General features: G+C 43.6%; 4 protein-coding genes, 1 long non-coding RNA gene, 1 other non-coding gene and 2 pseudogenes across 6 annotated transcripts; 1 reads left to right on the top strand and 7 right to left on the bottom strand.

The window, feature by feature from the left end:
- Positions 1-4581: 4581 nt before the first annotated feature.
- Positions 4582-5351, bottom strand: LOC127226828 (kininogen-1-like; annotated as a pseudogene).
- Positions 5352-7119: 1768 nt separating this feature from the next.
- On the bottom strand, positions 7120-12915 carry LOC127226861 (uncharacterized). The gene is made up of 3 exons (XR_007834939.1): positions 12745-12915; positions 7261-7368; positions 7120-7162 (listed from the first exon to the last, which is right to left on the bottom strand). It is a non-coding gene; the product is annotated as an uncharacterized LOC127226861 (long non-coding RNA).
- A 193-nt stretch (positions 12916-13108) lies between these two features.
- Positions 13109-29183, bottom strand: LOC127226817 (kininogen-1-like). The gene is given in 8 exon segments (XM_051190944.1): positions 13109-13198; positions 13787-13870; positions 19570-19677; positions 20789-20961; positions 24367-24403; positions 24406-24450; positions 26924-27034; positions 28797-29183. Coding segments are annotated over 8 exon segments (843 nt in total). The 5' UTR covers positions 28992-29183.
- A 5426-nt stretch (positions 29184-34609) lies between these two features.
- On the bottom strand, positions 34610-46342 carry LOC127226875 (histidine-rich glycoprotein-like). The gene is given in 8 exon segments (XM_051190993.1): positions 34610-34875; positions 34877-35512; positions 37016-37117; positions 38937-39017; positions 40405-40571; positions 43460-43550; positions 44296-44412; positions 46127-46342. Coding segments are annotated over 8 exon segments (1557 nt in total). The 3' UTR covers positions 34610-34728.
- A 15736-nt stretch (positions 46343-62078) lies between these two features.
- LOC127226850 (fetuin-B-like) lies at positions 62079-78575 on the bottom strand. The gene is given in 10 exon segments (XM_051190967.1): positions 62079-62583; positions 63772-63864; positions 66421-66516; positions 67152-67272; positions 67274-67316; positions 69337-69424; positions 70914-71024; positions 71314-71548; positions 74611-74659; positions 78503-78575. Coding segments are annotated over 9 exon segments (1209 nt in total). The 5' UTR covers positions 74655-74659; positions 78503-78575; the 3' UTR covers positions 62079-62205.
- LOC127226882 (U6 spliceosomal RNA) lies at positions 72220-72326 on the top strand. Its single transcript, XR_007834940.1, has one exon. It is a non-coding gene; the product is annotated as a U6 spliceosomal RNA (small nuclear RNA).
- A 17652-nt stretch (positions 78576-96227) lies between the features above and the next one.
- LOC127226840 (alpha-2-HS-glycoprotein-like) lies at positions 96228-102616 on the bottom strand. Its single transcript, XM_051190960.1, is given in 9 exon segments — positions 96228-96262; positions 96265-96547; positions 97157-97240; positions 98627-98680; positions 98682-98729; positions 99797-99960; positions 100276-100360; positions 100701-100811; positions 102374-102616. Coding segments are annotated over 9 exon segments (1062 nt in total). The 5' UTR covers positions 102587-102616; the 3' UTR covers positions 96228-96242.
- A 19168-nt stretch (positions 102617-121784) lies between these two features.
- LOC127226868 (dnaJ homolog subfamily B member 11-like) lies at positions 121785-124565 on the bottom strand (annotated as a pseudogene).
- Between the last annotated feature and the right edge of the window lie 415 nt (positions 124566-124980).

Genomic DNA, 124980 nt, shown 5'->3' with positions numbered 1-124980 from the left:
AGTTCAATAACCACATGGTGGTTCTCAACCATCTGTAATGACATCTGGTACCCTCTTCCAGTGTGCAGACATACATGTAAACTTAGGAGCCACTGTGTGTACATAATAAATAATAAATAAATCTAAGAAAATAGTTGTGGAGTTTATTTTTGTGTTTTATGGGTATTTTGCCTGCCTGCCTGCCACTGCCTGTATGTACCTGTTATTTGTGGATGTCAGATTCCCTGAAGCTGGAGTTACAGATGGTTGTGGGCTTATACCATGTTGGAGACACTGGGATCTGAATCTAGATCCTCCTCAACTCCAAGAGGAGTGCTCTTAACCACTGAACTACCTCCAGCCCTGATGTCTTGAGCTACTTTAAACAATATTTATTAGCTACAGTAATTTTCTTTGAGAACCATTTAATTCCATTTTCTTGCCATTTTTTGAGTTCTTTGTATAGTCCAGGTATTAACCTTCTGTTAGATGTATAACTGCTCATATATAGTTTTTTTTTAACTTATTTTTCTAGAGACAGAATCTGCTCTCTCCTTAAAACTACTTCTCGACTTGATTGACAGTTTCCTTTGCTGTACCAGAAGCTGAAGTCCACTCTGTCAGTTGTTGGCCTTATTTCCTGAGCCAACAAAAGGGTCCTCTCAGAAAATCCTTCTACACCCTGTAACTTGTCACACACACTCTACTTTTTCTTCTTGATTTCAAGGTTTATATTGAGACCCTTAGATACATCTGGAGCTGATTTTTGTGTAGAGTGAGAGATAAGAGAATCTGGTTTTAGTCTTTTTTGTGTGAATATCCAGTTCCTCGGGACAAGTGTTGAACATGATATTTTTCCTCCAGTGTGTATCATTGGCATCTTCCTAAAAAAAATCCAAATGGCTGTAGTAATGTGGACCTGCTTTGTGCAGCTTTCTTTCTGCCCCATGATCAGCTTCTCTGCATTTTTTCCAGAATCTATGGTAGCTTTGTTCCTATGGCTTGAAGTGCACTTTGAAATCAGGTATGGGGATACACTCCAGCTGTACTCCTTTATCTGGGGTCTTTGTGCTGTTATAGGAACCTTGAGGTCTTTTTTGTTTTTTCATGAGGAACAGCAAAGAGATTTGATTGGGATTCCAGTGAACCCTACAATCTGCAGAGATAGATAACTTTGGCAAGGTGGTCTTTTTCACAGTTCAGGTCTAATCCCTGAGCACAGGTGATGTTTTTTGTCCTGTTGTGTCTTCCTTGATTTCTTTTCTTAGAGATGTAAAGTTTTCATTGTAGAGGTCTTTCAATCCCTTAGTAGACATTCCAGGATATTTTCTTTGAGGCTGTTGTGAATGGAATTGTTTCCTAGGAGTCTTTCTCAGTATACTTGCCATCAGTATATCTTATATATTAATTTTATATTATGCCCACCTTGCTGAAAGTAGGTTTTTTTTTTTTTTTTTTTTTTGGTTTTTTTTTTAGTTCTAAGAGTTTTTGGTGACATCTTTAAGTCTCTCTTAATTTTTAGAAATTACTTTTATTTATTTATGTGTATGCTCATTTGCTGTGGACTAGTGGGATGCTTATGGTTGGATTGTCAACTTTTAGGGGTTGGTTCTCTCCTCCCCACTGTATGGGTCCCAGGATTGATCTCAGGTCATGAGGACTGCCTATAGGGGGCCTTTGCCCACTGACCCACCAAACTGGCCCTACAGTCTTTTATGGCTAAAATCATACCATGTGCAGCCGGAATACTTTGACTCTTTTCCCCTATTCATATCCTTTTCTTTTTCTTATTGGTCTACCCAAGACTCCCCAAGAACTACATTAAATAGTAATGGAGAGAATTGTCAGCTTTGTCTTGCTCAAGATTAATAATTTTGCTTCAAGTTTGTCTCCATTTGCAATGATACTGGCCCTGGGCTTGTGCTGAAATATATTCCTTCATTTGGAGATATGGCTCAGCAGTTAGAGAATACTGGCTGCTCTTCCAGAGAACCTGGGTTCAATTCCCAGCAACATGGTGGCTCACCACCATCTATAATAGGATATAATGCTGTCTTCTGGCATAAAGTTCAACATGCAGATAGAGCACTCAAATACATAAAATAAATACATAAATAAATCTTAGAGCTGTTTTATTTTATTTTATTTTTTGTTTTAAAGACAGGGTCTCACTATGCAGCCCTGGATCGCTGGAACTTGCTTTGTAAACTACTAGGATGGCTTCAAACTCATAGTAAGACCCCCTGAGTGCTAGATTAAAAACATGCACTACCATGCCTGGCTCACTCCAGAGCTTTTAAATTAAGAGATATTGTATATTGCTGTGTTAGGTCAGGGTTAAAGCACCAGAGGGAGTTGAGGTGAGGGTTTTGTCTCTGGAGGGAGCTAGTGTTTCAGGTAGGTCCTGGAATGGTGGGGTTCAAATACGGGAAGGAAAGTGGGGTACTCTATTCATAGAGAGAGTGTTTGCTTCTAGTAGGTCCTCAGGATGATAGGCAGATTTCTCTGTGTAGCCCTGGCTGTACTAGAACTCCCTTGAAGTTCAGGCTAGGCTTGAACTCAAAGATCTTGCCTCTTTCTCCCAGTTGATGTAGGGCAAGCCACCATGCCTGGCTTGTTTTGTGTGTGTGTGTGTGTGGGGGGTGTTTCTCTATGCATCCTATCTTGGCCTTGAACAAACTCACTATGTAACCCAGGCTGACCTCAAATTCTCAGTAATCCTCCATTTCCCAGTCTCCCCACTATTGGTATTACAAGTATATGCCGCTGTGGTCACTGGATATTTTCTGATAATGAGAAGTTAGTAGACATCATATTGATATAGATTAATTCCTATTTTGGTAATTACCCAGATTTAGAAATATTAATAAGCAAGTCTAATCATTCCTACCATTGGCTTGGTGAGCATGAGCAGGGTGAAAAAGAAAGAGCTAATCTTTAAACACTGGCAGAAGTCCTCTCACTAACCCTTCACTTAGCACTTAGCACCTGTGGTGTCTCGGTGAGGAGTCCATCTAAGGATGCCTGTCTTATTTAGAGAATGTTCCTCAGTGGAGTTGTGGAGCTTGTGTGGCCCAACTTTGGTGACAGCTTCGATTTGCTACAAGATAGGGGGTGGCTGAAAGAGAGACCACTGTGAACTCATCAAGTCTGAATTTTATTTCACCCAGGGAGCAGAGTGACTAAGGGACATTCTTCCATGTTACATGCATCCCATGCTTCTTCTGGTCCCCTTCCACTGGGGTCGTTGCTGGGGCTATTGTGCCAAGTGTGAAGATTCGCCTTACTCCCCAGGCGCTGACTCCCCTGCCCCCGAGGGTCTGCCCTTTGTATTCGCAGGAGTTTAGGAGCCCTCTGTAAGTAAAAAAAATTCAGCAAAATCCTTGGTTAATTTGATGTTCCTGCTCAACATTTGCAAAGTGATGAAGCCAGTTGACAAGGTGAGAATGTTTCCTGGATGCGCTGGATTTTATTTTAAAAGATAGACAATATTTGAGAGAAAAAAAAAAAGAAACACTAGAGCTCAAATGCTTACAGTAACTTCAAACAGCAGCAATACATGCATTCACAGACGGGGATAGCTGTTAAAAAACCACATCCTAGTTTTAGTTTCTGCCCTTCACTTTATTGCATTTTGTAGATTTTATTTTTTTCTAAATTCAAGGTTTGTGGCAATTCTACAATGAGAGGGCTCCTTTGATACCATTTATTCAGTGGTGTGGGATCAACTCTTGTCTCTTTCTCATTTGGATAATTTTTGAAAATTAATTATACATACACACATATACATATATATGTATACATACATACATATATATATGTATATATGTGTGTGTGTGTGTGTGTGTATACTCTATCTGCATGAATACAACTTTATGCCAGAAGAAGACATTGGGTCCACATTAGAGATGGTTGTGAGCCACCATGTGGTTGCTGGGATTTTTTGGAACTCAGGACCTCTGGAAAGGTAGTCAGTGTCTCTTAACCCACTAGCCATCTCCCAGCTTCAGTTGTTTTGGTTGTTTATAATCAATAATATCGAACAAGGCTGAATTTTCTCTTTGACAATTTCACATATATGTATCATATATATTCATTTACATATACATACATGTTTATATATGTACACATATATATTCTTTGAAATTTTCATATCTGTGTGTGTGTATATATATATTTCTGTTATTCTTATCCTTCACTCTGTTTTTTTCCTCCCATACTTGTCAGTGCCCCCTCCTCAGGTCTATTTCTCATGTTCAGGTTGTTTGTTTGTTTTGTTTAGTGACCACTAGAGTATCTCAGTGGCCATGGGTATGGAACTGTCCAATGGAGCCTGGTGGACTCACCAGTGGGTACAAAAAGTCATATTTTTGCAGGATATTTGATCTCACTGTGAACCATGAGGTTGCATTATTTACTGGAAAAACCTGTTTCTAGTTGTGGTGTGGCTCAGCCATAGGGCACACCTTTTAATCCAAGATCTTTCTGTTTGAATATTGCAAGCAGGATTAAATAAAATCAATCAAAGGTCAAAAGGTGGAGCAAGCAACTAGTTGACAGGAAGTGAAGATAAGGTTATTTTGAAAAAAATCATAGAGAAAGTACGAGGGAGTCAGAAGGACAGATAGTTGCAGAAGAAGTAGAGGGGAGGGACACGGAGTTGGAGGAGACTTATTTGAGACAAGGAGAGGCTTCTGGGATGACGGTGGAGGAGGAAGGTGAGCTGGGTGCTTTCTCTGACTCTCTGAGCTAGTGGGCTGTGTAAGCTAAGAAAGAGCATCAGCAAGATCAAACTCAGAGTACTTTTCCCCTTCTGGGTCTGGATCTTTTCTACCGTGAGCTGGCTTCCCATGGGCGTCCAGGACATTTGTGGGATGTTGCTTCTGGAAAGTCAGATATCAGCTTAAATGAAAGGCTATCTGGTTGTACATGGATATCAGGGATGAAATCATCATCGTTCTCAGTGGCATATGGTGGTGGGGTAACCACCATATCATCAATTAAATCTGAGTCCTGAAAGTCAGAAGAGGTAATCATTACACATGGCTGAGCTAGGGGAGGGGGCGTAGGAGGTGGTCCTTCCCCTGTGCCTGTGTGAAGGATATAGTACTACTGTCTTCAGAAGAGCTTGCCAAAGGCTCTGTTCTCTGGTCAGTGTGCTTTCCTTTGTTTTTGTCTTTATTTTTGTGTTTACCATGACCATGACCATGCTTATGACCATGTTCCACTAGATGTCTGTGGTCAAAGCCATCTTCCCTTTGGGGTTTAAGATGAACTAATTTATGCTGATGTCCATGGCCAGGCCATGTCTTTGGGGGCCAGTGGCCTTGGTGATGCCCATGCTTATGACCATGGTCAACCTTATGCCTCATTTGTTTGTCATGCCCATGAGTGGGTCTTCCTTCACTTTCTGGATCCTGCTCTTCTTATGCCATGGAAGTGTAGGGTGGACTTACAGTTGTTCCTTCTTGTTTCTTTGAACTTGGACTGACCGGAAGGTGTAAAACCTGGAGGCCTTCTCAGTCATTGTGTGAATCTAAGACAGGAAATATTAGGATGAATGCGAGTTATGTCAGAACCACACTGTCAGTAAGGAGAAAGGGAGACTAAGACCCTGATGATGCCATTTTTTTGGTTTACAATGGGGTGATTTTTGCTAGGTCTTAAATACTATATTAGATTTTCTAGAAAAATTAATTAACAATATGCCTTCTCTTTGGATTGTTCTTGAGGTTTGTGGACTTTGTGTACTGGAGATTAATCACCAGACCTTATACATGTGGGCAAGTACTCCACCACTGAGTTCTATCCCCCAGCCTTGCCCGACTATTGTTCTTAATAATATTCCCAAGGCTGAGAGTTTTTTCTTCATTTGGAAAAACTGGGTGGTTGAACTACACGTAATAGCTGGGGGTACACTGATAACACTTCCATTACAACAGTTGCCGTTTTTATCCCTAGAAGGCTTCTTTACAGCTCCACTCTGTCAGCTGAGCCACCAAAGAGCTTGCTCACAGCTGGATCAGAGCTTTTTACAGTGTGTAGAGACACTATGCAAATGACAAGGACCTAAACCAGAAAAGAGAGGTGGCAACTTGAAGGAAAGCATGGCTACCTTGACCCTCTCCACCTCCCCTTTTACCACCTGTGAGAGGTGACAGCTGAAGCAAGTGTTCAAAGGTGAAAGAACTTCGGCTTCAGAGACAAGCAAGATCTCCTAGAAATCAGGACCATGATGGGAAGGGTGGGCTCTGATTTGACCTGCACTGGATGCTGTACAAATTAACTCGCTTTTCTGCGAAATAAACATAACAGCAGCTGCCTAAGGACTGGGGAGAAAGTGCAGGCAGTTTGCTGTGCAGAGCCAGGGACAAGGAGCAGAGTGATGTGATTCACTCAGGGAGCTTCGAAGGCATATTCAATTATTTATTTATTCATTCATTCATTCATTTATTTTGGTTTTTGGGTAAAGCAGCTCTGGCTGTCTTGGAACTCGCTTGGGAGCCCAGGCTGGCCTTGAACCTCACAGATATCTGCTTGTCTCTGCCTCTGAGTGTGGGGATTAAAGGTGTGAGCCTCCATTGCCTGGCTCAAATTGCAAATCTGAGTGTCCCATCTTTGATAACTAACAAAGTGCTAGACACAACAGGACATTCTTTAAAGACTTAGAAGGATGATGTAGAGTAACCCTACAGAATTGGATCATGTGTGGGAACCCTTTGAGGAGCTTTAAAATGCAGGTTAAGATTCATTAACTGTGGAAGGGGAGTAGGTCACAGAGTCCTTGAATGTACAATGCACAGTGCTGTATGTGTCTGAGGCATATCTTGGAGGTGTGTGATGCTAATGTCAGTGCCTGGGCTGGCTCCTCACTGCCAGCCACAGAGCATTGACAATGAGTTCAGTGACCAAGAGTTTGCCTGTTCTCCTTTCCAGCCGAAAAAATCAAGATCAGCATAGAAACATACAACTTCTTACTATTTTAAAAAGAAAGACCCCCCACCGCCCCAGTTTATTTCAGTAATAATTTGTTTTCAATACTAGATAGGGCTTTTTGGAATAGGCAGAACTGGCCCCAAGCTGAATTCCTACCATTTCTAATGCTCGGCAGTTGACAGTCTCGGTTCTGACTTTGTTCTCCCCAAGGTCTCATGTACACGTTAGCGTTGCAGTTGAGACTTTGCTAATCAAGAAAGCAGAAGCCAAGAGAAAAATTGTCAGTCATGAGGCATGTGGAGAAAGTGGACTCTTAAAGCATCACATAGGCACCACGCTACTCACGCCAACGGGTTTGACTTCACAGTTTTCTGTCAGTTCTGCATTGCTCTCCCTGGAACATTCAGTTTCTCTGGCTATGAACTCGATAAAATATTTCATTCCAGCCACCACCTGTAAAGTTATTTAGAACAAAACAAGTGTTTAATAAGGATTTGTACAGTTAATTGTACACTTTCACTCCAGTGAGTTTCACTCCCTTGACATTTTCATTATATATTGACCATCTTAAATAGTCATACTCCCCATCTGATGCAGACTTTCAGTTTGTGGACATATCTAAGATTTCTGGATATTAGTTGGGCTAGCTTCCTCTTTTGCTAAGCAGAAGAAAAGCAGGCTATACTGTTTGATATACACGTATCAATTTCAATGTTCAAAAGCTACAAACAGCATTCACTAGTAACTCAGGGCTTAAGTTACAATACATTCTGAGGCATGGTAAGGCAACCTTAAAATATTTTCTTGATGTTGTCAAACACTGAATCAGTAAGTTCTTATGTATATTAAATTACACAATTAGGGAAAATATTTTGATTATCTATTGCTTTTTTATATTTTTAATATTGTGAAACCTCTAAATCTTTAAACTATCTGTCTATCTATCTATCTATCTATCATCTATTTATTTATTTCAGACAGGGTCTTACTCTGTAGCCCTGTATGCGTCTGTGTTTGGAGTATTACATAGCTATAGAAAAGAATGCATCTATATGTATTGACCTGGAAATACAGCTCTTATTGAAAAAAAGAGAAGGGGGGATTAAATACTGGTAGCACAATCCCATTATGTAAAAAAACAATTGAAACCTTTTCTAGCTCTTCATGCTTTTATTGTTTTATCTGTACTAGGGATGGGTGCTAGGACCCAGAGGCCCACCATTGAGCCATATTCTCAACGTTTTTAATTTTTATTTTTTATTCGAGACATAATCTCATTATGGCCTGTAACAAGTGGTATCAAAATCAAAATCACCACCTTCCTAGCCTCAGCCTTCCAAGTGCTAGAATTATAGGTGTTAGCTGCCATCCTGGCTTCCAGATGCTGACAGCTCAACCTAATTCAGAGCTGGGAGGGGCAAATTCAACACACCTAGAAGGGTTTCAAGACTGCATCCACACTGCCACCACCAGAGGCGCACTTATCAAGGTTTCCAATGCATGAAGCATGAAGCCACAGTGCCCAAGTTCATTCCTTTGTTTTTTGTTTTTTTGTTTTTTCCCAGTAGAGAACATTATATGCCAATATAAATCCCAGGTATATTTGAAAGTTAAAAGAATAACTAATGAATAAATATTAATCAGAGCCCAGGATATGGAAGGACATTCCTAAGAGGAACAGTGGGAGCAAGCCTAAAGTAAAAGGAGAAATGTTTACTTAAACATTTTGATAAGCAATAATAGAAATTATTTCTCAAAATTCAGAGTAAGTGGCATAGCACCGTGGTGCATGCTTTAATCCTAGCAAGTGGGAGCAGAGAGGCAAGTGGATCTTTGTGAGTTTTAGGCCAGCCTGGTCTACATAGTGACTTCCATGCCAGCCTGAACTATATAATGAGATCCTGTCTCAAAAGTAAAATAAGAATAAAAGTATCTAGGAATATATCCAACTAAAGAAGTCAAAGACCTCCACAATGAAGTTTTCAACATATCAGCAAAGGAAATTATAGAAGGTACTAGACAATAGAAAAGAGTTCATGTTCCTGGATAGGCAAAATCAATATTGTGAAAATGTCCAAATGACAAAAATTAATATACGGAATTAATGCAATACCTATAAAAATCCCATGTCGTATTTCACAGGCTTAGAAAAAATAATACAAGAATTCATATGGTACTACAGAAGTGTGAGTACCCAAAGCAACCCTAAGGAGCAAGAACAATGCTGGAAGCCACGTAATACTTTACCTCAAAAAAAAAAAAAAAAAAAAAAAAAAAAAAACCACACACACAACCACACACACAGTGACAGAGACAGCCCGACAGCCTTCGATTGGCACAGGAACCAGCCCCAAGTGTCAACAGAAGGGACTACATGAAAATAGTCTCTGCACAACCAAGGAAACAGCAGGATACACAACCCACAGCATGGGGTTATCTCTACTAGCTAGACTAGACGGCAGGCAGACAGAGTTTACAGAGAATTATAGACATTAAATGCCAAGGGAATAAAACTGTCAATCAACAAATAGACAAACACACTCATAGGAAGTTTTCTGTGTGTTTGTTTGTTTGCTTGTTTTGTTGGGTTTTTTGGTTTGTTTTTGTTTTTGTTTTTTTTTTGAGACAGGGTTTCTCTGTGTAGCTTTGTAGACCAGGCTGGCCTTGAACTCATAGTGATCCTCCTGCCTCTGCCTCCCAAGTGTTGGCATTGAAGGTGTGTATCACCACATCCAGCTCTGATAGGCAGGTTTTTTTGTTTTGCTTTGTATTGTTTTGTTTTGTTTTAAAAAAACACAAATAGCCAATAACTATTCAAAAAAGTGTTTAGTGTTCCTACCCTTCAGGAAAATGCAAGTTAAAAACTTCCTCAAGATAACACCTCTTCCCTCAGCATGGCTACAATTAATCAATCCAACAACAAAATCAGAGAGGATATGGAGAGAAATGAACCCCTTATTCACTGTTGGTAGGGATGCAAATTAATACAGCCATTATGGAAACCAGTTTGAACATTCCTTTAAAAAACGTTTTAAAAAAAGTAGAACTACTATATGACCCATCTATATCACTCTCTGCATATGCCCAGAGAACTCCACACCCTTCCATAGATATTTATACCCCATGTTTATTACTGTTTCATTCATTATAGCCAAGAATTGACATCAATCTAATTGTTCATCAATAGATGATGGACAAGAGATAAGGAAAATTTAGTAATATATATGTACACTGGAATATTACTCAACTCTGAAGAAAAAAATGAAATTAAAAATTTGCAGGAAAATACACGGGTTTAGAATGCATAATAAATATTAAATGAGGTTGCATAATCTCAGAAAGAAATATATCACATGTTTTCATATGAGGAACCTGGCCAATAATATACTTAAATCAATGTACATATGAAGATAGTATAAGATGAAGGAAAGAGAACAAGAATGAAAATATAAAGCTAATTGGTTTTTAGTGCTACTTCTGTCATGGACTTTTTGGTTTTGATGACGAATAAGTACATAAAATACATTTGATACTGCAAACATAAAACAATGTGAAGCTTCACAACTTCTGTTTTGATACTAACTATATTTGCATATGTTCATTAAGCTATATAGTTGGTAATATACTGTTTATGATTTATTAAAGCCGCTGATGATCAGAGAAGCAAAGCAGCCAAGCCATTAGCTCTTACCGTTATCTCAGGCTGAAAGGCTGATCTCTCCCCTGAGCTCTCACCAAGCCTCAGACTGCTGCCTCTCCTCAGTGTAGCTGGAGAATCAATGTCTTCCTATCCTCAAAGTGACTGGAGAATCAATGCCAGCTGAGACCCTGTTCCTGTCTTAAGTGCCTCTCATGAGTCCTGGGATTAAAGGTGTAAGCTCTGTTACTCTTTTAGACTGACTCAATCTTGTGTAGCCCTGGGTGGCCTTGAACTCAGCGAGATCCATTTGCCGTCTCCTCAGTCCTGGGATTAAAGGTGTATTCCACCACTGCCCAGCTTCTATGGATAACTACTACAGCTGCTTTGCTATTTTGATATCTAGTGGCTTTAATAAATCATAGACAATAATAAATCATCACAATATAGACTTTGAGTGTGGTTAATTTTGGAGTGTGATGTTTATTTGTTTATTAAAGTTTATTAAAAATGATAGGTAAGATACCACAATAAGCAAAGTAAAAAGGCAAATGGGTAAAGCTGAGATGAAGGATAAAGACTGTAGTGAGCATAAAACCCAATGTTGAAAAGTGGACTGAGGCCTGAATATCTCAGAAAAGACAATATAGTGTGCACCAGTCAGGAAAAGGTTTACTGTTGCTAATAAGCAAAGACACGTGCTGTGAAAAAGCAGAGCAACATCATTTTCAATTGTCCACGCCAACAAGGATTGAGGACATGCAGACACTGTTGGTCAGGTGCACATTTGGTCCCTGCTGGGATGAGCAGAATCAACACTAGATCCTTTTTAGTGATTTCTATCTCAAGGGCTGGTTCTTGCCTCCCCATGTCATGAGGTCCTCTCACGTAGCCCAAAGTTCATTCTTAAATAGTAATTATTTTTATCAGCTCTCTCCCTTCCTTCCTTCCTTCCTTCCTCCTTCCTTCCTTCCTTCCTCCCTCCCTCCTTTCCTTCCTTCTTCTTCTTCCTTTTTTCCTTTCTTCTCTCTTTTTATATATCTATATCTATATATCTATATATTTGTTTGTTTATTTTGTTTCTGAGACAGGGTTTCTCTGTGTATTCCCAGCTATCTTGGAATCAGAACACTGTAGATCAGGCTGACCTCAAATTCACAGATATCCACATGCCTCTGCCTCCTGAGTATTGGCATTAAAGCCTGCACGAGCACCTCTGGTCATCAGTTCCTTTCTTGAACTGCCTTCCATCTCTCCATTTTGTTCCCTTAGCACTAATGTGGCAGTTTGCATCAAAAGTCTCAGGTATATGCAAATTGAATTGGTGGTTTAGTTCATCCACAGCCCCAGAGAACAACATCCATAGTCCCTGGAAACACCATCCACAGCCCCAGAGAACACCATCCACAGCCCAGAGAACACCATCCACAGCCCCAGGGAACACCATTCACAGCCCCAGGGAACAGCATCCACAGCCCCAGGGAACAGCATCCACAGCCCCAGGGAACACCACCCACAGCCCCAGGGAACAGCATCCACAGCCCCAGGGAACAGCATCCACAGCCTCAGGGAACACCATCAACAGCCCCCAGGGAACAGCATCCACAGCCTCAGGGAACACCATCCACAGCCCCAGAGAACACTATCCACAGCCTCAGGACCTGCAGCAGTGGGGCAGAAATCTCACTCATGGAAGGTAGAGATTCAGAGCTTGGTGTTATAACTATCAATCCAGTTTGGAGTGGAAGCACAGTCTAATAGAATTAAACAGATAAAACAAAGGTAATTTTGAGCTTTGCCCCAGACATTTTCAGGTAGAAAACAGACCTTTTGTTTTGATTTGGACTTTTTGTTTTTTGAGACAGGGTTTCTTTGTGTAGCCTAGATGTCCTGGAACTAGCTCTGTAGACCAGACTGACCTTAAACCATAGATTTGCCTACCTCTGCCTCCTAAGAGCTGGGATTAAAAGTGTGTGCCATCACTTCTAGCAAACAGAGAATGTTAACTATACTTGTCCAAAACACTCAAGCACACAGAAGGGTTAGGACTTTGGAATTTAAACCAATAATCCTGTTACCAAGTATGGTTTCCCAACCAGAGCCAAGACAGGGTGAGGGTTGGGGGGGTGTCAAATTAGCAATCGGTCTACACATAGGCTACAACTTCCCATCTTTTGCAACTATTTACAGACCTGTGATGTCGCTTTTTTCACGGTGTCAATCTTGAAATAGAAAGAATGGCTATTCTGTGTGTTGAGTTTTCTGATGGCATGACCAAGTGCCTCTGTCACCTCTGGGCTGTCTACAGGAATTTTCCTGGGGCATCCAGGGCAATCCTCAGGAAGTGGTTGTACCAAATCCTCTCCTGAAAAAAAAAAATAGGTTTAAAGTCACCAGGTACAACCAAAGAGTAGTCTAGCCTGGTTTCTGTCACAGAGAAGCCCAGCATCCTCATTTACATAAGGTAGGAAGTAACCAGAGCAGGGTTAAGGGAAGGTGGTCCACGAGACAGCCATGTTCTTTCTCTCTTCTTTGTCTTCCTTGTAACTTGGGTGTTTAAGATGTGTTGAGCCATATGCTGTACTTGATTTGAATCTGCCCCGGCCCCAAGACAGGGTCTGATGTGTCCCAAGCCAGCCTTGAATTCTACATGTAACAAAAGTTGGTCTGAAACTTCTGATCCCCTGCTTCAGCTTCCTGAGTGATGTGATTACAGGTGTGCCACCATGCCCAGTTTAAAATTTCACATCCTTGATGTAAACTAAAGAGAAACGTGTAACTAGAGGAAGGGTCTGGTGAACTTAAAGGAACGACCCCTCCAATGGGGATCCCTCAAACAGGCAGTGTCATTGTGCCTCTCATCACCACATGTGCACAGTGGTGCCTCTTGTTATGACATGTGCAGAACTATCTGTAACTGAGAGAAGCCAGCCCTTTTCATGAGAAATGTTGATTTAGCCATAAGCTTCCACCCCCACCATAACACTCAGGGAAACCCACCTTTATCTGGAAGGATCCCATTGTGGGTGGTTAAAAACAAATGCAGTTCTCTCCAACTCAAAACAGCACATTTAAGAACAATTTGTGTAAAAGCAAAACTAGCTGGCGTTGCACCTGAAGGACACACACTGTCCCTTCTGGCACTGTGCTGCCATGGCCATTTCCAGATGGGGTGCACCTGGGTGAGAAGGCAGCCCTCCCTACTTCACCATGGCTCCTCATGCGCCTACTCACCTGGGAAAGGTCACAGTTCTGGGAGAAGTCAGCGATTCTTTGCTTGATATCCACATAGGCATTATGTCTACACTCACCGACATCCTAGTGGTTCAAAATCAGAAATTAAAACCAATTTTGAAGGCAAACAGCTAGTAAAAATAAAAGATAATATGCCTGCTTTACAAATCCTTGCATAAGGAAAAGGGAAAAAAGGGAATAAAAGCTGAAAGCAAAAGAAAATGAGAAGTGTATGAGAGTATCAACAGCAACACACACACACACACACACACACACACACACCACAAATAAGAATAGCCACTACATGGTAAATGTATAAGTAAGTGGATTACTCTCTGTCTTTCTGTTTCTCTCTCTCTCTCTCTCTCTCTCTCTCTCTCTCTCTGTGTGTGTGTGTGTGTATGTGTGTGTGTGTGTGTCACAAGGGCAGGATGATGAATCTTTTGAAGCTGAAGTTATAGGAGGTTGTGAGCTTCCAGATGCTGGATGTGGGTGCAGGGAATCAAACTCAGGTCCTCTACAAGAGCAGGGCTTCCTTCAATTGTTCAGCCACCTCTCTGGACTCTCCACCTTAGCTTGTGAGAAGGATCTCCCACTGAACCTGGAGCTCATTTGGCTGCTGTCAAGTGAGCCGGGGCTCCTGTTGCTGTCTTCTTGGTGCTGAGATTATAGGTGTTCTCGCATGTGTGGTAGAGACCCAAAGACAAGCACTTTACTGACTGAGATCTCTCTCCCCCAACTCCAATTTTTGCTTTGTTTTGTTTTAGAGGCAAAGGTGAGATGAGCATATGGTCTTTCTATGCATCTGCACAGGTGAGCACACTCACACATACATATACCATACACAAAGAACACAATGGGCAAAGAATACAATTATTCATCCAGAAATTCAAGCCATAAGTTTCTAGCATCTTTATAAAAAACACTTCAGCAAAATAAACACATCAGCTGAATTATTGATTGAGAAAACTAAAACTAAACTATTTTTAGCAAATAACTAATGAACAAATGAAGAGTTTAATGGTTTCATAATGACTTATATCACATACAAAACTGGGGCCTTATTCTTGAGGAAAAATACCAATGCAGGAACAATTTTATCATAAAAATGTTTGCTGTTACTAATTATATGAAAAATAGAAAAAAATGTAGATGTATCCAAAGGTAGGAGCACTGTTGTAAAACCATCTATGATGTCTTTGCCCGAATACTATACAGGTTATTGAAAAGTTTACCAAGATTTCCTAGTGGCGTGGAGAAATTCATTGGTGGAAGAAAAAACAGAGCATGTAAACAATCACAGGACTGGAGAGATGGCTCAGCAGCTAAAAGCACTGACTGTTCCTACTGAGGACCAGGGTTTAATTCCTAGCATTCCCACGACAGCTCCCAACCAACCACAACTTCAGTCCCTAGGAATCTGATGTCCACTCTGGCCTCTGTGGACACTGCAAGCATATGTGCAGCACACACCTTATACATGCAGGTGAAACACCCATACACTTGAAATAAAATAAATACACATAAAAAATTAAATAAAACAATCACAACTTTTAAAAGAGAAAACGTTACTGAAAAAATTCCTATAAATTCCCCTTTCTCCATCTCCCCCAAAAAGATAAAGTGAAAATGCACTGAGAGGTCTTTGGGCCTCTGGTTCAATATGAACATTCTCTGTGGCTTCTACATCGCATACAGTTTTTTTGTTTGGTTTGTTTGTTTTTTTGGAGACAGGGTTTCTTTGTGTAACCGTGTCCTGGCTGTTTTGGAACTCTGTAGACCAGGCTGGCCTCAATCTCAGAGATCTACCTGCCTCTGCTTCCCAAGTGCTGGGATTAAAGGCATGCACCACCACTGTCTGGCTATTACCTACAGCTTTAAGACAATATTTATCTTTCCAATAAACCATAGGGCATTACAATTGTGCTGTGTTGGTGCTGGATGAGGAGTATGGTATCGTAGCCATTCTCAATTCCAGCAGCAGCTTTGACTCACCTAGAAACTTTAGTGTTTGGGTCACTGACCTGACTGACAACCACACCAGATCATTCTGGGGGCCCTGGGACAAGGGTAGTTTCCAAAAGCCACCAGGTGATGCTGGTACACTTTCCATATTGGCACTGGATTGTGAAACCTCTCCAATTATAAAACAATGTGTGTACAAGGGTCATCAAGAGAGGCTCATGAGGATGGACTTGGACTTGGACGTGTGGGTTCGGACTTCAGACTTTCTAACAAGCTTTCAACCCACCAGCAAAATGTTTTCTATTACATTTTCTTTACTTTTATACAAGCTGGGAACTCGTTGCTAATACCATTTCTTATCTTACAAGGAAGGAAGTGAAGTCTCAGAGAAGCTACACAAAAGCAACTGGCATTTTCTAGTTTTGCCAAGATGCAATTCAATTAACAGCTTATAAAAAGATGCAGAAAAACAAGGCTGTGTGGTATTAAGAGCCACACAGCTTCCAGTGTAGTTGTGGAGTCTAAGAAACACAGAGACCTTCATATGCTAGAACTGTCCCAAACTGACAAAGTTAAATAGTAGTTAGAATATATGAATTTTTAGAGTGTTTCCTTTTGGGATAAAAACAATTGTGTGTATATGAAATAAGATATAAAGATAGGATTCTATATATAAAATGTAAACTTTTCCATTTAAAACATTGAAAGTTGTAGAATTAGCTGGCATTAATTAAAATCCACCATGCTGTACAACATCACTACTAAAATACTTTCACCCCAACAGAAATTCTGAACCCAGTAAGCAAAAGGTTTGCATCCTGCCCTTTCTTGCCCCCCCCCCCCCAACTTTCCTTTGTGTGTGTGTGTTTTGTTTTATTTTGTTTGTTTGTTTTTCGAGACAGGGTTTCTCTGTAACTTTGGAGCCTATCCTGGAGCCTATCCCGGAACCAGGCTGGTCTGGAACTCACAGAAATCCACCTGCCTCTGCCTCTGCCTCCCAAGTGCTGGGATTAAAGGTGTGTGCTGCCACCACCGCCTCCCTTCCCCAAACTTTCATCTACTTCCTATCTTTATGAATGTGCTTCCCTTATATATTACATACTTTATTTACCCCATGCTTCAAGGTTCACTTATGTTGAAGGTGTGTCATCCTTTGGTGTATGTATGTAGGATGCCATTCATCCACTCACCTGCTGTCCTGGTTATTATTTTTTTTCCTAACTTGACACAAACTCAAATTATTTGGGAGGAGGGGAACTCCATTGAGAAAATGCCTCCATCAGATTAACTTGTAGGCAAGTCTGTGGAACATTTTCTTAAAAAAAAAAAAAAAAGGAATATATAGATAGATATAGATAGATAGATAGATAGATAGATAGATAGATAGATAGATAGATAGATAGATAGTGTTTTGCCTATGTGTGTGTCTACCACGTACCTGGTGCCTGTGCAGGTGTGACAGAAACCCTGGAACTGGAGTTCCAGAAGGTGTTGACCCACCATGTGGGTGCTGAGAATGGAAATTGTGTCCTCTGGAAGAACAGTAAGTGCGCTGAGCTATCTTTCCAGCCCTGACATTTTCTTGATTCATGATTGACATGGGAGGGCCCAGCCCACCGTGAATGGTACCAGCCTGGGAAGGCGGTCCTTGGAGGCAGGAAAGAGATAAACAGGAGCCTGAGCAGGGAGATTGTGAGAAGATTCTTCGTGGTTATGTTTAGTTCCTACCTCCAGGCTCTTGTCTGAGTTTCTGCCTTGACGCCCTTCCGTGACTTTTGATGACATAAACTCTTCCCTTCTCAAGTATTTTTGGTCAGTATTTTATCATGCCAACAGAACTAAATAGGACCCCTGTGGATGGGCACGCAGGTTGTTTTTACTTTTTGTTTCTGTGAGCAGTGATGCTGGGGACACTTTGTTTGTTTAGGCTTCTGTTTTGAGTTCCTTTGGGGAACTGCACCTAGAAATGCAGTTACAAGGGCACCTACTCATTTTCTGTTCAGTGTAATTTTATGTATTTATTTGTATATTAGGTGTGCATAACTTCATCTGTGTGTGTGTACACATTCAGAAGCCAGAAGTTGATGTCAGAGGTCTTAGTTTCTCTCCAACTTATTGGTTGAGATGGGGTCCCTCACTGAACCTGGAGTTCTCCTGTTAAGTTAGGGGCCAGTGAATGGCAGGAATCCTCCTGTCTCTTCCTCCCTAGTGCTGGGAATAAAGGACATGCCACCACTCCTTTATGTGAGTGCTGGTGATTGATATTTATTTAGGCTTTTTGAAACAGGGTTTCTCTAAGTTGCCCTGGCCTGCCTTAAACTTTCTGTACACCAGACTGGCCTTGAACTCACAGAGATCGTCCTGCCTCTGCCTCTGCCTCCTAAGTGCTTGGATTAAAGTCATGTACCAACACCATGGCCTGGCTTTTTTTTTTTTTTTTTTTTTTTTTTTTTTGTTTTGTGTGTGTGTGTGTGTGTGTGTGTGTGTGTGTGTGTGTGTGCGCTGGTGATTTGAACTCAGGTTCCCATGTTTTCACAGCAAACACTTAACTGGCTCTGCCACGCCTATAGCCCCTGTTCAGTGTCATTTTATATTTAACCCTTTGAGGAACTGCCAAAATGTTTTCTGAGAGGCTGCAGTCACTTACATCCACATAACAGCTCACAACCATCTGTAACTCCAGTTCCAGTGCTTCTGACATACATGCAGGCAAAACATCAATGCACGTAAAATAAAAATAAACTATATAAAAATTACCTCAAATTAGCATATTGTGGTCTAGATTTCCCACTGTTTCCTTGGTGTAGGATATTATTTTAAGGTATGTTATATTTATTTGTGCTGTGGAACATTTGTTTAATGATGCTTGGGTGTGTTGTATTCTTTATGTTCCATTTGTTTAACTCTGAAGCTGTGTTACTTTGCCTGCCTTAAACACCTGGTGGTCTAATAAAGAGCTGAATGGTTGATAGCCAGGCAGGAGAAAAGATAGATAGGTCTGGCAGGCAGAAAGACAAATAGGAGGAGGCCAGCTAGCTACCCAGTCTCACAGCCAGCCTTGGAGTAAGAGTGAAAGTAAGATTACAGAAGTAAGGAAAGGAAAAAGCCCAGAGGCAAAGATAGATAGGATAATTTAAGTTAAGACAAGCTGGCAAGAAACAAGCCAAGCTAAGGCTGGGAATGTATAAGAAATAATAAATCTCTGTGTGTGATTTATCTGAGAGCTGGGTGGTGGGCCCCCAAAAGAGCAAAGGATTAAAAGCAACTAACTACATTCCCTTGTAAAACAGAACTACTAGATTAAAGAATTATCTACAACATTATCCTGGGAAGGCTAATGTGCCTCAGTCACATGGGCATTCGCCAGACATTGCATAGTCATTGACATCATTTCTGTGTAAATGTGGTTGAGATGACAAGATGTCATCCACAAAGGGATAGAATCCCAGAATGTGTTTATTAAAATGAAGGTAGATGAGGAAACAAGGAGAGAAGAGCTTGAAGTAAGGAACCGGGGTCTAGAGGACCCTGTCAGAACACTGAGCACACATGACATATGACATCGGAGGAGACTAGGTGCATATGACAACCCAGGCCCCATTTCTGATCCCTGATGAATGTGTGACATGTTCAGTCTTTGATCAGCAACTTAGTGTGACATGTGCAGTCTTTGGACCAGCAACTCGAGATTCACAACAGGAATGTGAACTACTAGATGACATCTTAGCTTTAGTGACAGTCATCCTGCAATGCTTGGCAGTCCTGTCCATGCTGTTAACAAAGTGTTAAAGACGATCATTAAACTTTTGCCTACTTACACCGTCTGGAAGGGATTTGCACTCTGGAGTTAAGAGTAGAAAATGCTTCTTTGAACAGTTAGTTTGCACAATTGAGTAGGTGATTTCAAAGTTCAGTCCTGCTACCACCTGCAACGATTTTAGATTGAGTGAGTACTTGCAGTTCAGTTGAACATAATTCACAGCGAGTGAAAGTTATAAACACCTTTAAACACTGAATTAGATATAATAAGAGCTCCAGGAATACAAACCTTCGTTATTACTAGGCAAGTAATCACTGAGTAAATATTGATTATCTTCCCACATACACACTCTCTCATGTAACTGCAAATGAGTGTGTGTGTGTGTGTGTGTGTGTGTGTGTGTGTGTTTTCAAACAAAGACACCCATAATTTTTCCTTCTCCCAGTTGGTAAGAGGGCATGTTTCTTCCAGTTTTGTGAAGCAATATGATTTTCTACACAGGAGGAGTGTGGAATAGGAGTGGCCTTTCTTGGCGAGTCTTCTGGTCTCAGGTCATCAGGCACTGAAATTCTGCTTTGTTCTTGGCAGGTTCCATGCTGACCACCATCCGCATACTGAACCACCCATCACCTCATGATGAACAGGTGGGTAAAGTACAAATCTCACACAGTGGCAAGCTAAACTAACAGTAGAGAATGTCAGAGAGGCAGAGGTAGGCAGAGCTATGATTCTGAGGCCAGCCTGATTTACATAGTTGGGTTCCATGATAGCCAGGGCTGTGTAGTGAGACTCTGCCTCAAACAAACAACCCAAATAAATAAATAAATAAATGATCAGATTACTAGCTTTTTCCAGCCACCACCAAGAGGAAGTGGGCAGTATAATTCAGGGTGTACCCAGAAAGTCACGTCCACTCTTTTAGGAACAATGTAACATTTTGAAATTTGTTAAAGCCCTAAAGGCAGAGTGACCATTTTCATTTTCTGTCTCTGGGACAAACATGCCATGCTGACTGTTTGCTTGCTACAAACAAACCCAAGGAAGAAGATGTGAGACCTGCCCTTTCCTTCTTACATGAGACCCTTACTTGCTTGGACCCCAGAGAAAGCTCCTTTCTTTAAGAGTTATTCTTATGAAAACACAGAAGGACACTCCAGTGCCATGCCAGCATGTCCCACACAGCTTCTTCCTGCCACTGGGTAATTTATTTTGTGTGACAAAATGCTGATCTGACAGATTTTTAACCATATCACATATCATGAAAAACTGAAACAAACCTGTCTCTGGGCTGTTTTTACTTCTTCGAGAGCAAAGAGGTGGGAATGATTGGTTTTGTTGTTGAAATGCTCAATGGCGTGTTTCAGAATAGGCTGCAGTTCAGGGTTATCCGTCGATATGGGATGTACACAACCCAAACAGGTATACTCATCTGTCACTATGGGCCCATTACCTTGACAAAGAGCAGACAAAGAGGTGGCATTAACAACTGAGAACACCTCTCATATACGCGGGTCCTAAACCCGAGCCATTTAGAAGAGCCTGATGAACTGACTTCCCAGTAACTCCTATATGAGTTAAAGATAGTAAGAGTCTCGAACTCCTCTGTAGTGAGAGGAAAAATGGAGAGTATAAAGATAGGTGTTTTTTTATGTTATATTATTTCATTTTTAAGGCAGAGATCTCATATTCCCCAAGGCTGGCCTGGAACTATCTGAGTAGCTAAGGATGGCCACGAAAGTTTGATCTTCCTTCCTCTACTTTTCTCTACAGGCTTCTGTGCCTGCTTTATGTAGTGATGTGAACTGAACCCAGGCCTTCATGTATACTAGCTAATTGGAACACAGTTCAGGAATGGAATTGTGTGAGAATTCTGAGTGCCTATGAGAACACTCCAAGAAAACAAGACAAGAGACCTCAGTTGCTTCAAAACAGAATTGTTCTTGGAGTGTGTTTTTGGGCCCCTCCCAGGTGTAGCAGATAGGAGGGAGTTTACTTCAGATTACTAATTATAGCTTGCTGTTGCTACTCAATTAAATGTTTAAGCTATCCTTTATATGACTCTTTGGAAAGACATGTTTTTGGCCACAGTGTGGCTTGTCCTTGTAATTGTATACAGCTTGAACTCATAAGAACTTTACTCATGTGATCTTTCTTTCTTTAACAAAATTTTAAAAAGATTTACTGTATGTTTGCAGGCCAGAAGAGGGCACCAGATCTCATTACAGATGGTTGTGAGCCACCATGTGGTCCTAAGGGAATTGACCTTAGGACCTCTGAAGAGGTGATCAGTGCTCCTAACTTCTGAGCCATCTCTCCAGCCCCTCACATCTTCCTTAACCCTCACAGTATAAACTGTCTGAGGCTCTGAATAAAGTTGGTTATTGCATAAGACTTAGTCTGCCTCATTTACCAACCCCATACTAAGTCCCACCACCTCCAGAGCAGTGACACTAGCAGAGCTACATCATTAGACCCTTATTTTAATGCATTTTAAATGGTCACAGAATTACATTAACTCACCATTTTATAAGAGGGAGAACATTACAGATATATAGCTATTTTCGATGTTAAAGCTTCTTGATGCCTAACTGCATTTATTTCCTGTTATTTGTCCTGACAAATTCAATCTGATGCTTTGGCTCATGGAGAACTCTCCCAAGCATGTTTGTGTTTCCATTTTTTTATGTCACACAATGTAGTTATACTTTGTTCATCTTTACATGAGTTTCATCATCTAAAACAAGTCATTGGCAGGTAGAAAACATGATTGTGTGCTGGCAGGAAGACACTCCTTTGTTATCATATGATTAGTTGTGGTTTAAATGTAATTAGCCTCCAAAATCTCATAGGGAGTGGCACTGTAAGGAGGTGTGGACTTGTTAGAGGAAGTGTGTTACTGTGGGGATGGATTTGAGATTTCCTAAGCTCAAGATACTGTCCAGTGTCACAGTCCATTTTCTGTTGCCTTCTGATCAAGGCATAGCCAACACCATATCTGTCTGCACACTGCCATGTTCCCCACAATGATAACAGTGGAGCAAACCTCTGAACTATAAACCACACTGAATTAAACAGTTTCTGTTATAAGAGTTCCTATGGTCATGGTGTCTCTTCATAGAAATAGAAGCACTAACTAGCATAGAAGGCAAGAGGCTTTCTTATTAGTTAGCACAAGGGGAGCTTTGGTTGAAGTTTGTCTGCCTCTGCTCTCACATGCCAGGTGCTGAGCTAGGGTATAGGGAGACATTAAGTGTCACTTCCATGAAGGAATGACAATCAGGTAGAACAGAACGAGTGTAAACAGATCATCTCATTGGGGTGGGCAAGAGCTAGGAAAGACAGGAGGCTAAAATGAGATCAGGGAAGATGTCTAAGAAAATGAAGGTGCCTGAGCTGTAAGAAAGAAGGTGGCAAGATGTATAGGGTCAGGATGAGTTGAGGAATAATAGTGTAGGAGGTAGCATCTATTTGTTTTATCAGAGCATCCAACCTGATTAGAGATATGGACAATTGGAGAGAGGCTGTGCTCCAGGCAGGGACTACTAACAGCACATCTAGTCTAGTCACTCTCTAGTCCCAAAACTCATGAGAGCCATAGTCCCTCCCCAGGAAAACGCAAATAGTCACAACATTGATGTATGATTTTAGGGTTCTCATAGACCCTCTGAAATGAACAAAGAATACATGACTGTGGAAAGCTGCAGAGTGGGTAGTATGTGCAGTAGAGACACCACATCAGGATGGAAGGCTTCCTTACCACTTGGGAACACACTTCCTGGGTGTGTTCTGTCATTGGATCTCTATCTCTTTTTCTCTTTCTCCACCCCACCTCACAAGAGGCCAGCTCTAGGAAGGCTTTCATGACTGGCATTTCCCATATACACCTCTCCCTCTATAAGGCCTTGGTACCTTTACAACATTATCTAAAGTGATGGGAATGGCTGCAATTATTCATAGGTTGCTCCTTACTGTTATTCTTAAGGGTTTTATTTACACAGGACCTACTCTACCAACTCTACTGCTGACTGTATAGCTGTAGGTAAGTTACCTAAGTGCTCCTGCCTCAGTTTCCTCATTTGAAGAATCAGGATATCATGCCACCCTGGTGGAGCTGTAATGGTCAGATGAGTTAATACATGTAAAGTTCCTAGTCCATGGCAGCACATATGTGCTTGGTGAGTGTTAGCTATCGTTGTCATCTGGTGTCTGCAACCTTTTGTTGTTGTTTGAGACAGGGTTTCTCTGTGTAGCTTTGGAGCCTGTCCTGGAACTCTCTCTGTAGACCCGCGTGTTTGGAGTAAAGGTGTGTGCTACCACCTGGCTGGTGCCTAAAGTTTTATGATGCCCTGACATTGCATCTTTTATCATCTCTTTTTCTAGCACACCAATCATGTGAAGTATGTAGTTCTATCATCTCCCTTCTGAGACAAGGAAAAAGGGAAGTGAAGTTGATAAAAATCTGGAATGATTTCAGGCCAGGGCAGGCCTCAAAGCCCACAGTCTCCCCGCTGTAGGGTGCTGTGTAGGACTGGAGGCAGTCTGTGTCTCCTCATCCTTTGTCAACCAGCCCTCACACCCCCACCTGTCCCTGCAGACACAACACAGGAGTAGTTGGAATAGGTCTGTGGGGATGATTAACACAAGCCTGGCCCAATCCAAGAACCTGGTGCAGTGCTCCTCTGCCCACCCAGCTACCACAGTCCCAACACTGCAGATGGCATTGCCACTGTCACCTTCTGGGAGGGTGAAGTGGTCTGGTCCATAGGAATAATTAGCACCAACATACTTCCCCCTCCCCTCCCCAGGTTCCTACCCACTGCCACCTCCAGGGCAGGTCCCCAGATGTGTCACCCACCTGGAGTAATCTTGCATGTCTGGGTAGCTACGGAGAATTCTTAGGTCCCCTCTTCCCCACAGTTGCTGTACATTCTCCAGTGGCCTAAAAGAAAAGAAAGAGGCTATTTACCCTAATTTATCTTTCTAATGGAGACATCTAGGTAGTACTGTTGTTAAATGTGACCTAAAGAAAAAATTTTTTTAATGGAGTTTTTTTTTTTAAAGATTCAATTGCTTTTATGTAAATGAGTGTTTTTTATATACATTCGTGTGTGTGTGTGTGTGTGTGTGTGTGTGTTTGCATGCATACAAGCATGCATCTGGTGGACATGGAGTCCAGATTCAGTGGAATTAGAGTTACAGATGGTTATATGTGGTGATATATTGTTTATGATTTAATAAAGCCACTGAAGATCAGAGAAGCAAAGCAGCCAAGTCACCAGAGAGCTCTTACCTCCTCTAGGGCTAGTGAGATCCTATCCTCAACGTGGCTGGAGACTAATTGCTCCAATCCGAGACTCTGCTCCAATCTGCACCTGTAGTGCTGGGATTAAAGGCCTGAGCTCTGTTTCTCTTTTAGACAAATTCACTCTCATGTAGCCCTGGGTGTCCTTGAACTCACAGAGATTCATCTGCCTCTGTCTCCTGAGTTCTGGGATTAAAAGTGTGTACCACCACTGCCAAGCTTCTATGGCTAACTAGTGTGGCTGGTTTTGGATTCTGATCTTCAGTGGCTTTATTAGATCATAAACAATATATCACCACAGTTATGGGCTCCATCTGGGTTCTAGGAACCCAATCCATGTCTTCTACAAGTGTGCTTAACCACTGAGCCATCTCTCTAGCCTTCTAAGATTTGAGACACAAGAATGAATATTTATGTGACCTAGTGATTGCTTCCATGGGTCACTGATCTTCACCGGTTGGGGAGAGGCAGAGTAAGGCTTCTCAACTTGAGCCTGGATGTAGAGTCCAGACAAGTTTTTCTGTCACCAAGACAGCCACTGCGCCTCAGGACCAACAGGCTAAGCTTCCTCCCTGATAACACTTTCAGTGCCAGTGGGTTCACACTCTTTACCCAAACTTCAGTTTCACCTCTTAAGAATACCCACCCTGCTTCTGTTCTGCTGCCTACTGTTCCTCAGTTTGCCTGCCTTGTAGAGATACAACACCTGTACTTAACAGGTTACTGTGAGGAGTAAATGCACTAACACAGAGAAAGCACCTAATGGAAAGCATACAGTTGGTGCTTACATGGTGGCTGTCCACTGTTAGGGGTGAACAATGGTTTTGGTCTTGTACTTCAGTCTTACTGTAACAAGCACCAGGAGCATTTGCATAAGGCTAGAGCTCACCCTGATGCCTCGAGTTAGCTCTGAAAGGCTGGCTGTGCAGGGCATAGTAACTGCCAGACAAACTCACTGAGGGGCAGAGCTAGCATGGCAATCTTGGTCTCTTGGAGTGCAGTGCTCTTTACCACTGTGGATGACCACAGTGTGTGAACAAGCACTCCGGAGGATGCTGGCATCTGATCTCAAAGGGGAATACAAGCCTGTGAGAAGAGAGGCTTGCTTCTCAGGCAAATAATTGCCTGCCATCCCCTCTCACTGGGCCTACATTCAGTGTTTCTTGAAGACATCTAAACTGTCAATAAGATCCTTTGTATGATTTATCTTGCTTCATCCTCCTGCTGCCAGTGAGATCAATGCTGTCTCATTTTAATAGGGTAAAGCACCTGCTGAGGGCGGCCAACGGCTCCGTGACACTTAGAGCAAAGTCAAGATTTGTACCTAGGCTCATTATAGTTGTCACTCCCATATTCCTCCTTCACCAGACCTTGAACTCAGCCCAAATGTCTATCTGTTGTCTCCCCTGGTGTCTGACACATGAGTTTGGTGGGTTATTAGGAGCACCTTCTCATGAGCGGCCAACAAGCCTGGTTAATGATTAGCATATTCCAGATTTTTCAGTCTTCTCAAGAATTCAGAGACGTGGCTAAATTTTCTAGATAGTAGAAGGCTTATGTGTATCATTCATAAACAAGCTCAATAATATAAATCATCCCCCTGTAATTAAGAAAGTCTGTAGCTGATGAGTGGGTAAGGAAGTTGCTGTATGTACATAATGGAAAGAACTGTAAAAAATTAAAACTTGTCACTTGTAACATGGAAGGGACTGGAAATCAGCAGGTTAGGGAAAACATGTAGCTACAGGACATCAAAGGTCAACAAAGGGTGTTGTCACAGAAGGTAGGAGCAGTCACCAGTAACTGGAGGCTGGGGATAGGAGAAGTCTGGCAAGGATTACTGAGTGACAGTTCGATAAGAGTGAGTACAGATAAGAATTTCACATTGTTCATTGAAGAATGGCTGGAAGGATTTTGAATTTTATCACCATAAAGGGCTGATGATTGCCAGAGGAGACAGGGGGCCCAGCTTTAAATAAGTGCATGGGATCAAATGGTCAGGTGTACCCACTACGGGTATAAGTTTAATGTTTGATCTATGCGTTTAAATGTATAGAACCCCAAGGGTTACATGGAGAGGGCTGGGGGCTTTTGCATTGAGTACACTCACAGCTTCTTCAGCATCCTTGAAGCCGCAGTCCTGCCAGGTGAGGCCACTTTGGACAGAACAATTGCCCTCCTTGATTTGATACTTGAAGGAATAAAATGTCTCAGCGCCAACCTGAGGAAAGCAAGGGGACAGTGGAGTCATTCGGTGGACCCAGGAGCAAGTACAGGGACCTGACACATTACAAACAGCTGTCCTGACCGGACTCGAGTAGTGCTAGGTGTTTATTAAAAAGTAAGAGTTTACATTCACATAAATACTCCTTGGAAGAATGTTCATAATATACTTACATCCTTAACGATTCCAAAGAGGTACCCATAGTATTAGCCCTGCCCTCTTTTTGGTAAAACCTAGTTTACATGTACATGTATGGGTTTTCAAAATGTCAAGTCGAAGCTGGGCATAGTGCGAAGCCAGTAATCCCAGTACCACACCTGTGGGACTGAGAGGAGGACCTAGAGTTCAAGGCCAGCAGAGCTACATAATGATGCCCTGCCTCAAAAAACCCAACTCAGTGTTTGCCTGACATGTGCCTTGGCCTTGGATCCCTGGTTACGGGGAGGGGGACACTGGCTACATGGACACTGTATAACAAACGCTCACGTACTCCATCCATTATCCAGTGGAGACACTAGTGGACTGAGGCTCCAGAGTGGCCGGAAGCAGAATGCACACCGTGCTGGAGTAAGAAACAGAAGGCTTCGTTTATCTTCGGGAAACAAACACATAAGTCTACGTCCACTAGGATTTTCTTTTTATATTCATTATTTTCTGCTGAAGTAACTTGATTTATCCAAAGAAAGAGTCTTTTAAAGTAAAATTTATTATTATTTATCTTTTTGAAAGCTTTAACGTTTTCAAAAAGCTTTTATGAGTATGAGTGTTTGCCTGAATGTATGTATATATGCTACATCTTTGCCTGATGCTTATTGTGGTCAAAAGAGCCACCAGATCCCCTGGGACTAGAGTTCTAGATGGTTGTGAGCTACCATGGGTGCTGGGAACTGAACCCAGATCCTCTGCAAGAGTACCCAGTGCCCTGAACCACTGAGCCATCTCTCCAGTCTCTAAACTTTATTTATTTAAAAATCTTTTTGTTTCTTTGTTTGAGACAGGGTTTCCCTGTGTCCCTGGCTGTGCTGGAACTCACTCTGTAGACCAGACTGGCCTCAAACTCAGAGATCCACCTGCCTCTGCCTTCCAAGTGCTGGGATTAAAGGCATGTGCCACCATCACCCAGCTATGTTTTTTTAAAGCTCTTAAAGATTTTGCCTTTCTTTGATGTGTGGATCCTGCCTGCACTTGTCTCCTACCTTAGTGCACTAACGTAGGCATGACAGCATAGTAAAAACTAGCCGAAATGGGCTGGGGATGGAGTTGGTAAAGCCCTTGCCTAGTGTGTTTGATTCTCTGGTACCAAATAAACCTGGCCTCGTGGCACATCCCTGTAATCATAGCACTAGGGAGATGGAGGCTGGAAGATGAAAAGTTTAAGTTTATCCTTATCAGCATAACAATTTTATGGTTAATCCAAGGCTACATGACTCCCTGCCTTAGCCTCCCTGCATCCCCCCAAAACTGAAGAAAACTATTAGAAACATTGCTATTAACCCGGAAGAATCAGCCACACATACTTGGTGGCATTCACTTGGTGCAAGGCAATAATGCCCAGTCTTCTCTTACTCCATTTACTCATCCCCATACAGAACTCTTACTTCAGGCTGGAGGTCACTGAGTTCACAGACCCAGTGCATTCTCCTGTTGCAAGTAGATTAAGTTGCTGGATTCCCTGCTGTGCCTTGTCGCCTTCCTGTCCTCCACCCCCATGCCAGAGAGCACAGAGTTTAAGTGATTTCACAGTTAAGCAGCCACTCACCATTTTAGTGCCCTCAGTCACTCGGTATAACATGAACTGGTTTCCACTTTGGTTCCTGGCATTATACTTCTTCAGAGCCACATCCACAGCCTGAAATACATCCTCATCATTGCAGTCAATTTCCTGGGAGGCTCCTTCCTGTGTTAAACCCGTTACCAGCCTGGAGCAGAGGAACAGGAGAGTAATTAGCTTCATGATTTAAGTTTCCCTCTCGAATGGCAGGGATGGTTTTGCCAAGAACTGGAAGTCAGCTTAGAAGGTGCTTTTAGCAGTTTGTCTGGTCTGTCCTGTCCTGTCTCTCCCTGCCTCACCACTGGAGGCCTATTTGGATTCCTGCTGTCACAAGCTGTTTGTCCTCTTCCCAAAGAGCAAATATGACTATGCACACTGCCCAAGCAGGTTTTAGGTTGGAACATTGTGACACCAGGTTGTTGACCTGCTTGTTTGCCCTTGGAAAGAACGTGGGAGTGCAGAGCCTGTTTCCAAAAGTTGCACAACTTTGTACAGTGAATTAGAGCAGAAACCAATAAAAGAGGAGCTAAAACCAACAAAAATTCCGTTACCCTCTTGTGACTTTACTGGACCAGTTACAAAGGTCTCTGCATGTGTGAACAATGAGGCCAATGTACAAACACCTCCCACACAGAATAGCTTGTGGGGATATTGATGTGTACAGGAGCAGGCTGCTGTCAGCTCTGGTGCATTCCTGAAAAGCTCAGGCACAGATGGACACTAGCACATCTGAGAACCAGCCTCTCTGCTCAACTTGATTAGCTCAAGCAAAAAAGGAAGGGAGGGGCCAGCAGGAGCCCCAGCAGGTAAAAGTGCTTGCCTCATGAGCCTCATGCTGACAACTGAAGTTTGATGCCTGGGAGTCAGACAAAACCTCTGGATGGTGGCACACATTTGTAAACCTGGCATTCCTACTGAGATCCAGGAAGTGGAGACATGAGAGGATGGGGAGCTCACAGGCCGGAAGCCTGGAGTATGAGAGCAGGAGAAACAAGGAGACCCGTCTCACTAAGGTGGATGATGAGGCACCCACTCCTGAGAGGTTCTGACCTCCGCATGTGGGCTGTGGCTTTGTGTGCAGCCTCATACATTCTCATCCTGTCTCCCATAAACACACACAGTAAGAATAATGAAGAAAGGAAGGACAGAGAGGGGAAGGAAGAAGAACAAGAGAAAGAAGAAATAAAAGAGACTCCCAAAGGTTGAGTTCTGTGTGGTTGATGGGACCCTCTCGTTTGCAATGGCGGCTGCCTGAGAGGCCCTGAGGTGGGGGGCTGTCACCATGGGTTGAATGACGACTTTATAGGAGCTTGGCAGGAGCATGCTTGGTTAGAGATCCTATATGGATATCAATCTGGCTCTACTCCTGAACTTCTTTGTGCTGAGTCTGTATAGGCATTTGCATGTGGGCCAGTGTGTGTGTTTCATGCTTGGCTGAGGGCATGTGTCTGGGTGTGAATGAGTGTGGGTTTATGTCTGTCCATGTATGTGTGTGTGAGAGTCAGTCATAACCTTCCCATCTCAGTTTCTTCACCCCAAGAATGTGGAAATCATATATCTTTTTGTTTGTTTGTTTTTGAGACAGGGTTTCTCTGTGTAGCCTTGGCTGTTCTGGAACTTGTTCTGTAGACCAGGCTAGCCTTAAACTCACAGAGATCCCCCCTGCCTCTGCTGGGCTTAAAGGTGCTTGCCACCACCTCCTGGCTGGAAATCATCATATCTTAGTGGGGTTGTTTCTGTTTTGTTTTTCCCCACTGGAAATCCTTTAATTTAAGCAAGTTTTGAAAATGAAGACAGAAACATTTACGCCTTCATGTGAATTAAGCAGCCCAGCACCACAGGTCAGAGAAACAAAGAAAAGAGAAGGTGGGAATGGAAGGGAAGCTAAGGCAGAGAACGCAAGCCTTTGACTTTAGTTTCCCGAAGGTGAGCATGGAAGCAAAAAGTTTCTACAGTTAGATTGCGGATTTCAATTTTTGTAAAAGTCAGAATGAGATGTTCTGCACAGAACAAAAGATATGCCTAAGTGACATACAAGGCCACCAAAAGTCATGAATATTATATTAATAGCAAAAAGAGAAGCTTGTTATGTAGCAGGCTGAGTAAAGGGTCCAATGTGGTATCCTAATAAGCTCAAGATTGTAAACTATCCCACAAAAGTGGCAATGATGGACAGATTGGGTGTGTGCTCCTGGTTGGTACGGTATCTTTCTAATATGGGCAAATGAATACAGACTTTTGTTAAAGGTTGCACAAAACCATTTTTTGCACTTCCAAAAAAGCACAAGAGTGAAAACAAGAGCTGGCACACATGCACACCCATTCATGTCTTCAGCAAAGAGGGCTGGCCCAAGACTGCAGACCTGGGGAAGAACACTTCCTCAACAGCGGCTGGTAAGTGCTGGAGTCACACAAGTCACAATGGAAGGGCCCAATGTCACCCAGGTAAGAAGCCCTTGTTACAGTGGATCAGCAGGGTAGAGGCTATCAAGTCTAAGCAGTCATTCAAATCTTCTGGAGCCCACCTACTTGTGTCTGAATTATGTGACTTGTCTTCCACCCCATGGCCAAAAACTTCTGGCTTATAAAATTCAAAAGGAAATCACGGAATAGTCAGAATAAGGGAGGTCCTATTAAATAAGAGCAGCATCCAAAGCTGTAGTTATGAAGAAGCAAGGAAAGCCTGAGCATTAAAGCTGTAACACTTGCTTGCTATTTGTTGGAGCTAGCCATACACCAGCTATGTAACATGTACAATTACTGTTACATTAATTATTTATATTGCTATTACACATCCCCTGTGTCAGTGTCTGGTAAAACTAGCCAAAACCTCCATATGTGTAGGTTCCCCCTACAACAGTAGCACACACTACCAGGTCAATTGTGATAAAAAAATTTTTTTCTTTGTATTTCTAACAAGTCTGGACAATACACTACTTACCTTCCAGTCGTATTGGAGGCAATGCTCCTTTAACTAAATTCTACTTTGTGTAACTTAGTATTTCCTAAAGAATGTTTGTTAGTGAATCTTTTATAGCATCAATGTTACTACTTCAAGTTTCTCCTACATCAAAATGATCCACATAACGAACACATGCTATCAAGCAATATCCATGTTACATCCAACATTTATGGTTGATACTCATTTTATAAAGCCTTTTCCAACCTATTGCTGTTTTCATCAAATGATTATCATAACACACACACACACACTTGTATAAGGGGCATGGAAGAGTACACAACTTAAGATTAGAGTTATGTATTAGTTTAGGCTGAAAATCTGACTACATGGGAAACCCAAGGCAAGTAAGGTTGGTTGTTGCATTGTTCTCAAGGAGGCGGGTCAAACAAGCATGTTGAGTACACAGTAGGACCGCAGTGACTTCAAGGTGTATTAACTCTGCCTGTGAGGCCCAGCAAACATTCCAGGCTCTTAGAATATAAGCGATGTTTTCATAGTATCTCTTCACCATAGGTAAGTTTCCAGGCTGAGTGAAAGGAGGAAGAGGGAGAAATAGAGAATCTGGAAGACGGGAGGGTTGGGAAGTGAGTAACGTACTATCGTGAAGGACTTGGATCACTGTGAAGGCTTCCAGTGAAGATCCACAACCACAACAGCCAGTGGCCAAAGAATGAGGCTTTGGAGGAGGCTGACTAGAGCTCTAACCTGAGTTCTACAGGTTACAAACAGTGGTGGTTTGAAAGAAAATGGCCCGCATAGGCCCACAGGGAGTGGTACTATTAGGAGGAGTGGCCTTGTTGGAGCAGGTGCCACTTTGTTGAATGTAAAGACAGTCCTTACAGGGCTGATGCTTTTGTTTGTTTCTTGTTTTGTTTTGCTTGAGACAAGTTCTTCTTATCATATAGCTCTGGTTGTCCTGGAACTCACTATGGCTGGTTTCGAACCAGCAGGGATCCTCTTGTCCTTGCCTCCTGAGTTCTGGGTCTTAGAGGTGTGTGCCACCATGCATGGCTTGTTTCCTGCCTTTAATGCTATTGTTTATCTGTAGCAACTGCAATAGGATATCTATTAAAATGAATCAGGGATTTTTATAATTATGCTTTTCAAGATGTATTTTCATAAACTCAAGAAATATTTGTCAAAGTGCCTTATAAATTAGAAAATGAGTTGGGCAGTGGTGGCACACACCTTTTATCCCAGCACTTGGGAGGGAGATGAAGGTGGAGCTCTGTGAATTTGAGGCCAGAGTGAGCTACAGAGCGAGTTCTAGGATAGCCAGGGCTACAAAGGGAAACCCTGTCTCAAAAGACAAACAAGAGAACAAACAAACAAATAACAACAAAATAAGTAACAAAACAAATCTGTGGGAAAACAATATTTTGGGTTATTAATCTGAGTTTATTTGTTCTCGGCTACCTGATAGCCCCCTGTTTTCAACCCTGCACTCAGGCAGCTGACTCCTGGTTCATGCTTCTGTAAAAAAATGTGGTTCCCTAAGGCAACATTTAGCTGGCCACTATGGAATGGTCACACTGGTTATTTCTGGTTGGCAAATATTCTAAATGGTTGACCTGTGCCATGTCAGTTATTCAGTATTTAAATACTAATGACCATGGGGCTGGGAGGCAGAGAAAAGCTGAAGTTGATTAACCTGGTTCCAGGTGTGTGAGTTCAGATTTAGAAAGGAGGAAGAGTATTAAAATGGAAGAAAATGAATTGTTTAAGACCAAAAATAAATAAGGCAAACTCACCTGATACTAGAGAGAAGCTATCTTGTGGAAAAGAGATGGGAAGGATAATGGGAGTAGGACCTAGGGTTCCTGAGATGCAGAGCTCTGCCCCCCTTTCTAGAAACACAGTTTGGGTAAGATCCCTGGAGGGAACAGCCATGTGGTACATCTTGGCATAACCATATGGTACAACTTGGTACAGCCATGTGGTACATCTAGGCACTCCTGTCCCTTGGTGATCTTCTAGGGACTCCTTTATCTTTAGTCAGATATAAAAGTGGCATTTAAACTAGCCTCAAAAAGAGACGTGCACACACCAATGGTCCTCTGGTACAAATCTGCATGGGGAGTGGCAGGCTGTAGGGACTCCAGTTTCCCCTTAGCCCAGGAGAGTGCCTATGTGAAATGCGAATTGGTTGGAACATGAACAATATTTCTTGAACATCTGAATTTATGCTCATGATTATGCTAAAATTGTCTTTGCAACTTACCGACGATTTTGTTAAGAGCTTTGTGATGGAATTTAAACTGGCAATCATTAAGGAGACGATGTGAGTCACTTTTTAAAAAGTAATATATGTTTTCTTGGTATGTCCATGGTGGTGATTTGATTGAGGACATCCCCACGTGCTCAGATATTTGAACATTGGGTCCCCAGTTTGGGATGATTTCTGGGGATGTTTAAGATGCATGGCCTTGTTGAAGGAAGCATGTCATTGGATGCAGCCTTTGAGATTAAAAGCCCTGTGCTACTTCTGTTCAGCTTTTTCTGCTTTGTGCTTGTGATGTGAGCTCTCAGCCTTTAGCTCCCAATGCCCTGCGTGTCACTTGCTGTCATGCCTCCCCTGGCATGAGGAAGTCTCATCTCTCTGGAACCATAAGGCAAAACAAACTCTTTCTTCCATAAGTTCCCTTGGTTATGGGAGTTTATTTATAGCAACAGACATGTAGCTAATGCCCCCAGCTAGAATTAGGGAGTTAACCCAAGGAAGAGAGAAATTCTTAATTAGAGATTTCTCATCTGATGCAGTATCCAGTGACGGAATTCAACTCTGGTTCATAGTATTGATGTCTTTCCTCTCGTTTCCATTTGTCTGTCTATATTGTCTTTCCCATACTTCCCTAAGTATGAAGGTGAAGTTAAAATAACTACACCTTTCATTTCTTACTGTTCACATTTTATTTATTCAGAACATTGTCCATTTTCTCCCCACCAAGGAATCAGGTTTTATTTTGGAGGCATATTTGCAAAAAACTTATGAATTTGTGGAAACTCACTCTTGAATTTCCCTGGACATGACTCTGAGGCTGCCTGGGGGAAGGACTGAATTTCTGGTTGGAGGGGATTGTTGCAATTTGGTGGTGAGATGCTGGGGGAAATTGGCTTCAGGAATATCTAAAACTTCACTAGAACTTAGTGGAGGGAGTCGGTAGACATTTCCGATTTCTTGGTGGTGGAAAGGAGAGAGTCCTTTACCTGAACCTCTTTTTCGTGAGTGGCCATGTGGTGGGCCATGTCCCTGGCGATACTGCCCTTTGAATTTTTGGCTGTTGGAGGATGGATCACAGGGTCCATAGTCATGGAAATCATGTCCATGAGGAGGGTGTCCATGGGGAGGGTGTCCATGAGGAGGGTGTCCATGGGGAGGGTGTCCATGAGGAGGGTGTCCATGAGGAGGGTGTCCATGGGGAGGGTGTCCATGAGGAGGGTGTCCATGAGGATGGTGTTGCCCATGGGGATGGTGTCCATGGGGATGGTGTCTATGGGAAGGATGCTCATTACAACCATGATTATGAGGGGGTCTATGGGTTCTGTTGGTACCAAAAGGAGAGGAATGGCGAGGGGGCGGTTGTGGGAGGGATCCGTCTTGAAGTGGTGGCCTGTCTGAGTCATCTTCTGGTGGAGGTAGGTAGCCATGTTCATACATCTTGTGGGTATGATGACGACCCCTGGATCCACTGAACTTGCACAGATGTTTGCCATAAGAACACTCATGGCTCATGTTTCTTTCCTGGTAAAGGACACAGAAAAGTGAATATAAGTATGTAAGAAGTTAGATGGTAGGCTTGACTTAGACTAGATGCTCTCAAAGATCTCATGAATCAATTTAAGAAATAGGGTACCAAAAAACTTGTTGAATTAAAAAAAATTATTATTTTATATGTGTGGGATTTTGTCTGCATAAATGTCTGTGCAGTGTGTGTATGTGTGCACAGTGCCTGTAGAGGCCAGATAAGGGCATCAGATTCCTTGGAACTGGAGTTACAGACAGCTGTGAAATGCTATGTGGATGCTGGTACTTGAATCCTGGTCTCTTGTAAGAGCAGCTACTATGCTTAACCATCGAGCCACCTCTCCAGTCCAGTTCTTAAATTTTTTTCTAGCCAAATTACATTTAAAATACAAAACAAAACCAAAAAAAAACTGTCACTGAATAGCATTATAATTTCCCAACAGAAATACTATTTTGACAAATTAGAAATTAATCTCAAAAGTAGGGATGGCTCTTTGTATATGCTGTTTCATTAAAAAAAAAAAAACTGTATTATTCTTGCCAGGTGATGGTGATACATGCCTTTGATCCCAGCAATTGGGATGCAGAGGCAGGGAGATCTTACTGAGTTTGAGGCCAGCCTTGTCTACAGAACAAGTTCCAGGAAAACCAGGGCTAAACACAGAGAAACCCTGTCTTGAAAAACAAAACAAAACATTGTTTTATTCTTATTTTTCTCATTCAATGAAAAGCGATGAAGCTCTATGAAGAAATGGTACATGTCTATTAAACTAGCATCTTATGCTGGATCTGACATTCCCAACACAGTCCCAAGAAATTCTTTCTGAGGATAGCCACTCTTTCAGAGGACAGACAGACTCTCATCCAGAGGACTGATGACACTTGGTCTCTAAACCCCCGACTTTAGCTCTTTTTATTTTTTTGAATAAAGCCAACAAACAAAAAACCCAGAGTCTTTCTCTGTAGCTCAAGCTGGCATGGAACTTGGCTGTTCTTCTATTTCAGCTTCCCACGTGTTGGAATCACAGTTGTATACTAAAAGACTATGGTTGGGCATGGTGGTGTACATATGGCTGGTTGTGACAGTATGTATCTTTAATCCTAGCACTTGGGAGTCAGAGGTAGATAGATCTCTAGGAGTTTGAAGTCAGCTTGATCTCCATAGTGAGTTCCAGATCAGTCAATGCTACATAGTGAGGCCTTGTCACAAACAAAACAAAACAAAACAAACAAACAAACCAAAAACCCAAATAAATGAAATAAAAATAAAATCTATGGGTTCATGTTCTTGGTAACAACAAACCTGCTCTCTGTCTCTGTCTCTGTCCCTGTCTCTGTCTCTCTCTCACACACGCACATGCACACACACATACACACACACACACACACACACACACACACACACACACTATAAAAGCCAAATGAACCAAATGTACTGTGTGTGAGAAATTGTCACTTGGCTTGGTCCTGCTCATGACAAAGGATGCTCAGTCAGCCCACCTCAAAGTTGAAGACTTCACAGTTTATTTCAGTGTCTTTCGGGGCTTCCAAACCAGAGGCTTCTACATCATAGGACAAAACTGCTCTGCAGAACCCAAAGACCTGCAAAGGGAGATGCCTGTTAGAGTATGTTAGTGTGTGTACAGTGAATGTGTGCATGTGTGTGCGCGCAGGGGAGTGAAGATTTCTAACTGGGGTAACCTTTAATTAATAAGTGGAAAGGGCCCAGATCTGTAATTTCCCGGTGGAGTCCTTTCTTGGCATGCAAGACACCTAAACAAACAAGGAAAACAGAGGACAATACTATCATACACCCCATAAGTGATTTATCAGGGTTATCTAATCAACACCCAGTAAAGCACAGGTTCCACAGGTTTTTATTCCGGTTTCTGTGGTTTTCTGCCATGAGCAGACATGAAAACTGTAATCCCCAGGGCTGCAGTTCTTAGGCCAGTAGTTCTACACTGAAGACCTGGGCTACTTGTGCCCGGGAGAAGGAGGAACGCTGTAGAAGATGGATTTGTGTAACTTGAAGGTGCTGGGAAGGGCATAGTCACTGCAAAAACAGGTTTGCTTGAGCCCTGTGAATGTGTCTGCTGGCCCTAATGGCTGTCAATCCTGTGCTCTGAAAGGCATTCGTCCAAGGACAAGGAGACAATTCATTTCTAGAAAAAGCTATGCATTGAGGCTGTCTGAATAGTTTTGGAGTCAAGCAAACCTATATGGATGTGGCTTTATCATTTACCAGAGGTGGGAGACCATTTGTACAAAAGTTCTGAAATTCCGTGGAAACGAGGGCAATGTTATCTACAGATTACAGGCAGCTTGAGTTAAGGGAGATGAAGCTATTGCTTCCCCCTCCAGCCCTCAGGATTGTGCACTAGGATTTTAGCACCTACCACACAGACACAGTAAAGAGTTTGTTAGTGGTGGGTTTAGTGGTGGGTTTAAGAGAAAGAATGTCTTGTCTTTTGTGGCTTCTGAGTAGGAATCTAGAACTGACTCAAGTGGGAAATTTCAGCGGTTGGAACATGAAACAGTGAATGCTTCTTCCCTTGTGGCCAGAGAAAGTGAATGTGCCATTAAACCTCAGAAAAGCCCTGGAGTTGAGAGCAGAACCGAGTTTCCATTTGCTGACATTTCCTGGCTAACAGTGCACAAGCAAATGATTCTGATCTCAGGCCTCTCTGGGTGGGTGGTGGTGCACCCCTTTAATCTCAGCACGTCACTCTTTCTGAGTCTGGAGGCCACACTGGACTAGAGGGCAAATTGTAGGACAGTCAGGGCTATGCATAGAAACCCCGTCTAGAAAAACAAAACAATGACAAAAAAGAGATGTCAGGCATCCTTATCCTGGTGGTACTGCCATGAAGCTTGGCAGACACTATGTGGAGATGCTTGGTAAACACCAAGGTACCATGTATACTAACCACTTTCTCATTACTGTGACCGAATACCTGCTGAGCAATGACTAAAGGGAGGAAACATCCAGTTTCATTAGTAAGATCCTCCAACAGATAATGGGTTGATTTGATTGGGGAAGAAGTCATGCTGGAAAGACTTAATCCAAACTTGGTTGTGAACCTTGGCAGGACCATGATAGTGTCTTCACTTGTCATTTGGGATCCCTGTGGAGGCTGATTCATGGTTGTAGATGGCCATAGTATACGCTAGTTATTACTTACTAAGCCTTTAGTCTTGAATTCAAAACTCAATTTCAGGTGTATGTATATACTATCACATAAATGCTAAAACCATTTTCCTTCCCATCTGCAAACCAGAGAAAAAATGAGCACTTACCTTGTGTGGTGGTAGCCTGAGTGTCAGTAAGTGAACACATGCATAAAACATTTGGAAGAACTTCTTTAAGTAGTGGACATTGTCTAAATGACAGTGTTTTTCAGGGGTGTGTCATACTTACGGGAGGGTATCTGGGGAAATGCTGTGTGGAACAGTTCCTCATAGAAAAGTCCAAGTAGTAATTGCTTCTTTCACCTCCTCTCTAGAACAGAGGAATCAACATAGCTTCAGGAAAAGCAATAGATACCTATTAATTTCTCTTAAAGCACCACGGGAATTAAAATGAATAAATGCTATTTTTCTATGCTTTCTGCCTTCTAAAAATATAATGCATCAGCCATATGAGATCACTATTTCACCAAAACTTTCTAATATACAGGCATAAGCATAGCAGGGGAAAACACCCTCCCTGAGCCCAGACCCTCGTTCTTGAGGGATGACACCATCAGTGGTGAGTTTTTTGTTTTGTTTTCATTTTACTTATGTTTTTATGTGTGTGGTGTTTTTCCTGCATGACTGTCTGTGCTCCGTGTACATATAGTGTCCAAGGAGGTCAAAAGAGGGCATCAAATCTTGTGGAGTAAGAGTTACAGATGGTTATGAGCCACAATGTAGGTGCTAGGAATTGAACCCAGGTCCTCTAGAAGAGCAGTCAGTGCTCTTGACCTGTGAACCATCTCCCTAGCCTCATTGCCACTGGTTTGATGTGTTTCTCCTTCTAGGCTTTGTCCACATGTAGGATATAAAGATTTTTAAATACTTCATTTACATGGCTCATATGCTAACTATTGGTCTGCAACCTGCTTCTTCCCTTTTGACAATACATATGGTGTGTCCAGAACATTCTTTATAGCCAACAACATTATATGCATCCCACTGCATAAAACACCAGATCTAATCAATTTTCCCTTCCCAAAACACTTGGCAGGGCTGGAGAAATACTCCAGTCATTAAGAGTACTTGCTATTCTCTTTCAAAGGACATGAGTTCAGTTCCCAGTACCCATAGCAGGAGATCCAATGCCCTCCTCTGACCTCTGGGAGTAGAGCACACACAATGCACATGTACAAGCAAGCAAACCATAATATGAATAAATGAATAAATCTTAAAAACAGACCTTTGGGGAAAAAAAGTAAATGCCAAACATCCACAGGCTATTCTGCCCAACAGTTCTGTGTGGGAGGCACTAGAATGGCCTGTGAGGCAGGAACTTTCAGTGTCACCTACAATACTGGTTATGGTGAGGTAATTTTTTTTGAGCCTCAGTATTCTAACCATAAGATAAGGAGGCTAAAATTGGATGTTTTTTAATGCTTGAATAACCCCATTGTGCTTTTGTCCTTCCTTTGGATTTTCTTTTCATTTCTCCTCCTCCTTCTTCTCCTTCTTCTTCTTCCCTGTCAGATCTTCACTATATCCTCATTCCACTCTCTCTCTCTCAAGTAAATGAAGTTAGAGAAGGACTGTGCATCAGGATTGCCATTTGCCAAGCATCAAAGGCTGTGATGGTTGTAAAGGCAGCTGGCCAGGTGAGGCAGGTATACTGGGTGTGACCCTCAGCTCACCCCTGCCAGGCAGAAAAAACTCACCGCTCTTATAACCCTCTCTATTCGTTCCACTCTGAAAGGGGCAAAGTCGCCATGCTCCCCTTTGTACTTGTCGAGGGCAGTATTGGCTTGTTCTCTGTAAAGCTCTGAATCCTCAAAGAAATCCAAGAGCACAGGGCTGTCTTTGGTGTTGCTTAGGGCTGAAGAGACTAAGGAAGAAGAAAGATGGCGATGCCACAGGGTCAAAAGGTCAGCCATAATGTCAAGGCCAGGTCTGAATACAGCACTGGCAAGCACGGCGCAGAGGAGGACACTAGGTTCCATGTTACAGACAGAGCATCAATGGTTAAAGTAACTTGTCAAGATCAATCAGTCAAGCAGCAGCAGAGACACCCAGCTGTTCTTCCCTGCTGGTACTTGTCATGACCTCTATCCATGATGCCCTGCCCATTCCAGCCTTCACAGTATGCTGTTTTGTCAAGGAGAGAACTTTAAGCTAAAGTTACAGAAACAGATTCAGCAAATCTCGCTCTCTTTCTCTTTCTTTTCAAACACAGGGAATCACTCTGTAGCTGACCTCAAACTCCTATGTTGGCCCCCGACTGCTGGGGTGCAGGCCTGTCCCACCATGCCTTGCTTCTTTCTTTCTTTAAACAACTTTCTGTAGAAGCTGCTGGGTTGGTGTCTATGTTCAGTCATGCTGAAATCTGCCCTTTTATTTTTATTTATTTATTTATTTTGATAGAATGCTGTTGGCCAGGTACTAGTTTCTAATTGGCTAGCTCTGTCTTAATTATTAACCCATTTCTATGTATTTCCACGTGGTCTCACCAGCGAGAGGTGGCTGGCGGTTCTGCCTTCTCTAGACTCTCCATGTTGACTCCTCCTTACTACTTCCTGTTTCCTCCTTGTCTCCTAGTCCCTCCTATCTTCCTTTCCTATTGGTCAACAGTGCTTTATTCATTAACCAGTATGAGAAACATATACAGAATGACATCTCCCATCATCTCTTCTTTTTCTGTCTAAATAAAAAGAAGGGTTTTAACCTTAACATAGCAAAATATATCACATAACAGTTATCAAATAAGAATCACAGTTAACATTTAGTAAGATTTAAGAAACTATTCTATCATTTATCCTATATTTGTGAGTCTAAAGTCCTATATGTATCTTATCTTTAAGCCTAACTAAGGAAAACTATAACCATAACTATCTGTCTTCAACTCCTTCAAAGACCACAGAAGGATAGTATATAAACTCTAGAAATGACAGAGACAGCTCTCCTGGTCAGTCACCTGAAGTTGTTCTGTAATCTTCCATCTTCAGCCCATAGGCCATATTGTGTCTGGCAGACTCTTCAGCAAAGTAGGAAACTTTAAACTGTCTTCTTGTATTGGCAGTTTGTCAGTCACTTTTTTTGTGTGTCCTGCAGACTGTCTGGCAGACTCTTCCACAAAGCAGGAACTCTGTAGCAATGTCCATCTTGAATCAGCAGTCACTTTTCTATGGGTCCTGAATGTCCAGTTTATACAGCATAAAGTCAAACAGTTTGGACAAGAGCAGTATCTTGTCCACATGGCTGCTAGTCTTGCCATATTGGAAGCAAACTTTATAATGCGTTTCTTCGATGTCCATCTTTCTTTTTGATGCAGGTGGTGTTGCCAGGAGCATTTATGTCTCACTGTCAAGAAAAACCCTAAACCATTTTAAATGTCATATTCTGTAGGTCTTTGAAAGTTTTGAAGAATGCCTATCTATCTCAAATACATCTCTGTTTATCTAGAAAACCTAACTCACCTAGCTATAAGTTTTGACTATTATAGGTAACTATCTATAATCTGAACTAAATTATACATTATACATTACAAATTAAAATGAACTATATAAACACAATACCTAAACAAAAGGAGAATATACACATCACAAAATTGACCTTAAATTGTATCAATAAATGAAAATCCATTCCAAAACAAAGTATTCATATCTATACCATAATTTTCTTTTTACCTTTAAAAAGATATTGGTTGTGATCATTAAACATTTATAACCAAGTCCATTTAAATGGAAATAAGCATTTATAAACAATATTTGGGAATTTGGGCGTCGTTCTTTCCAAACTACTTCCTGCTGAGAGGGGGCACTGTCATGGGGATCCTAAGAACATGTAGAAATCCTGGCTTTAGTCTGTAAGACTGTCTTGTTCAAGCTGTTTTGAATGTTGGATCACCAGGAACGCTGTTTCAGGGGTCTGGCTTGTGCAAACCACATTAGTCTGGAAGGAATCCACAGCTTTTCATTTTCTGGGAGAGGCGGCTGGCGGATCTGCCTTCTCCAGACTCTCCATCTTGACTCGAAATCTGCCCTTTTAAAACTAATTCTTTCAGAAAAAAATAAACAAGAGGCGGCACATGGGCTCTGGAGCCAACCCTGTAGAGATGTAGGTGTAGGTGTAGTCATGTCTGTTGTGTCACCATTTGCTTCTGAGAACACAGGTTTGAATCTTTTTTATCTCTAGAACAGAAAGTTTTACAATGATTACTCCATAGATTAAATGAAATGATTAATGCACGGTATAATACAATATATAACTACTTTGTACACTGTAGAATAGTATAGAACTTTTAACTGTTGGAGCCAATTCTTACCAAGTGAAGAGCACACATTCTATTTGATTCCAACAAGAATCCTAAATGAGGAAAGCCAAAAGAGGTTAAGTAGCCTGTTCCCCAAGTGACAATTATTTTGGAGATAAAATAATTGGGCTGGCAGAAGTTCATAACCTTGGAAACAAAATCTAGACTTGATTCCATTCCAACAGTGTTGACTCTGAGGTAACTGGTAAATAATGAGGTTTGAATTTAACCTCACGCTGGCCTAAACTCACAACTAAGTCTCTGCGATGGAGTGTGTTGTCTCTTTATATGACTTATACCAGAGGTGGAGAACTGTTGTCTATTTTCAGGAGACTGAATATTAATGTTCATGCAAGGGCAGGGGCCCTTCTGAAGTCTATCATGCTGTTACCTAATGAACAGCACTGTATTAGCTGGTTCTATGTTAATTTGGAATTAATTAGTACTTCGGCAGATGACCTTACCAGAACTTGTGGTGCAGTTATAGTTATTCACTCTAAAATCTTGAGACTCATTTGAGTATCTTGTAGCAATTATCTTGCATTGTCCAATCACCTGTAAAAGAGAGGGTTTTAAGCCCTTATGGAACTATGTGCTTCAGATCGCCTATGAGGGAACACCATCTCATTTAAGGTGCATTTGGAGATCCCTTCATCAGTCTTGTCCCAGAGCTGCCTTCTCAGCCTGCCCTGTGTGCTGCACACCATTGGCACCCCAATGTATGAGAGCAATGTGTGAGAGCAACTGTTTAAATGGATTTGACCACATCCTAAACATTTTTCAAAGGAGACAGAACTAGGGCCCCTTGAGGTATAAGACTCTCACTTCTGGACCTGACATCATGTCTGCTTATTTCTTTGTGCTCTCATGTGTGACAGGGAAACTGACCTGTAACCAGGTCCAACATGCATGGCAACAATGGCCATGCAAACAGAACCACTCTTCAAGGCACACCATTCCCAGTTCATACATTCATAGACTGTGTGGTCTGGAAATGACATGGGACTTCCTTTACCTCAATGATGTCACTTTAGAGTTGAGGAGACTGAAGTCTAAGATGGATTGGTGATTTGCCCAAGACTGGCAGCTGGTGATGTTTTCCCCGGTGGCGGGTAGGCACAAGTCCTACTGACTTACCTTCAACAGGGTTCCCAGGAATGGTCTAAGAGAGTACTATTTAAGGTTGACATCATCTTCATGACTAAAGGCATCAGCAGTTTTTTTCTAGCATATATGGCTTTTCTGAGTCAGTGGAGTGGATAGAAGAAACATAAGAGGAACACTGGGCCCAGTTACTTACTATTTCAGATGGCCGACCAGAAATAGCCAGAAGACAGACATCCCGGGATTTTGTGGATAAGACCCAACAGTCAGATTCCTTCACATCTAGGACTAAGTAGTAGACGGTGGCATTTCCCTGAGGATGACAAGTAAGGAACAGACCAGTATGATGTGGGAACCTGGAGATATCTTGTTTTTGGTTTGCTTTTGTTTTTAATGAAAGCAATTTCTTCCTTTTCCTTTTCTTCCTTCCTCTTCTTCCCCCCCTCCATCCTCTTTCCATTTTCCTGTCCCTTGTTCCTTCTTTTTCCTGTTTTAGAACAGGATCCCAGGATGTGAGGACCCAAGCTGGCTTGGAATAAATCTTCTGGCTTCACATTCCCAAGTGCTGAGTTTACTGACACCACTGTGCAGCAATTTTCCTTCTTAAACAAAATTTCTTGGCACACCCAAATCTCTGTGAATATTCCTTGAATGTGTTTTTAATCTACATGTTTGAATAAACAGCTTCAAATAGTGATGTCTAAATCCTCCTTAAGGCAGGATGTCTCTTCTCTGGCCTTTAATGGTCCTGTTGGTTTAGTCCTCAGTGGCTTCATTAATCCTTTACTTGGGTTCTAGCTATACAAATAAAAATTGCATGGGCCCGGGGCTCATGACTATGACTTCAAAGCTCAGGGGGATCAAGAGTTCAAGACCAGCCTGAGCTATTAATAGCAACAGCAGCAGCCAAACAAAATAAGCAAGGAAAAAGATAAATTAATCTTGCTTTGATCAGTTTCTTTGCTTTGGCCAATCACCAACCAGGCTGAACGGCTTTTCATTGAAATGTCTCTTGTGTCCTGTCTATTCCTTTTCCTTTGCCACTCCCTTGGTCTAGTCCTCTTCTCCGAGTTCCTGAATACATGAACAGCTTCTTAGTTCATGTTCCTGTCACCTGCCTCTGTCTCGTCTGTCTCATTGTGTCCCCTCCTCCCACCTGTCTGTACTGCTGTTCAGAAGTAGCGCCATGCTCTTCCATCCTGTGCCTAACACATGTGGCAAGGAGCTTAGAGGGGCAGAGATGGTCATTAAATTGTGACTTAAGTTCCTGTGCTCCCGTTTTCTGCACTAAGCCATGCTTCCCCATCTCCATTGCTGTAAAAAAAAAAAAATAATTGCTTTATGCTCTGTCTGCAGTTATCCATGGTCTGGCTTCCCATCCTTGGGCTGGCTTCCTGCTTTCAGATATTCCACCAGAGAAAAGGTAGGCTATTGTTGCTGTTACTGTTATTGTTGCAGTGGGAGGAATCAACATCTCTCCATAGTCCCTATCAAATCCATTCTAAACAACCGTACAATCTAAATGAAGACAATAAGTTTGTTCTCTCCCATCTTCACACTTAAATCCGGCCTTCCCAGATCCCTGTTGAACTTCTGTAACTCCCTCCATGATTATTCAATTGTTTTGCAATGCACATCTTTGGGATTCCCTGTTCTCCTAGAGGAGATAATGCACTAGAATACACCTATTCAAATCCCATCCATTCTCCAGAACCCACCAGCACCTTTCTGTTTCATATTAAGAGATGTCATTAAATTGCTCCAATGTCTTTGCCAGGCACATGGTCACAAAATGCATCCTATGTTATACAGTTGGCCTGTGTGCATTTAGCAGACTGGTATTTCCTTGATGTGCACAGCTATTCTACTTTTGGTTTGTTTTTCTTTTCTAAGTGCTTAATATTCCATGGGCTCAGTAAAGCCTGATCAAAGCCAATAATTATGCAAAACAGTCTGCTCAGGGGCACCAGTTCCTTTTCCCCTTCACACATGTCTCCCAGCTCAGCTCCTCATTGGCCATTTCTCACCACTCTGTCCAGGTGAGCATCAGAGACTCGAAGCAGCTCGAAAGCATAGCCATTCCTCCGCCCTTTATTGATCAGGTCTAGAACTTTCTCAGCCGAAGGCTCGGAAGCATCACAGTTGGTGGGACTCAGAGCATGGCAATACTGCAGGGTGACTAGAAGCAATGCTGTGGTGAGCACATTCATTGTGCTGAGCCATCCTAGACTGTGGTCCACCATGGCTCTACAGTGACACACACACTCATCTAATAAAGGTCTTTATAGAGTTTGTTGTATAACTGGGGATGTTCACCTTGACCCCAGGTTCAAATGTCTGTCAACAGTCTGTAAATGATTAGTGGAGAAAGTTGAGACTCAACACTGGAGAGTAGGTAAGATCATCACCCACACCACCTTGGCTATATTCTGTGGGCAATTGGTTCAGGGTGTGTTTGACCCTAAGCATTTACTATGTGGATGTGGGGATGGAGTTGGAAGTAAGTTTTCGTCTATCTGTCTCAGTTGGAAATCTCTACAAGCAGCTGCTTCTTTGGATTACAGCACTGAAATTCCTCAGTGGAACATGGCTGTATTATCTGAAGGAAGTAACACATTCAACAGCCTGGCTTTTGAAGGGCATGGAATCGGATAGGCATTTCTAGTCCTGGCTCTGTTACTTTCTTACTGTGTAATGCTGTAGAACTCATCTGTTTACTCGCTGTTCTGTTGCTGTGAAGACACACCATGACCACAGCAACTGTATAAAGAAAAACACTTAATTGTGGCTGGCTTACAGTTCAGAGGTTTAGTCCATTATCATTATGGAGGGGAACATAGAAGCTCAAAGATGCACATGGTGTTGGGGAAGTAGCTGAAAGTTTTACATCTACATAGGTAGAAGGAAGGGAGAACCAGGGGGCCTGGCTTGAGCATTTGAAACTTAAAGCCCACCCCCAGTGACACACTTCCTCCAACAAGGCCACACCTACTCCAACAAAGCCACACTTCCTAATCCTTCTCAAGTAGTGATACTCCCTGATGACTTAGCATTCCAATATCCATGAGTCTTTGGGGGTGTCTTAGTGAAGTTACTATTGCTGTGATGAAATACCATGGCCAATAGCAGCTTGGGAAGGAAAGTTTTTTTAGGCTTACACTTCCACATCAGCATTCATCATCAAAGGAAGTCAGGACAAGAATCCAAACAGGCAGGAAACTAGAGGCAGGAGCTGACACAGAGGCCACGGAGGAGTGCTTCTTATTAGCTTGTGGATTGCTTAGCCTGCTTTCTTATAGAACCTAGGACCACCAGCCCAGTGGTGGCCCCTCAAGCAAATGGCTGGGGCCCTCCTCCATTAGTCACCAATTAAGAAAATGTCTTATAGGCTTCCTACAGCCTGATCTTATAGAGTCATTTTCTTTCTTTTCTTCTCCCCCTCTCTTCCTTCCTTTCTTCCTGTCCTCCTTCCTTCCTTCTTTCCTTCCTTTTTTTTTTTTTTTTTTTTTGAGACAAGATTTCCCCATGTAGCCCTGGCTGTCCTGAAACTCCCCCTATAGATCAGGCTGTCTCTGCCTCTGGAGTTCTGGGATTAAGGGCATGCATCACCACTGCCCAGCTTGGAGGCATTTTCTCAATTGAGGTTTCCTCTTCTCGGATAATTTTAGCTTATATCAAGTTGCTGTAAAATATTCAGCACTGGGGGTGGGGGGGCATTCTTATTCAAACCACCATAACCTCTGGCTCTTAGTTTCTTCATTTATAAACTGCGAACTGATAGTTCTTGGCAATATTGTGCAATGAGTAAGAAGCTATGTGTAAGTCAGTCAGTGCATGGAATAAGTGCTGAGTTACTAGTGTCACTTGCTGTTACTAGTGTTTGTTATAACCAGGGGCCACTTCCATGCCATCCAAGTTATGTGTGACTCTTAATACAAATCACATGAAAGAAGACAGTGGCGAGATGAGCAGGGGCCGAGAAATTGGGTGACTATCTCATTTGGGGAAGGGCTCAATTCTGGGAACAGAGAAGAATACAGAAGCCCTGACCCGACCCCTCCAAAGTGTGGAACTCCATGCTTGCAGAGGCTACAGTTTCAAAAAGAGCCAAACCCAAGAGAATTTGCCTCGGTTTCTTGTCACTACTGCATGTAGTGTCTCTACAGCATGTCACCTCTTCCTGAACGATCTCTACAGTGAAGGTCTGCAACAATGGTGACTAACCTTGCCTTCATGCTAGACACAATCATAGAACTTTAAGAAAGGTCCTGGTTTGGGGCTGGAGATACTACAGACTCTGGTGCAACACGTGCAAAGTCCTGGGTTCATATCCAGCAGAAGGAAAAATATCAGTGAATGTACCCTTTAGTTAGAATCAGTGTTTGAGTACTGGCAGTTTTCAAATTCCCAGATAACTCCAAAGTGTTGTCAAGACTGAGAAGGAAGACACAAGTAATTAAGACAGACACACTGATGGAGTCCATATGTGGTGATGGAATGTCATGAAAATCTCTCTTTATGCTCAGACACTCTTGCTGGGCTTCACAGCCAGAGTTAATAATAAACTTTGACGTCACTTAAGCCCTAAGACTGCTACCCTACTGTGTACTCAGCCTGTTTATTTAATGTGCTTTTAAGAGGACAGTGTGGCCATCAAACTTACTTGCCTTGGCTATCACATGAAATCAACTTTTGTTTGTTTGTTTGTTTGTTGAGATAAGATTTCTCTGTGTAGCCCTGGCTGTCCTGGACCTTACTATGTAGACCAGGATGGCCTCTAATTCAGAGGTCAAGGGTTGGGATTAAAGGCATGTGTCACCACCACTTAAACCTACACTAATGTATAGCTGTGATTTTAACATATATACACTTCCATTCCCCCTACCCACGAATAATGCATGTGTCTTTGTGGTTGGAAACAGCTTTATATAATCCATCTTAAGTACTGGGTGTAATGTATGGATATTGCTTAAGAAATGATGTTTGTAATAGTGTTTGTTGCTGGGTGAGTTGGAATCAGCTGGAGTCAGTGACTTAATTCCTTGTAAAACACTGTAAAGTGTTCCTTATTCTTTCCCTGTGTGTGCTCTTTATAAATATAAAATAGAAACTCTTTGTTAGGGTCACACAGAAAGATAGGGACAACAGGTTGATAAGACAGCCTTCAGGCAGTCGCAGATTCAGATTCATACCACAGATACAGAGAAAGTAGAGTAGACTATTCAAATCTGGGCTCAATCTTGGTTAAATGACACCAAGGGGAACTGTTTTGATTTCTGTCCTCAGTGCAACACTGATGCATTATTGATGACTCTTGGTATTATTAATGTGTTCAAAATGGCATCTACAAGGAACACATTTGGGACAGTATGCAAGACTGAACTTTTTTTCTATTAAAGTAATTAATGTAAATACTTTATTATAAAACTATTTTATAATTTAAACTTTTGAGAAACATATTCACATCCACAATTTCTTAAAAGTCCTTTTCATGAGTGCATCCCGTAAGAAATACACTGAAATCATGTTGGGTGGGGGAGGGGCTAGCATTCCCATCAGTCCAAATTATCTTCTCATTTGCTTAGTTCTTAAGTATCTGTATGTTCACATATGCTTGGCTAGGTGATGGATGCCTCGTCCCCAAAGTGGCAAATCTCAGCATCATTTTATAAGACAGGACAGACTAGGAAATGCAACAGGTTGATTACACATTAATCACATCATCAAAAAACATAATCAAAAAGTAACATAAAGTGGGCAACAGTGGTAAAATGTAAACAAGAAGAAATGAATGTTAATCGCTTCCCTGAAAAGCAGAGATAAGAATCACTTCCTGTTTTATTCAGACAAGACCTAGTCTTCAGAAAGGCAGGATGTTGGCTTCCAAAATGTTTGAAATAGCTGTAGATGAAGACCTCACTGAGCTGAAGTGTGCCTGAGGCTTTGTGTACTTGAGTTGACTAGCCTGACACAAGACTGAACTTTTAATCACTGCCATTGGCTTGTGAAGACCCAACTCTGTGACTCAGAATCCCAGGAAAAGCAGGAAGGTCCAAGAGTAACTTTCAGGGGTTAGCTCGCTCTTCCTACCTTGTGGATCTTGGAGATCAGACTCAAGTCATCCGGCTTGGTAGCAATTACCTTTCTCCCTGAACCATCTCACCAGCCCAACAATAGCCGTAATACCACACAGCTAGAAACACTCAATTCTTGCAGTTCTAATTAGCTGATTAGTATTAGCAATCTGCAAGCCACTGATTATTTGACAGGATTGATATTGGTTGACTTGCTCACATGGAATTTGCAGACAGAAAAAAAGATTGAGAACTAAAAAGTAGATAAGCTGCATCTAAGAGGGGAGGCAGAGAAGAGGAACTTGAGTTTGGGTCTTAGAGAATGTTGTCCATGAGGCAAGAGGCACAGAGATGTGGGATGATGTCTATCTGAAGAAGTTTGAAGAGTAGTAGACAAGATGGACTTGCAGGAACTCAAAGGATATTAAGTAAATGTAAATAAACACTCTGCTTTGACTTTAGCCCAAGGATGTGCTTAGCATCCAATTAGTAGATTGTGGGAAAGAAAGAATGGTAGATAAGGAAAGTGGTGAACATGGGAACAGCCTACTTCTTCAAGAACTTAGTCAGAAAAGGTCATAGTTAGCCATCAGAAAGCCCAAGGTCTGTACCCACCATTCTTTCAGCGTATGTGTGGCTTATAGACTACCCTTAGGAAAATCCTCTGCTGGGGCTGGTGACAGATGGTCTTTCTTTGTTTGCCCCTAGCTCTATCTCTGTTTGATTTTATCTGTCTGGCCCTATGTCCCAGGATTCCCAGGGGTTGGCGATTGCTGGCTTCCCTGCTGGTCGGTTTGCTATTGGATTCAAAGAGTTGAGAAGATAGGAAGGAAGGAGGAAGAAGGCAGTGTGTTTATCCCGTTGATGAGTCTTAGGTTCCCTATCCTATCACCAAGGCTGCTCCTGCAAGGCAAGCCCTGACCCACATCTAGCTCACACTGGGCTTGGGTAGCCTGCCACTTCTCTTCCTGCTTTCTTGGCCTGGGGTGCTATAGGCCTCCCAATGTGGCTATTCTTCATGGACCTCAACATATTTTGTCCTTTCCTTCCCCAGCCTAAAGGGAGTTATTACAGACACTCACTGTTGCTTTTTTAGTTGGATTGAGTGCCATTCTACTTCTTGTCAGACCCTGACTGATCTTGCATGCCTGGGTGCATGTGTGTTTCCAACTGAGAAGAAAACCACTCTGGATGTCATGATTGGCCTTTCAATTCTGTTTGCTCTGAGGGTTTCTATAACCATGCCATGGAGAGTGGTGCATATGGTATTCCCAATGGATGGCACAGGATGGACATATATATATATATATATATATATATATATATATAGAGAGAGAGAGAGAGAGAGAGAGAGAGAGACAGACAGACAGACAGACAGAGACACAGAGACACAGAGATAAGAGAGAGAGAAGAGTTCTCTTCCTTGTGTTCCTGTCTCAGTGAGGGGGAACACTGTCAAGACCCCAGACCTTCAAGGTAGCCAAAAAGAGGCCCAGGGTTGAAAATAGTTCAGGCAACCCAAGCTAGTCCTTTAAGTATAGGAGAAGCAAAGAGGGGATTTATTGGTACCAGATTTCATCTGTAAAGCTGAGTATGTACACTGACTGATGATATGATAAGTGAGGTCCAAACCAGAAGGGTGGGGTAGAGTGAGCCCTGATACAGCATCCACGAGGGTCCCATCTGTGATGAGGTGGGATTTGGTGTTGGTGCAGCTGGTTGGGATTACCCATATTTCTAAACACCAACATTATTCATTCATGAAAATACTTCCACGGAAGAAAAGGAAACTATACTAACCAACACACTCCAATAACAGGCCAAATATCCAACAACTCTAACATAAGGCCCATTTGTGGACCAAATCAGGTGCCGCCAAGAAACTATAGATGTTGTGACAATGATTGTTCACAGTTCTTCCAAATATCCAGGCACTAAAAAATGCCACATTGTTCAAATACAATCATGGAAAGTGTTAAGTTACAAATCTGGAACAAACAGCTGAAGTGGCTGTTTAACATATCAAAGCTGGACTTGGCCACCAGGTTCTTCCAGCATCCCTCAGCCCCTACCTGTTACAGGATATGGTTCACAAACCCCTCCCTCTACCCTGAACTCTCCAGCCCAGGGGCTGGGCTGCCCTTCCCCCAGAGGCTCTTCCCTGTATAATCCAGATTTTTAAATTAACTGCCCCTTTTTGGATCTTTGACCTCCTGGCTGCTGCACATTGTTCCCCCTTTCTCCTCTCTCTCTTCTTCTATTCATCTCCCATGTGGCCCAGCTCAGTCTGGTCATGTCCACTCTGAACTCTCCCAGATGTCCCCACCTCTAGCTATGCTCTCCCACATAGCTATAATAAACTTTATCCTCCACCACACCCAACAGCATCATGCCTTTTCCTTTTTATTTATTTTTCATTCAGAGAGAAAGCACTGGAAATCTACCATTAAAAAAAAAAAAAGTAGACATATGAGCTGCTTGACAAAGAGTTTAAAGGAATTGTTTTAAGAGAAATGCAAAGAAACAACTCAATGAACTAAGAAACAAAACAGTAAACATTTATGTTACTTGTGGGGAAATTGAGCTGATGCTCAACTAGAAACTTCCCTCCTGCTGAGCAGCATTCATGGTGCTGAGAGGTGCTCTGCACACTATAGGAGAAAAAAGTACTCATCAGTCTCTCACAGCTACAAAACCTGTGACCTAAAATAGCAACTTACCTGCAAGATATACCCACTGGTGCAATAATGGCACAGGTGTTGGTGGAAGTAACCACCTACTTCTTGAGTGCATCCAAGTCTTGCTCTATGAGATGGAACAAACCCATACCCAACATGTTAATAAAGCCAAGAATCTGAGACTAGATAGGCCATGGTTTCCAGGGGAAAACTGTTATTATTATTCTGCTAAATGAACATAGCAACAAAATGATTCCACATGATATATTACTATACCCACAGATCAGAATATTGCTCAGCCTTCATCAAAGAAACTTGTTTTAGTAGTAGTAGATGGTAGTTAACCCGGAGAAACACAAATTGGACAATATGCAGAAAGTAAGAAACTTTGTAGCACTGAGCCTGTGTCTGTGGTAGTTTAAAAGAAAATAGCCCCCCAAAATAGTGGCACTATCAGGAGGTGTGGCCTAGTTTGAGAAAGTGTGGAGGTAGATTTGAGAGCTCATATGCTCAAGCCACGCCCAATGTCTTAGTTCACTTTCTGTTACCTTCAGATCAAGATACAGAACTCTTATCTCCTTCTCCAGCAACATGTCTGCCTGCACATTACTACACTCCCTGCCATGGTGATAATGAACTAAATCTCAGAAACTGTAAGCTGCCATCTCAATTTAATGTTTTCCTTTACAAAAGTGGCCACAATAGTGTTTTCTCTTCACAGCAATAGAAACCCTAACTAAAACAAAGCCCTTAATAGGATGAGTTCAGGGATCTATGCGGAAGAGGAGGTGGAAAGATTTTAAGAGCCAGAGATGGTGAATGACTCCAAGGAAACAGCATTTTCCAGATTCAACAGGGCTAATTCATGTATGATCTCACAGAGACTGTGACAGCATACAGAAAGCCTGCATATGCTCAAGTCAGATAAAATAGCATGAAGAAGGGAAGATGGTCACCCTTAACCAAGAAGCAATTTCCAATTGATGATGACAGCTTACAGAGGGAAAATCCATTTTCTTCAATGGAGTGACACTGGGTATATCAACCACATTCTAGGGCAGGCATGCTCAGGAGTTACCCAATACAAAATAGACCCCATGGTTTTGTTGTTTTTGTTTGTTTATTTTGAGTTTTTGGGGGTGAAATCAGCTTTGTGTGTGTCTGTACCTTCCCCCACCCCTTTTTTTTAAAAACAAGAACATGAAGTTGGGAGGAGTTTAGGAATGGAAGCAATATGATTAAAATATACTCTACAAAAATATTTAAAAATAATTTTTAAAGGTCTCCGGTCCCCTTTGAGAGCACCCTTGGAGCTCTGATACACCCCCACCCATCCCAACCTCCAGCCTACCCCCCCCCCACCCTGTGCCCTACCCCACCTACGGTCCTGCCGCTCTGGTTGAGCACTGGGACAGAGGGTGGAGCCAACAGTCCACCCTACTTCGGAGACCTCTCGGAGCAACTCCGAACAAAGGAGACCTGACTATCCACGTGGGACCACCTGTAATTTCCACCAGCTTGGTCCCTGACCCCGCCTCCAGTCCTCTGCTGGAGTCCCAGGCCCCTCCCAGAGATCCGCCTATCTCAGCGGGTCCACTTGGAGTTCCTGCAGGCAAGATCCTTGACCCCCAAATCCGGGCCCCTGCAAAAGAACGAGGTCTCAGCTGGAGAGCGCCAGTTTCCAGTGAGATCCCACTACCCTGCAAAACCTTCTCAAGTTCCAGCCCAGCCCTCGTCCTCTTCTGCCGGCTATTGGCCAGAGGTGAGTCTGGGCCCAATCGGGGCTGCCTGTCCCCTTCAACCTCTTTACCCCCTCCCCCGCCTGAACTCCCTGGATTGGCCCCTGATCCTGCTGCTCCTGTCTCCGGTCCCCTTTGAGAGCACCCTTGGAGCTCTGATACACCCCCACCCATCCCAACCTCCAGCCTACCCCCCCACCCTGTGCCCTACCCCACCTACGGTCCTGCCGCTCTGGTTGAGCACTGGGACAGAGGGTGGAGCCAACAGTCCACCCTACTTCGGAGACCTCTCGGAGCAACTCCGAACAAAGGAGACCTGACTATCCACGTGGGACCACCTGTAATTTCCACCAGCTTGGTCCCTGACCCCGCCTCAGTCCTCTGCTGGAGTCCCAGGCCCCTCCCAGAGATCCGCCTATCTCTGCGGGTCCACTTGGAGTTCCTGCAGGCAAGATCCTTGACCCCCAAATCCGGGCCCTGCCAAAGAACGAGGTCTCAGCTGGAGAGCGCCAGTTTCCAGTGAGATCCCACTACCCTGCAAAACCTTCTCAAGTTCCAGTCCAGCCCTCGTCCTCTTCTCCCGGCTATTGGCCAGAGAGAAGCCTCCTAGAGAGCTTGGACCACACAGAGATACAGACATTGAATCTTTGATCCACATAAGCCCATCTGGGAAGGACCATAGAGAGAGGGAAGAGACACCACCAACACCTACAGGAAGAAACTATGGGAAGAAGGCAATACAAGAGAACACCTAACAACAGAAAGACAAACATGACACCACCAGAATCTAGGGAATCTACACCAACTAGAATGGAACACAACAACAAAGCAGAGGAAGCAGAAGGGTATGACTTAAAAATCACCATCATAAAAATGATAGAGGCCCTCAAAGAAGATATGAGAAAATCCCTTAAAGAAATAGAGGAAAAAACAAACAAAAAAGTGGAAGAAATGAACAAATTCCTTAAGGAAAGTACAGAAAGCCAAGAAAAAACAATTAACCAGGTGAAGGAAACGGTTCAAGATTTGAAAACCGAAATTGAGAAAATAAAGGCAACACAAATGGAAGGAAAGCTGGAAATTGAAAAGCTGGGCAAAAAATCGGAAACCACGGACACAAGCATAACCAATAGAATTCAAGAGATGGAAGAGAGAATCTCAGGCGCAGAAGATAAACTAGAAGAAATAGATTCATCGACCAAAGAAAACCATAAATCCAACAAATCCTTAACACACAATATCCAGGAAATGTGGGACACCATGAAAAGGCCAAACCTAAGAATAATAGGCATAGAGGAAGGTGAGGAAGCCCAGCTCAAAGGTGCTGAAAACATATTCAACAAAATCATCGAGGAAAACTTTCCAAATCTGAAGAAGGACATGCCCATGAAAGTACAAGAAGCATACCGAACCCCAAATAGGCTGGACCAAAGAAAAAAGACCCCTCGACATATAATAATCAAAACACCTAGCATACAGAATAAAGAAAAAATATTAAGAGCAGCGAAGGAAAAAGGACAGGTAACATATAAAGGCAGACCTATCAAAATTACACCTGACTTCTCCATGGAAACCCTCAAGGCCAGAAGGTCCTGGATAGATGTTCTAAAAGTATTAAGAGAACACGGATGCCAGCCTAGGCTACTATATCCAGCAAAACTCTCAGTCAATATAGATGGAGAGAACAAGATATTCAATGACAAAACCAGATTTTCCCAATATGTATCTACAAATCCAGCCCTACAGAAAGTATTGGAAGGAAAATTCCAACCCAAGGAAGGTAACTACGCCCACAAAAATGTAGGCAACAGATAATCCAACTACACCAGAAACCTAGGGTGAAGCAGAACAAATATATTCACAATACCACTGCCAACAACAAACCTAAATCAAACAACCATCAACAATCAATGGTCCTTACTCACCCTCAACATTAATGGTCTTAACTCACCTATAAAAAGACACAGATTAACAGAATGGATACGAAGACAGAATCCATCCTTCTGCTGCATACAAGAAACACATCTTAGCTCCAAAGATAGACATTACCTCAGGGTAAAGGGTTGGGAAAAGATTTTCCAATCAAATGGAAATAAGAAGCAAGCAGGCGTAGCTATCCTAATATCTAACAAGCTAGACTTCAAACCAAAACTAGTCAAAAGAGATGAAGATGGTCATTTCATATTCATCTCAGGAGAAATCCATCAACACAAAGTCTCAATTCTGAACATCTATGCCCCCTAATACAAAGCCACCCACATTCGTAAAAGAAACACTACTAAAACTCAAAGCTCATATAAAACCTCACACACTTATAGTGGGAGACTTCAATACACCACTCTCAACACTAGACAGGACCACAAATCAGAAACTCAACAAAGAAACAAAAGAATTAACAGAAGTTATGTCTCAACTGGGGCTAACAGACATCTATAGAACATTCCATCCAAAGACAAAAGAATATACCTTCTTCTCTGCTCCACATGGAACCTTCTCTAAAATCGACCACATACTAGGAGACATAACAAACCTCAACAGATACAAGAGAATAGAAATAGTCCCCTGTATCTTATCGGACCACCATGCTTTAAAATTGGAATTCAACAACAATACAAATAGCAGAAAACCTGCAAACTCATGGAAACTGAACAATGTGCAATTGCACCACTCCTGGGTCAAAGAAGAAATAAAGAAAGAAATTAAAGACTTTCTAATATTCAACGAGAATGAGGATACAACATACCCGAACTTATGGGACACCTTGAAAGCAGTGCTACGAGGGAAGTTCATTGCACTAAGTGCCCATATGAAGAAAACAGAGGATAGTCACATAAATGAATTAACAGCGCAACTGAAAACCTTAGAACAGAGAGAAGCGAATTCACCCGCAGGAGCAGACGCCAGGAAATAATCAACTTGAGGGCTGAAATCAACAAAATAGAAACCAGGAAAACAATACAAAAATCAATGCAACAAAGAGTTGGTTTTTTGAGAAAATCAACAAGATTGATAAACCTTTATCCAAATTAACGAAAAAGCAGAGACAGAACATGCAAATTAACAAAATCAGAAATGAAATGGGGAACATAACAACAGACACAGAGGAAATCCAGACAATTTTCAGGTCATACTTCGAAAATCTGTATTCCACAAAAATTGAAAATTCAAAGGAAATGGACAAGTTTCTGGATAACTATCACTTACCAAAATTAAATCAAGAACAGACAAACAACTTAAATAGACCTATAACCCGAAATGAAATAGAAGCAGTCATCGAAAGCCTTCCAACCAAAAAAAAGTCCAGGGCCAGATGGATTCAGTGCAGAATTCTACCAGACATTCAAGGAAGAACTAATACCACTACTCCTCAAACTGTTCCACAAGATAGAAACAGAAGGTTTATTGCCAATCTCTTTTTATGAGGCCACAATAACTTTGGTACCCAAACCTCACAAAGACACAACTAAGAAAGAAAACTACAGACCAATATCCCTGATGAACATCGATGCAAAAATACTCAATAAAATAATGGCAAACCGAATTCAAAAATACATCAGAGAAATCATCCACCATGATCAAGTAGGCTTCATACCTGGATTGCAGGGATGGTTTAACATACGAAAATCTATCAACGTGATCCACCATATAAACAAACTGAAAAAGAAAAACCATATGATTATCTCCCTAGATGCAGAAAAAGCCTTCGATAAAATTCAACACCCTTTCATGATAAAGGTATTAGAGAGGTCAGGGATAACAGGAACATACCTAAACATAATAAGAGCAATATACAGCAAACCAACTGCCAACATCAAACTGAATGGAGAGAAACTTAAGCCAATTCCTCTAAAATCAGGAACAAGACAAGGCTGTCCTCTCTCTCCATATCTCTTCAATATCGTACTAGAAGTTCTAGCTAATGCTATAAGACAACAAAAGGAGATCAAGGGCATCCAAATTGGAAAGGAAGAAGTCAAACTGTCTCTATTTGCAGATGATATGATAGTTTACATAAGCGACCCAATAAACTCTACCAGGGAACTCCTACAGCTGATAAACACCTTCAGCAAACTAGCAGGATACAAGATAAACTCAAAAAAATCAGTAGCCCTATTTTTTTCAGACGACAAAGAGGCAGAGAAAGAAATCAGAGAAACATCACCCTTTACAATAGCCACAAGCAACATAAAGTATCTTGGTGTAACGCTTACCAAACAAGTAAAAGATCTATATAATAAGAACTTTGTGACTCTAAAGAAAGAAATTAAAGAAGATACCAGAAAATGGAAAGACCTCCCATGCTCTTGGATAGGTAGGATAAACATAGTAAAAATGGCAATCTTACCAAAAGCAATCTACAGATTCAATGCAATCCCCATTAAAATCCCACCACAATTCTTCACCGACCTTGAAAGGATAATAATTAACTTTATATGGAAAAACAAAACACCCAGGATAGCCAAAACAACCCTATACAATAAAAGAACATCAGGAGGCATCACCATTCCTGACTTTAAGCTCTACTACAGAGCTATAGTTCTGAAAACAGCCTGGTATTGGCATAAAAATAGACAGGTAGACCAATGGAATCGAATTGAAAATCCTGATATTAATCCATGCACCTATGAACACCTGATTTTCGACAAAACAGCTAAAATGATACAATGGGGCAAAGACAGCATCTTCAACAAATGGTGCTGGCACAATTGGATGAGGGTGTGTAGAAGACTGCAGATAGACCCATGTCTGTCGCCATGCACAAAACTCAAGTCCAAATGGATCAAAGACCTCAACATCAATCCAGCCACATTGAACCTCTTAGAAGAGAAAGTAGGAGGTACCCTTGAACAAATTGGTATAGGAGACCGCTTCTTGAACATAACTCCAGGGGCACAGACACTGAAAGAAACAATTAATAAATGGGACCTCTTCAAACTTAGAAGCTTCTGTAAGGCAAAGGACACAGTTGACAAGACCAAACGGCAGCCCACTGACTGGGAAAAGATTTTCACTAATCCTATATCCGACAAAGGGCTGATCTCCAAAATATACAAAGAACTCAAGAAACTAGTCAACAAAACACCAAATAACCCTATTAAAAAATGGGGTACAGAACTGAAGAAAGAATTCTCAATGGAGGAAATCAAAAAGGCTGAAAGACACTTAAGAAAATGCTCCACATCCTTAGCTATCAGGGAAATGCAAATCAAAACAACTTTGAGATACCATCTTACCCCTGCCAGAATGGCTAAAATTAGAAACACCAGTGATGACTTATGTTGGAGAGGATGTGGAGAAAGTGGAACACTCCTCCACTGCTGGTGGGAGTGCAAACTCATACAGCCACTTTGGAGATCAGTATGGCGGTTCCTCAGGAAAATGGGAATTAGTTTACCACAGGACCCGGCAATCCCCCTCTTAGGCATATACCCAAAGGATTCACATCAATGCAACAAAGACATCTGTTCAACTATGTTCATAGCAGCACTATTTGTAATAGCAAGAACCTGGAAGCAACCTAGATGCCCTTCAATTGAAGAATGGTTAATGAAGATGTGGCACATCTACACAATGGAATACTACTCTGCAGAAAAAAATAATGGTATCTTGAAATTCGCAGGCAAGTGGATGGCACTTGAAGAAACCATCCTGAATGAGGTAACCCAGTCACAAAAAGAGGAACACAGTATGTACTCACTCATATATGGATTTTAGACCTAGATCAAATGATCACCAGCCTATAATTCACATCACCAGAGGAACTAGGATACAAGTTGTATTCTAAGAGATTCATATAAAGTCCCTCACAGAACTGGGAAGGACAAGTCCCCCAGACCTCAAGTATAGTGGGGGAGGACAGCTAATGGAGAGAGAAGTAGGAGAAAATGAGAGGAAGGAGAGGAAGGCATGTGCGACCAGGAGGATTGAGCCTGGTTAGGAATGGAAAATAGGAAAGAGAGAGAGAGACAGAGACACAGAGAGAGAACATAAAAGAGGGAGCCAATATTGGTTTGAAGATAAAGTTGAACACAAAGAAAGGTCGAGGGAACTACAAGACTGCTCCCAACTAACAATCTCAGCTTCCGTGGAAAGGCTATCATAAATGCCCTTCCCGGAGAGTGAGATCAACAACTAACTTCTCCATGGAGTCCTCAACTAATGCCTGTTGAAAACAGGAGCAAACACCCATACATAAACACTGAGTCAAACTAGAACCCAGAAGCAGATGGAGAGGACAAGACCATGCGGTAGAAGTACATAGAGACAGCTTACCTGAACAAGGGGGAGCTAAGGGCCACTAGACTGATAGCTGGGAAGCCAACAGAGGTCTGACTCGGACTCCCCTGAATATGGGTCTCAGCCAGAAGGTCTGAGCAGTCTAAGAGACCTCAGACAGTGGAGCCAGGATGTATCCCTGGTGCACAAAAGGACTTTGCAAACATATCCCCCATGGAGGGATAACTGCCTTATTCTAGAGATAGGAGAGAAGCCCTAGTCCCCACTTCACAGGACCTGTCAGATCTACATGACCCCAACTGGATGGCATTCCCCTACATATTGTATTGTGTTGGGGGGTTGGGAGGGGAGGGTGTTTAGAGTGCATGGGAGAGGGTAGAGAGGGCAAAAGGGAGGGAAGGAGGGAGGGAGGGCTTGGGGGGAGGGAGGGAGGGAGGGAGAGGGAACTGGGATCGACATGTAAAATAATAATAATAAAAAAAAAAAAAAAAACTTTTATACAAAAATTTAGTTGTAGAACAAAATATTTGGGAGAAAAATTTGTTTTTTTTTTTTTTCAAAAAAAAAAAAAAAATGGTTATTGCTTACAAATTTGTTTTTGTTTTTACATCCGACCCCCCCAAAACAAACAACAGGCGATTCTAACTTTCAAACCGCTTAGACAAAACGCCCCGACAAAACAACTACAACATATTTAAATTTTTTTTCATCCCCCCCAAAACACCCCCCTACCCGCAGGGAAAAATTTAGAAAAAAAAAAACCCACAAATTCCCAAATTGTAGATTATATTTTTTTTTTTTTTTTTTTTATTTTTTTATATAAAAAAAAAAAAAAAATACTCTATATGCAAAAAAAAAAAATAATTTTTAAAGAGAAAGCTGGAATGTATCTATAGTTCCTCATTAACAACAATGCCCTTTTATCATTAAAAAATAATAATAATAAAAACCAGACAAAAAGTTACCAGAGCCTGAAATCATAGTCACAAGCATTTAGGAGAGCAGGGGTCCCATGTGTTACAATAGACCCGTTAGGTTAAATCATCTAGTGAGTTACTGCTATTCTGGCTTATGTGCATTATGCTGGTTCTGCATGAGTAAAGATGTTTAAAAGATTAAAAGGAAATAGAAAGCAAAAGGTAGTTGGAGTCTGAGCATTTTGTACAGGGTACCAGCCATCATGCAGAACCCGACCAGTGTGGCCCAGAGTGGGGATTTACTCTCACTTCCATTCCTAGTCACACACTGAGATCAAGACGCAATAGGAGGATTCACTTTATTAGCCTTTCTACATTTGATCATCTGCCTCCTTCCCGTTCCCACCACCTCTCATCTGGCGCAGGGGACCACACCCTATGGGGAACCCTGTTTGCCATTCTCAGGGTGGGAGGATAAGAGGGTTGGTCTCCTCTGCAGGTCCGGGGCACTCAGTGGAGTGCCGGTCCTTTCCTGGGAAAGGAAGCACTACCAGCTTCTTTTCCTCGGGCCCCAGGTAGAGGAACGAAACATCCAGAGTATCCCCCTGGGGATTTGTGGTTAGATCCAGCTGCACGGGAAAGGCTTCCACTGGATTGTTTTCCTTGGAGTCTTCAGGTTTCTCAACATCCAGGTCGGGAAGGTGCTGGACGGATCCTCTCGGAGCAGTTTTGGAGGGGGTGCTGGTAGAGGCGGTGTTTTTCTGAGGTTCCTCGTCCACCATGGGGACTTTCTTAGACTCCTGGGTAGCAGCAGGGTTATCACCTCCAGGAACCTGAGCCTGAAATAACAATGTTTTCAAATGCAGAATTCTACAGGGAATGCCAGGCAAAGCAGTTTTGTGGCTGTACATTTGTAATGAGGTTTTGGACAGTGGATAGCCTAGACTTGTGAGTTCTGAGGGATTACAGGTTCTGGATGCTTACAGAAGCCCCTTAATAGAGTTCCTCACGTGTAGTGACCCCCAGCCACAAAATTACTTTCATTGCTACTTCATAACTGTAAATTTGCAAATATCTGTTTGCTGATGGTCTTAGACTACCCCCATGAAAGGGTCATTCGCCACCTGTCCACAACCCCCTACCCCATCAAGGGGTGGTGACCTGATTGAGAAACATGGAGCTACAGGGTTGGGCTTCCTGCTACAAAGATTCATAACCAAACAGGTAAGTGGCTGAGTGGAAGGAACCGAAGTCCACAGAAACTGGTCAGCAGGTTTTTCCTTTCAGAGTGGATTTATTCAGTCCCCAGTGAGTTGTCTTTGCTCTCAGGTGTGGCAACAGATGGCCTCTTTTATTATTTGCTTTGTGCCAGTTCCAGTATGGCGCCCTTCATCCTAGTCCTTTTACGGGTTTACTCTTAGGGATTAGTACCAGCAGGTGATGAGGGTAGCAAGACCCAGACAGGGAAGATGGGTACCAGTGGCCACACAGCTCATAGGGGCAGAGAAGGAATGAAGCCCAGGCAGGCTGACTGGCCGGATCAGGTTCCCCACAGTAAGTACTTAGTATTGTAGAGAGGGATTGGATGTTTTCATGGAAGTAAGCCTCCCTGAGATGAGAGAGGTAGCTCTGAGATACTGAATTTAGCACTTTGAAGGCTTAAACTAGGCAAGTTTGTAGCTCACTGTTCCTGAGTGTTTTCCCTTATCCTACAGGGCCACATTGTGACTAAAATAGCAGGATAACTTTCTCTCCTTTAGGTATGGACTTAGATAACCTAAGAAAAGTGAACCTGTATCTTGAGAAAACCAAAAGTGTGTGGAGCATAGACATCTAGAGATGGCCTGATTCCATTGAAGATCACTGTTAAGGTGACAGGCTCAATGGGGAAAGCCACACTCGTGCAAGCCCAATGGCCTGAATCCCAGGCCCCAGAACCCATGTGAAGGTGAAGGAGAGAACAAACCACCATATTTGCAAACACACATTAATAACAACATTTAAAAAAGAGAGAGAGCGATAAATACCTGAGATTTGAAAAACTCACAAGTCACAGAGGCACTCTTTTTTTGAACCAGAGCTGGTTGTTGAACCAGAGAACCATGGCAAATACCGACAGGCTAAAAGAAAGACGTCATATGAGTATTCAGTCACTGGTGAGCACAGCGCCCACTTTCTGCTTGTGTAGACACATAGCTTCACTATGCTTTCCTGCTGTTGCCTTGAAGCAACTGCCTTGAAGGTCAGTACTCAGCCAATTCCCTCTGACGTATCTAAAAGCAACCGAGTACAGCTTGATGCTGGCTATTACGAGTTCCTCCTGTGTGTATGCACTGTCCACTGCCCTGGCCTGGGGTCTGCCCTTACACACTGTCCACTGCCTGGCCTGGGATCTGCCCTTACACACTGTCCACTGCCTGGCCTGGGGTCTACCCTTATACACTGTCCACTGCCTGGCCTGGGGTCTGCCCTTACACACTGTCCACTGCCCTGGCCTGGGGTCTGCCCTTACACACTGTCCACTGCCCTGGCCTGGGGTCTGCCATTAGCTCAATTAGGAAGATTGGTGGTTTCCTCTCTATAGCAACTCCAATATGCTCCAAATGAAGTTTTGTTTTCTCAGGAAAAAACACTCTCAGCTCCATCAGTTTCTGTCTATTTGAAAATAAAACTACTTTTTAGGAAATGATAAAAGTAAAGCTGAGTGGTGGTGGCACACCTTTAATTCCAGCACTTGGAAAGCAGAGACAGATGGATCTCTGTGGGTTCAAGGCCAGCCTGGTCTACAAAGCTACACAGAGCTACAAAGCTCAAAAAAAAATGATAAAGGTAATAAATTATTTAGAACTACATAAAGGAAAAAAGACATGACCTGTAATTCCAAGAAAGGTTCTCACTGTCTGTAACCTTTTGATCTTTTCCCTACTCATGCATATTTTTTCTAAGGACTTAGATTATATTACATAGGATATTTTATAACTATTTTGTCACTGAACAATATATTATAAAAGTCTTTGTATGGCATTGGATAGTCCTTTATGTTTTTCTTTGTTGTTTGTTTCATAATGGCTATGGTTACCCAGAGTGTCTCTGCATTTAATAAAGTCTCTTGTCAAACAACTAGATGAATGGAACTTCGTTTTAAACATTGAAACTATCTTTTCCTGTATCTCTAATTTCTTCCTTGGAGTAAATTCTTATGTGGTGGTTGAATGAGAATGTCTTCTATAGGCTCATCTATTTCGAATGGTTGGTCCCCGTTGGTGGAACTTTTTGGGAAGGATTAGGAGGTGTGTCACTGGGTGTGGACTATGAGGTTTCAAAAACTTACACCATTTCCAGTTAGTTCTCTCTGCCTCCTACTTGTGGATCAAAATACAAGTTCTTCAGCTACTGTTCCAGGACAATGCCTACATGCTTTTTGCCATGCTCCCTACCTTGATGGCCATGGATACTAACCCTCTGAAACTGTAATCCCCAAATAAACATGGTCTTCTATACATTTCCTTGGTCATGGGGTCTTATCACAGCAATAGCAAAATAACCAAGACACCCTAGAATTATTTTAAGATCATAGAGTATGTATATTTTCAAGGATAAGTGAACTATTATAATAAAATTTTGCCTCCAAAAAAGAACTCTTTGGCATATCCAAATAAGATTTATCATAATACATCTGAACAAGTTGTCTGAACATTATATCCTTCTCCAAGTCACATGAAGAAAAGACCAGAAATTGTTCAAAGAGGGAAAATCATTAATGTGACATGGTACCCAGGCTTCCCTTTTTCTCTTCATCATCATGGCTCAGGTAGAAGAACCTTTCAGAGAAACTGCAGGTGCCTGTGGGAAGAACAGCTGGCTACTTCCTGCTAGCTAGACTTTTCATTATCTAAATGTGTGGACTTCCTGGTGCTGTACTGGAGTGGAGGGGACCGTGGGACCTGCATGTTAGTGTCACCACTTGCTGGCTAATCTGAAAGAGCTAATAGTTTCAGTTTCCTTTGAAAATAAATATCTCTCCCCTACTCTGATTCCATTTGTATGAAATGTCTACATGGACAAAGCCATTGAGACAGAAATCAGATTCACAGTTTCCGGAGCTTCAGAGGGCAGCAATGGGGACTGACTTCATAGAGATGCATTCCTTTTGAGCGTGAATTATAATATTAAAAAAATTATGACGTAGTTACGGTGGCACAGGTCTGTGAATATACTTCAAAGAGGGAATTATCTGCCTTAAGAGGGTAATCATACTGTGCATGAACTGTATCACAATAGAGCTGTATCAATGCAGCTTTGCCCAACTGTGCTTCAACACAGCATGCTGATTAACATACATTTCTGATAGCTTTGGGGTACCTCATTCTATATTTTACTTAGCCTTTCTTTTGTGAAGAGTGGTCCAAAGAATGGAAAACTGTGCTGTATTCCATGTCCTCGTGTGTGTGTGTGTGTGTGTGTATGTGTTTCCTTTTGTGATTTTATTACAACTGATGATGAAACTCTTAGAATCAAATAAATCCCATGGCTGAGTCAAGATCTGCCCAATTTCTAACTATCTGAGGCATGAAGAAGCATCCTGTGTTCTATGCCACCCCAGTATAATCTGTGCCCAACAAATACTGGTGATCCGTGAATGCGTGCAGACTGTACCAACCGCCAGGAGCACTCACCAAGTCGGAGGGCTGGAGCGAACAGCTGGCCTGGGATTCAGTACATGGTGACTCTTTGATCAAATAATCCACAAAGTAAGCTGGGCCAAACACCCACTGTCATGAAATAAGAGTTAAGAAGTTAAAAATCTTACTCCAGGGACAACTCAGGATTGACAACCTTCCTTGTATAGAACTGTCAACAAACCAAGGCATGGTCAACTCACAAACTTACTGTTCCTAAAAGTTCCCAGTAATTTTGCTCTTTAGAAAATATAAATCAGTGCCTTCCCCTGTTAAGGATGTGAAGGGTACCCTTACATCTTCTCTTACTTTCTTAGTTAGCTTACTTTTTCCTTATGGAGATTTGTCTTATACTTATTTACTTACATAAGAGAGATAACAATACAATTAAAATATAAATGAGCCTCCTAGTCTATAACTCATACCTACCCAAGGCCTTAATGAAGCAAAAGTTGCCTTGCTAAATGTTGGTTCATAATCCCAAACCCACATGAGACTATGAATCTGTTCTTCTTGCTTTAAGGTTGGAGAAAATCAAGTCACCTAACACATACAAATTGCAAGGAAAACTGGAAGCTGTAATATGACTGAATGCACAACAGATATACTAGAGATGGGACCGGAGAGAAAGGACCTCAGGGCCTAAGCAGACAGAAGGCCTAAGTAGCCTCCTCCCAACCAACCTGCAGCAACAGTCTGTGTAACCAACCTGGGCATTTTAGTTTTACCTGGCCAGTAGCCCTGGTGACTTTAACAAGTGAGTACTGTTTCGAAGGGTTCTCACTGTTGAACTTTGCAAGTGACTCCGTGGCAGCTTCCAGAACTCTGGGGTTTGACAAGTCAAAGGGGGCCCGGGCAGTCAGGACACATGGAATGAATCTTTCTTTGAGAAACTATTGATGAGAATAGTTTTTAAATATTAATTTTCAGTCCTAGTAAGAGTCATAATCACACAAACATATATACCTCAGGCAGACCGAACTAAACTGATAATAACCAGTGTTGGCAAGGATGCAGCGAGGAAGGCGGTTTTCTGAGAAAGTGTTCAGTCGGCAGTATGAGAGTAATGGTAGTACTCTTTATCTTTGCCTCCTTCCCTTCCTCCCTCCCTCCCTCCTTTTTGAGCAGGGTCTCATGTATCCCAGGCTGGCCTTCTGCAGAGCTAGGCTTGCAGGCATGTACCCTGGTGCTTGGCTTTTGTGGTGCTAGCATCAAAGCAGGGCTTCATGCATGCTCGACACTCCAGACCTGAGCTAGTGTCCAGTCTCTGAGCACTATTACTTTTGTAATCAAAATTAGATCAAAGTGAGGGAGTCTTCACCTCTAATGGACTTATTTGCTATAGGAATGTGTTCAGAAGTACACAGGGCATTTCCAACCAACAACCTGGCCCAGCATGAAATCATAAACATACTTAAAACATTATGGAAAAAAATTGCAACTCAATCACACTGTTCTTAGGTATGAACTTTGTAGATGACAACATTGTATTTCAATGCCAAAACAGTGGACAGTCCCCTCTCTAATTCAATGTCCTTTCTTTTTACTGCTTGTGTAGACAAGGGCCTTTGAAAGGTTGGTGTTTCAATATTGACATGACTTACATCTCTGTGATCCTTAACACTAAGAATAAAATCTATCATGTAGTGACTATCCAGTAGAACCCTGTAAAGTCAGTAGATGACGTCATTATGGTGGGAACATACCACCTTTTGTTAGAAATGCAAATAAGTCAGAAAGTAAAACTGGCCACACCACTATGCCATCAGTACAGTTTCAATGTCTTTGGGAAGAGCTGGATATAACAAATGTGCACTCATCAAGGGAATTAGCCTTGGAGTGTTTTCAGAGAAAATCCACTGTCTTAATTAATGGACATTTTGGGGGTGGAGGAAGATGGTGGGAGAGCTGGGTCCACAGTGCCTCCTTACCAAGTCCCCATTCGTATGAAACCACTAGCACTCTTTACAGTGGTCCTCTGACTTGCATCAGACTGGTCCTGTGTTCACACTTAAGCTGTGCTTCATTCAGTGTTTGCTCCAGGGTCTCCTTCCCCTCAGGAAGAAGCAGCAGCACCATAGCCACCAGGAGATTGTTAGAGACTCAGGCTCGGACAGACTGATGGAGGCAGTCTGCACTTGGACAAGAGTCACGGGACAGTGCGTGCACATAGTCCGTTAAGTGGACATTCTCCACCTTCCCATGCAATAGGCTCCTGCTTTTCAGTGACCTTCTCTTGTACAAAGCAGGATCCAGGAGAAATGAACCCACTTATTTCAACTGTCCACTCATTTTTGGCCATATTCTTGCCTGTTATTCAGCAACAGTAATGACTTTTAAAACTTGTTGTAAGCTAGGAAGTCTTTAACTGGGGGTGAGGGATGTGCATCCCATATGATAGATGACATAAGACTATAAATCAAGGTGGTTTGAGTGTTTTAGCCAAAGTGGAGAAAATGCACTGGGAAAGCCACATTCCTTTTACGGAAGCAGCACTGGCACGTTCCTTAACAGAGGTCAGCAGGGCATCCTCATTGGAAGGAGAGGCTCAAGCAAGCACAAAGATGTGAACATGTGACGTGTGTTCGTATGTGTGACATATCCATTGTAAGGGTGACAGGGTGGCATAGACAGAAAGGAACCCGGGACCAGTTGTTGGTACTGTGCCACTCGAAGGAGATTGAAAATTTAAGATTGGAAGCAAGTCCTAGTTCTTGATAATAATCTAGGGATGCTCCCTCAGGAGGAGGAGGATGTCAGCAGGGGTCGGTGCTGGAGGACTGAGCAATGGATATCACCGGGAACACAGAGTAAGGGGGGAGAAACTGCCTGCCAACTTGACAAAGCCTTAGTTAAATAAATGCCTTTCCCCTGCTATCTTTTATTAAAAGGTACCACACCCTCTTGACTCACCTGGGCGAAGAGTACAGTTATAAGCAAGTAGATAGAGAACTCTTCTTGGCTTGTTAATGTGAAACATTGCTTTGCATTGACCATAAACCTAGAAGAAACAATACACTTGATGGCATGATGCCTAGAACCACGAGGTTAACACATTCCCCCCACCTCCCCCCTACCACGCCAAATAGAATTTTGTTTTAATTTAGCAAGAAACTTAAAGTCAAGTTCTATGGTTTGGGGGTGGGAAGAACGGCTGTTTGTCTTCAGACTGTTGCCTTTTCCTGAGACACAGCCAACTTCCCAGCCTCCTCACACTTAGGGCCCGATCCTTCTAACTGTAGGAATGGAGCAGAAACAGTTTTCCATCGTCACACTTCACTGTCACATCAGCACAGTTTCTTTCTCTATCCTTCATCTTTCCACAGCTGGATGCCAGTGAGCATGGGGATAGGGAGCCACAGTTGGAGGTGGCAAGGTCACAGACAAGCACAGCAGGAAGCAGGGCCTCCAAATCACTCCCAGAATAAAATTCTCTGGCCAGGAGCTTCAAGTTTGAGATTACATAATAAAATCCCCTGGAAATTTTAGTTTGAAATTACATAAGAAATAGACTCCTAACCTGACCGAGCACACTCCTCTCTATGGGTGTCCGTGTCACTAAACCAACTCTAACAAGAGGATATACAGACTTGGTTTTTCAATATCAGGTGCAGGTTGGCATGTTTGGCAAGTAATGAGGGAAGGTAATCTTGATCAAAAAGTTGATTCAAACCACTGAAGATCCCGCCTTGTATTCTATGGTAGTCTGTGTCAGTACATGGAAGAGATCCCAGAATCACAGAGTCAGGTGAAAACTAACTCCCTTGGTTTTAAGTCTTGTCAGTGGCCATCTTTGAAAAGTTGAGCACAAGGCCGGAGAGATGGCTTAGTGGTTAAGACACTTCCTACTCTTCTAGGGAACTGCTTTACAATGCCCATATGCGGTGACTCACAGCCATCTGAAACTCCAGTTCAGGGATGGGGGGTGGGGGTGGGGGAGAATGTGGGGATTGTGGGTGTTTCGCATGCCACCTTATGATTGCTGTGGGCACTGCATGAATGTGGTACACATATATCCAGGCAAGGCACTCATACACATTGAAGAATAAAGTAATTATTTTAAAAAGGAGAAAGGGAGAGTTCTGAGACCCTTTAATTCTATGCTTCAGGAAGTTCTAGAAGATGCCTGGTGATTCCCCACATTCCAAGTCTCCCCTTTTCCTATCTGAAAACCTCATATATTAATATTCATTAAAACAAAACCTAGCAGAAGAAAACAAGCTATTCTCCATTACCGCTATTGTCTGGCTTATTCACATACCAGATTCTCTCAATCTCTCTCTATCTCCCTTTCAGCTCAGTGGCTGCTGAAGGATCTTAAGCTAGAAAACAATTTTGGGGGAACCTGTTGAAGTCTAGTCAGTAGGACCCTAGTAGGACATCACAGGAGGCCCTCCTCCTGACTAAGCACACGGATCCTTTGCCTGAGAGGTAAGAAAGTCATGAACAGATGGTGGACATGGGACAGGCACCGGCCCCCAAGGACTTACTGACTCATGCAAAGTCCTCGGGCCGCACTCCTTCTGTGGCTTCTTGCTGAGTACGTGGCAGCCAGTTTCTAAGACATCCAGTGTGAGGTAGAACAGGGATCCCATGTCCTCCTGTGGTAGGGTTGGAGAAATACCCCACCCAACATGAAACAATCTCAGGACAACTGGATGAATAGCCTCTTCCTGGGCGAGCCAAAGCATGTGTGTAGCAATGCCTTCTATACTGCTGAAACCTGGAGTGGATCCTCTTAGCCCTTGTGCCTAGGGGCAGCAAGTGTCCAGAACATGGTGAAGCACTGTGTTTCCACTGGAAAGCCCCTGCTGACACGCAGCCCTGACTTGCCAACCCTGGCTGCTCTCTGCAGCCTGTCCAAATGCTGCCCCAAAGGCTGTCACTTGCCTGGTAGTGCTCCCATGCATCATGAACTCGGGAGAGGCTCAACATATAGCCGTCCTTTTGGTCTCTGTTGATGTTCTGTAGGGCAAAGCCCGCAACTGCCAGCACTTCGGAGCTGTTACAGCTCAGAGGATGCAGAAGTAGGGGGGAAAGGGGAAGGGGTTGCCCTGGAGGAGAGCGAGCCACCACGCAGCATGCAGCCAGGGTGCAGAACACCAGAAGTCGGAGCAGAGTCATCCTGTGGGGAACAAAGGTGGAGGTCGTTGTATGATGTATAGAGATGCCAGGATGGGCCCTGTTATGGGTCTTCGAGACTGACTTGAGCAGTTGTGTAATTGCAATCAGAATGGCTGAATGTGACTTGAAACACTATGTCCTACCATCACCTTGATCCAAACAAGGCATTTTCTGAGTCAATATTTTGAATGGGATTTGTCAGTGTTCTAACCTTAGACCTAGAGCATGCCATTCTGTGCATGCAAACAGCTCTAAGTTTCATAACCTTTTCCCAGTAATCACAGCAGATGTTTGATCATGACATGGGAGACCTGGCTTCTGTCCCAGTGTCTATTTGCAACACAGTGGCCTAGCATGGTGTTCCACCTTTCCTGCAGATGGTCTCATGTCCACACTGTTACATGAGCGGAGCACAGAGGCTTCGGCCTTCCCAGCTCACCTCCTACCACCTGGCCAGATGAGAGTCTAATCTGACTGGAACTGAAGATAAGCATTATTCAAAAATTTCCCTTTCTAGCACCTGTATCTCTCAGAAAAGCCTTGGGCTTCATCTCAAAATTGTATTTAAGGGGAAAAGGCTGAAGAGAGCCTCTAACAGTTTTCTCATCACATTATAGTTCTAGTCTTCCTTTTGTGCACGGGCAAGTAAATTCATTAAGAGACCAAAACCTGGTACTCACTTTGGCAGCACGTACACTAACATTGGAACAATACAGAGGAGATTAGCATGAACTCTGTGCAAGAATGACATGCAAATTTGTGAAGCTTTCCAGAGATAGAGAGAGCAAAACCTGATACTGTTAAGAGAAAGATAATTATTATTTTGTTTGTTTGTTTGTTTTTTGTTCTTGAAGACAGGGTTGCTCTACATAATAGCTCTGGCTGACCTGGATTTCTAGACTGGGCTGGCCTCAAACTCAAAGAGATTAGCCTGCCTCTGCATCCTGAGTGCTGGGATTAAAGGTGTGGACCACCCCTTCCTGGCTGGCTATGATTCTTGCCTCTCTTTTTTAGCTTCCATTTAAAACCCAGGGAGGTTCTATTTATTAGAACTATATGAAAAGTTGTTTGTTTATTTATTTATTTTTATTGTTTTGACAGGGCTATGCAGCTGAAGATGGCTTTCAATTTGTAATCTTCCTGCATCTGCCTCCCAAGCACTGGGATTAAAGGTGCATACCACCATTTCTGGCTACAAAAATAAGTATCGTTCAAACTTCTCCTCTAGGACTAGGTTTCACATACACTGGGGAAACTACTCTTTTACTGTGCTCCATCACAGGGAGTTTTATTTTGACATGGCTCATCTATAAGTTCCCCAGTCTGACTTGGAACCTTTAACCCTGTTGCTTTGGCACCTCAAATTTCTGGGATTACAGATGTTCCCCACCATACAACACACACACACGCACACACACACACACACACACACACACACGCACGCGCACACACACACACACACACACGCACACACACACACACACACTTTCTGAAGTGTGTGATGTGATGTCAAGAGTCAAACCCAGAGCCTCTCTTATATCAGACATGCATTCTACTACTGAGTTACATCCACAGGTTTTTTTTTTTTTTTGTATATAGTTACATTTTTATTATTAATTTATTTTTATTTTACATATCGATTCCAGTTCCCTCTCCCTTCCTCTCTCCTATCCTCCCATTAACCCCCAACCACCCTTCCCTCCCATTCTCCCCCCCACTCTACATGTAGGGGGATGCCCTCCAGGAGGGGTCATCTAAATCTTTCAAGTCATTTGGAGTAGGGACTAGCACAGACCACTTTTTAAAAAAGTTTCTATTAAACACACACACACACACACACACACACACACACACACACACGCCAGTGGAAGTTACGCCAAAAGCAAAAAACCTGAGTCAGGAAGGGAGCCTGCAGATTAGGCTGCTTCTGCTGTAAGCATTCCCTAAATTGAGCAACCCCTCAGTCCCTACCTCCACCCCTGCTGAGGCTTTCTGTGTTCAGACAGATGGAGGTACAGCTGTGTCCACCAGCACCCATGTGGCAGGCCCTCAATACACAGAGCATGTCAAAGACTCCAAAGCTTTGGGGTCAACACTATTTCAAACACAGTTCTCTACAACAACCGGAACACACAAGAGTGTTTCTGCATAGTGTTTACTTTTAATCCACAGATAGATTTTGGAGATGTCTGTGTTCATACAGAAGGATTTCCTGTCTGTGAGGCCTTTTGTGGGAACCTGGTGAAAGGGACCAAAGATGTTAACTGCAAGTCAGACCTTCTAAGCAGATGGAAAGAAATGTCTTAGCCCCAGGCTAGAGGCTGGATGGAACTCTGACATGTGGTAAACTGTGGTTGACAATAGCAAGCCAAACAAAAGAAAATCTTCCAATGCGGCCAAAGTATCTAAACTGACTTGAAACTTTGATCTCACACTAAACCTAAATATAACACACTGACATGTTTTTAACTAATTACTGTTACTAAGAAAATTTTAATTTTATGATAAATTTAATAAATGACTTAAATTTACTATGATAAATTTAATTGTATCATAGTTGAGCATAGAACAGATTTTTTTTTTTCATTTGATAGCCACTCACAGGCAATCAGGTAATGGCATTTGCTCACTAACTTAGTGGTGGTACAGACACTCATTGAAAACTCTAAAGACAACTTAGCAAGTTCAACCAAGTGAGAAAACTGGGGTTCAGAAAGGGTAAAATCCTGACTGAATTAAGGCAAGAACGGGCAGAGGAGCCTTCCCTTTTACCATTTTTCATCAAGTCTGGTGAGATTGCTCAGCCAGTAAAGGTTCTTGCTGCCGAGCCCAAAGACCTGAGTTCAATTCCTGGAACCCTCATAGTAAAAGGAGAGACCTGATTTTCGAAAGTTGTTGTCTGATTTCCATAAGTGAGCATGCATATGGCATACACATCACTCCCCCATTCACAAAAACAAACATACAAATAAGTGTAAACGTAGGCTTTTTCTATCACTGGTGATTAGAACACTGGCTGAACTATTTCAGTTACCAACCCACTGAGGTGGTGAAGCCACTTACCTGCTGTAAGCCTGGTTGCCGAATCTGTCAAATGTGCTAATCATGACCCCTGCATCAGTAATCATTTGTACAGAAGGTTAGAACAGTGGCTGGCACATTGCTAGATGTTGCATAATACTGCTACCTGTAATTCACAAGTCCTTATTGTGCAATTGCACAATGCCAGGAATTGAATTAGGCTGTTTGGAATAAAGAGGTAGTTAAGGCTGACGTGGCTTGAGGACGTCCCCAAGGATCAGAAGTAGGAAAAGTAATCGCCTATTGAAATCAGTGAAGAGGTGGTACCTTAAAAGAAAGATTAAGTCTCACGGGCTCTGTCCTCGTGAGTGGAAAATGTCCGTGTCAGGAGAGTGAGTTTGTGATCCTAGAGTCCTCCCCTTCCTTCCACTGCTTGGCACAGCAAGAAGCCAGTCCCAGTGGATGTCCCAGTCTCCAGCATGGTGAGTGGGACTCTAGGACAGCAATGCAGGATGGACCAGGCTAATATGATGCAAAGCCCACTTTTTTTTTTTTTTTTTTTAATAAACAAGTTGTTAATTAAGATTGATTTACAAACCCAAATCTGAAGATCACAGTTCCTTAGAAATGGGCTCTCAGTTGTGCTTTCAAATGGAAATAACATGAGAAAATGGGCATTGAAACCAGAAATAGTTACAAAAACAAAAAAACAACTCAAAACAAACAAACAAACACAGATTGGGAGGCCATTCAACTGGGAAGGCTTTGGAATTTAAATTCCCACAAAACAAAACAAAGCCCAGGGTAAACCCTGAGACCAGAAAACAACAACTAACCTCTAGGCAGAAACTTTCCAACCAACAAAAATTCGTTTTGCTTCTCCTGTGTCTGCAACTTCATTTTACAACTTTATCCCCTCATAATCCTGGGCTCATAAACCAATGAATTTAAAAAAAAATGTTTTTTAAAGTTTAAATGTGTTGAAGTTTTCCTTTATTGATTTAAAAGTTAGATATTCAAATTCTGGGGTTCAACAGAGATTCAGTTTCAGCCAGCTGTGGGTACATGTTTATGGGGTCCTCTCTGCTAGTGTGTCTAAGGCCTGAGGAAATGTACTCAATACATTCAGGTGGAGGCCCCTGGAACAACTTTAATGAAAGGCAGATGCAAACATGCTAAAAAAAGGTCCTGACCACATGGTAGACTGGACTTGGATGAGACACCCATTTTAGCCCTCGTCTGTGTGAGCCAGGCTAGTGGAATAGCCCTTCTTAAAAGCCCAGCTTCCTCATCCATGTGGGGCTTCGAACCATGCAATTGCTAAGGGCCTGCCTCTCTCTGCACTGATTGCCATTCCATCTCTAGCAGCTGTAGGATGGAGCACGTTTACCACCATCCAGGCTGTAGGTTAGAATACAACTGAGCCCAACCTTCCTCTTGCCTACAGCTTATGGGAGGGGTGGCATCGGGAAGAGGCCAGACTAGTTGCCTTTGCTAAAGGTGGTCTCCAGAGCTCATTGATCTGCTCCTTTCTCTCCTTCCCACCCTTATCTTTCCTTTTTTGCACAAACACTAAGCAAACAGCTCCTCCACTTGTGGGTGAAGAACCAGGGTTGTATAAAAGTAACGCTGATGAGTTCTTATTAATCTGCCCAGCCCTGCACTAAATACTGCTTTTCTTCTGAACCAGGAATTTAGACAGTACAATAATTCCTATTGTACAGGAAAGGTCAGAAAGCTTGCTCAGGGTTTATAGTGCAATTATAAAATCTGAGTCCCTGCTCTTCAGGAGTCAAGACTAGGAAAGCATAGGGACCCCTTCCCTGCAAGAGGCAACATTCAGACAGACTGCAGCTGTGGTCCAAGTTGTGCATGATGGATGAAGTGGGGAGGATTGCCAGGGATGAGGGAGGGTCAGGGCAGTGATGTCTTACCATTTCCTTGCACTCTAACCTCCCCCTCCCCAGAATCTGAAGGGAGAGTTACAAGGCCCAGGAAACTTAAGAGGCTTAGGAAGTTCACAAAGTCTCAGGACCCACAAGGCCACTCCCCACAGTAATTGCTAAGGTCAAAGGAGACTGGAGTGAATCTTGCTCAGTTTCTGGGGGAAAATGATACAGCTTTTTGAGCCAGATGAGAAAAGACAAACAATAGGGCCATGCGGAAGAAAAGGAGCCTTCAGGCTAGATGGAGCCTCTCACCAGCCAGGAAGCAAGAATTTCAACATAATTAATACTTGCTATGAAGGCTGCTGACACAGAGAGAATATTTCTTGCACATGTTATGTTTCATATCAAAATAGCAATGAACTGGAGGTAAAACCATGACGTTGGGTTGGCCTACTCTGAAAGGTTAACATTGTTTGTAGTAATAACATCTCTCCTTCCTTCAGCTGTCACCCAGGATTACTTTACCAGTTGTAATCCTGTCCAGTGTTCCCCAGGAACTGCTCCTTCATCTCACTGAGGCTCATTAGCCACCCCTTGAAGACAGGAGCCTCTATATTGACAGAGCCATATGTATGACTATTGCTAAAAGACAGTGAAGTGTCTTTGAGATGCCCACACTCTCTTAGGTGTGCCTTGCTTTCTTTTCAAATATTTTTTATTAATGTTTGTATTTAAAAATCATATTAAACTGTACTGGGGTGGCACACACCTTTAATCCCAGCATTCTGGAAGCAGAGGCAGGTGGATCTCTGTAAGTTTATTGCCTGGTCTACAGAGTGAACTCCAGGTAGCCAGGGCTATTACACAGAGGAACCCTGTCTTAAAAAAAAAAAAAAAGTAAAATAAAATCCTACTAACAATATCTATCAAATCCTGGCTTCTTCATGCTGGCTTGCTCTGAAAGTCTTTCCTGCATCAGAAGATCTGGTTTGACCTGAGTCAAAGATTACTGCAGGAAATAGTGGCCACCTCCAGTGACAATCACTCCTGCTGTGGTGTGCTCTTCAGTGACCTAGCCATCTTTGAGTCAGCCATGATGTAGGGAGTAACTTCCCACCTGTGCATAATGAGTTCATGGTTCACCAAGATAGACTCGGCTAAAATGATTTCTTTGGTCTGTCCTTGCTGCACAAATCTGGAGATTTGTTGGTATCTCCCCATGAATGGTCATACAAAAGCAATTAAAGAAAGAAATGGATCATGATGTCTGCAGGAAGATAGATTCAAATGGAAATCATTATAAGTCAATCTCAGAAAGACAAAGTCTATAACACATTTTCTTTTCAATGCGGAATCTAGGTTTTAAAGTGTGTGTGTGTGTGTGTGTGTGTGTGTGTGTGTGTGTTTGCTGTGCTTTTCCTAACTCATCTCAACTCACTTTCTAGAACTAGATACTATTTATTGCTCTCAACTCACCCAGCCCGAGGCCACCTCTTGCCATTCTGTCTCAGGTCACTCCTCCTAGAACCTGGCTGGCTCTCTAATGTTACATTTAGGCAATCATTGGAAAAATTTAGACTATTAAAGCAGTTTCCATCAACAGTGGCCACAGGGAAAGACTACCTGCTGCATTGCAAGCGGGATTTCCTGTCAAATCCTTCTAGGGGAGAGACCAATAAACTGTACAGATTCTGGGTTCCAGCAGGCATAGATTTAATTCCAGATCTGTACTCGCCAATGGGAACCCAGGAAGCGTTTTTTCCACACCACCTAGGCTGGGTGTGAGAACCAGTGAAAACCAGTGCTTGGGCATGGGCTTGACCTCTGAACTTCACCAAAGATTCTAAATAGTAAGGAAAGGGCAGGAGGTTCTCCACCCACTTCACATACTCACAGTCTTCGCAGGGGAAGCAGCACTCAGGTGAGGCTCAGTCTGCAGGTCTCACAGCCGGGCTTTCCTGAGGACTTGGGTCATTCAGGCTGCGGGATCAACTCCCACAAGCAACTGGTGAATAATACTGAAGCCCGTTTGTTAATTTACTAACCAGAGGGATCCTCTCCTGGTGTTCCCAGTAGAGCCAGAGAGATGCTGCCAGGTTCTTCTTCTGATTGTCTTTTTATATCATGCCACCATCACTTCAGAACCTGGGGAACAATACACTGCGTAGCTGGGTTTCGGGACTGGTATATACACCCTGAATATGAGAAGCAAGATATCAGGGAGAGTAGGCTCTAATTAGGTTTCTTTCTAAGGAGCCACCCAGCATTTTGTTTCCACCTAGGCTTTTCCCAATCCCACTCACAGGGTGTGGCTGCCTTCCAGATGTCCTTCTCCACCCATAGAGAAGCCGCTTCCCATAGGTCTCAATCAGGAGGTGGCTGTAATTGCCAAAAATCCACCGTAATTAGTACTGTACAAATACTGACCCTGAAAGGCTGGGGACGTCATGCCAGGCATGGGTAAGTGCTGGGAGCTCACATGGAGTGGTGAGGAGAGAGGCTGTGACAAAGGTCTCCTCATTTCATTTGATAGCTGTTACCACATAGCAGGTGTTTTTCCTAAGGCATATGACACAGCTGTGAAAGTCGCAGAAGCAGTGTTTGACTTCAGCCCCTGTTCTAGGGCTCTGGCGTACTTCCGGTGGAAGCTCAGCTAGCTTGTTTGGGGAATAAAGACATGCAAGTACACCCTAAGGGTCCAGTGGAGAACAGGGGAGGAATGACCCGTGGAAAGCCCAGCAAATCCCGCTGGAGCAGGGTATTCCCAGCAGCGATTCGAAGAAAATTCGAAGCACAAATTTGAGGGATTGATTTATCCCTCAAAATATCAGTATTTTCAGAGTATTCATTTTTGTATAGTTTTGAATTTTAGGACACTGCTAATGTTTTAAATATCTAGAACTGTAAAATTTATCAACAAAACAGTGTGTGTGTTGGGGGGGGAGCGCTAAAAAATTAAAACCAAATGAAAAAGAGTGAGTTTGTACTTCAGATGAGTACTGAACGCAGCAGAAGGAAGAAAATGACAGCTCGTCCTGCTGATTCACCTCTTGCTGAATGCAGTTCCTTGATCATATAACAGCCTTTAAAATGTGTGTATGAGATAGAATGCACACAGCACTGGGCACCAAGAATGTGACAGAAGACAAGAAAACACTGGGGCTTTGGTTCGGCATCAGAGGCAGCTAGTGTATTCAGATTTTGATAGAGACCCTTCTGAGATGATTAATTTCTGCTATGAAAGCTGAAAAGGCCTATAAGCAAGGAGATTCGCCCACCAAGAACTGAACCAGTCTTTTTTTTCCTTTTGAGATAAGCTTTCTCTACATATCCCTGGTTGTCCTGGAACTCACTCTGTAGCCCAAGCTGAGCTTGAACTCACAGAGATGTGCCTTCCTCTGCTCTGCAGTGCTGGGATTAAAGGCATTTCTCCCTATGCCCAGCTCAATCCCAGTCTTTATTAGACACCCAGGCTCTTTGACACATTCGATTTCTAGGGAGTGGCGAGTGGAAGTTGACCATGTACAGAAAGTAAGGAGGAATTCAGAGAGTGAGTTTCTGTAAAAGGAAGTAAGTGAAGCCATTGTCAACTCTTGGACAACCTGAACATAAATCATGACAGTATCTATTATAGTAAACTGAAAAAAATAGTGACCTATAGAATCTTTAATGTTGACAGCATTTTAAGGTCACTATTTGCAGCCACTATTGTAATAATCAATCCAGGCAAGAATGACCAATGTGTGTTAAAACATAGTGAGCAAAAGCTTAATGTACAACAGGTTGCCTACAGACTCTTAGTATCTGCTCAGAGAGAACTCCTTTTGTTTTTTGTAAGGAGTAGTGTGTGTGTGTGTGTGTGTGTGTGTGTGTGTGTGTTTGTGTGTGTTGTCCTTGGAGTCCAGAAGAGGGCATCAGATCTCCTAGAACTGGACTTACATGCAGCTGTGAGCTATCTGATGCTTGTGCTAGGAATGGAACTCTGGTTTTTGCATTACTTGCTCTTAACTGCTGACCCACACAGATTGCTTCTTAATTTTAATGGGGAAAATGTAATTACAGAACAGAAGAACCTGAAAGACACCATGTTAATCAAACGATCAATATAAAAGCATTGATATTGAGAGAAACTGATCTCATAGGCTTCCTGATACAACATATTAAAGGACACGTCATCATTTTTGTAGTACTATGGAAAAGGTTTAGTTTGAAAGACATTCTACAAAACAAAGATATATTAGTGTACATCCACACATATATATGCTTATATATGTACATATAGGAGGGCACATGTATTTATTACCATGTTGCCATGGTAACAAAAGTGACTATGGAAGAAAGTGTTTATTTTGTTTCAGGGGGATAAGAATCCATCATGGCTGGGAGGGAGAAAGCTGAATGCTAATATCTGCAAACATGAAACAAGGCCATGCCTCCAAAACCTCCCCAAACAATGCCACAAACTGGGAACCAAGTGTTCAAATATCCAAGTCTATGCAGAACATTTTATTCAAACTACCACAGCAAAGGTGTGTGTGTGTGTGTGTGTGTGTGTGTGTGTGTGAGAGAGAGAGAGAGAGAGAGAGAGAGAGCACATGTGCACATGCATGTTTGAGCTATGTTATGAGAACACAGAGGAAAGACAATAGTAAGAGGTGACAACCCCAGGTGGGTTGTCAGAGAAGAGGGAATGTGAGAGACCCTACTCTGGAGCTAGACAAGGTGGGGGAGATCTATGCATTTCCTGCCTTTCCTTGTTTCAGGGCATTCGTTTACACCATAAAGGGTTAGGGTTAGGAGCCTTCTGATTGGCTTAATAAAGAGCTCAATGGCCAATAGCTAGGCAGGGGAGAATAGGTGAGACTTCCAGGCAGAGAGAGAGAGAGAGAGAGAGAGAGAGAGAGAGAGAGAGAGAGATTGAGGAGGATTCTAGGCAAATGATTTCACCAACCAACTAAGAAGAAGTAAGCAAACCACATGTCAGAATGTAGATTAAAAAATATAGATTAATTAAGTTACAAGAGCTAGTTGGGGAAAAGCCTAAGCTAAGGCTGAGCCTTCATAATTAATAATTAGTCTCCAGATCATTATTTTTGGGCTGGCAGTTCAAAGATAGTCCAACAAGAGAGCTTGCTACACTTCCTCACCACTATTCAATAACTTTTAGTTAGTGGAAACTGAGAAACTTTTTTTTTTTTTTCAAGTTGCAACCTTCCTACTTCTCGGTGTTCATGAAATGTGTTTGATATCCTTCACTCTCCTTCACAATTGAGACACACATGGGTGTACAGATTCTCAGAGAACACAGAGAGTAATCTCTAAGAGACCTGTGGCTGGAGACGGTGCTCTGCAACCCTCGGAGTTTATTTGGGGGAAAATCAATCAAAATCAAAATCAAAAAATGCTTCTTCCTGGACCTGGAAAGGTGACCTTGGGGTTAAGAGCACAGGCTGTCTTCCAGAGGACCCGGGTTCAAGTCCTAGCAGCCACATGGTGGCTAATAACTGTAACTCCAGTTTGAGGGGATCTGATGTCCTCTTCTGGACTCCATGAGCACTGGACACACATGGCACACATATAAGCAAAACATTTTTTTAAAATAGGAAGAAATAGAAAGAAATTAAAATAGAAATCAATGCCCCTTTATGGGCTTGATTTTCCAACTCCAGAGCCAGGCTAAAGGCCCTGCAGGTGAGCCAAGCAGACCTCTGTGATCCTGTCCTGGGAAGACAGCCTCTTTGTCAGAGAAAGTATTCCCTTACACTTCATAAATTTCCTAGGAATCAGAGATATACTCCTCAGGGTTTAAAGCTATGTGTGGTGTGGGGGGGAGATTGATGAGGTCCCATGAAGGAAGCCACTCAAGTCTGAGAACTTAGCTCTCTCTAAGAACCAGTTTTCTCCTCTTAGGCATAAGGATATCTCCCTCCCTGTGAAGGGAGGTGACATGAAACCTTTGGACATTAGAAATACAGGCCTCTATCCCTTCCACTTCAAACCTGCAATATGATCCACACTGGATCAGAATCATGAGGGGAGAGATTGACAGGCCCTCAGAGAGTCTGTCCATCAAAGCTTGCTTTCCTGGAATGATATAGCCAAAGTCCCGAGAAATCAGCCTTTAAGAGCACACATCCAGCCACAGGGTCCAAAAATCCCCAACCTTGTATGTTTCCAGCCAGTACATGGTGTTTGTCACTCTTGGCCAACCCTCAGACAAATACACAGTTATCCTTTAATCCCCATGAGGCAAACTCCCCGTGGCTTTGATCTGGTTTCCTGGATGCAAGGATGACTGACCTCTGGTGGGCTTACATCAGAGGACGATGCTCTTAGGGACTGGCTTGCTTCCACAGGTATTAGTGCTGGTGCTGGCCTGGATCAGAGGCTCCTAGGTGGGAGGGAGGGTAGCTGGAGGGATGCTCCTGGGGACAGACAGAGCCATACTCGCAGATGGTCAGCATGTTGGGTGGAGTTTGTAACTAGTTATTTGACTTCAGGTACAGGTATTTCCCCCCTTTGTTGGAAATTGTTTCTGTGGGGCTGCGATCAGAACCAGCCTAGCAGCCCCAGGTCCTCACCTGAGTCAGGGAGTGTGGATTAGGGAAAGGCTATCTGACAGAATTAAGAGATGGAGACACAGGACAGTCATCAGGAGGCTTCTGTCCATACTGAATGCCCTGTTTATTTCATACCTCCAAATTTAAGTAATTAACCAAAGGAGGGGCCAATTGAAGAGGACTCCTATTATTATGTATAAAGGGCAAATAGCAATCACTTCCCCTATCCCTGGAGGCACTCCCTAATTGCGTGTGTACTCTCTGCCTTCAGGGTGAGTATGAAGGGGCTCAAGCCTATTGTTATTTAGATAATAGCCATTCACCACTGAGGCCCAGGCAACCTGTAGCTAGTAAACTAAAATGTCTTAAGGATAATAGAAATGCTCTGAGCTCTCTGAACAGTTGGCAAGATGGAATGGATTCCATCTATGGTCCAGACACCCCTTGATATCAGTTTTCTTGTCAATGAAAACATGGAGTCTGATGGGATGGCCTAGTGGATGAAGACCATGCTGCCAAGCCTCACAGCCTGGGTGTAACCTCCTGAAGCTACCACAGAAAGAGAGAACTGTCTGCCACACAGTGTCCTCCACACCCAGCCATCTCCAGGGACTCCTGCCTATTAAACAAAGAAATAAAATTGTAATTTGAGAAAAAAATTAAGTAAAAAAAAATGTAGACAAAATTCATATTTATACAAGACCAGGCATATAACACATGCCTAATGAATAATGAGGTTTAATATTTTTTGTTCTCTGTCCAAATTTTATATATATATATATATATATATATATATATATATATATATATGCCTATGAATGGAGCTGGACCTCGAGGGCTTAAATGAACTTTAATCCAAGCTTTTTCAAACTTTTCTTCTCATAAGGTCATCACTAGTGTGATTCATGTGCTACTAGAAAACCCAGAAAACCTGCAAGTAGTTGGAAAACAAGCCTGCTTCAATGCGCTGCTCAGTGAGTAATTGTTCCATATCTGAGATTTTCTTCTGTGCACATACCACATCCATTTTATATAAAGTAATATAGTACTATGATTCTTTATTGTAGCTTAATTATAAAAGCCTACAGTAGATTATTAATAATTAACCCATTTCTGTAGTTAAATTTTCAATTACCACATGGACACTTTTGGACAGTTGATGCAATTATCCAAACCAGAATTCTCTTTGTAAGACATTTAGATTGTTTCTTTCTTTCTTTTATCCTCCTATGGGGGGTGGGGAGCACAAATGGCTTCAGTTAACATTCTTGTAGGCAAATCTGTTTAATTATTGTTTAATTATCTTCATTATTATCTTAGTATAAATGACTCAAAGGGAAGCCACTGGGTCAAAGGCAATCTCCAATGTGAAGGCTTTTGATGTGATTGCTCTCCAGCAACACTGTAATGACAGAATCCACAATAGCAGTACTTGAATCACCAGCAAGGAGCTTCTTGGGAATGCTGTAAGCACAGGAAACAAACATTTCTCATGAAAGGACTGGGAGGGGCCCTGAAGCCTGAGTTCAGGGCTCTCCTTGAGATGATGGACCTGGATTCCGAGGGGATCAGAAGGATATTCCTCCACGTGAGTAATGCCCTGAGCTCTAATGCAGTTAAGAAATTCAACAGCTGTATGACAGGCACTGTTCTAGGTTCTGTGGATGAGGAACTGAAAAGCTAAGCCAGCTGGCAAGATGGCTCATTGAGCAGAGCGCTTGCTGATGAGCCCAAGGATCACATACTAAGGTGGCAGCAAAGAACTGATTCTGAAAGTTTTCCTCACACGCAGGCCTGCACTCACACATCCTACTCACAAAATGATAATAAATTGCATTTTGTGTTTTAAAATGCTTTAGGCTGGGTAGCAGTGGTGCATGCCTTTTATCCCAGCACTTGGGAGGCGAAGGCAGGTAGATTTCTGGATTCCAGGACTACCAGAACTACTCAGAGAAACCCTGCCTTGAAAAACAAAAATGAAAACAAAACAAACAGAAGAAAAGCAGAAATTATTATTTCTGTGTCTAACCACAACAGGAAGTGTAAAGACTATGGTTTTTCCGCCTGCCACTGGTCTTGTCCGGCCGCCGCACCAGCCCCAAATAACGCACAGAGACTCTGTATTTGATATTATGCTGTTGGCCAGTTACTTGTTTCTTATCAGCTAGCTCTGTCTTAAGTATTAACCCATTTCTGCTGATCTATGTATTTTCACGTGGTCTTCTCTTACTGGGGAGCCGGCCGGCATTCTGCTTTCTCCAGACTCTCCATCTTGACTCCTCCTTCCTCCTTCCTCCTTCCTCCTTCCTCCTTCCTCCTTCCTCCTTCCTCCTTCTTCCTTCCTCCTTGTCTCCTAGTCCCTCCTATCTTCCTTTCCTATTGGCCAACAGTGCTTTATTCATTAACCAGTATGACAAACATATACAGAATGACATCTCCCATCAAGGAAGTGTAAAGGTTAGGTCCTGATTCAGACCTGGTGGGTGGGGGCATTAGCAAGGATTCCTGCAGGACTTGGCATCTGAGACAAGCTTGGAAGGATAAATAGGAGTTAGTTCCACAAAGAACCAAGGAGTTCAGCCAGATCACATGTTTAAGGCCTCAAAGCAAAAACAAGTATTATAGACTCAGGAGAACTAGGAATCCAAATCCAAAACTTCATTCAGAAAGGCTTTTTAGGATTCAGGGTGATGGCCCAAAATGCTTGTATTGTAAGTATGAGGACCTGAGTTCTTACCCTCAGCACTCATGGCTGCAGATGACCCTGTAATGGGTGTTAAGGGGAGGGTGGGGAGACAGGAGGATCCTGGAAGCTCATTGGCCAGTGAGCCAAAAAGGAAAATATCTGGTTCAGTGGAGACTGCCTCTAGTGAATATGGTGGAGAGCAATTGAGGCAGATACACTTTCCTCTGCTTCTCTCTGCATGCAAGCACACAGGCACAAGCACCTACATATCCATGCACATACAACACATGTATGTACACACACACTCACACACATACATACACATATACATATAACATACACTCATACATGCACATACACACATACATAGGCACACTCACATATATAATACACACACACACACACACACACACACACACACACACACACACCCTCCCTTCTAATGAATGCTTGAATTTTAACCCATTCCATGGAATGAACTGGAGTCACTGACTCCTGTGATTTGTGGAGTATCACAGACATCACAGGACTACAAATGACCAGTCAGGGATGAAAGACAAGACAGCCTACCTTGTGAGAACAGGTTGGTGCTCTTAGAAATGAAGCCACTTGTACTGGGTGTAGCTGGTTTGTATGCACTGCTTGTGTCTTCAGCAAGTAGCAACATAACTTTTTTTTTTTTTTTTTTTTTTTTTTTTTTGGAGACAGGGTTTCTCTGTATAGCTCTGGCTGCAGCATAATTTTAAAGTGTTCTTTTTGGAGTTAAGATACCTGAATTTGGATAAATAAATAAATATAATAAATAAATAGCCAGACTCCAAATAGTATAAGTAATTTTTTATTTTGTTACCGGGGATAGAACTCAGGGCCTGGCACATGCTACATAACTGCTCTAACCCTAAGCCAAAAGCTCTCCAAGATCCTATTGGATGCTTTATATTGTTTTGTAGAGTTGTGAATTTAATCCAGAGCCTTACACATGCTAAGTCAATGCTCTACCAAGGAACTGTTTCACTAGCAATAGTGATCGACAGGCAGGACCCGGTGGCCATCTTTACTGTAGTGATTTGCATAGGTCCACTAGACTTAAAGGGCCCAGGATCCATAGGATAGGTCATTGAAACAGATGCAGGCATCTGTCTAGCCTGTGGACTTTAGCTCACACTTATGGCTTCCAGACTGTTCTCAATTCCTCTGTTCCATGTAAATTAATCTTACTGAATGGCCATTCTGGACTTCAGACCCCACCATACAGCATGGAGACAGCTTTCTAGTGACTGTATGTCTAGGCCCCACAACTGGATAATGCAGTTCCTTATAATGCCTCTCACTGGGTCTGCTAAGTCATGAGTGAGGGACATGCACAACAGAGAAGGAAATACTGTGGGATGGAAGGGATGAATCTGAGCTATTTTGAAGATCCAAAAATTCAAGTCTCAATGAACAATCAAATATGGTGGCAAGGAGGGAGGGGTTGAGAATGACCCAGAATATTCAAGGGTCTGTGACTATGTCAAGGCCTTTTGTTGCCAATGCCAGAGTGTTACAGAGGGTTGCTGTCTGGATCAACTGTGTCCACTTTTTTGATGTCTTATTCAAAAGGCTGAAGATGCACCAACAGATTGTGTAGTGTCAAGGAAATTTTATTTAGACTAAGCAAAGTGATGGTGTGGATCAGACATGCTACAAGTGAGCAGGAGGCTCCCTGGGTTAGAGTACTCAGGGGCCCCAGGCTACTGTTTGGGACTTAATGATGTCTAGGAGGAGGAGCTGCTTGCTAGAGAGATGCTGGGGTGGTTCTCTATTCTAGCTGCAAGACTTGGTTACATAAGCAGTTCTACTGAGCATGTCCCTTTCCCATGATGCATGTGGTTTTAATCACATGTATGTAAACATATAATCATGGGCATAAGATAATAGATTTATCCTAAAAGTTTATTCAGAGGACACAGTTTGCCATATTGCAATGCATCCCAAACAGCATTACTAGCCCATCTCTCACATGGCTTCAGGATATGATCCAGAATGTGTCTAAATAGAAACAGGAAATTATCAAGGGATTACTAGGGGAAGTAAATTATTTGTATTGTTTAAATAAGTATATGCACAGACTCATGCAGATGAGGGTTCAAGTTGCAAACTGGTTGTTATGTGCATTGCTAGGAAGAGGTTATGTGTATTGCTCAAGCCAAATGAAGTCCCAGGATGCTAAGTTGTTCCTATACTTGCCTACCGCAGGAGTTGAGCAGAGTCGAGAAGGAAAGATATGAAGATCAGAGTTTTAGGCTTAAGTGTAAAGAGCCTGAGGAATGCATAAATGGTCCATAATTGCCAAAATGGTTTATAATTGATACTGGCTTTATGGACCTGAAGCCTCGTTTGTTTCTGGCAGAATATCATATATTCCAGGCTGACCTGGAACTCACCATATGAAGATGACCTGGAACCTCCGATCTTCCACTTCCTACCTACAGAGAACTGCGATTATAGGTGCGTATCACATTAGCGTGGACAGACCTGAAGTTTAAAGAGGACAAAAACATCAGCAGCAGTGACAGATAGGGGCTAGGATAGAAGCAGAGAGGACACTCTAGGAAAGCTGTGTTTAGGCGAACACAGAGGAAGATGAGCCACTGACTGACTGTTAGGATGAAAGGCCTATGGGAGATAGGCTGGACCCAAAGGCAAGGAAAGATCCGATCCACAGAGAAAAGGGCTGATCTGAGCGAGGGTGAGATGCCATAGAGAACTAGACCAAAACCAGGAATTAAAATGTGTGCATTGCTTTCAGCACCCAGGAGGGGCCTGGAGACAGACCTTGGAGGACATTCAGAGGAATGAAGAGGGCAAAGGCCAGATTGAAGTGGGGTGGAGAGTTCAGGCACTCAACAGGCCATGTGTAGACAGTGCCTTTAAACCTGGCTGTAAGGAGAAGGACAACACCCAAGAGAGGGGGGAGGGGCTGATGAAGGCTTCAACACTAAGAAGGGACATGTGCACATTCTACACACTGCTGTGCACATGGCCCCCAGAAGGTGGCAGAGTTTTGGGAGGTCGTCGGGAAGCTTCGGGAGGTGGGTGTGCTTTTGAAAATGTACCTGGTTCCCTTCCCCGCCATTAGATCCTGTCTACCAGAAAGTGAGGCCATGAATTTGAAGGAGAGTGGCAAGGGTTTGAGGGGAAGACTGGGAGGGAAAAATGTTATAATTAAACTATAATCTTAAGAGCTTTTAAGGTGTGTGTGTGTGTGTGTGTGTGTGTGTGTTTGTATTAGGCCAGAAAGGCACATAAGGTTGTTTGGAACTAGAATTACAGGTTACAGGCAGTTGTGAGACACCTAATGTGAGTGCTGGGGTTTGAACTCTAGTCTTCTGACTAGTGCAGAAAGCATTCTTACCTGCGGAGCCCTCTCTCCACCCTATATTCTCCATACTTAAAAAATACACACACATAAAAACCAAGAATATAGATGTCCTAGTTAGGATTACTATTGCTGTGATGGAACGCATGACCAAAAGCAATTTGGGGAGGAAAGGGTTCATTTGGGTTATACTTCCATGTCACTGTTCATCATGAAGGAAACCAGGACAGGAACTCAAACAGGGCAGGACCCTGGAGGCAGGAGCTGATACAGAGGCCATGGAGGGGCACTGCCCACCAGCTTGCTCCACATGGCTTGCTCGGTCTGCTTTCTTATATAACCCAGGACCACCAGCCCAGGGATGACCACACACACAATGAACTGGGATCTCAACCATCACTTATTAAGAAAATAGCCTACAGGCTTGTCTACAGCTGGATTGTGTGGAGGCATTTTCTCAATTGAGGCTCCCTCCTCTCTGATGACTACAGCTGAGTCAAGTTCACATAAAACTAGCCAGCACAGTAGCATTTATAAAAAAAAAAAAATTTAAAAAACATTTTAAAAAAAGACTTTGTTCTCTAAAAGAATAGAGGAGAGTAGGTAGGGGAAGTGTCCTGAGGGAAATGCAGAGTCAAAGAAAGACTAACTTTTGAGACTCTCTGAAAGTTTATAGTAGGTGCAGAGTGTGGCTAATAGTAGGTAGAAAGGACATTGAGAAGGAAAAAGCACCATGATAAGCTGCACGGATGCTGTGATCAATTATGGACCATATATGACAGTGGTCCCTTAAGATTATAGTGGAACAGGCCTGGCGACAGTGGTGCATGCTTTTAACCCCAGTACTTGGGAGGCAGAGGCAGGCAGATCTCTGTGAGTTCAAGGCCAACCTGGTCTACAGATTGAGTTCCAGAACAACAAAAGAAACCCTATCTTGGAAAAAAAAAAAAGTGTAACAGAAGAGAAAAATTCGTATCACTCAGTGGCTTAACAGTTGGAGCACAATATTGTAGTGAGATAGTCCTTCTGTGGCACTGACCACGCCCATTGGGAGGTGGAGCCATGGGCAGAAGTGACCTGTGGAAGGAGGTCGGAGGGGGCCAGGAAAGGCGCTCTCTTTCTGGCGTGACTCGGATAGGAGAGGATCGGGTTGAATTTCCTGGTGTTCATCTGTCTAGGTTGTAAGTTATTTCTCCCTGAATAAACATCTATTCGGCCTATTTGTTTATCCTGATCCTTATTTACCGCAATATCTGGTGTCAGAAGTGGGATATCTCCCATGTTTTGCTGCTGATGCTAAATAGGCTGCCAGAATCACAGTAGATTGCCCCAGCAATAATTCCATACTTGGTAGTTGATAATGATAATAAACAAAGGTTCATTTGTGTATTTAATACACCATGCTTTTGTCATCATTCTTGAGTGCAGTCCTTCTGCTTCTTAAAGAAGTTTACTGTCAAACAGTATGGATGCCACACCGACTGCAGCCACACACAGCTTCTGTTTATTATGTCTCTAGACTGTATCAAGAGGCCTGTGTGAGTGATTATGTCTAAACAACTTCTGTGGTGTTCACTCTATGATTTCCCCTTCTTTTCCAATCTGGGCTTGGTAGAATTGCCCTGGCAGAGGAGCAGAGGGGAGGGTGACATGGCATAGGGAAGGCCCTTCTGCCATCGGTGAAGTGGTAACCCAAGAAAGCATCCCTATCATTCACAAGTGCCATACAGTGGCGGGCTTCAAGAGGGTTTTTCCTAGCATGGCCTTTAATCCCATCCCTCAGGAGACAAGCAGACCTCTGTGAGTTCATGGCCAGCTGGTCTACCTAGTAAGTTCCAGGGCAGCCAGGGCTACATAGAGAGACCCTGTCTCAAGAGTTCTAGAGATTTGCTGTTAAGAAACTGGGAATTTCAGATATGTGTTTGTGTCAACTTATATTCCATGTTTTACCCATATCTGTTTGTCAGAAAACATAATTAGGATAAGGATTTAATGAATAAACACTATATTTTGTGTGCTGGCTAGTTTCATACCAACTTGACACAAGCTAGAGTGATTTGGGTAAAGGGAATCTTAACTGAGAAAATGTCCCCACATTTGTGGCTTGTGGGCAAGCCTGTGGTACATTTTCTCAAATAGTGATTGACACAGAAGGATCAGGCTCACTTTGGACAGAGCCACCCCTGGGCTGGTGGTCCTGGAAGCTACAAGAAAGCAGGCCAGACAAGTCATGGGGAGCAAGCAGGTACATAGCAGCATCCCTCCATGGCCTCTGAATCAATTCCAATCCCAGATTCCTATCCTGCTTGAGTTACTCCCTCTGACTTCCCTCATTGAGGGACTGTGATGTAGAAGGGTTAACAAAATAAACTTTTCCTTCTTATGTTGCTTTTGGTCATGTTGGGTTTTTTTTTGTTTTGTTTTGTTTTGTTTTTGTTTTGTTTTTTTGAGATGGTTCCTTTTTGTATCCTTGGCTGTCCTGGAACTAGCTCTCTAGCTCTTGAATTGACAGAGACCCACTTTATCTCAGCAATAGAAACCCTAAAACACCTTGTAAGTTTTTTTTTTTTAATCTCCATCATTGTATTAGAAAACAACAGACTGTCAATGTGGATGAAAACTACTGAGTGTAGATAAAGTTACAAATCTGCAAAGGAAGGAAGAGTAAGTCTCTGATAATGTACTCCTCAAAGCAATTGTGCTGCTATGTGATACACAGCCATAATTAGGGAAGGCAGGTGGAGGGTGTAACTTGAGGTGGTGAGACTTAGAGCTGCAAAGAAGGTGAGAACGGGTGATTTGCAAATAAATGGGAGGGAGTTTTTAGCTGATAACATTTCATTTGGCAACTGAGATACTCATCTGTTGAAAGTTGAGACAGGTATGTGATCAGTGACTAGAGAGGGACAGACTGGTTAGCCCCTGGGCTGGTGGTCCTGGAAGCTATAAGAAAGCAGGCCAGACAAGTCATGGAGAGCATGACAGAGTGCAAGCAGACGTGGTGCTGGAGTAGCTGGCTGGCAACAGGAAGTTGACTGACCGTCATACCTAGGGAAGCTTGAGCAAAAGAGACCCCCCCTGAAGCCCACCCCCATGATGATGCACTTCCCCCAACAAGGCCACACCTCCTAATAGAGCCACTCCCTTTGGGTGCCATTTTCTTTCAAACCACCACAGCAGCCGAATGTCAGTATGTGAGAACATTTCCCAGCACACCCCCTTCACAAGGTGGAGGGAGAAGAGTGTCATTTTACTGTGGCTTACTTCAACAATTCAACATGTGGAGGCTTTCTAAGTATAAGACTATGTCTTTGAAGAACAAGGATGAATTAAAATGGACCAGATGCTGCATGTATACTCAGAAAAATAAAACAGGCCTGCCAGGACTCTGTGCCATAACAAGTCCAGAAAAAGGGAAGGCTTTCTGAAGAGGGAATATGTAAGATGGCCTAGGACAGTGGTTCTCAACCTTCCTAATGCTGCCACCCTTTAATACACTTCTTTATGTGTGGTGACCCCCAACCATGAAACTGTTTTCCTTGCTACCTCATAGCTGCAATTTTGCTGCTGTTGTGACTTGTACTGTAAATTTCTGCTATTCAGGGTACCTGATACGTCACGTATCAAATATCTCCACAGGTTGAGAACCACAGATATTTAAGTGGATGCTGTTGGTAGATGGGGTAGGGAGGTGGGCAGGATAAGGAGAGTAGACTTTATTCATAATTGAAAGTTGCCCATTATGTAGCCATCAATAAAAATTATTTCAGTTTGTTTTCAGCACCGAGGATAAAACTCAGCCTTCTGAAACCACCAAATTCTAAGCAGAGAAGGGGGTGGGGTGGGAGAGGGGAGTAGGGAAGGAGGGAAAAAGAGAAGGAGGGAAGGAAGGAGAGAAGGGGAGGGAGGGAGTGTACGTTCTGCAAACCTAGAAGGTGTCCGGAACTCCCCATGTATACATTTTAGCACCTCCTTGTCCTCACGCTTGGAGGCATCTGTTTATACGAGGGCACAAGGAGAAGGAAGACAGTAATCAGCTAGACAGTAAAACTTTGAGGAGAGAGAATTTGAACTAAGTGCAATGGAATGGCCCGTGTTCCCCAAAACAGCCCTGGGTCCCACTACCCCACCCCTACCCCAGCTTGTGAAATTCCATACCTTGTCATTTGTTTCACACTGCTACAGCAAACCCAACAGCAGGATCTGGGACTTTGACCTCCAAGTTTGTATCATGTGTGCTGCCTACCACTTCAGACCAGTCGTGTTCATCTTTTTCTCTAGAAGGGTCTAGTCATGTGGCTTCAACCTACTTTCCATCAAGCAACTTTGTAGGTGTTGTTGGCACTCAGTTAATGACTAGGCATTGATTAATCATTGTTATGGCTGCTTTGAACATTATAGATTTTTTAATTTTTTTATTTTTTATTTTTTGGCCAGCATTGGCGTCTGATCTCTAAAGGCCAATGGCCTTTTAAAGAAATGCCTCCACTTCCAAGCGACTCTCAAGGGTATGGCATGGCTGTGCTTCACTGTACCCATCCCATTCCCAGGCTGAGAGGCATGTGTGTAAGTGACTTTTTAGTTTAAATTTATTTATATTTTATGTGTATGGGTGTTTTTCTGCATATATGCATGAATATCATGTGTGCCTGGTATCCACAGAAGCCAGAGGAGAGTATTGGGTCTCTTGGAACTGGAATAGCAGACCAGTGCTGGGAACTGAACCCAGGTACTCTGTAAAAACAGTAAATGTCCCTAACTGCTAAGCCATCTCTCCGACACTCCCAATCTTTTAGTACAAAACAGACTACACCACCTCCATTTAAAACCATTAGTGTTTTCCTTTTGGACTGACACTCTAAATTCTTCATGGGGATATCAGGGCTACTTGTGGCCTGGCTCTGGTCACTCCAGTCCCTTCTCTATCTTCAGCCCATCCTCTCTCTTGTTCTTTACCACACCAATCTATGGTCTGCCACTGAGTCCCTGCGCCTGCTGTTCTGGCCCAGAATGCTCCTTCCTTTTATGTCTTAGCCGGTTTTCCAACCAGGAAGGTTGGGTTGATGCAAGGCTGTTGGTGGCCGTGTTGAAGAGAGTAGAGGCAAGGAGAGAGAGAGAGAGACATGGTTAATAGGTAGGGTAAGACTTGTGACACCTTTTGAACTGCTGGATCTCACTGTTTCTTGGGCAAGAGCAACACAATGTGTATCATTCTCCTTTTTACTTAATTTGGGCTGCACACTCGCCACCCACTCTGGGAACCTCTAATCCTCAATATAGGCTCTCAAAGCCACCCTGTGTGTAGCAAGAGGGGGAAGGGGGTAAATCTTCTGCAGTCCTGTGAGATAAGGGCCTCTTTGGAATTCTTCTTCAAAGAAAGACCAGAATTCCCACCTGTTAGCGTCCATCATCATGGTTTATAACCCCATTCTTCTTGTTTCCCTAATGATACTTGGAACAGTTTTTCTTAGATGAGAAACCGTTCTTCCCATTGCTTACTTTTTCAGATGATACTTGGGCTCTTGTACCCCTCATAATCTGCTTGACAGTGGGACCTTATCTGCCCTCTATTTCCTCATCATGTCCCATTAAACAACATTTGACATTTAAATTTCCCCTTCCAGCACAAGCACAAGCCAGTGGTGACTGTAACCTGCCAGTCATCAACTAAACAGTGGCTTTTCTCAGTCCTTATGCTCAGTCCATGCTCTCCCTACAGTACCCAGCACAGCTGCCCATGTCCTCTTCATGCTTCTGTGACCCCTGTGATTTTCTTGCTTTTCTGGACAATCCTTTCTCTGTAATGTTGACAAGACTTTGAGGCAGGTGACATGGCAAGTAGCAATACCTGACTCAGTCTTCTTGGTTCAGTGTAGCCACTCAAATGGGTGTTACATATTAAAACTCTGCCTGGAAAGGCCCAGGAGTGAGGTATCATAGTGACTTAATGAAAACAAAAACTGACACTGCCTAAGAGTCACGCTACATGAGGACTACATATCCCATCATGCCATCTGGTTCCTGAGAATGTCTACAGACATTTACAGGTCATCTTCCCAGACTTCCTGTAACTATTCTGACAGCAGACCTCTTACTCTGGTGTTAAGTAGGTGAACTAGAAAGACCAGCCACTGCCCATCATAGGATGAAGCACATGCAGCACACACACGTAGGTCTCTTTGGAGTTGGGTCTCTTTGTAGCTTCTGTGTGGTCACTGGGAGTTGAGATTAGGTTACTGGGCTTGCACAGGGATCACCATCACCACAGCCTAATCAGGAGGGTCTTTAAACATGTGCATTGAACAAATCCAATGAAAGTGAGATTCCTGCGTCAATTACCAATCCCTCCTTACCTGAAGAGTTGGGAAAAGTCAATTTTGTCTTTTCAAAGTGTAGGCACTGGGTCCTCCTTTAGAATGTCTTTGGGCTGGATAGCACATGCCTTTAATCTCAGCATTTGGGAGGCAGAGGCAGGCAGATCTCTGTGAGCTTGAGGCCAGCCTGGTCTACAGAATGAGTTCCAGAATAGCCAGCTACACAGAGAAACCCTGTCCCAAAAAATAAATAAATAAATAACAAAACAAGGATAATTTTGGTCCTCCATCAGTGAATAGAATTGTTTTCTCATGAGGAGAGGTCATCTCCCTGGGCTTCAAGCACATCTTGGCCTCATACTTTCCTGGTTATTGCAACCCAGCAGATTTTTCTCCTGCTTATCTTCTCACGTAGGTAAAGCAACACTGGTGTGCTTGTTGGACTGACCACACACAAGGAGATTGGGAGGAAGTAGACCATGATTTTGACCACATTTTGCCTCAGAACCTTCTTATTTAAGACAGGTCCTTCAGGCGCTTTTATTTATGGGTAGATATAAGATTGGCAAGAGCACCTTTCAAAGTCGCAGTTGCGACTGTTTTTTATGAAGTCAGTGAGAAGGCAGAGGAACGATGGCAATAGTTTGTCTTCATAACAGTGGCAGTGCTGTTGCTGGCTGTGTGCCTTTCCTCAAGTATGGCATCCCTTCTCTGCCCCTGTTCTCTGAGGAATGAGGAGAAACTCGGAATTCAAGCTGTCAGGTGATACTTGTTTTGTCAATGGACAAGCTCCCCAGCTTCATGTCCAGTCTTGGACAAAATGGCAGCTATGTCTTCTCTGCCAAACCTCACTTCAAGTCTAGCCTAGATCTTGAAGTGTCTCCCCTGCCTGGGCACAGGGGGGCCACTGGACCAGCAGCACCCACAGTGCCAGGCTGGACCACCTTAGGTGAACCAACAGCTTCTCCTGAGGCTGATTCCACTGAGGCCACAGGTGAGAAGGCATGGCGCAGGTCATGGTGGGTTCGGTGGGCTGGAGGTCCTGGAGGAACTGCCACCACCATAGGTCCTACCACCAAAGATGCTGGTGGGGCAGCTGGTAGGGCTGCAGTCTCGGTTTGGTCCCCTGCAGGTGCAGGGCCTGCTGTGTTGACACTGGCTGGCTGGGGCTGTAGGAGCACAGGGAGAGAGAGGTTCATTTCCTTAGGCAAGATCGTTTCCTCCTCTCAGACAGGGTTCCCCAGGAGTCTGGGTTGTACCCAGCTCTATCTTCTCAAAGTAGTGACTGTTAGTTGGGAAGAATATAGTTAAAAAGAACTGCTAAGACACTCAGGACCCTCACAGGAAGAGGCTACTGGTCCGTGGGGCTCCAGTTTCACTGGTGTTACCATAGTCCCAGTAGACTTCCACAAACACAGACCCATACACAAGCACCCCACCCGTAGAAAACCTTCACCCTTTGCCATGAGTACCTGGGAGCTGCCAACCAGAGCAGCCCACTTGCTCTCTGTGGTCTCTGTAACTAGGAAAAGCACATCCACCTTTTACAGACAATAGGGTGGCTTTGCCAACTACACACCAGGACTGTTCTCCCCTGTAGCCACCGGAGCAGAGGAGGGAAACACAGCTGATGCATGCCTCACCCAGTTGGTGAGTTCTCATACTGTGCTGTTCCATCCCACACTGAGGCTCAGGACAGGACAGCAAGTGTCCCATTGTTGCTAATCCCCGACTGAAGTGTGAAGGGGCCACTGTCTGAGAAAGATCCATGAAGTTACCTGTTTTTGGAAAACTTTGCAGGCCACTGAAACCTCTTCGCCACCGAGCCTTTGGACAAGACTTGCCTTGCAGAAGCCATATTGCTGTTTTCAGGAAGAAAGGGGTTATTTTTAAATGTTATAAAGATGGTTCTCCCCCAGTCAATTATAGTATAAAATTTTGAAGGAAAGAAACTTGAATTTCTAAATCTATTCTTTTAAATTTACCCTTTAAATTGATAATTTCTGGGCGACTTTCTCTTGAGAAACCACACACATGTCCTAAATAATGAAAGTCAGTCTTCCCCTCTCTCTTCCTCCCTCTCCTCTTCTTCTCTCTCCATACACATACCCACTTAAATCTTTCTTTAAAAATCTTACATTAACCCTAACTTTGCTTCAAATGAAACTTTTGGGTTTTGCTTATAAAACACATGGAATTCAATTCTACAAGTAAAACTGAATATATATAAACACTATGAAAGGGAGGACATGTGTCTGGTGTCCTTGAGATGATGGCGACACAGGGAGCGTCACCTGCTAACACAGGTGTGTGTGGGGTGTGTGTGAAATAAACTCTGTTAGATACAATTTAAGCTATGACCTGAGGTCATTTTGACTATGAGTTTGATGCTCCGTGTCTTCCAATTACTCTGGGGATGTTTTACTCACATCTGTCATTATTCGATACAATTTTCTGTTCACTTATGTGCCACACATTGTTCAGTGACTTACTCTGATCAAACACTGGGATCCTCCTTCTTTGTCCCATTAGTTACGGATGACTCATCATGTTTACAGGTATATTTTGGTCAAACACTTATGACACTCTGTTGAGTCTGAACCTCCACAAATAGATATGACTGGTTCAAAGACTCAGTGTTTCCAAGGGTTAAAGGCGTGTCTAGGAAATCTACTTCTTACCATCCAGCAGCTCCACACACCAGCAACCACATGTATCAGACTGCACTGGGAACTGGCTGCTGTCTTTCATCATGCTTCATGTGCTTCTCAGAGGCGAGATAGTTTGGTGACTACACTTAAAGGGGGAGGTGAGGCACCAGAAAAGACCTGGCATGGCCCAGCCCCATAGCAAGTGGGTTAGTGAATATTTAAAAAAATTAAGATTCGATCTGATTATTTTTAATTGTGTGTGTGTGTGTGTGTGTGTGTGTGTGTGTGTGTGTGTGTGTGTGTCCTGAGTACATCATGTGTTCAGGTACCTGCAAAGACCAGATGTGTCACAGCTGGATTTGAAGGCGAGTCAACTGACTGGGAATTGACCCGGGCCCTCTAGATGAACAGAAGTATGTGCACTTAACTGCTGAGCCATTTCTCCAGCCTCACAAGTGGACATTTTGCACTTCTTCTTCTTTTTTTTTTTTTTTTTTTAACTTTCTTCCTTCAAACCCAAGATGTAAACTGCAAAGAGATGCTTTGTTCCAGCCAAGTTTGCCTGGTAGCAGGAGCCCCAGGGTCTGGCCCACTTACCTTTTCTGCCAGCAGGTTGCATTTGGCTGGATCTGTAACCTCTTGAGCAGTACAGGTCAGTAGCAGCTACCACAAACTCCACAAAAGTAGAAACTGGGAGAGGCTGAGAATAAAAATGGAAACACATATGAGGCAAGATGATCTGGAATTGAGAGGGGCAAGAAGAAGTTGGAGGGAAGGAAGAAGGAGGGGAGAAGAGAGGGAGGGGAGAAGAGAGGGAGACAAAGGCCATGGTCTGGCATAGGTTAAGAGAACACAAATCACACAGACCATGTGTGTGGCCCTGGTCAGTTGAAGGGGTGTGTGCTGAAGTGTTTGAGCTGTGGAGGCAGGAGATGAGTTTTCTCAAAGGATTGGCAAGTATCCATCACTCAGGGCACAGGTTAAGTTTTCAGAGAGGAAACAGGAAGCCAAAAGCCAACTTTAGACAATCATGGATGGGAACCCAGCATATCCTGGCCCTCAACTATTGGTACCCAATATTTGGGTCATTCTGGGCTGGAGGGAGAAGTCAGTTTCATATAGCAGGATAAAAGGAGAAACAAACTAGATGAAAGAATGGAAGTCATTGCTTCCTTTCTCAGAATGCTTGGAGCCTTGCAAGCACAGTACATCTATTACTTGGTGTAGTATTGGGATGGGTATTCTTCAGGAATTATAGAATTACCACCCATATTAATGTATTTGCAAGTATGTCCTGACTGACTTCCAGGTTTCCAAGTTTCTTACACATCACAATTCTGCTGCATGCAAATAGTTAAACCTTTGTTGTACAGTTAGATTATCCCATCCAAGCTCCCGCATCTCTGGGCTTGAAAAGCAGATACGAACCTTCCATTATATGCCTGTCAGTATGAATAAGTCCATACCTTTGGCAGTGGATGTTACTGGTGGGTTGGTAAATGTGTGGCACCCACTGAATTTACTATGTCTGAACAGAGAGCCCTGCTGTTAAGTGTAAGTAGAGGAATGGAAGCTGCTCGTGTGGCTGACTTACATTGATGTGGCTCAGCTTGGGACAGTGCTGCTGAGAGTTTGGGGTTCCTCACAGTCCTAGGACCCTCCCCCAGCGTTTTCAACGAATGTCCCCTTGTCTTCTGGTTGTCATCCCCACATTCCCCAATGGCCACCAAACTGCCCAAATCTACCAAAAGAGTCTTAGATTTTTACCACATTTTGAGCTCTGGAAATCTCCACCAATTTAAAATAGGTTCCATTATTCTGTGCATTGAAGGCATCCAGGGCTGCTTTGACGGTGTGCACCACACTGGTGTCATTGAATGGAATCAGGATTGCACAACTTGGGCACACCTTATGCACATCCTCTGCAGAGTCTGAACAGAAAGAAGAACGGGATCTTAACTGCAGTTCACCAAGGCACTCACCACTGTTTGCTTACTTAGAAAGGGGTACACATGCTCCAAATGCAACAAGTCTTTTCTTTCAACCCTCAAGCTGCTGTGGGAAGCCTCATTAAGCCATAGCAATTAGGGCCAATGTTCACCCATAGGAAAAGCTCCTTTAAAAAATATGGTGTTAGAATCCCAAAACCCAGAATCCTGGACAATGAAGCAAGGATTATCTGAGTTCAAAACGAGTAGTTCCTTTCTCATTCTACAAGGTAGAAATAAGCAGAAGAATCATCTGACCTGGATTGGAATGGCACTGGCTGTGCATCACTGTGAACTGGCCATCTTGTTTCAGAACGTGGAAGTCACAGTCTCCCTCCACCGCCTAGGAAAGAAGAACCCTGTGCTGATGACCAGGAGCACTGCGCTTTGACTACTCATCTGGGAAGCGTCCTGGCAGGGCTGTGGGGGGCAGGGGGTAACCTGCTCAAGATCACCTTCACAGGTCGTACAATCTGCTTTCAGAGAGGGCTTCAAGAAGAAAGCTCAAGTGTTGCGAAAATCAACTCCCAGAAGGCACCGTCCAATAGCAGTTTTAGAAATTGTGCTCTGGCTAGCCAAGATGGCTGCCAGGAGTTGGCTCAGGTGGGGCTGCTCTTTGCTGAACCATGGTGGCCAGGCCCCATCCACCCATCATAAGGTAGCATACATAAACTGGTACTCACATGCTCGGTCAGCTGCCTCACAGAACAGTTGGCCAGGGGAGTGGGGTCCAGAACATGGCAGGTGGTCTCCAGGGTGTCTATCTCCAACTCATACACCACTCCGAAGGGCCGCTGTGGAGACAGAAGCAAGAGGTGAGCAAGCGCCAGCCCAGCCAGGGAGTCAGCTGGGCTGAAACCCTGGTAGGGCTTGTGTGGGGTGACTCTGGGAGAAGTGAGAAGGGGCCCCACTGGCCTCAACCCCCTCTATTTCTGCACTGCTGTTTTTTTGTCTTTCACTATAGATGGAGCAGATGTGACATGGGGACAGGAGGGTGGAGGGCCTGGGTGTCTGTCCTCATTCTGAGCTCCCTTTTTATGGGAGAAGTGGTGCCGAGGGCTACTTTGGACACTTTATTATCTTGCTATGTCTTTCCATCCCTCCCTCTGTTTCATCCTTTCTTCTCTCTAGTCGTCTACATTCCTCCTCTTCTCCCTGTTGGTTTTCTTTCCCTTAGAGGATGTTCTTGGCTTTCCCTATTTTCTGTCTTCTCAGGCCTCGGATGCACAGTGCTTCCTGCCTGTCTATTCTGAGGCCAGGAAACTGTCATCGCTAGTGTGGAAGCAATCTGGACAACTTGCACACCCTGTGAGGGTTGTTCAGTTACTCTCTCTGCCTGTTCATGTGTCCCTCTTTTCACATCTTGACAATGTCTCAATTTTTGGATACTCTCAGCCCAGCTCAGTTTACCTCTCCCTTCAGCTGTGCCCAAGACCTCAGCACTGCCAGGAATAGAAGCACCAAGTACAGGGATGTCCCAAACGACTCCCTGGAGACAGAGCTAGCTTCCTGCTGCACGTGGGAGTCCCAAGGAAAGCTGTCCTCAATCTCTGCTTAATGTGCAATGCTCTCCTGTGACTTTCCCTCCAATATGCATACTGCATGTTATTCTGCACAGATATCCTTATTATGCCTTTCACTGCAGTACTCTTAAAATTCACCCAGGAAAACCATAGTTTCAAATCAGCTATCCCTTTGCAATACTGGACGTCATTCCTCAATCTGAGAACCCTGATGTTTACTTTATTTTCCCTGCTAAATCACAAGCCTCTTGTAACACAAACCTACCTTCCCACTTTTATGTTAAGCTGAACCATATGGAATTTCCATACTTTTGTATGTCAAAAGCAGATAAATATTGGAGATTTTATGGTTTCAACGTGCTAGTGCCCATAGCATCTGACATCTGTTGTAGAACAACATGACTACCACACAGGGAAAGGGAACAGGAACGGGAAGGGAGGGCTTAATGAAATGGTCTGTGTTAAAGAGCTGTCACACATAAGCACTGGTCAAATGCCACTTCCTATTTTTATCAGAGATAAAATAGAAGCCAAAGAAAGATATGTGATTTTCAAATCAGCAAAGTGGGAGCCCAAGTTTTCCCAGCAAGTCCGACTTTCCACCTGTGGTCTGTGAACTGTCCTTGAGTCCTTTCTTCTTCCCACATGGAGCATCCTCTGTGAGATTTGTGACTACAGTATGGATGTGGCCTCTCATGCTCTCCCACTTTACCATATCCTGTTTCTGGAAGGAGACTAGTCTCTGCCACGGTTTTAGCAACACCAGGAGATGCTAGCTTTTGAGGCACAGGATTGTGCCCCAAACACAGCTCAGTCATGGTAGGCTCACTTACCCGATTCCACATCTTGACTTTGTCAATCTGATTCAAGATGTGCTTGAATCCATGAAGGAGATGTTGATTGAGGTAGTCCACGGCAACCAAAGCTACTTGTTCCACTTCTGGGTCGTCACAAGCCACTTCTTTAAAACTCATCCCTGTAATGTGTGGAGCTGATTGGCAGCCCCAGAGCTGAGCTAAACAAAGGAGCAGAACCAGGGACTTCATGGCTGCTCCAGAACACAGTAGAAGATGGACAGATGTGAGAACTGGCCCAGATAATCAGCTTGGAGAGCTAGACCAATGGAGGGGGAGAGGGCTTTATTTATCTGAGAGAGCCTGCAGAAGGAATTGCGTAAGGGCATGGGATGATTTTTGTTCTTGTTCCAAATAACCCTGTAAACACCAGCCCTGGAAAAGCAAATAGGTTAGGACATCAGCCATCCCCAGTAAATCTGCCAAAGTCAATGCTGCTGTGGGGGGAAGATGTTCCAAAGTCTGCTTGGAACACAGTGATAACAGCAGAGAGAGGGGGCAGCTGAGGAAGTACAGTTGGGGTGGCAGCAGAGGAAGAGTTATCTACCCGAATATGAGTAGGCTATGGCACCCATGATGGGAAGGGCACTATGTAGTAATCTGATAAATCTTTTAATGGTGGTGATAGATCCCTTTCAGGAAGAAACAGTGAGCCATGGGAGATGGCAGGTCTTCGGTAAGAAGAACGGAGTTCTTATGGCAGGGACGGGTATGACCAGCAGAGCTGTATGGATCCCCCTCCCCACTTCCTGCAGATGTCACCACCAGGGCCTGCCTGTGACTTCTGGATAGCTGTTTGGCACCAACAGTACTGTGGTGCCAGCCAGGGCACAAATCACAAATGCAGTGTAGTAGTATTCTGGTCTACTATGAGCCCCTGGCTGGGTTGGACCCTGGTATTCCAGGCAAGGGCAGTTATGAACACACTTGTCTACTTCAAGGGCAAATATGAACACACTTGTCTACTGCAAGATCAATTATGAATACACTCGATTGCACTATCCTTTCTGCAGCTGGAACAAGCTGATAGTGTATCTGTGGCTTTTGACAGCCCCAGACGACATGACCCACAGGGAGTATGGGCAGGACAGTGACAGGTTTCAGACATGCCATGCAAGGACCCAGAGCAAAGAAACCTTCCCACAGAGGCCATTTCAAATGCTGAGAGTCAGTGTCCTGTTTGGGAGGGCTTGCCCTGTGATTTGATGTTGCCTCGAGGGGAAAAACTTGTTACAGAAGAAGAAAAAGAGAAAACCCCTGTAGGAAATCTTAAAGGCATCAACTTGTAGGGGATAGAATGTGTGTGGTTGGTGAGGGAGGGGTGATAGGGAAGAGGCAGTGGCTGAGATGGCCCATTTTACATTTGCTTTCAACTATGCAAGCATGTACAGAACTGAATGGGAACTCTGGGTCCTCTGGGGGTGGGATCATAACTCTCAGAGACATCTAGCTACTCATCTAGAAGAGCCAACATCCCATTAACTATGTGTGATCTTAATTAAGGACATGACATAGGAGCTCTTTGGGAGGGCTAGGTTTTTCCTTAAAAATACTTAGTCTGAACATTACTGATGATTTGGAAACCGAGGAGTAATTAATAAGTTACAGGCTTGGGCATATAAACCACAACTTTAGCCTCCACAGCTCAATTGAGTTTTTGATTTAGAACCATCTTTTGTGCAAACCTAATCTATTCTCTTTCACACAACCCAGTTCTCAGACCCTTGGATAGAAACTTATCCTGTTTAATGTCATTTGTTCCCTGTTGGGGTTAGAATAGCGGGGAGTGAAGAGGGATAATTTATGGTAGTATTTTGTAAGTCAGAGGTGAAGGTGTGTACACCTCTGCTTGCTCTGTAAGACCCTGTCCTGGAGCTTTCTGCCAGGTAAACCTGCATCATCTTTAATGCAGGCTCTATACCTGTGAGCAGCATGCTCCTTCTCTCTGCTTTCACCCATGACACACAGCCACCTGTCAGCTCCAGCCACCTGGAGCTCCCTATCCCAGCCACTAGAGCCTTTCAGGTCTTCCCTCAGCTCCTCCTTTACACCCAGAGCAATGTGGCTTCTATGTTCATAAGAAGAATGGGGAAGTTTTAAATAGCAGCTTTCATGCCCACCTGCATGGGCACCCCTGAAGTCACAGCCTGCCACTCAGGGGCATCTCCCAGTGCGCACCTGTGTGCCTGGGAAGAGATCTAAAGTCTACTAAAATATGATTTTGCATGAAGAAAAAGACAAGGTGGCAACGTACCAAACAGTAACACTGTTTGTAGCATAAGCTAGCGGTTGACTATCACCCAGGGATGCAGGGAAAGAAGAGGAAGAAATTGCTCTTAACTACGTGCCTCATTTTCCTAGATCAAATTGAATGTACAGCTGTTTATTTTTTTTCCATTTGCATTATAACATGAATGTTGTTCCACGCTATTAAAGAGACTTAAAAGCATGTTTGTGAGGACATCGTGTGGTTCTGTTGTGTCCCTGTGTTATTTTAATGGCTCTATGCACTTTTCCCCCTGAGCACTCATGTTGCTATAAGGCAACAGTGTTCTGTGCTCACACTAAATACAATGCAGCATGGTAAAGCTTGCTGAGGGAAACTGGTTCTAAGCATCAGGATTGAGATTCCTAAGGTGTCAGCAGGGTAGTAGGCAGAGCTAACGATGACACAGACCTCAGGACAGAAGTTAGGGATGGTATCAGGGCCTCTATGTGTCACCAGGGAGTCATTCAACTAGGTGCTATGCTTGAATCATTCCAACACAGAGTTTAGTATTTAAACCAGGCCTGGTGACAGAACTCTGTTAATCCTAATCTTAGCTACTAGGGAGGCCGAGGCAGAAAGATTACACATTAAAGGCCAGCATGGGCTACAGAGTGAGTTAATTGTCACACTGTTCGGAACTTAATGTGATTCTGGGGGAGAAAGAAAGGAAGGAGCTGGGCACATAGTTCAATGGTAGAACATTTGCTTAGCATGGAACAAAATCCTGGGTTCAATCCCTAGTTATAAAAGGGAGAGGAGAGAAGATGAGGAGCTAGATAGCTATATAGAGGATGGATAGATGAGAATTCAATATTTACAGCTGTGAGATATGGCCTGGTATAAATCCAGGGCTAGAGTTTTCAGAGGTCTGCCCGGGGCCTCAGTATAGAAAGGTAGTTCTAGGAGGGGGTGAAATACCCAAGTGAGGCAGGGGGATAGTTAGAAATATAGCTCACAAACCAGAGCATGAATGTGAGTATGCCAGCAAAAGCCAGGAGACTGATTAGCTGCCATGGGGAATCAGTGTTGGGTTAATCATGGGTCAGCCATTTGTCTTGCCTTTTATGGTTCCTAAAGGGCCAAAGCACCACGAAGCACTTTAACTTCTGATAAACATGATATTTCTTCCCTCCTATGTTCAAAGAACAAACATTTTTGAGAAGGCATACACTATCTATGAAGTTAGGTGCCTGGACACAGAGGGAGGAGAAGACATTGTGCATCCTGAATGTTCTCTGCCATGGTACTGGGCTCAGCAACATTTGATCTGCTAGAAACCATAGGTTATTGAACAAAATCATTGTGCTGTTAGTGCATGCATTATTATACATAGTGAGAGTGGGTTTTAGTTCTCCGACATAAAACATCAACCAACAGGATGCCAGTTAGCCTTTATCCCAGGGTCCATCAGGTATCTAGGGAAGGTAATTCAGCACCAGTTGCTTCAGAAGAAACTGCTCAGTTACCTGAAGAGCCCTTTACATTCAATGCCGGCGTGCCACAGGTGGATACACGGGCCTGACCACAGAGGCAAAGTATTTAAAGCCAGTGATCTGGCCCTAATGATCACATTGGGTCTGCAGCTCTGCATGGAAAAGAAGGCTGCATGAGGACATGTGAGGAGAGCAGCGTCAGACTGAACGGAGGCAAGGGAGACATGAAGGTACCAGGTTTAAGGAGGTGCTACCCAGGGATTGCTCCCCTTCACTTCTGAGCTACAGGCTCTTCCTTCCTCTCTGGCCTTAGTGAAGAGGCAGGGTGTGCATACAGAGCAGCATAACACCCTCTGGATCTCAACAGATCTTTCTTCATTTCTCCCTTCTTTCTTTTTTCCCAAGGGGCACTGTCATTGTCACCACCACTGCTGCTGTCTGTAGCTGGTGAGCAGGTGAGCCTGGTCCCAGCAACACCATGATTCATGCAGCTGGTTGTACCTGACCCCAGAAGAAATGGCAGGAGTCTCCATTCTCTTTTGTTTGGAAGAAGGCTTTCTACTCAGAGTGGCCTTGATGCCTAGCACATGCTCCAGCTCACAAGGAAGGAAGGAAGGAAGGAAAGAAGGAAGGGAGGGAGGGAGGCAGGCAGGCAGGAAGAATGGAAGGAATGAAGGAAGGAAGGAAAGAAGGGAGGGAGGGAGGGAAGGAGGCAGGCAGGCAGGCAGGAAGAATGGAAGGAAGGAAGGAAGGAAGGAAGGAAGGAAGGAAAGAAGGGAGGGAGGGAGGGAGGCAGGCAGGCAGGCAGGAAGAATGGAAGGAAGGAAGGAAGGAAGGAAGGAAGAAAGGAAGGAAAGAAGGAAAGAAGGGAGGGAGGGAGGGAAGGAGGGAAGCAGGCAGGAAGGAAGGAAAAATGGAAGGAAGAAAGGAAGGAAGGAAGGAAAGAAGGAAGGAAGGAAGGAAAGAAGGAAAGAAGGGAGGCAGGCAGGCAGTTAGTTTAGGGTCAAAAAATGAGCTGTGAGGCTGCAGAGGAAGGCATCTCACAGCCACAGGCAGCCAGCATCCTCTCTTTCCTCATTTAGGAGACAAAGGAGAGTTGTGCTGTTTCTACCCTCCCTTTACACCAGAAGAAGCAGAGGCTCAGGGAGGTTCTAGAACCTGATCTTGCTGACACATCAAAAAAGGAGAGCCTGGATTTAGCCCACTCATGTTGCCTTACTAGTAATCTTAAAACAGAAGGCTCTAGAGCCCAATGGAAGCTGGAGCTTTGGCTCCTGGTCACTACTGATCAGCTAGCAATTTCTTAGCACGGCTTTAAGGATGGGGGAGGCTAAAGGAATATAAAAGTTCAGTGAGTTTGGTTAACAGTGGAAAGAGGTTGAGTTTGCCCACATAATCTAAGTCAGAAAAAAAATAGAAATAATTTTTTTTCCCTAAAAAAATAAAAGCCTCTATAAACTTTAGTAATGACTTGGATGGTATTGACATTGTCTCAACTTCAGGTTTAGAAGGTAAATAAGAGGTAAATGATTACACTATTTCTAGTTAAATGTTTTCCAGGAAATTTCTTGTCACTGACAAGCATCACGCCCACCTCTCCTGCTGGCTTTCCCCATCACCCTTTGCCATCCTCAAGGTAAGTGTCACTCTTCAATAGAAAAGAGGTGTGAACGAGCCATATCATGTGTTTGCTATGGTGCTATGGTTTGGACATGAAGACTTGCCTCACTCTTGAAGGTTATCTGGGGCCATTGATGCCAAGTAACTCATGGCACCTTAAGTTAGCACATTCAGTGATCCATCTTGTGGATTGCTGAGGCTGCAGGGGGTCTGTTCACCAGTAAGTCAATACTTAACATTCGGTGCATCTGCTTGCTGATGTGTAGATGCTATTCTTCAGACATATGCCCATTAACTCCAAGACTTTTCCTTGCATTTGTCTGTTGTGCTGTGTGCCAAGGAAATACAGCTGGAAGGTGTGGCCCTTTCTTCCCGTTGTTCCCTGATGTATGTGACAGCAAGGCTCTCTGCTGTCTGTTGTGAGCACACAGAGAACAAGTGCCTGCCCTCAGACTGAAACCCAGAAGAACACAGCCCTGGAGTGGGCAGAGTTCTCTCTCATATCCAATCTTGTAACCACTCAACCTGCCTGGTAGCCATCAGGGAGGGGGCTGCGGAACAGCTGCCCACCCAGGAATTCCCTCTGGTGCCTGGAGTCAGCTGGAGAATATTCAGATGCAAGACTTAAAAACCCTGGGTTTTTCATTTTCATGGGCCATGTAAAGCATGCAGTACCCCCGCCAGGCTCAAGTAGGAGGTAAAAGGAACTGAGTGCTGCAGGCATCTGCAGATCAGGTTGGACTCCTTTCTAGCAAAGAGGAGCAGGAGCAGGGAGGAGAATGAGGGAGCAGGATTTGGGCAAATAGAGGCCTGACCTACTCACAGCTTGGGTTTCCCATGTTCAGCTGGTCTTTTGAGAGGTAAGTTTTTCCCCCAAAGGCTTTCTTAGTCCTGTCCTCCAGATGCCACCTGCCAGCTGCCTGCCCAACTAATAAATCAATTGTGACCATATTATTCAAAGCCACCTTCAAAATGAGTGAAGTTTAAAAACCAGCGGATTCTTTTATTATTATTATTATTGCTTTTTTTTCCCTTTGAGACAGGGTTTCTCTTTGTAATAGCCCTAGCTGTCTTAGAATTTGCTCTGTAGGCAAGGCTGGCCTCAAACTCACAGATGTCTACCTGCCTCTGCCTCCCAAGTGCTGGAATTAAAGGTGTGTGGCACTGCCACCCAGATTTTTTAAAAAATATATTTAGATGTGTGTGTGTGCTGCATGTGGGTATGTTTATATGAGCGTGTGTATCTCCAGGGGCCAAAGATGTTAGATCCCTTTGAGCTGGAGTTGCAGGTGGGTGAGAGCCGCCTGATGTGGATCCTGGGAACTGAACTCGGGTCCTCTGGAAGAACAGCAAGTGCTCTGAACCACTGAGCCATCTCTCCGGTCCACCAACAGATTCTTAATGAAAAATATGGTTACTGAAATAAAAATTAAAAATAATTACACAAGGGCTAGGAATAAAGCTCAGTTGTAGAGTTGCTTACCATGTGTGATGCACTAAGTCCCCTCCCCAATGCTATAAAACATACATAAGTCAAACAATGGATCATGCATAGACCAACAGGCAAGAGCCTCCATGCTGTTTCAGCCTCTTTCGTGACAATGGTTCTTGCCATCACTGGCACAGCAGCCAGTGATAGTGGCAGGACTTTGACCAAGGTCTGCAGCCTCTACCCACACTGACACAACTCCACTTCTTGCCAAGGTGACTCCTTTCCCACACAGAGGCCTGGAGTGACCCAGCCACCAGTGCAGGGGTCAGCACTTACATGGTGCTTGAAGCCATCCTTACACACTCCATGAGAAAGAACAGAAAGGCATTTTTCTTTAGGAAAAATCTCACCATCCCTATTTTCAACACTTCTATCCTAATATTTGCAACTCAATACTGATTTTAGTAAGCCAACCCAAACACCAATGTTTCTAGTATTACGACTTGTGACAAGTGACAAGCCATTTGTACTTTGTCCTTTCCATTTGGTTTGCACAATTATTCAACTTCACTTATTCAGCAAACTTTGTGGGTTTTCTTGTTTGTGACTTGTGAAGATTTGAGCTTTCTTCCCTCATGGGACAATGGCACAGATAGCTGGATGTTTTCTGGGCTCTTGGCCCTCTGCCCTGTCTATTCTCTATAGATATTAGATATCCATATCTCTGGTTTCATAGGATTAAGTTTATTAAGTATACAGCAAGCAGGTGTAAAAGAATAAAACAGCAAATAGCAAAAACATAGCAGAGTGCCAGATCAGACCCTCACACCAGCAGAAACGGACTGGGGAAGCCTTGGGAGCCACAGTGCCAGCCAGAGCTTTTGATAGCCAGAAGGCCCCAGATAGAACTTTTTGGTCGAAGACATCTAAGGGAAAGAGCAAATAGCAACAGATAGAGACAGCATCATCAAATCCGGTGCTCCCAACATCCAGCAGAAAACAGCAGTGAAGTTCAGGGAGTCATCTGGCAGTCCTGGTTGAGCTTTCTCTCCACAGATGAGCCTCCTGCAGCTGAGATTGCCGTGCCAGAGCTTTCAATGTCTCCTCAGGCTGCAGGCGCTTTCATGGCATGGGATAAACATTAGTAGCTTCTGCTGGGGAGTAGTTCTCAAGGGCATAGCTGTTTTTCTGTATTCTCCTGTCCATTATAGGAATTAGAGGGATCAGCCTACCCTCAGACAAGGGGTGTTGATAGACATTTTGAAACAAATACGCTTGGCTCTTAAATGGTGGTGGTGGTGGTGGTGGTGGTGGTGGTGGTGTAGCCCTGCTCCCAGATGCAGCTTTTCAGTGAGACCAAACAGTATGTGACAATTTGCCAATATGTGTATCTTATGCTCATCCCAGGCAGCATGGCTGCTTTTCTGGGGACTAATGGGACAGACCACCTAACATAAGGGGTGAGGAGTTTGAACAAGAAGGGTGCCCACAGGCTCATGTGTTTGAATGCTTGGTCACCCGGGGTGGTACTACTTGGGAAGGATTGGAAGGTATGGTCTTGTTGGAGTAGATGTGGCCTTGTTGGAGGATGTGCGTCACTGGGGGTGTGCTTTGAGGCTCTCTCTCTTCCTGCTGCCCATGGATCTGGCCGGATCTAGAACTCTCAGCTCCTTCTCCAGGAGGCTGCCTTCTTGGGTAGAACACATCAACACATCTCCTTGGACTAACGAGCTTAGCCTGGTACTGGAGCCTCTGAGAACAATCGGAAAAACACAACAGTGCCGTCACTTGGATTTGTCCCCCTGACACAAATATTTGAGTTCTGTCATAAGAACTGAAGTGTGGCTCTGGTGTTCAAGACCTCAACTGGAACTGGAGCAGAGTCAGGCTAGGCCCCAGGGCAAAGGCCCGCAGAGCAGGGCTGAGGGTAGCAGTGTGCAGCAGTGTCCAGAGGCAGGCAACTGTGCCATCAAGTGGGGAAGTTTCTAGTTACAGGAAACAGCGCCCACAGCCAAGCATGCAGCAGGACTCAAGTAGAAAGTGTTTCTCGAGAGAAAGTGGTATCCATGCAGGCTATCGTTCCCAGGAGACAGCAGCAATGCCTGGACATACACCAAAGTAGTTTAAAGAGAACAAGCATGGGGCCGGGAAAACCAAGTGTCGAGAATCAGGCAGACATGGCTACGGGAATGCTTTGGTCCCCTATAGCAAGGCGTAGTTCCTAAAGCCAGGCAGCAGTCACCAACGACATCAGGTCCTGGGTGCAGAAAGTGGCACCCAAGGGATTGAGAAGTGTCCCGAGATAAGCAGTGATATCCACGAAGAGGCAGTTGTAAGGATTCAGGCACTATGCTGGCCTGCCCCTGTCACCTGGCAGAATGCACTCGGGCAGTGCCCTGGTCAGCCCACGTGCAAAGGGCCACTTTAAAAGAAAGACCTCCCCCACGTAGGCTCTCTTTCTGCTCTCTCTTTCCTGTAGTTCCCCTGGGGCAGACAGGGTTTTCCTGTCTCCTTCTCTTCCGTCCTCTCTGTCTCTCTGTCTCGGTGTCTCTTTACCTCTGTTTTCTTTCTTTTCCCCTCCTCTCCTTTCTACTAAAACTTCTCACTAAGCTCTGTCAGCTTGGCATGTTTGTCCCTCTGCCTTGCCTGCCATGGAATCCGCCAAGGTTCCCCTTGTGTGCTTTATCATAACAGCAGTAGACTCCAGACTTAGGTAGAACTATCTTGAAGAAGGACACAGAGCTGAAGGGTGGACAGCTCTCTGCAGGGACAAGTAGCAAGGTCCAGCAACAAGCTGTGGTGGCCAGAGACAGAGAGCAATTCCTTGAAAAGGGCATGGCATTCAAATGGTCCCTGCATGCCTAGATCACTCTTAATTAACGTCTGCTCATGTAAATAGCTTCTGTATGGCACATTTTGAGAAATGAGCAGGTTATAGGATATTTACCTAAGGAACTTTGGGAACATCACGTTTCAGAAGGGACAGGAAATGGTTACTGAGGACATTTGAAACCCAGAAACTACATGTAGCAAGGGGATGGCTGCATTATCTCTTGTAGACAGTCCAAACTAACAGTTCAAGGCTAATTTACTTTGTGATGCAATGGAATGCAAGTCCATAGTCAGCTTGTTATTCATGTGTCCTCAAACACAAGCCCAGGGAAAAGCTATTGACAAGGGAGCCTCAGCAGGAAATAACGGGAGCAGGTGACCGACCACGAGTGGGTGGGGAGAGGGCAGCATGTTCTTCCTTTACTGTGAGTGAGTAATGTATTCTCTGTCCAACATGAAATGTCACTTCGCCACATCAGCTGTTAACCCATTTCCGTCTCCTGCACCACGTCAGGGTAGAGATAACTCAGCAGCATCTCCAAGCCTATGCTGGCTTCTGTGGTGTCGGATGAGCTCCGAGTCTCTCTCCTCGGTGAGAGCATCTATACTCACTGTGGGAGAGAACACCCCTCACCCAGACCCCTGGGACCCCTGGAAAGGGGCAAGCCTCTTTGTTCTGCCCTACTGAAGGTGTGATGCCAAGCCCAGAGCCACAGAACCAAACATACAGTTTTGAAACCTCTGGATGCACCAGCTGCCCCATGTTGAAGGGTTCCTGTGGGGCTTGGTCTCTAGACAGGAAGATTCAAAATACACCATGCTAGGCTCTGCACCGCACTTGTCTAGATTTAGTCATTTTAAGTGACCCTGCCCCTACACACACACACACACACACACACACACACACACACACACACACACACGGTGGAGGGGGGCACAGAAAGTGAGAAGGAGGAAGAGAGGAAGAGGGAGAGAAAGACAGACACAGATACACAGACACATATATAGAGGAGGAGGGACAGAGAGGGGGAAGGAGGGAAGGGAGGAAGTGGAGGAGGGAAACAGACAGACAAAGGCATTTGGTAACTACTTAATAAGTGTTTTTTTATAGCTGACTCCATCTGATATTCTCTATTCTGATAAATGAATAATTGGAGATGGGGTGGGGGTAACCATCTCTCAGAGCTCATGTGATGTGGTAGCAGCCCAGTTGGCACAGGACCTGCTTTTCCTGACCCCAGTGAAGGAGCCAGGATCTGGCTCGGGGCTTATATATGCCCACAGGAGGTGGTGGTGACATTGCCAGAGAAGAATGTGTGTGGAGGAGGGAAGAAGGGAGAGGAGGGAGGAAATGCTAGCAGCCAGACTGGGGATGGGGGTGGGGGTGAGGGTGGGGGGCAACGACTGGACGGGACAAAGGACCTAACAACAGACCCAGCATGCCGGCGGTGGGGCGGTGGGACCAGAGCCATCTTCATCAAGAATTGGACGGCGTGGCCTCATGGCTTGGACTCCTCCAACTCCATGAGCTCTGGGCTGGGAAGGTGTCTGAGTCTGGAGAGAAGTTGTGAAGGGTATGGTGGCATAAGGTGGCCTCCACCACTTGCTGGCTGCCCTCTGGACATCCTTGGCTCCTTGGCGTCGCTCAGGGATTCACCCAGCAGCCGGTTCAAAGTGCTCAGTGGGTCACGAGAGTGCAAGGTTTTCATGTCAATTTCCACATCGAGAAAGGTGTTCTCAGCCTTTTCTATTCTCTTGCAAGAGTCTACACACTTGCCTTAATGTGCTTTGACTCTCTCTCTGTGCCTGAGACCATGGGCTTTTCATCTGCTAGAACAGAGAACCCTACTGGAGTCAAGAGGAAGGCAGGGACACACAGACCTGGCTAGCAGAACTGACTTAATAAACACGGGAACAGACTCAAAGCCAGACAGGAAAGTTTCTATCTGTGACTGTGTTTGGCAGAGTAAGTTAGCCCCTGTCCCCTTACCCTGCCCCCAGCCCCGGCTCTCCAGAGGTTGGTCTTCACAGCCTACAAAGTGAGATGCTCCACACTCCCGAGTCTCAGCCCATTTTCCTATGCTATGAGCTAAGTGGTTCTACCACTGCTGTGCAGATGTCCTACAGCTCTTCTGCTTGTGTGCTCACCTCCTGTTGAGTGCAGGGAATTAATTTTCTTTTCAAAGATGGCCACAGAAATGCTTGCAACCTCACATCCTCTTTCAGGATTTAAAGGTTTTGTTTTGTTTTGATCAAAGGATCAAGTCAAATTTCTCTCCCATGGATGAGACCCACAGCAGTCTCTGTGTGCAGAAATGTAGCAGCTGAGGTGCCGTGGGGTTGTGGAGGCCCAATTATGGAGAGGAACAATGGCTCCACCTTGGTCTCTCTTCCTTTTGGGGCATGTGTCTTGAGACTGGTGCACAGGACCTCTGTCCTAGAATCAGCTCTCAGACATATGAGAAAGAGCCTTTAAATGACTCTAGTCCCTTGTCCCCAAGCTGCCACTCTAACACCAAATAGAAAAGGCCGTCTCCATCAAGCCCAGCTATAACGTGGGCATGAGAAGGGGAAAGTTGCTATTTTGAGCCACGTGTTGAATAATTGGTTCCATAGTAAAAGCAATGGGACACAACCCTTAAAGTTTCATCTGAACGTCATCTGTCTCCCCTGCTAAGCAGAGTTAGAGGAAGCCCTCTGCTTCAAACAGCTGACATTCCTTCGCCAAACCACAAAACATGGGCGGATTTAGTATATTATAATGTGAAGCCTTGCAGCTCCCTGTAGCCCCCTTTATTAATTCGGCTCATTTGTTACTCTACCCGCACATGCAGGACAAGCCCTCCTGTGACTGTGTGTCAACAGACATGGATTCAGGTGAAGACCTGACAGCATTGTCAAGCCATGATCCTTCACTTGTCAAAGTTGTTTATCTGTCCTGAAACATCAAACAAGCTTACCTGGTTGGTGTTAATGGGCTCTGCTTTTTTTTTTTTTTTCTTTTTTTCTGGAGCTCTTTGGACTGACAAGGGTTATGAGAACCCGAACACACAGTAGGTATTTGGCACTTAAGCTCTCCTGCTGAGATATCATCACCAATAAAAATATCGAGTAAGTCAGAACACAGTTTCTTTGTGCCACAGACTCTGCCTTCCATATTGGCCGAGCCACTCACTTACCACAGCAGGTGCCACTGTAACTAACAACCATATGTCTCCCAAAGAATACACCAGGATGGATCTTCACACACGTTACAGGAAACTTGTCTGCTACACACATTCCCCTGTTCTTCCAGTTTAATGAGCTAGCTCAAAGAGGAGGCCAAAGCTTTAACTAGTTACCTTCCTTGTGTAAAGATTCAGGCACTATTCTGGCCTGCCCATGTCACATGGGAGAATGCACTCAGGCAGTGCCCTGGTCAGCCCAGGGTTCCAGGTTTCCACAAGTGCAAAGGACTTCTTTAAAGGAAAGACCCTGCCCACTTATGCTCTCTTTCCTGCTGTTCCCCTGAGGCAGGCAGGACTGTTCCTGTCTCCTGTTTCTCTTCTGTCCTCTCTCTGTGTCTCTTTACCTCTTTTCATCCCTTTCCCCCTCTGCTTTCTAATAAAACCTCTCACTTAAGCTCTGTCTGCTGGCATGTTTGCCTCTCTGCCTCAGTCACCCTCACCTGCCATGCAATCCACCAAGGTCCCCCTCACACTTATAACACCTTGTTCTTGGACAACACACCTCAGTCTAGTGAACCCCAGGACTGTCATTTATCCGTTTTCAAAAAGTTCTCTTTGCCTTTAATATTATTGTTTTTATGTTGGGCAGAACCAACCTCCAAATAGAAACTCCAGCCATGTTTGGGCCCGTAAGATGGCTCAGCGTGTGAAAGGGGCTTGCTGCCAAGCCTGATGACCTGCTTGATTCCTGGGATCCATACTGTAGAAGGAGAGAACAGACAGACTCCCACAGGTTGTCCTCTGACCTTCCCACATGTACTGTGGCACCTGCATGTGCACACAGCATGCACACATAGAAAAATGTGTAAATAAATGTGACTATAAAAACCCAACCCATGTGGGATCTAACTTCTCTATGTTAGCATTAAGGGAGGATAAGGGGAAGGCTAGAAGTCAGGATGCATTATGTGTTTGAATTTGAATTTAGATTGTTATTTGCTTTATTGAATAGCTTGATCTTCATTGACAATCATGGGAAAATTATTATGATTTTTTTAAAAATCTATTGCCCCAGGGCTGATTTTACATTCACACCACGATTTTAGCGCCATCTAGGGACAAACATTGCATGTTGCAGTGGGGAAAAATGGGGAAAAACAAAACAAAAAACTCAAGGGGGGGGGTGGTGGAGGAACCTAACTAAAACTTCCAAACCTTTGATAAACAATGATAGCCTTTTACTTCTTCTTTCCTGTCTGTCCCAAGAAAGTGTCTTCCAGTTGCAAATGTCTAAGTGTTCAATAATTCTATGAAATGGAAACCGCCACTCTACAATGGAGATAAAACTGGAACATGAACACACTGGATGTGAGTCTAGATGCACACTTTCCCCACTATGGCATGAAGACTTCCCAATTTACTTCCACCTTCTGTCAAAACAATGTTACAAACACTGCAGACAGACTGAACTGCCTGGGGGGGGGGGAGGGCAGGGTCAGTCAACAGGGACCCTGAGGGAAGGAGCAAGAATGAGGGGACAAGAGATACGAGAGATGGAGAGCAAGACAGTATTCTGATCAAGTCTCGTTTAATGAATATAACCACAGGGTTTAAGTAGTAGAGAACTGATGGAATGGGCCAAAGGGAGGATGTGAGGGAGGCAGAATGTCCTTCCAAGCAGGATGCCAGTGTTCTGCTATTAGAGAAGTTGCCATGCGATAAGCCTGCAGCTGGAACTCTTTCAGGGTCAGGCTGCATCATATGCTTAACAGAGAACGTCATAGGGGAATGGAAAGTTACCAGTAGTAGGAAATTGGCTGTGAAGATGCTAACTTTGCTCTGGGGTTCCCCACACTGAACACCAGTACTGAGAAATGGAGACAGTCGGGGAGGCAGTGATTGATAAGACAGCAGTAACACTTGGAAGAAACCATGTCTTCGGATGAGATCTTCTGTGTTCAGGGTGGAGTGGCCATCGACAAAGCATATTGGGAAATTCACTAAACCTGTTGGTGGCTTAAAGACATTGTGGAGAGTCCTGAAAGTCTGCAGGTGGCCAGTCTCTCCCAGTCACCAGAAACTGTCAGAGTCCTGGCCCCAAGGCCCAACACAAGCTCCTGGAGAGCTAAGAAGCTCAGCCAGGCTCATCCCCCATAGACTTGTTAACTGAATCCAAATGAGTTTCTCCCCACACTACTAGAGTTGTGATAGAAATAAGGCTGGGTGGGAAAAGACTCATTTTCATGGAAACGTTCTAGTGCTTATCAATCTGGAGGACTTCACTAACAAAACCCATGAGTTGCTTTCATTTTTTGGTGGCAATTTGTTCGGTGGAAACGTGTGCCTCAGGTCAATACAGTGTTCAGATTACAGTTCAGAGGCAGACAAAATGATGGGGCTGCCCAGTTGGAAGGACCCCAACTACAGTGTAACAGCCTGGAAGGGGAGATGCAGAGTTAAGTCTGCACATACAGTTCTTCCCTCCCAAGCTGACCTGGACAACCTGGGTACAGACCTACTGTCAACAGAAATAGAATGTGAACTCCAAATGCACTTTAATCATCACATTTTGAAAAGTTTGAAAAGAATTTTAGGTCAATTTTAATATCTGTTTTCATATTGTATTTTACCTTACCTAATATACTCAAAATAGTATTATTGTAGTATTATTAAATTATTATTATAAATTATTAAAGTTTGAGATATTTTACATTTTAGTTAAATCTTCAAACTCCAGTGCCAAGGATCATTGGGGTGTGGCTCAGCTGCTTGCCCTAGCATGCACACCCCCACCCCACAGGTGACTGCCAGCACTAGTAACCTGGGCATGGTGGCACACGCCTGCAATCCTAACACTTGGAAGGTGGAAACCAGAGGTTCTTGTCCAAGGCCAGCCTGGGCTATACAGTGAGTTTGAGGACAGCTTGGCTACATGAGACTCCTAAACAACAACAAAAACGCAGTTCACATTTTGTACTTCTCATAGTCCCTCTTGAACCACACATGGCTCAGGCCTCCCGTGAGACTTAGAGTTACGTCATTCTCAGGCAGCCTGCTTTGTCTTTCTGTGGTCTAGGGTTTACACTTTTTTTATTACGTTTATTTGCTTATGTTGCGGGGGAAGAGGGGTATGCAAAGCTCTCTTCTGTGGTCAGAAGATGACTTGGAGGGATTGGTTCTTTCCTTCCATGGTGTGGATCTCAGGGACCAAACTCCAGTTGTCAGAACAGGTAGTAGGGTGCCCATTGCCCATGGAGGCTATCCTTCTGGCCTCCGGTCAGGTTTGTGGGGCAAGCTCCTCACTCCATGACTTCTCAGCACTAACACCCATACACGCTGGGAATCTAGCAGCTTATCCAATATAGAGGACCAGGAAAAAATAAATAGTGTCTGAATAGCCAAACCTAGATGCTAAGAAATGCACAAACGCTCAGGTTAGCTGGGCGCACACTTTTAATCCCAGCACTCAGGATACACAGGCTGGCCTATCTCTGAGTTTGAGGTCATCTTGGTTTCACACAAGTTTCAGGACAGCCAGGACTACACAGAGAAACCCTGTCTCGAAAAACAAAACACCTCACCCATCTTCCCCTTCATTTACAGACAACAAGGTTCAATGGGTTACAGGCTTCCAGCATTCAAGGGTAGATCTGTTCTGCCCTCCTGAGCTCCCGTGTGCAGCTTTCCCTTGCAGATCTGGAGACAGTAGTTCCCCCACCCTCTTTCCCTAGCATGCATTTCCCTTTTGCATTTATTATTATTTATTTACTGTCTGTGTGCATGCACACATGCAACATGACAGTCATGTGGAGGTCAGTAGACAACCTGCACAAGTCTGTTCTATCTTCCACCATATGGGTCCCAGGGATTGAATTCAGGTCGTGGGCTTGGTGGTGCCTTTATCCACTGAGCTGACTCTCTGGCCTCTACTACCTGCTTTCTAACAATATTCCTGAACTCACATAGTCACTGTACTATTTCATTTTCAGGAGCAAATCGCCTAGGTTCAAATTCTGGTTCTGATTTAAAGTGAGTCTATCCATGTAAGGTACTTGAACACAACCTAGCCCTACAAGCCTTTCTGTCGGTGTCAATGAACAGAACAAGTTTTCACTGTTCTTAGTCTGTAGCCTGCCGGACTTGAATATCCTCCAGAATCTGGGACTGTGGAGATAAGCAAAAGGCAGCATCTGGAGAAGTGGGAACTTGCAAGCTCCCCTTCCAGGCCTGAGGAGTAAACAGCTGCTGGGTGGTGGTGAGGGCAGACAGCCTCAGTGTTCTTCCTAGGTCCAACTGTCTGCAGGTTGCACAATCCAGCTTTCCTGGAGTGGGCTTTGGTGATGCAGCTGCCTTTTGAGTCACCCCTGCTGCTGTACTTCCTCGGCCAAATCCCTTAACAACCCTGGTAAGAATTCAAGGGGTTCATCAAGCTGACTTCTGGTGCAATCATTATTTTAGACTGTGCTCTCGGTGAGGTGAGTAGTCATGTGCTGGTCTCCAAAGGAGAGATCTCGCTCAGGAGCACCTGGGAATTTCTGTGATGACTACTGAAAGGGTGGATATTAGCTCAGAACCCAAGACCAAGTTCTCAGCACAAAGGAGATGTATTTGCCCCACAGGGACAAAGAGCAGGGAGAAAGAGACAAAGACAGCAGGAGATAGTGGAGGGAGAAGGGAACAGGGAGAGGAGGGGTAACTGTCCTGTGGGGGGGAGTGGGGAGGACAAGGACAGCCTCTGGAGAGAGGAGATAGACATTGTCCATAGGGAAATGGTAGTTTATAAGGGTAAAAGGGTAAACTTCATGTTAGAATGAGTTGTTTAATTCTAATTGGACATGTTAATTAGGTGAGCCAATGGGGGCTTCTGATTGTTGGACTTCAATACTTTGATAGCTAGACCTTCAGCCTCAGGAGGGAATAGGCCATATGGGCTAGTTTTAGGAATGTAATCTAACCTTTTTTTTTTTTTTTAGCAAAGCAGAGAGAATGAGGGAGAAGGGCAAGGCCTGCCTGAGTCATGTTTGCCATGCTTGGGTTGGCTAGAGTTCCTTCAACTACTATAATCTCCTGGGCCTGGAAATACCCTATAAAATCTTGAGTAGATGGTGTCTACAGCACATGGTGGGAGCTTGCTGCCTCAGAGACCACAATGCCTTTGGAGAGCACTTACTTCTTGTGCAAAAATCATGAGCTCTGGAGCCTGGCTCTATGAGCTTATCCACCATTCCCACCATGACATGCCACTGCAGTTTAATATAAAGTTTATGGACCTTTGACATAAACCTTCCCAATGCACTTAAAGCAAACTAAAGCTCAGAACCCAATGATGGAAGGAACTCCCTAAATCGCAAGTCTAGAAAAGAATAAAAAGTGACAAAGACCCCCAGCAACATTCCTTCACAGTGAGAGCAAGAGCTGTGTGGGATCTTTTAGCTGAAACCAGTAGCCTCAGCTGTGGGTGGACTGACTCCTGGAGAAAGTTCATTAGCAAGTATAAATAATGATCAGGGTTCTCCATAGGCAGCCTTCATCAGAAAATGGAATACCCTAGCAAACGTGCACGTGTGTAAACTATGAAAGCCCACTGAACCTGAGCATGTGTTGACAAATGTAAAAAAGCATACTGAACAGGAGGGTGTACATATGATGTACAGAAAGCCGGATGAATCCATGTACATCTCTGTGGTTTGCTGGATTCCTGGAGTCCCAAATAGCGCCAGCTGCTGCAGAACTGAGGGCAGTGAGATGGACTTCACCTGTGGTTCAAAATCAGCTTCCACACATTGCAACAGTAACGCTCAACAGTACTGAAACACTGAGTGGCTGTGGCAAGAAGTCCTAAGTACTGGAGAAACAAAGGCAATTCAAAAGCCAAGTGTGCTCAAGCCAGCTAGCATCTGAATCTGGTGCCACTGGAAGAAAAGAACACCACTTGCAATTCTTCTAATATTTATTTTCTAGAGCTGGCCACCTTAGTTCCTAAACTAACAGGTCTCTGATTATAAGGCCAACTGGGATAGATATACAAAAAGTACTTTCTAAACAGCAAAATACTCACAGCAGATTTTATTATTATCAAAGAGAAAATGTGTTCTCTCAGAGACAACGAGGTCTTTGTGTAACTTTAATTCCTGAGCTCAGTCTCTGATCTATTAGGTTTCTTCAAGCTCGTTGCTATGAGACAGTGTGTGTTTAGTGAGGTCTGGGGCTGGACCCTCATCGTTCCTTTGCATGCTGTGTGTCCATCTTGCCTGATGGGAAGAACACCCATCCACCACAGGAAAAAGAAACAGGAGTCAAGGGAAAAATAACAACGAGATGTATTTAAAAACAGACTTCTCCAGTTGGCATCGTGAAACAGCTAACAATTATCTCTAACCCCTCATCTGGTTTCCTCTGCTCTGGCGTCCTCTGAGACGTTACTCCTTGGACCTCGGATGGCAGCACCAGACATTGTAGCCCCAGAGGGAGAGGTATTAGTTAACCTTTTTGCTGGTCATTCTTGTCTGAATGCAATAGACAGATTCTTAAACCTCTTATTCATGACATGACGATCATCAGGGGAAAAAAAAAAAATTAAGCCAAACTTGCATATTGAAAATAATGAAACACGCAGAAAACCCTTGCAGACAATAAATATCTCTGATCCACCTATTCCAACCAAAGTCCAATTTCTCTCAGTCCTAGTAGCCCTGCAGTCCATTGTATACCTTCTGCACCGATCCTTGTTTGAGTAGCTGCTTCACACCTGCAGAAAGAATGAGTGACTACATTAACAAAAATGTGACCGACCAGGGTTTGTAGAAGTGTATGGTGAGGCCAAACGGCTGGATAACAAACCAGTTTCCAACTTCGCATGTGCACACCTCAAACGTACACACGTGTTCACATGTGATCACTTCTTTTTTTCTCTCAAGCCCCACCCCCAAATCCCATGAAGCTCTAGGAAAGGAGAACAGGTAGAACAAAGAAGTGAAATCACGTCAGCTAAGGAACCTTTTGTTCCTTGTTTCTTGCTCTTCTGTCATTTTCACCCCTTTACCCATTTCCTTAGTATTTTCAAACACTTCCACCAGGTACTGTTTTCATTAAGCACAGAGAAGTTCACTCCCTGGCCTCCAATTTGCCCTAAATTTCATCTTCCCTTTTACTTTAGTCTAGGTTTTTCACTTCCTTGTTACTCCATAAGTACATAGCCTTTAGTGAACACAGCGATAGCAGGATTTGTTGCCTTTACAAAGAAAGGCCTACATCCATGTCTAATGCCTCCAAGTGGGTTTTGCTATTTTGCTTCTACATAGTCAACCCAAATGCATCAGAAATAATAAACACTGAATGCGCGCACGCACACACACACACACCTACCTTCTTTTGCTTCCTCTGTTAGCTGTTCTTTTGAAAATCCACATCAAAAGTGATTATCAAAGAGCCCTTGATGTTAGTTATGCTGTCAAAGTTAGAAGTCCTTCCCTTTCTTCCACAGCTTGGCTCCTGGCCTGGTAATCTTGTCTCGGGAAATATGTGCAATTTGGAAAGCCAAAGGAACCAAGTGGAGCAGCACTGGCACACCCTGAGTCCATCATACAACTTTAGTGAGCACAGGCTATTAAAGCTAATGCCACAGCTCAGGCTGTGGGGAGGGGAGCAGGGGGGCCTCACACCAGCAGACACAGGCAGGCTTAAAACAGATGTTACTGCTGATGTTTCAGAAAGCAGAGTGAAACACTGGAAAGGAGCCTGCTTCCAGAGGACTGAACCCACCACATGACCCTCAAAGCTGAAGGCTGGCATGTTTACCTTGTGACTATCCAAGTGAGTTATGTCCATCTCAAAAACCAACTAGAGTTTATAACTAGTGAGATGGTCACACACGTGTGGGCCGTAACCATCTCCTCTCTCAAATATGTGCCTGAAACAGAAAAAAGGTAAAACCGCCAAAGTTTAAAGTGCTAGAAAAGTCTTAAAAGATGACCACCACTTTTCAAACAGGAAGTACTTGACATGCCTTTGTATATTATTATCTGAGATTGCAGATTTGGTGTAAAGTACAATCACCTAACCAAGGCAAGGAAAACCATCAATTAATTAGTAGTTACAGAAAAAGACAATATTTGGCAGAATTTTCTGTGCTTTCCTTAGTCTGGGCAGACAGGTGAGGTGGAGAGGGACAGTAAGATCACTGTTAAAGGACAGCCTGGGCCAGAATGACATCCTACCTCTCAAGTCCCCCACCCACACCTTACCAAAGGGGTTAGGCATTGAGGGTTAACAGCAACTGTCTTAGTCTCTCAGGAGAAGTTGTAGGGACAAGGTCTGCAAGAAAGCCAAGTGGAAAGATCAGCCAGCACAGAGTGCAGAGAGGGGGAATCTATGGAACTAGGACCATTTCTGTACAATCCACTGGGAATAATGTTTTAGTTATGCCTTCCAATCATAGACCTATCACTGGTTTTTAATCAGTTAATAAGAGAAATAAATAAATAAGAAAGCCTGAATCCCAGCAAATGCATGCTTAAGCAGCATTCTACACCAGAGAGAAGCCTATAAAAGGGAAAGCTTGAGCAGTTGATATGAATTACTGGCCTTTTTATGGAAAACAATTGGTGCACAAAATACTCACTGCAGATGGCCTCTTTTCATTTCTTGATTTTTTGTTTGTTTTGAGATAAGATCTCATACCCAGGCTGGATGACCTTGAACTCCTGATCTACCTAAGCCCTGCCACCTGAACATTGGCGTAACAGACATGTGCCACCCAAATGAAGTTTAAGAAAAAGAAAAAACAAATCTAAGCCAGGGGCATGCTAGGCAGTACTCTACCAATCAATGCCCACCTCTCTTTTGAATTCCTACCTCCCTTCCAGCATCTTTTGAGTTTCCAAGTAAGTAACTTGGGGCTCAAGGTCAGGATCACCTTCACCTCCTATTTTCAGTATGGTTGGGTAGTTAGAAATAATTACTTATGGTACAGTAGGCATAGAACAGAAGAAAAGTACACATGCATCATCTCCATAATCACTCAATGGAGATGGGGGGCACAGAGATGCCTCTCCCAGCTGATACCTACTTGACAACTTTGATCCGGAATCGCAAGTCTCCTGGCCCTCCATCCACATGTGGCCTCACCTGGTCAGAACAGTTCAAAGAATACCACAAGTTGAATGAGTCAGAACATGTATTTATATGGCACTTCCAAGTAAGTTTTAATCCACTGCCTCGGGCAATGCCTCTGTTTCAGTCTGAGAAGGCAAGGTTTCCACTCCTCCCACATACTAGGTAGCCATTAAGATAGAAGATAAGGCGAAGGAGCAGATAACAAAACCAGTATCTCACCCTTCTCCAATAAAGGGGTACTCCATGCCATCTCTCACGCCAGGTTCTATTTCTACTTCTAGTGTTCTGTCTTCATTCACTAGGTCTGAGGCAGCAAAGGAACAGTAATGAAACCCCCAACTTATAATCAGCTTTACCACTGTGCTGGCAGTCTTTTCTGGACAGCCACACTGAACTGTTTGCCAAAGATATCTCCACACTTTAGGGCTTCCACATGCCAACACTCAGAGCATAGAGACTCTGCATCACACAAACATCGGGCTTTGGCTTTCACAGCCAGAGCTGGAGGGAAATGTAAACACCTGCCACAGAATGAGGGAGGTGCTACCTTGTAGCTAGAGACATGCACTGCTCTCTTCTTGGTGGAACGTGGTGGGGAGGGACAGCCAGGTACAGGACAATCAGAATATTCACTTACTTGACATTAGGGCACCTGGCCACAAACCACACCTCCCTGGGTCATCTGGAAGCGGCCTGGGCCCAGTTGTGTGGTTCGCATC

The sequence above is a fragment of the Phodopus roborovskii genome, unplaced genomic scaffold (assembly GCF_943737965.1).
Source record: "Phodopus roborovskii unplaced genomic scaffold, PHOROB, whole genome shotgun sequence".
NCBI classification, from domain to species: domain Eukaryota; kingdom Metazoa; phylum Chordata; class Mammalia; order Rodentia; family Cricetidae; genus Phodopus; species Phodopus roborovskii.
The sequence above is the reverse complement of the archived record's forward strand: the minus strand, read 5'-3'. Positions and strand labels throughout refer to the sequence as shown.